Below are 144,179 nucleotides of genomic sequence, written 5' to 3' on the forward strand. Positions count from 1 at the left end.
GCAAAAAGAAACAAGACACTGTCCGGAATCAAAATTAAGTGACGGTAATTAATCAAAAATAACAGCGTTCTCGCCAACGCGGAGAAAGTCCATTAGGCTCTGTCCTCAGAGGGACACTTCCGGGGGAGGGGGGCGGTGTCTTGAAGGCAATTAAAAAAAAAAATAAACAAATAATCCCAGCTCAGGAGAGAAAAGAGGTAGTGCCCCCGATTGTAGAATGGAAGGGCAACGGAGAGGCAGCGTCTGCCTGGTGAGCCCGACTGTCAAGGCCACGGCAATGTTTCTCTGGGGCTGGGAGGGAGAAGAGCTTTATTTTTCTATTATAAAAACGGAGTCCTTTTCCCCACTGGGCTTGATTTCTAGTATGGGAAACCCCGCCTTTCTGGAATACTGATTGGTTCAACTCTTTTTGAGATAATTTATGCCGGCATCCTCCCAGTCTGATTGGCTCCTCAGCTCAGTTCTGCTGGGAGTCGCATCCTACCTGGTTCGGAGGTGTACTGCTTTTCCACAATCTTCTTGTACTCAGTGGGCTGCTGCTGAGGCAAGAGGCAAACTCTGGGCTTGGAGACTGAGCTAGTGGAGGAGGGACCATAAAAGCGACTTGATGGGTTCTAGGAAAGCCTCCCTCTTTCCTTCTCTCCTGTGGAGTCAAACTAGAGGCGTGAGGTTGATGTTCTTGTTACTAACCCTGCATTTGGGAAACTGGTGAGTAAATTCAAGGACTTAAAATTGTCTCCTTTACTTTCTTTTTCTTAAAAAAAAAAAAACTTCCAAGTAATTTTCATTTTCCAGGGCTATGTGCAATATTTGCCATCATTGTATTTCCTGAGCCTGTTGACTTGGAGACAGCATGAAATTAGCCTATTTCTGAAGCATGCATGTTAGTACACATGTTTTTAAATCCTACAGGATTATAAACTAATACAGGCGTCATTTCTACAAAGAGAACTAGGAATAGAAATGACTTTACCCTTAAACTTAGGATTGAAGCTGTTAACGAACTTTCTGGATGATGCTGCATTTTAAAGGCTAAGTTACTTCAGAAACTTTTTGCTATTTAGCATGATATATATGCTGCTTGTATATAAGCCAATACTGTGGGATTTTTCTCATTCATTGTGGGGTAACTTTCTTGGTTAAGCCAGTCTTTTATAAGCTATATTTGACTATGTATCTACGAGCTGTGAAATATATATGTATATAAATACATATATTATCATAAATGGTTACATATATTTTATTAGAAAGTCTTCATTGTAATTGCTTGCCTATTAATTAAAATTTATGATTCTATGCATGTCTATGCGTGTCTTGGCTGTATTTGTGTGTGATACTACCAGACACAAATCTCCAGTCTGACAGGAACAAGACTGGACTGTAAAACCTTTCAAAAACTTTGAAGTCGTGCTGATACTGAAAGCAAATGCTCATACTTGGACTGTGGAGAAGGCAGAGTGTGAAAGAAGTTGTCACATTTGGTTAAGGCATAGACACTTTAAAAGGCTTTTTTAAAAATACACCATTCATAGATTGTTTAACTTGTTTTTAAGTACATTTGCATTCACGTTATGGTATTCTATGCCTTATTGCTGCTTAGAATTCCAGTAAAGAACAATTGCTATGAAGATAATTTTTGTATATAGATTTTTGTTGCCATTACCAGTAGATAGAACATCTGTATATTCTCAGAATGTGAGCACTGGATAAAAGCAGAAGCAATATTGCCCTTTCTGGATTCAAATTGGATATTTAGTATGTTTATGTTTCATTTGAGTATTGCAGTTTTATTTGTCTTTTTGCCTTAGGATTTTAAATGTCCTCTATGTACAGACAATGTAATGGATGATTATTCTATGCACTGCACTGTAATCACTTACATACTTGAATATATCATGTTTTATAGGAGATACGTAAGGAGAACAGATACTTTTAGACCACTGCAAAAGAAAAATCAAATTGGCCCAGTGGTTTTGTGGAGTAGCAACATGCATGCTCCTTTTGTCTTTGTAACTGCACATTTCTATTTCAATCATGTAGGCATACTGTCTCACAAAGAGCATACTGTCTATCCAAACAGATGTTTCGTTTTGAGTAGATTTACATTACATTCATTGTAGCTGTCTCCCGAACTCTCATCAAGCTGCTCAGGGGCAAAGAGCTCTGTGGTCCAGTGAGCAGGGAACTCACTGTATGCATGCTCTTACCTGCTACAGCTCTTTAAAATTAGTGCATACAAGAGTTTCAGCTATAAAATGTAGGATAGGGGTCGATCATGTCTGACTGCTTCAAATATTCACACTTAATACATCTGAGATTTAAAATGAAGCACACAGTGATTTAAGGGTCTATTCAAAGGTCTGAGTAACACTGAAAAGGAAAATTCTAACATGACTAACACGTTCTTCTCTAAATTTATTTATGACAGAGTGAAAATAAGTCACAAGTTTAAATTTTATAATTTTTTCATTTCTCATTATTATATAGATAAACTTGATTACTTTGTCAGATGAACAATACACATCAAAACAAACCTAAATATTACCATTATTCTATGGATGAATTATATATTCTTTCAGTACATGCTTGGAAAAAATTACCATCAATACTTATAAACTTTGTGTCTTCATAAATATTACTCTTCCCCCCCCCATTCATTTCTCTTCACAACAAGACACAGACATTTCTGCCTGTAAAAAAAAAATTGAATGTCATACTAGTTTCTAAGACACACCTTCAAAGTAATTTATTTGAAGATTTACTAACTGGGATTATATTTCTTTTTATATCAAATCAATGAGGAGGTCTTGTTTCCCTATTAGTTTCCACAAAGAGCAAATGGGGGACAGCATATTGACTTTCCACACAGCTGAATTATGAAAACTGATCCCTCTGTTCTATCTAAAAGCTTTGCTCATGGATCCCGTGCCACATTCTCCAGGAGAGTCTGTGGCATCTTGACAACTTGGTTTATGTTTCATCAGCTGGATTTCACTTTTTGTAATGTTAAAATAAATGGAAGTGTAATCAAGTTTGCAAAGAATTGAAAAAGTGTCTTGAGAGTTTAGCTGTTCTAAAATGTAACCCATGGTAACCTTTGTATGAAAGTTACATTTTTGGAAGTCTGAAGATATATGACATATTTACATTTTTTCCATGGATAAAAATGCATTGCAGCAATCATTTTTCCACATTAAAATATTCAATGCAATTAATTTTAAAATCTATTATTCTAGGTCGTTTCAAGAATAACTGTATGAGTGAGTTAGTTCATAAAATATTTTTCTTTGTGTTTCAACTTTTAGGCTTATTTTTTCTAGTACAGTGCCAATGGCAATCATGTAAATGCTTCTTTGTTATATCTTCAAAGGACCCAGAGATAAACTGATTTTAAGATGAGAATATTTTAATTGATGAAAGTTCTTGATAGAGAGCCCTTTAGATTGCCCAAACACAAAACTCCAGTCCAGTTGCTTTCCGTTCTATATATTGAATCACTTGTTGGCTAAGCAACAAAGGGAATACTTCATACCGAAATCAGGTTTTGTAGGTATTTGGGATATTAATATACATGGGGTTCTATTTGTTTAGTAATTTAAGAATAAAGTTAGAGTCTCAAGGAGTAAAGGTAGGATAGAAAACTGCATAAGGGCTGCTGAAGTGCTGGGGAAATGAAGGTCACCTGTGGCAAGTGAACTCTGAAATAAACGAGAGAGAATGAGCAGGAACAACGTAAACGAAAGATTTCAGGTCAATATGCTATCATGGGAGGTAGCAAGCTAGACTCCTGGTCTTCATCATCAAATTTCAAATTTACGCTCAAGTCTCATTCCTTCCTGAGTGATTTCAGGCAAACCTTTGGGGCACAGAGCACTTATTTTCCAAAATTATTTCCAGAGTATTAAGAGATTTTTTTGGGGGGGGAGGGAAACCAACACATAACAGATATTCTGAAGACCCAGCATCATTCTAATACTATTTATCCTTTTCAGGTGGTTTTAAGTACAGTAGAATTAAATATTGAATCATTAGGTATTATTAACTATCACTTAAAATTTGATGAGAACACCCATTTATTTATCAAACTTTTATTGAGCACCAATTGGTTACAAATGCAGCGAATGTAGCTTTAATCTATCAAATAAGATAAACATAAGCTTTACACAAATGGAGCTTGTCTCACTACTATGTTCTATATGTGGTGTATTAAAGAAAACTATCTGGCCAAAATATGGAACCAGACTGTCAAGTGTCCAAAGAAAGTTTGCTGATAGTTCTTCACCTAAGGACGAGACCTTGTGAAATCCCCCCACCCATGCTAGGATGTCAAATGGCATTTTGCTATGTAAGTTTTGTATAGGCAATTACAGTGTTGAGAGTTCATGGGTCATGTTTAAAAACACTGTCTAGCACTATGGTTCTCAACTTGTGGGTTGTGATTCCTTTAGGCTTGCATAGGAGATATATCACGTATCAGAAATTTACATTATGGCTCATAACAGTAACAACATTATAGTATTAATATAGCAAGGAAATAATTCTATGTTTGGGGATCACTGCATCACGAGCAACTGAATTAAAGTGTTGGAGAATTAGGAAGGCTGAGAACTACTGGTCTAGCAGAAGGTGTCCAGATTCTTTTGCCCTTATAATTGCTCCACCTCCTCTTCTTCAGTTTCCCTTTATCCTTAAGTGTACATGTACCAATTGAGGATGGATAGCCCATGGTCTCTGCGTTTAGACCAATTATGAATCTTTTCAATCATCTCTATTTGTTGGGAAAGAATCTTTTTTAAATGAAAGGTTAGAGCTACTGTTATCTGTAAATATAAGAATAAGTATTGAGGATACAGTTAACAATTATATTAGTTTAGGGAAAATGTGGTAGGAGGCGCTCCTCTCGGGTTCATGACATCTCTGTTCATGGTAGTTAGCTAGGTTACAGGATCACTCATTAATTCCCCTCTGATTGAGCAGGCCTTAAGTATAATTAGGCAGCTGTTGGTTACCAAACAACTAAATAGTTCATTGGTATAACAGTGATGGTATCTCATTAGGTTGGTAATTGTTGCGGTTACTTGGTTTTTATGCTGGATAGGACTATCAGTTGATTTTCTGTCTTGGCAGGTTACTCAGCATTTTATGATAACATGGGAGCTAGTACTGAAAGAGAGGGCTCTCAGATCACCTACAGCATGGTTGCTCCAAGTCCTGTGTCTGAAATGTGGGGTGTCTTCAGCAATAGGATTTTACCTTTGAATTCTCGGAGGCAGCCAAAGGCAATGATAATAGTGTATACTGTATATTGCTGTGGTAGTCTATTGGATCCACCTGACCAACAACTCAACAGGTGGCCTCTCATGCCTGGTACTGAGGTTTTATTAGTTTTGGGGCATTAATATTAACATTAGGACAACATAACAACTCCACTGAGTCATTAAGTCAGAAAAAGTGAAAATTGGTTTTCTCTAGGAAGGAGCTCCCTCTTAGCTCATCTAATTACAGTGCTCAGCCAACATAAGAGCAACACTAAATGGATTCAATCAAATATACATATATGTAGTAGGGTTTGTGACCTCTCTAGTCATGAAGAGCCCAGCTGTATATGTACTGTTAAATAACACATTAAAGGAGATGAGATACTGGATACTGCTATTTGCTTCAGTTTACAAATAGAACTAAAAACGTACAGACACTTTTAAAATATATTAAGAGTATCTTGCAGTTAAGTGCTAAATTCAAGGGATAAATTCCTGTGTTCTCTGGCCAGAACCTAAATTCTTAATACCAAACATTTCATATACCAAATGCATTGTAAGTCAAAACGATGAGTGTGGTTCTTGCTGAATGGTGACTGATGAAAAAAGGAAGAAACAGGGGAAATACTATGAAAATAGAAGAGGATAGAATGAGACAGAAAAGAAAGAAATGGAAACCCATGACAGCGTAGTTGTAGGCTTATTGATGTGAACACAATAAATAGAAAGTCTAGTGTGTGCTTAGCACATAGTTGACTGGCTATCTTATGCAATGCTATATTCATTATTTTAGGGAAAGTATTTGGCAACCTGGAGTACTTGATCATTAAAAATGACAACTGAGAAAATAACAAAAAGTAAGGACATACAGTTTAGGTACAATTTGTTTTAAGGAATGGCTACTTTTTTTTCAGGGTTCTATAGAAAATCATGGTGGAATTATTGTGTATTGGTGTACCATACACTAAAGCCAAGTAATGAAAGTCAGAGGAAGCCACATTTTCTGCACGAAGAGATAATAGATGCCTTATCACCAGACCTACTCAAGCAGAAGCTTGTTAGAGTGTTCTACCCAGTGGGAGGCTGATGAGATTTATGGTTTTTATCTATTTTTAAGCAGTATCTAATTTTCTCAGTACTAAAATAGTTTGCCCAATTGAATTCTAATGCTTTAACAAATAGCCTTACCTATTAATCCATTCAATGAATACTTCTTGCCCATTATTCATCCAACAACTGTTTACTCAGTCCTCACCATGTGTTAACCAGTGTCCTGAAACCTGGTGCTAAAGTGATAAACAAGAAAAACCTTTGGTCCCTTTCATTTGTAAGGTATAAAAAGGACATAGATATGACACGTATGCTAGATAGACAGGGCGGAGATATGAGGTCTTACTTCTATCGAGCTTGAGTGGTTTTGCTCAGTGTGTTGATGGCTTGTTACTAGAAACAAGTAAATACAAAACTCCAGTAAGTTGTGCTACATATGCTTGGTGAGGAATGATGCTAATGGTGAATACTCTGCTATCAATGTAAATTCAAGCAAAGATTATATGTTATGAGATGTAGTAAACTAAATTCAAGTCAAAGTTACAGAATGAGAGCTGAAAAAGGTCACAGTCCTGTCTGTCTGTCTGTCTGTGTCTCTCTCTCTCTCTCTCTCTCTCTCTCTCTCTCTCTCTCTCTCTCTCTCTCTCTCTCTGTCTCTCTGTGTCTCTCTCTGTCTCTCTGTCTCTCTGTCCCTGTCTCTGTCCCTGTCTCTGTCTCTGTCTCTGTCTCTCCCTGTGTGTGTGTGTGTGTGTGTGTGTGTGTGTGGCTACTGGAAGTTTGGTAGTTTTGGAAATTTTCTTTGATCATCTCATGTAGAATTAAAGTAGAAGCAGCATTTCTGTAAAGGATCTGTAATTTCCTATGACACTGAAGTTCTGAATTATAAGAATCATTTTTACTCTGAAACAGTGTAGTCTGTGGTTTGACATTTGTCTTTATGTTTTGACAGCTGACTAGCAATGTTAAGCAACTACCAAAACTCAGGGACATGAAAGCACACTTAGAGATTCTAGACTCTAACCTGCAGCTTCACGGGTAGGTCAGAAAAATCAATGCTTTGCATATGTTGGGTTTAATATTAACATTTTACTATTAGTGTGATCAAGTTTTAAAGATAGGTTTAGAAGGGTTAATATGAAGGGTTCTGGCCATTAACTTGTGTACTCCTGAGACTCCCTTACAGATGTGCAATATGTGAATTTCTTAAATGCAAGGATGTGCGTGTTCCTCAGCCATCCTGGATGTATGTGATGAGCAAAACACTCATCTAGAACATGTAGCTCAGTGTCTTTAGTGAGGAGCACATTTTCTCTAAAGAACTCATGTTAAATACATTGAATTTGATCTTACTGAGACAACTGCACTCTATAAGATCATTTGTTATTTGTGCAAGTGATTTATGGATAAATGGTTATTTCCAGGATTTGTGTAGTAGCAATTCATTTTTAACAGTCTCATATTGTCACAATTAGCATATGTGAGAAAGAATCATTGCTTGTCTCTGCTACACTCATTTGTATCCTTTGCCTTCTGAAGAGAATTTTCCAAAAGAATCTTATGTTAATGGATATTGAACTCTTATTTTTAGATCCCAGGACAAGAAACTCATATGCTCTTTTTATTTGGATGAACTAATTCCCAATTCTTTCACTTAAAAATATTTTAACATCATCTGCAATCGAATAAGAAGCAACATGGTGTCTGTGCTTTGCAAAACTCTTGCAGATTTAAAACATTTATCTGATGCATAAAGGCATCAGAGATATAGAAAATGTAAATGTCTTGAAGGATTGTATCATATATAAATCTAATTTATGTTCTGTCAGGCCATGTGAACATAAACTGAAATTGAAACTTTGCTGTTCCTCTTAATATAATTTACGCATAGTGGCCACTTAAAATATACTACCCTAAAGATTGTGCTTGCTTGCTTTTCCTAAAAAAAGAAACAAAAACAAAAACAAAAACAGAACAGAACAAAACAAAACAAAAAACCTCCCATGGAAGTGTTTACAAAAAGCGTTTATAATCTTTGTATAATCACTATATCCCTGAAGACTTTCATACAATGCATAGTTCCTAGTTTTCTAAAGTCAGTTGCAAGTGATAAAGAGGTGACCTAGCAGTTAAGCCAGCAGAGTATATTCAGAATACCAAAGTTTGACTCCAGGAATTGACACTGGGTGGCTGACAACTGCCTGTAATTCCATCTGCAGGGTCTCTATCACCTTGTTCTGACTTCTAGAGGTACTGGTGCTTGTGTGTATACCCCCACTTCCACATACACACAGACTTAAAGTATAATCTCTGATATAAAGGACAGAAAAGAAATAAAACAGATTAAAATAAAAATGTTGGCAAGTTGCACCTTTAGTAATATTTGTTACTATATTTTGTACCATTGTATGGATCAATAAAAAATAAAGTTTTCAAAATGGCTATCTAAAATACTAAGAAAATTTTTCTATCATTTTATCTTTCAATATTCCTTCTAAATATATGCTTCTAGTCATGATGGTTTTTATTATTAATTTGTTTATTCATGTTCCCTCCTGGTCATAGCCCCCTCTGCCTCATTCTGTCCTTCTGGTCTCACCCTTCCTTCACCCTCCATGCTCCCCTATTCCTCAGAAAACAGGAGTACCCCTACTCACCCACCCCAACTCATCAGGTCACATCAGGAATGAGTTTGCCCTCTTCCCCTGTGGCATGACAAGGCAGTCACATCAAGAGGAATTAATCAAAAAGCTGGTGTCAGAGTCTATGTCAGAGGCAGCCCCCTCCCCTTACAGGTGGACTCACAGGAAGCCTGGGCTCCCCATGGGCTATTCTACGTAGAGAACTTAGGTAGAGTCCACACATGGTCTATGGTTGGTGCTTCAGACTCCGCAGGGCCTTCTGAGCCTTGGTTAGTTGTCTCCTTTCGTCTTCTTGTGGAGCTCTTGTCAACTCGAGGTCTTTTTATCCTTCCCCCAACTTTTTCACTAGGCCCTCTATGCTTCACCCAATGTTTGGCTGTGAGTCTCATTATCTGTTTTGCATCGCTGCTGGGTGGAACCTCTCAGAAGATAACTCGGTTAGGCTCCTGTCTGGGAGCACAGCAGAGTATTGGTAATAGTGCCAGGGGTTGTCTCTCTGCCATAGGGTAGGTCTTGGGTTGGGCCAGGCATTAGTTGGACATTCCTTTAATCTCTGCTCTACCTGTTCTGTCTTTATCCCTGCACAGCTTTTAGGCAGCGTAAGTTTTGGATCGAAGGTTTAATGGGTAGTTTGGTGTTTCCCTCCCTTCGGATTTCGAATGGCTCAGAAGTACTTAAAGAAATGATGAATGTCCTTAGTTAACGATGTTTTTTAAAAAGTCTACTCTGCAATAACTCTCTCTCTCTCTCTCTCTCTCTCTCTCTCTCTCTCTCTCTCTCTCTCTCTCTCTCTCTTTCATTAGTGAAAAAGTTTTAAATCATATAGCTCTAATCTGATCAAATAAGCTACACTGCAAATGTTTAGGAATGTATAAAATATTTTTAAAAAATCATGACCTCCCACTTACCCCTGTGGGAGGAGGTTATGGGCAGTTTATAGCAGCTAATGGATGGAGTGACACTGTCTCTCTCTTTGGGGACATGGCTGCTCCTGCTGTAGACAGAGTGGCACTAATGGATGCAGGAATCGCACTAATAAGACTTAGTAAGTTATTTAAAAAACAAAATATAAAAAAAGAGGAAGTGGATCTGGGGAGGAGGTGGGTTAGGCACTACGGGAAGTTGGGGTGAGAGAGTATGTATGGTTATTATCAAAATACATGTGTGAGATCTTCAAATAGTAAGAATCATAAAATGATCCAAGATAAGCAACGGAAGTAAAGCATACAGCATCAAAAAGAGACATTGTTATAGACCAATGTATTTAACTATTTTTTAAATGGTTTAGTATTTTATACTAATGATAAGCTGTGGTTTATGAAAGTATTCTTTAATACATATTCTCTCAGTTTTCAAACATGACTGTGTATGTATGTGCATATATAAGGAATATAAATGTCTTTTATTTCAATAAATTAATCAATATTTCTAAATTACTTCACACAGAGCAAGTCTCACATTCCACTAATAGTTGTAAATGCCGTTTATCCAGCTTTTCATTTCTAATGGACCATTTAATATTTTCCCTGTGTGATGCTTAAAAGTATTGTTATATTTTAATCTATGTTACATTACCACCAGTGAGTGTTAACATAATAACACATATTCACTGGCCTGTTATAGTCTTTGAATTCTCATATTCATACCATATATCTTTTTTCTCGAGTGTTGTCTAAAATATTTTCCATTTTTTCTGTTTCCTATTGTCATTTCTATATGGCCTTTAATAGTTGGAAGTTTAAGACTTTTTACATTTAACTCTATCTGCAATTTTCTGTTAGGAATCTGACTTTTATTCCTTCTTATTTTTTAAGGTACTTTCTTTAATTGTTTTTTATCTTATTTTTATTTTTTAACTTGTTCACTTTACATCTCAACTGTAGCCCCCTCTCTCATCACCTCCCTCTCTGATACTCTCTCCCTCCCTCCTCTAGTTCTCAGAGAGGGGATCACTCTTTCCCTAACATCTGATGTCAGCCTCTCAAGTGTTATCTGTACTACATGTATCTTCTTTCTTTGTGGCCTGGCAAAGACACTCAATTAGGAGGACGTGATCAACGTGGGGGAGGACAGAGTCCATGTCAGAATTCCATATCAGAAGTAGTTCCTACTCCCCATATTATGGGATGCACAAGGAGACTGTGCTGACTAGCTACAACATCTAAGCAGAGAGTCTAGGTCCACTCATACATGGTCCTTGGTTGGTGTATCAGTCTCTCTACTGTAGTGTGGTTATCTTGTAGTATGTGGCTAATAGCTGCTTATTAGTGAGTATATACCACGTGTGTCTTTCTGGGTCTGGGTTACCTCACTCAGGATGATCTTTTCTAGTTCCATCCATTTGCCTACACATTTCAAAGAATACTTTCTTTGAGTAGTATTTCATTGTATAAATGTACCACAGTTTCTTTATCCATTCTTCAGTTGAGGGACATCTAGATTGTTTCCAGATTCTGGCCATTATGAATAAAGCTGCTATGAACATAGTTGAATAAATTTCCTTGTTGTATGGTAGAGCAACTTTCAGGTATACGGCCAGGAATGGTATAGCTAGATCTTGAGGTAGAATTATCCAAAAATTTCTGAGAAAGTGCCAGATTGACTTTTATTGCTTATCATTGAATTAATTACAATTTTAATATAATTTGCTAGATATTTCACTATCTTATTCCTAAGGAAACTAGTCATTTTTCCCATCCATCAAATTTCCACACCATTGGATCCTATTCTATTTACTATTACTTAGTTATTTGTTTTTTGTAAGTTTTAAAAAATCAATTTATTTTAAATATTTTTATTGTTTGAGAAATTTTGCATGCATATGATAAAGGTTTAAATAAGAAAATTCCCCATAGGAAATGACTTTCACATGAACTCTGGTGCCTCATTTTTGACCACGTCCCCTTGATGGGGAGGCCTGGTGGCACTAGGAGGAAGGTAGCAGGCTACCAAGAAGAGACTTGATACCCTATGAGCATATACAGGGGGAGGAGGTCCCCCTCAGCCACAGACATAGGAGAGGGGAGTAGGGGGAAAGTGGGAGGGAGCAAGGAATGGGAGGATGCAAGGAGTGGGCTAACAATTGAGATGTAATATGAATAAATTAATAAAATATTTTTTAAAAAGAAAATTCCCCATAGGATGTGTCTATTGGCTTAATCCTCCTTGAACATGGGTGTTCACTGTCACTCAGCCACAATCTTACAAAGTTCAAAGATACTAAAAGAAAAGTTTGTAGGACTCAGAGGAATTGAAGACACCACAAGAGCAAGACCCATAGAATCAAGTAAGCAGAGTTTACAGTGGCTTACAGAGAATGAAGAAACAAAGACCCTACATGGGACTGAGCTGGGTCTTTGCATATGTGTTATGGCTGTGTGGCTTGGTGTTCTTGGGGGATTTTCAACAGTGGAGTGATACAAGTGTCTCTGACCCCTTTGTTTATGTTTGGGAACCTTTTCCTGCATTGTATTGTCCAATCTTGATATAAGAGTTTGTGCCTAGTCTTGTTGTAAGTTGTTAAGCAGTGTTTGGTTGATATCCCTGGGAGGTCTGCTCTATTTTTATTTTTATTTTTATTTTTGAGGGGAAAAGGAGGAGCAATGGATCACCAGGAGAGGGGAGGTAGAGTGGGAAGAGAGGAGGGACGAAAAACTGTAGTTGGGATGTAACGTATAAGAGATGAATATTTTCTAAAAGTATGAGCCGAAGGAAAATGAGAAAGATGAGGAGAAAAGAAAGGAAGAAAACAGGAGAGAGAGAGAGAGAGAGAGAGAGAGAGAGAGAGAGAGAGAGAGAGAGAAGCTTTGTCAACTTCTTCTATGCATGACTCAACAGAAAAGACTCATCAAAGTCAGGTGCTTTGGGTGCAGCCTGTAGCCACTGAACTGAACAGCAGGTCTCCTGCTCACTGCAGATTACCAGCTTCGTATTTATAGAGGAGCAAACATCTTGTGTGCACATTAAATTGCTATGTGCTGTTTGAGCTCATGCAGTATCTGGCTCTGGAAGTGGAAGTTGGCACTCACACTTCAGAGCCACGCATATTTCGCCTCAATATGTCCTCCAGGGTCCCCTTTCCTGAGTTGCCTGTCTCCTCATTCTGTGAGAGGCAGAAAGAACAACAGAGCAGCCAAAGATAAAGTCACTGTGGTTACCATTTATCTCATGGTAGATATAAAAATCCATCTCTATCTCCTACTCACACTCCAAAGCAAAAACATGGTTCTGGTAGATCACTCTGTGTACTTACGTTTTCTATGGGGTCATCCTGGGCACTTCCCAAACCCCACTGTGTTAATGGTATATACACAGGCAATATTAACTTATGTGTGCAGTTTGGGTTCAACTATCTTTTATTAAGGTGGTGTTGCATTGTACTATGATCCAAGTCACACAACTGCCATCTCATCAGTATTATTGACTTGCAGAAGATCATCACAGATAGATTTGGTGACTGTTCACTTGTCAATGTTATTGATTTTTTAAGGTGGCTAGGTATTTTTCCAGAACAGAGAAAAGTTCTGGAAAACTTAAGGAAAAAAAGGAAAAGAATATTTTTGAACACTGTTTCCACACTCGGGGGGCACTGTTTATGGAGCTTTAAGAGTATGTCCATATTACAAGAAGTAAGTCACTGGTGTAGGCATTGGGATTAACAGCCTCACCTCACATCATTTCCAGTTCAATCTCTCTACTTTCTGCTTGTTGGTGGTGTTTTGAGCTCTCTATTCCATTCCTTTTTTCATGCCTCACTTTGCTGCAATGCCTTCTGCAGTGGTCGAATCTTATCCTTCAGATGTTTAAGCCAAACAAACTCTTTTACTAATTGCCTAGGTCCTGTGTCTCATCACAGCATTTAAAAAAGTAGCAAGCACACGTGTGATGTGTTTGATAATGCCTCCATTCCTCCTGCCTCAGTGTCTAGTCCGTCCTGACTGTTACTTCCTTCCGACGTATGTGCTCTGTTTTTCTCTTTCCTCCACCAAGTCCATGCAGCACTGCAGGTAGACATGTGCGCAGATCTAAGAACAGATACTTGACTGCCTGCATTCTCTTCCTCCTAGGCCTGGCAAGGCTGTCCCACCAGAAGGAAGTGATCAAGGAGCTGGCCACAGATTCCATGTCACAGATGGTCCTAGCTCCACAAAAGGGGACCCACATGGAGACTAAGCTGCTCCTCCACTACATCTGAGCAGGTGGTCTAGGTCTTCTTCATGCAATGTCCTCGGTTAGTGCATCAGTCTCTGCAGGCCACCCTGGGCCCAGGTTTATTAGCTCTGTTGGTCTTCTTGTGGTGCTCCTGCATCCTATGGGTCTTTCTGTTACCCAACTCTTCCATGACACTACCTGTGCTCTTCCCAAAGTTTGGCTGTGAGTTTCAGCATCTGCAGGAATCCCCTGCTGGGTAGAGTCTTTCAGAGGACGTCTGTGCTGGGCTCCAGTGCTGTTCTCTTGCTTCAGCCACTTCTCATGGGTCCTATATTTTCCCTTCTGAATGAGCATAGGCTCGGGTCAGATGGTAGGGTTGCCCCCTTCTGAGGACCTGGTTAAGGGAACTGGGGGAAAGAGGGAGGAAGGGGGAGAGCAGGAAGAGATGAGGGATGGGTCTACAATTGGTATGCAAAATGAACAAACCAAAACACACACACACACACACACACACACACACACACACACACACACACATATATATAAAATGAAAATCTACTTGGAGTATTACTCCTAAGGGATGAATCCTTAAAGGAAAATAGGCTTTCTTTCTCCCAGCAGTCTTTACTCCCAAAGGATCCCTACCTAGGAGTAGGGCCTCATTCCACCTTCTTGAGAAATTTTAGGAAAGGTACACATTTCCTTCCTGAAACCTGTCCCTTGAGATATCATTCCATTGGAATAATCTTCATGTTTACTAATAAAGGGAAAAATCAATGACATTGTAAAATATCATAAGAAAACCTACTACCATAAAAACTCCCTAAAATATTTACACACCTACATACAGAACTTAAATTGAGTTATATTATAATTTGGTGACAATCTATTACTACATAGAACAGGCTAACAAATAAACAGTCTAGTTTCAGAAATGGGTTATTATTTTTGAAGCAATTGTCCAGTGAAGTCCTATTTCCCCTTATATTATAGATTAGTTTGATTTCCCTTTATAACTTTCTGGTAAGACCCTATTACTGAAGATACTATATACTTGAATCAGAGCACAAAGAAAAATAAAAATGCAACTCACATGGAAGATTCAGACCTACTGGCTAGCTTTTACAGTTCTAGAAGGAGCAATGCATAGTGCCAGAGTACAGAGTACACAAATAATAATCAATATTACAAAGTTCCAAATGAGTGGCATTGTGAGATATGTTTATTGGTATAATAGTGACACAACTGTAATCGATTAGGCACCCATCACTTTATGATTAGACTTAAGACCCACTCGAACAGATGAAAAGTATATCAAGTGCTGCTGTTGGGTGGATGGACATATGGCTTCCCAGGACAATCTGTTATGATTCTGCTATATGGACATGTTTTTAAAACAAATTCTCATGAGCTATTATACCCATGGAGTAGTGCAACTATGCATTAGATGATGATTAATACAGAGACTCTCATCTAGGCAAAATGCAGAGGATAAATGAGTGCTGAATGTTTAGTCATAAGTGGAACATCTGTATCACACTCTCCCCTAAACGCTCAATGAACAATATGGAAGAAGGTGCAAAACGTTTGAAAATATTTGAGTGGGTGGATGATAGAGATATAATGGGGATTATATTCATAAGAGCTCAAATTTTTGTGACATCATTCACAAGATGAATCCAGACAAAACCCACCATGAATGTGGAGCTTCTGGATGAGGGCAAGTCAATTTTCTTACAGGTGTGGACCCTGGTCTGTGGACCATCCAGTGGATGGTCATACACACAAAAGAATAATTTTGACTTGATTGGGGGAAAAAGGAAAGATATGTAGGTAGGGAAGGTGGTGAGTCTCTGGAATTGGGCCAGGATTTTGAATATGATCAAAATGAATTGTTAAAATTCTCAAAGATCTCTGAATTTTTCTGCTTTGAACTTCATGAACTTAACTGCCCAAACTCAACTGTACTTCCAACCTCTACTGGCCTGTCTCCATGAATTCTACGGTATCCCTGTATTGCACTTTCCTTCTCCTGTCTGTCCATCTTCTATCTGATCTCCTCACAGTACCCTACCCTACTGGATTGTCTTTTCTACGCTTTGTCTCTACTCTATCTCACTCTACTCTCCCAAATCTACCGTGCTGCTCTTCAGTCAGCTCTCCTTCCTGTCTGTTCTCGTGAGAGTTGCATGTATCCTATCTTTGAGTCATTCTGCCAAACACTTCTCTGATTCCTCACTTTGTCTGACCCTCAATCAGATGTCGCTTACAAACATGGATGCTTCCTTCTTCAAATTAATTTTACCATCACTGTTTGGGATTAAAGGTACATACTAAGGAGGAAGTGATGAGGGAGCTGGCAACAGAGTCCATGTCAGAGACAGCACTAGCTCCACATATAAGGGGACCCACATGGAGACTGACATGCTTGTTGCACATACAACATAAATAGCTGAAGAAATATCCATGATAAATGTTTGAGGAGAAAAATTTGAGAAGGAAACCACAGTGAGGGATCTGGTTACATAGAAAACCATCACACTAGGATCCAAGAATCTGAAAATGAAAAATAAGCATGTATACAGGTATGCATGTCATACCGTGCCACGCATTTTTATAGTATTCAGTGGGTGTTGTATTGATAATTTAGTACAGGGATACAAGGAATGAAATCTCAAGATCTAAGAAAGTGTCTCCAAAAATTGAAACTTCCTAGTTAATTCTGTCTTTATTTTATTTTGTTTTTTGAAGGCAGTTTAATTATACATCTATTTAATAAAAACATCAGCAATCAATTTTCAGAGCTATGTTAGAAGTGAACCCATCACAGTTCTTTTTTCGGCATATACATTTATATTATTACACATAAATAAAATAAACTACATACAGCAAGAAGAACCATGAAACAATCAGGAATTATATAAATGTTACATTCATGTTGTTTTGGCAAATTGTATTTGACAACCTTCAAGAAAATAGCTTTCCTATCTTGGTGACTCTAAAATTCAGAATTAAATCAATATCTATCATATCTCATTTCTATCAACTAAAAACATCTATCAAGACCTAAAAACATCTTATCCCCTAAACAACTAGGCTTAGTTAAAAAGATCAAACTACTGGTCTTCCACCACTTAAGAGACTTGAAAAGGAATAAAATGTAATTACCTGAGTCAACCAGAAGTGCAGGTTAGCTAGAATCTTTCAGAAACTTCCTTGTATTTACTTATCAAAATAGGACATAATGCATAATTATGTTGGGCACATGCATATGTGTTCAGTCATGAAGCAAATAATAATAATTGATATCCTATTTTATGCCATGAACTATTATAGACAATAAGGTTACATAAGAAAACAAAAGAGGAATACCCTAACAGAGTTACCTTTGTGAATGCATGTTCAGAAACCATCAGAGCACTTTTTTTAAAAAAAAAGATTTTCTTGAAGAAATGAATTTCTTTCACTTTAAACAACTTTTAAGATCCTCAGAGGAAGGATTGTCCAACTTTAGCTACTACTTGATGAATGTATACCCACACAGCACACAAGATTGGCCTGCAGGGGGACCTCCTCCCCCTGTATATACTCATAGGGTATCAAGTCTCTTCTTGGTAGCCTGCTATCCTTCCTCTGAGTGCCACCAGGTCTCCCCCTCCAGGGGACATGGTCAAATATGAGGCACCAGAGTACGTGAGAAAGTAATATCCAACTCTCCACTCTACTGTGGAGAATGTTCTGTCCATTAGCTAGATCTGGGTAGGGGTTTAAAGTTTACCGCCTGTATTGTCCTTGGCTGGTGCCTTAGTTTGAGTGGGACCCCTCGGCCCAAATTTGCCTATCATAATGTTCTACTTGTAGGTTTCTAGGACCCTCTGGATCCTTCTACTTTGCTATTCTCCCATATTTCTCTCATCTAGAGTCCCAGTAGGATGTCCTCCCCTCTGTCCCAGTTTCCTGGGAACAGTCATAGGGGAGGGGAATAAGGAGAAAATGGGAGGGAGGAAAGAATGGGAGGATACAAGGGATGAGATAACCATTGAGATGTAACAAGAATAAATTAATAAAAAATTAAAAAAAGATTGGCCTGCAGTTACAAAGCCTTATCTAAAGTTATTCCTCAGGAATTTACTGACATAGTCAAGATTACCAGGACAAAATCATGGCACATTGTAAGAGTAGGACCTTAAGAAGATTGGATTTACTCTAACAACATAATTTGAATTATATAATTTGAATAAAGACCATCAACTAGAAAAAATTGGGCACCTAATTCTTATTGAGCATAAAACATGGAGTATCCCAAGATTAGTTCAGTTGAGTAAAGCAGAACCAAAGGTGGTAAAATCAGACTAAAAATGTATATACAAATATGAATTCCTTTCCTTTTTATCAGAAAGCTTCCTGGATAATAGGAGAAGCCTTGCAATTTTTTTTATTCCATGCTTATTATTGTTTTTCACAGAAGATCAGGTTTACATACTTTCAGTTGATGGTGGAATAATGAGCAGTTCTAACAGTGCTTTGCTAAATGTATTTTTCAATGAATGCTCAGCATGTGCTGGGAAATCCATCGTTATTTGTCTCCCTTATGTCTTTAGAATCATATCTTCTTCTTTACTAATAAAAATAAAAAGGACCAACTATCTTTTTTCCCCTAACAATGTGTTTTAAACTATATGATAACTCTCATACTAACCCAAACCTGCGTTCAGGCATACTAAACAAGCCAAGGACCTGTACATGACTGATGTGGAAGTGGAGACGGAACAATTTTAAGAGCCACAGCCAGTGGCTCCATGGAAACAGCGTCTTCCAGACACAAGGCTGATGTATGTACAAATTTACGGAGACTGTGCACATGAATTCACAGGACTTTCACAAATTCAAACTAGACAACTTGGTGACCTAGAGAAGAGGAAGCCCGTACAAAGTCACACGCCAGCAAGAAGCTATTGCAAGTGATTTGGAGGGAAAACACAGGTTTCTCCAATACATTCCACTGCACATAGAAACACAACACAGGACAGGCATCATGCTTAAGACTAGCTGACCAACACAGAATGGACTTCATCGTGTGTGTGTGTGTGTGTGTGTGTGTGTGTGTGTGTGTGTGTGTGTGTGTCTGTGTATGTGTATGTGTATGTGTGCACTTATATTTGGTACTTTTTTGTTTTTGTTTTTGTTGTGTTTATGGGGGAAAGAGTGATAAAGAATGAAGTTTGGTAGGCTTGGGAAAGAGGAAGGTTTGGGAGGACTTGAAGTAGGGACAAAAGTATGATCCAAATACTTTGTATGTAATAAAGGAAAAAAGTACTATACATTCGGTTAGTGAAAACAAAATGATATAGAACCTCAAGAAAAAAAATAATTCTGGTCAATTCCTTGTATAATTTTGATCTTTTGCATGATCTATTTAATTTTAACTATTATTTATTTATTTATATAATTTTTGTTTTTTCTAGACATGGTTTCTCTGTCTTGGCTGTCTTGGGCTTGCTTTGCAGATGAGGCTGGGTTCGAACTCACAGAGATCCTCCTGCCTATGCCTTCCCTAGTGCTGGGATTACAGGATTGTGCCACCACACATGGCTAATTTGATACAATTTTTTGTAAATGAAGTTTCCTAAGACTAAAACTTTATGTGTTTGTAGGATTGTTTACTAGGTTTATAGACTGATACAGTTCTGCCTGTCTGTCTTTATTTGAATTCAGCCCATCATAATTACATGACAAACTATTTACCCGCTGAATCCTTCCCAACTCTGTGAATTGACAGTTTAATGTCAATTCAATCTTTATATTGTCAATGCAAAATCTTTAGAAAAACCTCTGTATTTTATATTTAATTATCTTTAAATGAAATTTAAAGTTCTCAACTTGAATTTATTTACTGAACTTTTTATGAAAATAGTAAGACATGTAAGACATATTTTGATACTCATTTTTCCTTGCAAGGGTATTAATCATTATGTCTTTTTCAGCTCAGTCAACCAACACTAACAACTATTCCAAACAATATAGCTAACTTTATTTATTAATATTAACATTACAAGATTAAGAGGCTCATCTAGTTAAACTTACAGAGTGTTATGAAAATAAGATCAAAACTTCTAGTCATAATATCTGAGTATATTATTATCTTTTTGAAAATGTCAAATAGTGCCAACTCAGCTTCTCTGTCCAAGTACACTCCTCATGTATCATTAAGTGTCTATTACACATTCTTATTTCTGGAAAGTAAAGTTAATATACTCTCAACAATAGTAGTAATGATAATGTAAATTCCCAAATTTGATAATTTTCATAAATGTAGTAGTAGTAGGAATTTTGCTTGTGATGATGCAGCAATTAATTAACTAATCTTGAAGAATGAGTAACATTCTTTGTTACTGTACATGTACTGTATTTATTACCTAGGGATTTTCTCTCATATAGACTCAGAGCAATAATCAGTCGTCAACCTGTCCCTTAACAGAAAAGGGAATACCAACTTGAAATTTATGGCCTTGTCATTGGACGTTACTTGAAATTATAATCTTTGTTTTTCAAACTATAAAGAAAAACAAACAGACAGATGATACTCCTTTAGAGTTTAGGAATTCATTAAGCTGATCTGGATTACACCCTGGCTTTTTTTTTTTTTTAAGATTAATGAGAGAGGCTCCTCATGTGTCAGAAAGAGAACACACTGCCGCTTTTATGTGAACTATCTATAAATTTACTCTATAATTCATCATCCTAACTAGGTCACTTTTTAACAGAGAAAGAGGTGTTTAAAATTATTCCAGGGCAACAGATCTAAAATAGCCTTATCCCAAGTATACCAAAGGAATATTTATTTTATGCATGAAAATTGGTCAATGGTATTAGATTGATTTGCTTTAGGCACATGCCTGTTACCATAGTGATAAACGTGACTCCTCTCTTGATTATATGATAAAGTCTAGCTCCTCTTTACTCCTTAAATTATCTCTTAAACACCAGGTGAAAATACTTGCTACATGAAAAATGTGTAATATATCCAGCAGAGTAATTTCCATATGTGATAATGTGTCATCAGAGAGCTCTGTGTAGTTCATTACAGGGAAAGTTTAGAAAGACATGATACATATGACTTAAAAACTTTCCTCAGTAACTGGTTGCAGAGAACTGTAGAACCAGAAGGTTCAGGGTGTAGTACAGACGCCAAAATGAGATTAGGACATATTTTAGATAACTGAAAGGAAGTTACGGGAGAAGGTAATGGAGCTGGGGCAAATAGAAGAGAGGATCTTTGTGCAAAAACACGTACTTCATACCTGGGAGGCTAGGGAGGAAAGAAGAAATTTTGATCGGTTGTCTCAAAAATACACTGTTCTTCTGAAGAAAGGCCTGGTTGCCAGGAAGCCTTACAAGAGGCAAGCATCCGGTGTTGTTCTGCACAGTCTAGCTGCTGGTAGCCAGGGTCTGTCTAGTCCCAGGGCTGCTCCCCGGTGCCTGCAGTTGGAGAGGTTGGAGAGGACTGTCCCAGGCCAAGGAATCTAGCAGCATGCAGCGCTGCCATGACAATTAGGTTGGCAGAAAAAAATGTTCTACCTCACCCTATAAAAGGCTCCATTTAATTATTGACTTTTTATGATTAGAAATTCAATTCAGAACACTTTTGGTATAGATGAAGCAGCAGTTCATTCTTAGGCTGTGATGTTTACTATATTAGCTTTTGTCTGTGCATTAATATTGCAAATTATGTACTGGAAATTAGTATAATGCTATTTTAAAAAGGAAAAACTTCTATGATTTCTCTTGTATAAAATGTTAAGTATGTACGTTGCATGTTTTCTCACCAAATATTTAGAATTACATAGGTGAGAAATCACTTACTGTTGTTTTCATATGCTGTTGTGATCATAATACCATATTTTAATAGCCTTAGTTAAGTAATCCTGGAGATTAAATTCAAGACTTCTTGCATGCTAAGAAAGTGCTTGACTCCTCAACTGCTTGGCCTAGTTCTAGCTCCTTTTTCAGATTCTTTATGAGCAGTAATTGATTAGATACAAGCAATCTATTACGTACATATTTATTTATTTACTAAAACATACTCATATTATCTAAAATATCTGCTGTTTTTAATTCAAAAAACATTGTTATGTTTGATGTTTTTCAATATCATTTGTTTAAATACATCTGCCACATATTAGGAATATTCACTAGGTCAGGGATGCCAGGTTTTATTTTTCATTTCCAGAACATCACACATTTTAAATACACGGCAATTTCTTAATAAATGAATGTAAGCTGTATGTTGGAGACCAAGCTCCTTAGAAAGGCTTTTTTTCCCATAGAGAAAGTGTTATTCCTCAGTATTCACACTTTCAAAATTGTGATCCCTTGAAGTTATTATTTACCATCATTGAACAAAAGAATGAGTGAGGAACCCTTCTAGGCTTACCTAATCCCACTAGCATTTTAATTACATGCCATATATATTGTGCTCATTCAAAGTAGCAAATCCACATCCCACCATCTGGATTACTTAGTAAAGATAAATCAGGTGACTCAGGAAAACTTCAAAAGAAACATTTTTTTGACTATCTAAAATTTAGAAAAGAAGAAAAGGAAATTCCTTTTATATGTACCCAGTGACATGGCCTGTAAAACAAGCCCTATCTTGTCTGTAAAATGTTATGTATATTATTTTCCCCAGAATTAATGCATATTAGAAAGTATAAATTGTGAAAGTAACCACCACAATATACTTTTTTAGGCAAAGTTACATAAGACCATAGGTATTTGGTAGGCACAATTGCTGAAAACATAAATAAGACGCTCAATCACTATAATAGACAGTTAGGAAATTTGCATATTCAAGAATGAAAGACTCACTGAGGTTACAACTACATACATTTAAATTGCTTGTAAACTTTTTTGAGAGTGATTTCACAAACATTTATAGTGTTAGTGAAGGAAATTTAGTATTGAATATTGTTTCCATAATGATTAGGTGCCTAAAATATGTCAGTCTGCCATATGTTTATAAGAATGACATAACAGATAGAGTGTACCCAGTATGTTTCAAAAATGGTATTTTTAATTATCCAAATAAGACTGAAATTATATTAAAATACTTAAAAAGGATTTAGAAACTGATTTGGATACCTTGAAGGGTTAGAAAAATTAGCATTAGTTAAATTTATTTTGTGACATTAAATGAAGAAAGATAGATCTGTACTATTGCCAGGGTCAGTTTTCTGTGTTACCTCGTGAAAGGAGAATAGAATTCACTGTGGTGTGTGGTTTTGTTTATCAAGATGTTGTGACCATACAAAGTAGAGTGAAAAGCATTTAATTTATTGAGAAGTTAACACCCACTTATATATTCAGTGCCTTTTCCATATCCACCAAACAGTTCCTTCTATGCAACGATGATTGAGAGGTGAGAGGAAGTGTAAAATAGTTCTTTTTTTCTCAGTCACTAGAAGTTTACCCACTTGTTATAACAATATTCCAAGATGTCTCACCTAGAATGTCAGTGTTTTCGGTGTCTAAGTGTACCAAAATATGTACTTATGTATTTTATAGAAAGCAATGAGATATATTAAGAGTAAATAATATAAGGTTATATGAGGAGAATATACTAAATACAACAAAACAATTCAAGTAATAAAATACTTGTGTAAAAACCTAATAACCAAATATATGTGGAAGGTTAACTTTTCATTCTTTGGAATAGCTACCACATCATTTGACGTGTAAGGGAAAGCCTTCATCTTAATTTATAAAAATATTTCCACAATGAAAGCTGTATTCACTGTCTGAGCAGTGCAATTGTTAGAATCTTAGATCCACCACTGGATCAGAATCAAATCAATTTATCCCCCAGGGACTCTTCCCCAATCTACAAAGTACAAGATTACAGATAATATGGCAGAAGCGTGCAGCTGTGTTTTGGCAATTTTCTTGTGACTGTACAAAAGATATTCCCTGAGGTTGTACAAAAAGTACATTTTGTTTATTTTTACTTCATCATCGTTTAAAAGGGATAAATTGGAAGGGCAAAGACCAGACTAAATCTGATGCTTAAGATGAATCACTGGTGACAGGAACTGACGAAGGTTTGAAGAGGTCAGTGTGAGAGCAGAAGTCACAGGACATGTCCACCTGTTTCCTAAGATAGAAAAGGAAAATCAAACCAACTGCGGTGGATTTATACATAGGAAGCTACCAGGTTAAAGTGTGTCGGTAACTAGGCTGAAACGTTCGTGGCTTACAAACCTAGGCTGTTTGAACACTTTAGTTACGCCATTGCTTATCCAAGCCACCTTTGCTCTTGGCCTGAACAGATGGCCTTTAATACAACTAGTCGTCTGGCAAGGTAAATTTGTATGGCATTAGGATTTCTGCTTGCATATGGTAAATAATTTCATTTTCAAAACCATTTAAAGAGTCAAACCTGAGTCTAAGAGGCCAAGGTTTGCATAACCCTCTTGCAGAAAAAGATGGCCTACTCAAAAGCTAGTGGGCTGATAGGTATGCCTGGAAAGAAAAGAACAAACAGACATGCAAGAAAGTAAACACAACTTACTGTAAGCTCCAAACATTAGCAAGACTGCAGAGATGAGCAACGAACCAAATACTTTAAAATTCAGTGTTTCTTTAGTGTTTTATTTAGTAGTTCATTATTTGCCTTTATGTACTATAAAATAGAACTGATACAATATCCATGTGTGTAGAAAGGTCTCATTTTGGCCCATGATTTTGGAGGATTTACCCCATCATTGTGGGTCAGTTAAGTAATATGTCAGGAAGGTGAAAGCAGTATTGGCCAGCGTGCTTGCCTCCTGGAAGCAAGGATGGAGGGAGACAAAGGACGGGGGTGGGGTAGAGGGGTGGGGGGTGGGCGGCAGGGGGCGCCAGGCCTTTCAAAGGCACATCCTAATTATCTAACTTTGCGTTACTAGTGTCCACCTCTAAAGGTTGTGTTACCTCTCAGTGGTTCTACAGGCTGGCGATCAGAATTTTACTCCTGGGTCATCAAAGAAACTTTAACATAACAACACACACACACACACACACACACACACACACACACACACACACACACACTGAATAACTAAAGACAGTAAAACAGAAGCTGGTGCCAAGTCTAGAATGATCAAATCAGAATGAGATGGTTACGTTTTGTGTGATTAAAACAAACAACAAGCAAACAAAAAAAAAAAAAAACAAAACACTATTTCTATTTTTGCCTGCATTTAAATACCTTTAACTGCATCTTTTTCTGTGTTACTAGCCTGTCTCTAACTTTATTTGTTAATACATTTAATTCTTATGCTTGTTATAAAGGCATCTTTGTTTCTTTGTGTAGACATAAGCAAATGTACATTGGGGTACAGTATAACATGAAAGGAAGGGAAGGAGAAAAGTTACGTGTAAGGAGGTAAGGACTGAAGAATGTGCACTACGGGCCTGAGCCAGGAGAATGTATAACGCCGCCTGTTTTCTAGCTCTAATTCTTTCTTGGGTTTTGTTGTTGTTGTGCTGGTTGTTGTTGTTTTGATGGTGAATAAACGCATAAACTGTTACTAAAAGTATAAAATTTAATATGGTTTTCTATAGCCTAATTTTACAAGATAATTCAAATTGTATGTAAGTTCAATTAGTTGTATAGACTTTGAGTCTGTTCATCCTTAGTGTGTGATTTTTTTATTGATTTACAAAATTTTAATAATATGTTTAATAACAGACAATACAATCAATAAATATTTTCAAAAGATTACAGTTGGGTTAGGAAATATTAAAGTGTTACCTGGACTGTTACTGCTTTGTTCCCAGTTTTGTGGCTAAGGAGATTATACTTTAGCTGGTTTCCTGGGGTGGTACTCCTTTCTCATTTAGAAGCTAAATTCTCAATATTTAGTACTCAGGTTCTTCATGCTCCTTAAAAATATATTAAGAAGGCAAATGGCCCTGTCTTGATCTGATAATTAGGAAATCTTTAATGAAATCCCTGAAATAGTAAGTCTGATTCTTTGGTCTTTGATGAAAGGATTATAAATACAAAGTTTTATTCTTTGTTTAGTAAAATATTTCTTCTTACTCTCTCTTGACTATTTTAATATATTGTGTTTTATATATTTTACTGGATTATTGTAACTACCCCCATGGTTGTTCACTTTTCCTTTCTATCATTTCATGTGGTCGTTATTAGGTCACCATATTCAGCTCTGGATATTATATCCTGAATAAGTCCAGGGAGCAGCATTCATATTTTTATTGAATGATCTGTTTAAGTAATGGGCAGTTTAAAACAGATTAAGCATTTACTTTAGCATGTTTATTGTGCTTTAATTTTATTTTTTCTTTCTTTAGTACTATCTTGTAAGCTAACACAATTCTAGAGTAATATATATGTTTGTCATGTTTTCATACTACCATAAAAGTTACAATAATTTTGAAGTAACCTACATATTTATAAATACACAGGTTTTGATAAAACTTTTACTATGCAAATTCTTTTCTGAAACATATAGCGTTGATAAAGCAGATGATGAAGATGATGAAGATTTAACTATGAACAAAACGTGGGTCTTGGCACCAAAAATTCACGAAGGAGATATCACACAAATTCTTAATTCATTACTTCAAGGCTATGATAACAAACTTCGTCCAGATATAGGAGGTAAGTCTGAGTTATCAATCTTAAACTTTGCTGACTTCAAGGGATCTATTTTAGTCATTACCTCATATTTAATGGATGTTTTAGACTGTTGTGGTTGAGGATTGTTGGCTCCTGTGGTAACTAAGTGTCTTTGAGGAGACTGAGAGGAGAAAAAAATCAAACACTTTTAAGGTTGTTTGTCAACTGTAGTATACAAGGTATTATCAGGGAATTTTGATGAATCAGAGTAGTGACAGTGTTGGGAAATGATTAAGGGTTCTAATTTTATGGCGACAGAACACATTTAATTAGCATATAACTACATGTAATGATGATAAAGTTAGTGAAGACCATCAACTTTGTTTAAGATAGTATCTCTAAGTCCCTTTGCAGCATGTATGCATTTAAGAGTACAATTAACTGGAAGTTTCTCATGGTAACCTTAAAGCAAAACCAAATAAACAAAGACAAATCTTCAAATTTTTTAATTGTAATTGTGTTAAAATTACAGTTAACAAACTAATCTTTTCTAATTGAAAGTTCATGAGGATAATATATTTAATGGTGTAAATAGTTTTTTGCTTGAAACTGTTATAAGAAATGTTGCTAAGTATACTTAGATATGTTTGAAGTTTCATGAACAGTAATTATATCTTCTTAAAATGTACATTCAGTTTATAGGAATAAAATCACTTTTGTGTATTTACTCAAAATTTGGTTAACCTTTATTTTTACTGTGAAATAACTCTGCATTTACTTTATTAACATAAAGACGTGATTATCTTTGTATTAGTGAATACTACATTTCTTTAACTTCATTCAGAATAAAGATGTTTTCTTCAAGGTTGCCAAATATGAGTAATCAAAACACTATGAATATGACATTCATATAAGTCCTGTTGCTTCGTGGTTCTTCTTTTTGTATGTAGTGTATTGCATTTATATGTAAAAAAATTTTAAACCTACAAAAATAAATAAATCATAAAAAAATAAAATTGCTCTGGAGGGACTTGAGTAGAGTGTGCAATAATTTTAAGAACTATTTCGAATTATCAAAGGCCAAATTCAAATTTGGTTAATATACAGGAATGATGGTGGCTATGAGAAAATTTTAACACACTCTGCCTGCTACTGTTTCTTCTTATAATGCAAAGGTTCTTTTTCTTTTTTAATGTGCACTTACATTAAAATTTCAAACATTAAAAATGAATACAATATAGAAAAGAAGTATATATATCAATATATCTCTGGGATGATAAATAATTATCAAGTGCCATCCTTTTTCACATACACTTATTTTCTTACACATGCAAAAACAAACTACATACAGCAGGGAGAACCATGTGACAATCATGAGTTCTATGAAACTTACATTCATAGTGATTTGGCTATTTGTATTTGTCAAACTTGAAGTAAACATCTTTCCTGTCTTGTTGGGTCTAAATCAGTATCTATCCTATGTCATCTCTATTAACTTAAATTCTTTATCTTCATCTAAAAATATCTTATCTGCTAATCAACTAGATTGTAGAACTAAACTTTCTGTTCTTCAAGACCCCTCAGAAACTTTAGAAGGAATAAGACTTAAATTCCTGAGTGAACCAGCACTGTGGGTTAGCAGCTTCCAAAGTGAACAAAATGACTGAGACGGTTTACTGCCTGACCACTCACCCAACGCTCTCTACATCATCTTTGTCTTTCTGGCCCATGTCTCTGCCAGGTTTATTTGCAAGGCAGGATGTGTTGAGGACTTGCTTACCCTATCTTGGCAGAGTTCGGCTGTTGACTATGCCTAATGCAAGGGTTCTTATTCCCCCAAAACTTCAAATACTTTTTGATATAGACCATATTTTGTCAGTATTTTATATGTTCTCTCTTCTGCAATTAAGTTAATAATTTAAAAGCTTCAGTCAAAAATTAAGTGAATTATATTATTTATATATACATGTGTCTTGAGTGTAGGTTTCTATGCTTAAGTGCAGTGCTCCTGGCAGTCAGTAAAGTATTCAGATCTCCCGGAGTTAGTTGGAAGTACAGACAATTTTGAGCTGCCTAATATAGGTACACAGGACCACACTCTGGTTTCTGCAAAATCAACGTGACCTCTTAATCATCTCTTTAGCCACAAGCCAATTTTTCCTTCTCTCAAAAATTAGTCAAGGTATTGTTAAACTCGTTTTTTAAAACTGCCATTACATTATATTTTAATTTTTTCTAGAATATCATTAGTATGCAGTTTCTGTATCTTTATGCCACTCTGAGACTCACATGTTAATTTATAACTTGTAACTCATTTTATAAAAGCATATCTGTTTATATGTGATAGTAACTTGTCATGTTACTGTTTGTGTTACCCAAATGTTTTGGAAAATAATTTTAGTGACATATACATAAGAGCTACACTTGACATCTCTTTTATTTGCTATATACCTGAGAATTGATGTCAATATGTCCTTAAATATTATAAAATAAAACAGAAAATTTAGGCTGGGTTAGAGTGTGATTTATGAGAAAGATCTACAGTATATAAATGTTTTTAGTAGGTATAATTACACATAATCTTAAAATTTGTTTTCCAGTTTTGATAATGTTACAATTAATTTTCTGTATTGTAAAATTACCCATATTAAATAATTTTATATTATTTTTGTGTTTTAATGTTCCAACGGTCAGCATGTTTCCATTTATTAATCATTTCATTGACAATCCACTTCTTTATTTTAATGAAACTATCTTGAATAATGTTTCAAGTTTATTTTTGTATCAGAATTAAAGTTTTGTTTTTTCCAGTTTTCTGTGGTGAACAATTGCATGACCACTTCATTGCTCTAAAATATTTCATTTATTATATTAGTCTATTTTAGCACTATTTCATTATCACTCTTTCTAGGTTTTTTAAATAATTTCAAATTAAAATTGAGATAATCAGAACTATCTGCATGTGTAGTTCAGTAATGTTGACATTACAAACCCAATTTAAGAGTAAAGAAGAGAAGACACTGTCACAAAGCTATCATTTATTCATCAGATCTGCCCTATGGCTCTCCAACACACTGCAACGCTTGTGTTTATGTGAGCATAATAAATTGATAAAGAATATTCCCTGGTAATTCAGGATCAAATGATCAGCACTAAAATCACACACACACACACACACACACACACACACACACACACACACACACACACACACTCATACATATACATATGGATAATATATAGCATATCTAAAAATATGTGTGCATATGAAAGAGTAAACACTAAACACAACATTCTAAACAGAATGTTTTATATATACAGAGATTTGTGTGGGCCTATAACAAAAGGGTGGTTAATAATTTCTTTTGTCTCATACTGAAAATATTTTTATACAATATATTCTGCATTTTTCTCCCTCTTCTCCCTTTCCATGCAGATTCAGACTCTATCTCTTGTTAGAAAACATGAATCCGAGGAATAGTACTAAAATAAAATACAATAAGGTAAATTAAAATGAACAAATTAGATATGACAAAACATGCAAACAAGAAAAAAAAACAAAGAATACACCCAATAAACTCATATAGACGCAGAACAAACATGTTTGCATACAGGAATTCCTCAAATGCCTAAACTAGAAGCCATAATATATACAAAATATTTATTTAAAAAAAGGCCCAACAACATTTAGAGACATCCAAAGGTGTTGAGTTTGTTTTGTGTTGGCCATCTCATCATGGCCCTTTCCCTTAAAATGGGTTTGTTTCCCTAGTGAGACTTGTTTGGAGAAAATTAATTTTATATTTGCAAGTGGCTGTCAGTCAAAGATAGTATCTGGGCTCTGGGAGGCGCACTGTGTCCCTTCTTGGGTCAATCCTGGACACACCATTTGCTGCAGACACATCCTGTCCCTGTGAGTGCTCCATCTACTGTGACTTCACTGCCTCTTCTCAAGAGGCCCTGAGGGGAGGGATTTGATGAGTTAATTATTTCAATTGGGAGTACACAGGAAGGATTGGAGGGAGGAAAGAAGAAGTGGAAAATTATGTAATTGCATTTTTAATTTAAATAAAAAGATAACACTGGAGTGCCTTGAGTCAAAATTGGCCTAAAAGTTTTGCCACATTTTTTAAATATCCTTTTGTCTAGAATACTACAGCAATGATGCAGTCTCTTTCAGCGCTCTGCTTCAGGGAGATGCGGCACTGCTCCATCACAGTTCAACTTACTGCCTGTGATATTGACGTTGTTAATATGCTTAAGTCTTCCAACTTTCTCCGCTCAAGAGTTTGTTTCCCCTTTTTCTGATAATATATTTTAATGTGATACTATGAAAGTATGCAAAAGTTTTTCAACATACTCTTTCCTGTCCATTATTCCAGAATCATTATTAAGTCAATCCTCTGACATTAGTTACTGCCGTATTTTCCAAACAGACTGAATATTTTCATTATTCATTCTATGCATATTTACTACGATTCTGCCGTAAAGTACAGTGGCTCTTTGCCTAGCAATTGCTTACCTATTACTAGCATCAACAAAGACCATGAGTAATTATTTTGTTTTACATTTCATAATCTATTATTGTCATTATTCACTGTATTGTACAATGTGAAACATTCAGCCACAGGAGCCTCAAAAATTGTTTTCTTTGTTTGTGTATGTGTCCCTATTGTTTTGTTAGCTCAGGGTTTGTTTTTTAATCCAACCAAACATTGTAGCACATCTTGACACAGAAGCAGAATGTGCTCATCCTCCAAGGACACTGAGTTCTTCAGTACCTTTATTTTGGTTTTTGCAATGACATTTATAATTCAAGATCTAAGCCCCGGGTATATTCATTACTCCCCAGTGTCACTTATTTCTTATCTTTTGATGGGTTACAATGGAACTCTACATGTTTTCTACACACATTCATAGGCATCAAGGCTCTTAGATATTTCTTTTTACACATGCATTATGAGGCATGATTTTCATCTATAGTTTTGACTTAAATACAAACATCACAGCATTTATTCTAGTCTGGAATACTTTCTTTCTTACAGCTCCCCTTTCCAGAACATATAATTTGGTTCTCATGTCTCCACAATATATACTCATATGTGATTAACCCTTATAAACACTTATAATATCAGAAATTGAAGTATTTCTATGCACAATTTATATCATCAAAATAAAATTCCCTGCTGACTGAACAAGCCATACTTAATTTTATGCTTCATATTTATTTTTCTCATATATTTCGAATTAATCCTTGAATTTAGATTAAATTCTGAATATAACATTTACCAAATTGTTATTTTGTTGAATAAGTATAATGTATTATTTTACTTATTACTTAAGATATTTTCTTATATGTTTACTTTAAGTCTTTAATTTTGTATTTTCTAGTATATTGTTTGAATATATCAACACTGCCTTAGCCAACAACATTAAGTATAATATGGAGGCTAAAGTATTTGCATTAATATATTTTAAAGACAATGACATCTTATAATTCTACATCTATTTTTCAGTGCTCTCCTTACATGTTTTTGAATAGATCATCTTTATTTCTAATATATTTGTCTTAAAAATCTTGCTGCTTTTTATAGGAATAGTACTAAATTTATAGATTTACTTTGAGAAAACTCACAGCTTCATAAGATGAAATAGTGTAAAGAAAGATGTGGGCTGACTTTCTATTTGTTCATATTCACTTTGTGATCTCCAAAGGTAATTAAAAGTTCCCTACATGGTTTCTTTATATGTACTCCACTTAATCTTAGGGCTTTATAATGTTATAAGGAAGAGTTTCTCATCCATCATATCATAGGTCGGTGATTTATAAATCCTCATTACACATTCTGCTCTTTTATGATCTTTATTCTGAACATTATTTTTTATAAATTTTCAAAATATGCTATAAAAGCATATTAGATAATTATCTCCTGCCCTGTCAGTTAATATGCATTCTCACTTCATAATGTTTCCTAGTAGTCTAGCTATCTTGATATATTCTGCTTCCTCACAGAAAGTATTTTCTAATTAGGTTTCACTTTGTTCTAACATCTTTTTCTATTTCTGCATTGTTAAATATAAAAATTATCTTTTTTCTGTCTCATCTGTGGCTAGAACATCCTCACATTATTTATCAGTGGGAAGCCTTTTCTGTTTGTTGACGTGGTCTTCAATTGTAGAACGTGCAGATGCGAAAGCGTGGGTTCCCTCTTTGTTTTGAATTGAGTTTGTTCTTGATAGGATATTTCGCCTCTCACATGATAGGCTTGTTTCCCTGCACTTATTTGATATTAAGCTTTTCTTTTTGAGAAGGGGCCTTAAAATCTTTTAATAGTTCAGAAGAATAGCTTCCCTAACATATACCCAAAAGTTATTCAGTTTAGTTAACTTTCCCCCAAACTCTTGATTTTTTTTAAGGTAACTGGGATTTTTGTTGTTGTTTTGTTTTGTTCTTTGTTTTTTAATTCCAGGAAGATTTATTTATTTATCTATTTATTTTACATGACTCCACTGTCAGTCCTATTCTAATGTATTGATTTCCTTGTGGGTTTAGTTATCAATAAGTTAATCACACTTGCCTGCCTTGTATTTGTCATGTATTCTCTTCTCTTTATATTGATCACAGTCCATTAGTAAATTGCCACTATATTCTCATTGGTCATCTTGCGACTCCATGTTTGTGTCCTTTTTCACATCATGTGGCAACTGGCTTCTTGCTTTAAAAGACAGGGATTGTGTATCTGGATTTCTTTCTTTCTTTCTTTTCTTTTCTTTTCTTTTCTTTTCTTTTTTCTTTTTTTTCTTTTTTTTTTTTTTACCGTTAAGATAGTTTAATGGTTTTTTCTCTCTACAGTTTAGCAGATTCAATATGATTAGTATTTTTCCTGAATTCTTCTTTGAATTCAATTAGATTCAGTATTTTTCCTAAGAGGTTTCTACTGCTTACTTTTTGTAAGCATTTCTTCCCAAGTTGGATTATAATGACTCTTTAATAATTTTTGCAATAATTTTTTTGTCTAATTATTTTGTGGTTTGTCAACATGTTGCCATAATTTCATTACACTAATGTTCTCACATGATCACATATGTGGCGTTCACAGATTGGCTGGCTGTAATGGTGGTATTCCTTTCATGTTGTACGAGGACTGAATGACATTCACATCATTGGATTCTGTGTCTTTGTAGAAACATATAATTCTCCTTTTGCTATTTTTCTCCTTTCACGTTCAATTTTTAAAGCATGTTTCTATTTTCTCTTTTGACATTGTACTCTGCCCAGAAACACCTTGTTTTGAGGAATGTTCTTTTATAACACGTTCAGTCATAGATTCCTTTCTTTTTACTGTTTGTTCTAGTCTCAAAACACTTTTTTAAGTACCTTCAGATTGATGACACACAGCTTCTCTTTAATGGGATTTTCACATCAGTCTGAAGCTTGTTAATGACTCCCTTCTCTCACAGACTTTATTTCATTCTGTTAACAGAAGAAAAAGTTGTACATGGAGCGAGACAGTGCTTGAGGTGTTTCTAACACCAGTTCTTCTCTCTTCTTTCTCTGCCTCACTTCTTTATCCTTTCTCTGTTGTTTTCTGATTCTTTCTTTCCCCCAGAAAGTCATTTGGGAACTTGAACATAGATGTTTTCTGTCTTCTTTGTACCACTATTTCTCCCCCTCCCCCACCTTTTGGTTAATCTATTGTTTTGTTGGAAATGTTAAGGGCATTGATATACGTATTTCTTAAAGTATCACTTTTGCTACAGGGAATTTATTCTTTTTTATTTTCTTCCTGGACTTATGGGAAATTAAGTGAATATTACCTAATCTTAATATTTAAGCAGTATTTTAGAAATTTTTTTTTTCACTGTATATTTCTTTCTACTGCGCAATGGTGATTTAGTTGTTTGAGCTGAGGAGTCGTACTCAGAACCTGCTTCTTTGGTTGCACAGATACCCCTGGAGTAGCTGATTCTCTTACATCATCATAAATCTTTAGAAGCATTTTATATTTGCTTTGTCAGTATCACCAGTAAAAATTAGAGATACAAGATATCTGGACAAGTTTCATGCAGAATATCCAACCCCACTCCAAGTCCTTTCCCTTCTTTTTTTATTAAATTATTTTACTTGCCTAATTTATTCAGATTACAACTCAATTGTTATCCCATCACCTGTATCCTCCCATTCCTCCCTCCCTCCCGCTTTCACCCTATTCCCCTCGCCTAGGTCTATGACTGAGGGGAAACTCCTCCTCCACTTTATGGTCATAGGTTATCAAGTCTCATCTTGGAAGCCTGCTTATTCTTTCTTTGAGTGCCACCAGGTCTCCCCACCAAGGGGAGGGCATCAAATATGGGGCACCAGAGTTCATGTCAGAGTCAGTCCCCGCTCTCCACATAGCTGTGGAGAATGTCCTGTCCATTGGGTAGATCAGAGTAGGGGTTCAATGTTTACTACTTGTATTGTCCTTGGTTAGTGCAATAGTTTGAGCAAACTCTCCTGGGTCCTGATCCACCTGTCATGATGTTCTCCTTCTAAGTTACTAAGACACGCTGGATCCTTCTATTTCCCCATCTCCTATATTTCTCTTACCTAGATTCCCAGTAGGATGTCCTAACATCTATCCCAATCTCTTGATAAGTGAAGATTTTCTTGGGATGTGCCTTTTGGGTTGGTGCCCAGTTATAAGTGAGTATATACCATGTGAATCTTTCTGCTTCTGGGTTAACTCACTAAGTATGATCATTTCTAAGAAATTAAACATCTCCAAACCAAATAACCCAACTGAGAAATGGGGCTCAGAACTAAACAGAGAATTCCCAACAAAGGTAAATCAAATGGCAGAGAAACAAAGAAATGTTCAATGTCTTTAGTCATCAGAGAAATGAAAATCAAAACAACTCTGAGATTCCATCTTACACCCATCAGAATGGCTAAGATCAAAAACTCAAGTGACAGCACATGCTGACGAGGATGTGGAGAAAGGGGAACACTCCTTCATTGCTGGTGGGAATGCAAACTAGTACAACCACTTTGGAAATCTATCTGGTGCTATCTCAGAAAACTGAGAATAGGGCTTCCTCAAGACCCAGCTATTCCACTCCTTGGAATATACCCAAAGATGCTCCACCATACAACAAGGACATTTGCTCAACCATGTTCATAGCAGCCTTATTCATAATAGGCAGAACCTGGAAACAGCCTAAACATCCCTCAGTTGAAGAATAGATATAGAAACTGTGGTACATTTACACTATGGAATACTACTCAGCTATTAAAAAAAAAACAAGGAAATCCCAAAATTTGTCCTTTTCATTCTTGGAGGGAAGTTACAGCTGTTTCAGTAGGACTTAGTAACATTTTCCCTCCAAATTAGTGAGCTAGTACAAGCTATGATATGGATCTGAGATTTTCTTTACTGAAAGATATGCAATCACAAACTCAGTGTCTTCAATAATTCAGAAATTCTTCAATAATATCTATGAGATCTTTTAAGGCTATCACTCTCTTAACTTTGCTTTCATTTTTGAACATTTGTTTCCCCAGATTTTTTCTCATCTCTGCATTGTTTAGTGTGCTTACATCCAAAGTACGTCAGGATTTTCATATACACGTATATGAGGTTATCACTATATATTTGTATTTACTTTTATTTCATATGCACACTTTACAACCACAAGAACTATAATGCTAGTACTAATATATTGATATTGATTATTCAGATCTCATTTTAAATAATTTCAATGATATATTTATAGGCTAAGGCTCTATCAAAGTAGTAATTATCTTTTTGTTTCCATCTGTCTTTTTCATATTTGTAATAAATGAATAAAGTTAAAGTCTCTCTCTTCCCCTTTCTCCCTCTCTCTCTTAATATGTATAATCTTTGAGGAAATTTTCATAAATCTTTGAACATAGTTTGGTAACTAAACTTTGTATTTGAAAAGAGCTATGAAATGTGAAAGCAGCCATTGTAAAAGAATGATTAGACCAGGTGGCTCTTTTTATGCATGGAATTGGTTTTGTGCCATTTGTAAACAATAATATTTTTAGTTTCAAGAAGTTATTTTTAAAAGCAATATAATTCATAAACATTAACATATGGTATTTTGTACCTAAAATTTCTCAATTCTATGGTTTAATTGTTTAAAGACGATTGCTTTTTGACTGCATGTCCACCTAGGTGAGGGTGCCGGATCCCCTAGAACAGGAGTTAGAGACGTTTATAGCTGCTATGTGGATGCTGGGAACTGACCTGGGTTCTCTGTAAGAGAAGCAAGTGCTCTTAACCACTGCACCATTGCTCCATTCCCCCTAAGTCTTCTTTTTAAATATATATTTTTTCTTCTTTCTCTTTTGTGGATGCCCATGTTGTCCTGAATCTCTGCTCTTTCTGTATATTCATTCTTTCTGGAACGTCTCTTAGAGTCTTGGTGTATGTTTGTCGAAATGCATTTAATCCAAATGTGAGCCCTACATGGGCATGCCATAGTGGATAGAGAAAGAAAGGTCCGTGAGGCCTCAATCCTGCACCAAGAACTACAGGCAGCTGAGGAAATCTTGAAGCAGGAAAAGTGGTATATCACAGGGAAGGGAATACCAACTGGTTGTTCAGCGCCAAATGGTCGTATTTTAAAGCAAGCAATATTATACTGACAGATAAGACTATATAGAGGAACATATATGTTTATATGTGCACACGTGTGTATATATATATATATATATATATATATATATATATATATATATATGCATGTGATAACAATTAGTGAAAAAATAAGGCATGAATTTTAAGAAGAGTGCTGGGTATATAAGAGAGATTTGGAAAGAAAAAAGAATGGGGGGAACTGATGTAATTATGTTGTAATCCCCAAAATAAAATTTAAAAATAAATAAAATGTATAACGACTCAGAAGAGAATATTTAAAACCTCAGCTCAGAAAGGACTCTTACAAAACTAACTAAGTGTCTGTATGTAAGAAACATAATTTTTCTTGTCAGTGCATGGGTTCTTATTTATATTTAAACTGTAACAGAGGCAATCTTTGATATCTGTGTGTATTGATGAATTAAATATAATCTGTGCTGAGTGTTAAGAAATCATTTAAAGAGGCCAAATAGGATTTCTCCCTAAATTTCATTTCTCTCATGTTGAGCTAGAATATGTTTCCCTCTTTTTTGTTTGTTTGTTTTAGGAATACACACTTCTCAAAAATATATTGGATATTTCTTACCCAAATTTAATTTTCTTATACAATAAGTCAGTCATTTATATAATAAAATATTAAAATAAGAAACAGAATATCTATATCAACAGCACATATTTACTGTAAGCTGATGGTGATCCTTCCCTTTTAGAAGCCTCAGTGCCTTGTTTTATTGTGCTGGGTAGCAATTCTCCCAATAGCAGACTGTCATGTCACCTGTGCCCTAACAACAGAGATAATATTTGCCTAACATACATTATACTTGGTCCAGAAAAATTGATATTATTGAGTCAGAGTAACTCATTAATATTGTAGAAGTTCCCTCATTTTATATGACAAAATGTCTTGCAAAACAAATATTCTGAAGAAACATTTGTTTTTACCGTAGGCATATCCAATAGTAAGTCTTGTGCATTAAATGCAGAAACAAAATATTTGTTGATTTATGAGTATAAATGAAAAATCTGATTATTAAAGAGTTATGTGTTTATATTTGTTGTAATTGCTTAGAAATGGCAATAAATATACTTAGAAATTCAACTAAGGAACCTGTTATATTGCTAATTGGCTTCATAAAAATCATGTTTTAAATCCTAGCTGTAATTAGCTTAATTATCTATTTATTGCCTCCAGTAAATAGTTAGCAGAAATAAATGACAGTTAAAGGCATTCATCTCAGAAGTCATCACTCTTATGTAAATTTCATATGTCTAAATGGTGTGACCTATTTTTATTTAAGACATGAGGCTAATAATTTAAATTACCTTTTCTTGTGCTATATCAGTCTGAGAACTCAAGTTTCTTTTAAACTATTTCAAAATGACTTATTTATAATTCTCACTAAGAAAATGTGTGCAATTCTCATTATTTTTGTCTGAAGGAAAATATAGACATATCTCTGTAAACCTTCAGATGCTAATTATTGTCCTTGGCTGATGCCTTAGTTTGAGCAGGACAGGCGGTAAACTTTAAACCCCTACCCAGATCTAGTCAATGGTCAGAATAGTCTCCACACTTGAGTGGAGAGTGGGATATGACTTTCTCACATACTCTGGTGCCTCATATTTGACTATGTCCCCTGGAGGGGGAAACCTGGTGGCACTCAGAGGAAGGACAGCAGGTTACCAAGAAGAGACTTGATACCCTATGAGCATATACAGGGGAGGAAGTCCCCCCTCAGGAACAGTCATAGGGGAGGGGAGTAAGGGGGAAGTGGGAGGGAGGGAAGAATGGGAGGATACAAGGGATGGGATAACCATTGAGATGTAACAAGAATAAATTAATAAAAAATGCTAATTATTGCTATGGATTCAGAAAAGTAAGTGATTTGCCTTTGTGAGTACTGCTTATCAAAATGCCTACCAATTTCTACTGAATATTTGTAGCTTAAGGGTTTTGTCAGATAGACCAGTAAGCCACATCTAGAAAATCATTGCAATTGATAGATTTGTCCCTGTGTGAAAGAGAAAGGGACTGCAGTGAAGACTAGCCTGACCCTTGATCACGGGTGAGGAACGTCAGGTGAGACCGGGAAAGTGTACAAGACTTACTTACAATGGTGCAACTGTGACCTGAAAAAACGTAGCTAAAACCACGCTGCGACTGCAGACAGACATCTAGCCACAAGGTGATTTTTCTTGTCACTCATTTTTTTTATCATGTACTCAGGAAGACAGGACAGATCTTCTCCTTGAAATGTTTCTCCACTCATGTCAAATTTGTGAATTATGCTGTTTCCTCAACTAGAAGCCAAGGAAGCAAAGCAGAGTGATCCTCTGCATGCTCGATTATGGGGATGATGGATACAGTTAAAGAAACTATGTAAAAATATTCTTCATGGCAGAAAAAAAATTCCAAATATTCTGGTAAATGTCATTAGTGGGGATTTTAAAAGAGAACAACAGTCCTCAATCAGCATCAGATACGGGACTGTAGTTGATAAGCTTTAATTATATATCATATGACTTTATAAACATTTAAAACGCTGGCCATTGATGCGCAAAGATTAGATGTACCATCCGAGGACTACCTGAGAAGCCCCTAATAGCAACATAGAAAGCAAAATATATAAGGACCATAAAAAATGTTTATATAGTGATCAATGAAACAACCAACTATCAACAACATAAAGGAATACTGTTACCGAGACAGAGAGTGCGGAGGAATGAGTGAATATTCATTTGTTAAGATCCTTGTGTGAGTCCCATCTGGAGCAGTTTGTTACACACATTGCCCTCATCAGTATGTACGCTGCTGCCTCTCCGGAGGCATTCCTGTATCATCTCTACTCTGTATTTATTCACTTCATATTGTATCTTTAAGTTAACTATCCTAGGAAAATTAACCCCTCAGAAACCAGCAAAAGTCAGAAACCAAGGCCTTTTCCCTTATTCTCGGAGAACAAGACTCACCAACAAACTGTTCCTTAACTTTAAATAAATGTACATATTATTATGTTAAAAATATATTCTAATCCAAATGGCCTATAACAAACTCTGAAAAAAAATTCTCTGGTAAATATTTTATTGAATTTAAAGTCTTCAATTTAGGTGAACAATTTTTATACATCCGTATCTTCAGATTATAACCATGAAATATTTTGTCAACCCCTTGATATATATCTAAGTAAGTGATTTCAAACTGAAATGGTTTTATGATTTTGTAACTGGCTCTTTTGCTACATTTCATAATGAGATATATTATGATTGAAATAATAATATAAGATACATTACTAAATTTAAGGTTTCTCTAAAACAATCCTTGATATTAATAACTATTCTGTGTTACTTTGCAGTGAGGCCCACAGTAATTGAAACTGATGTTTACGTAAACAGCATTGGACCAGTTGATCCCATAAACATGGTGAGTAAAAATTGTTACAATATAGGATTCACGAGTGTGAGCCTCACAGCAGAATGAGTAGATGTGTGAATTAAGGTAGTTCATTGTGAAATAATTCAGGTTCAGGATTGAAATTCCTATTACAGTGGTCAGTTGGACAATTTTACACAAAGTTATTCTGGGTAGAGAGAACCTCAAATGAAAGAAAATGACTCTGTTGGTTTGGCCTGTATGCAATTGTGTAGGGAATTTTTTGTAAATGAATTACATATGTGAGGGAAGGAAGCCCACGTACCACTTTTGGTAGTGCCACATCTGGGCAGGTGGTTCTGGGTTGTGCAAGAAAGCAGGATGAGCCAGCAATGGAGAGCAAGCCAGTAAGCAGCTTTCTCAATGGTCAATGCTTCAGTTCCTTTTAGAAAGGTTTTAGCTTGGCTTAATTCCTGCTGAGGCTTTCTGAATGATCGACTCTGACCTGTAAGCCAAAGAAACACATTCCCCCTCAAGTTGTTTTTTGGTTGTGGCCTTTATCACAGCAGTAGAAAATAAACTAGGAAAACTGTGTGTCAAGTATTGGCAAGTGGAGGTAGAACACTCCTTAGGGAAGAACCAGTAACACATCTTACTCCACCGGATTCGATTTCTCATGCATAAATAATTATCGCCTGACTATCAAGAGTTAACCTCAGGGGAAATCTAGGAAAAGAAAAATGTGAAACCCCCAATGAGAAAACTGTCTGGGAAAACAAACTAAGTAAGAAAATAGACATAGTTTATGCCAGCAATATTATGAATAAAGGTATTAATTAAGAACAAGCATTTCAGTGTTCCAAGGAAGCTACCTAAACCCCATTCCCTAGAGACACACTCCTACATCACAGGGTCAGTAGTGTGCTATGATACGTAGCACTACTTACATTGCCATCAGCTATTAATTTCCCAGGGTTGCTGTAAGCAGAGACTGTTGCGGGATAAATTCACTTCATAGCTAGAAGTACAAGTGTTTCATGGGCATCGCTCATGGCCACTTTCTACTTGGATCCTTGCAATGCTGCCTTGTGCTTGCCTATTCCTCGTGTCTCTTCAGAATGTCTTTAAATATTTGTTTTTCTCTATAAAATTATGTATATGAAAATACCTTATTCTGGGTTGATATGCTTAAATATAAAAAGTTTAAATTTAAGAAGTGCATGTGTCTGTGCGTGCATGTGTGTTTGTGACTGTCTGTCTGTCTGTCTGTGTGGATATGCACTCATGAGTGCAGGTATCCTGGAGGCCAAAGACTTCAGATGGACCTAGAACTGGTGCCATAGACAGTTGTCAGCAGCTCAGTGTTAGTGTTTGGAACTGAACTCTGGTCCTGTGGAACAGCAGTACATGTGCCTTATCACTCTGACTCCTCTTTAAGTGTCTTTATGTTTATTTCTAATTATAAATCCTATTGAATCACACACTAAAACTTTTATTTTAGAGTAGCATTTTTCTTAACATTTCCTGTATGCCAATAAGGTCACATTCTGAGGCACATGACAAGTAGAATTTAGTATGAAACATTTTTCTCTTTTGTTTTCCATAATATTTGAATTATTCAGTATTACAGGAGTCAAATTGTGTTTTACTATAGACCATAACTGTTTTTAATGAACAGTCCTTCCTAGGGGTTGAGCTCAGAACCCACTAACCTGCCAACTAAGTGCTGCACAGCCGACTTATGTGCTAGCTCCTTAGTCAGTTCATTGGGACATCTATCATGATATGCCTGTTTCTTCTCATCCTAATAGTACCAAACTAAACTCCATTTCTCTCTTTCTTCTTGCTTAGCAGTTATGCACACTGATCACCTCCACAGAAGACCTGTGTTTGATTCCCAACTCCCATACGTAAATTCATAATCATCTATTACTCAAGTCCCAGGTCTCATCTGCAACTCAGTCATGTGTGTCTCAAGTCTCTTCTGGGGGAACTTCACACATGTAGTGCATGGATACATATGCAGGCAAAACACACATACAAATAATAAAATGGAATTGACCAATTCTCTCTCTGGGTATGTTGCTCTCTTGCTTGGCACTAACTTCCACAGCTGTTTGCATTGATGGCTGTAACAATGGCATTTTAGTTACCTCTAGCCAAAAAAGTATAAAGAGGCTGTTAAAAGAAACCTGAAATGATAATGTGTTGCACCATTAGACTGCACTAGAAGATGGTCTTAATTACGGCCTAACACTCAGGGGAAAGGCAGAGCTACAGCCAGATATTCAAGAATTATCTAAACCCCTTTCTTTAAAAAGCTAATTAAACAAAATTACTACTGACACTACTGATGCTAAAATACATATGAAAGAAAAATAACCTCCATGGAACAGTACATAGAACTGATTGTAAAACAAACAAACAAACAAACAAAAATCCATGGTTATCAAGAAACTAATAAGAAGCCTGTGTGGAAGACAATTTTAACTAAGGAGTTTAGGACAAATAGAACTCACATTTCACACAATGAACAAAATTGCTTTGATGTGAGTATAGTCAAGTAAGGGAACATAAGTACAATTTAACAGACAAGAGGATAGCTTCAAAATTTCCTCAGTAATTGCTCGTACAATTGAAGTACGAGAGAAAATATTCATGTACCTTTATAACTGTCTTATGGAACAGAGCTTGCTTTGTTACAAAATGTTTCCTTCTCTTTCGAAACTTGTATACATTAAGTAGCATATTATAGGACCTAAAACTACATTTTATAATTAGATATATGCTTTGTTCTTGTGTTCAAGGTTTGATTATGAGTTGATAAATCATATTCATATATTAATGATATAACTACATGAATGGATCAGCAAAATAATAAATCATTTCTTTATTTCTTACTTTGAGAAGTTATATTAAAATTATACAGGATGAATTCTGAAAATAACTAAGTAATGTGAAAAATGATTATATCTTTGTTTACATTCTGATTAAAATGAACAAATATAAATAGAAAAGCAGGTGTACCCAGATCTGAGTCACGATAATGTCCAATAAAGTTAGTATAATGGAAGTAAAGTACTTTCCTCCTTGTAAATTGTAATCTTTGAGAAGTGGATAGGATTTTACTTTGCTCATCACCTATGGATCGTTATTACTTTCTGAACTGTGTGTAAAACTATCAAGGGTTAGAGCAATTCCTCCGGTGGTGAAGACTAGCAAAGGGAAACCACTAGAAAGTAAGAGATCTCCTGAGTATGTAGAGGAAACTACGGCAGGAGATTAGATGGTGTAATGCCTCTTCATTGAAAAATGCACAGACTGATGCACCAGTCAAGGACAACGCATACAGAGTCCTAGACGCCCCTGTTCAGATGTAGCCAATGGACAGCTCATTTTCCACATCAGTCATGTGACAAGAGGTGGAGAAGTGGGGATTGTCTTTGATGTGAACTCCTGTGCAGAGATATGATCACTGCCTCTTGGCAGGGCAGCCTTGCAGGCCCGCAAAGGAAGGGGATGCAGGCTATCCTGATGAGACCTAATAGGCTGTGATCAGCTGGTGAGGGAGGAGGGTCTGCAACCCACTGAAGCAGAACTTTAGGGGAGGTGAAGAGTGCAGAAGAGGGAGGGAGACGGGAAGGGGAAGATAAGAGCAAAGGCATAACAAGAGGAATGTAATGTGAATAAATTATAGCAGATTAAAAAAAAAAGAAAAAGAAAGAAAACTGCAACCATGGAGTGGATGAATTCCTTTGTGGGAACACTAGAAATGAAAGCAACTTTTAAAAACATGTCGAGGGTAGAACCTAGACCAGATTTTCAGAATGTAACCCTTCTTATCATACCCGTGGCCTCCCACAAAGTCACATAATACAGTACATCAAACTGCATAGATTCTTCTTGCTAGGATTTCAAACTGGCAATGCTAATGGAGAGAGAGAGAGAGAGAGAGAGAGAGAGAGAGAGAGAGAGAGAGAGAGAGAGAGAGAGAGAGAGAGAGAGCGCTGAGGACCAGGAACCCAGATACAAGGTATATAACTCAGAGACTGTATTCCAAAATAACTGACTACCAGAGTGGGCCTCGGCCAACAGTACAAATATGATCGGATCAAATTGGTAAATTAAGTGAACTTATATTAGCCAATATAGAAATAATTAAGGAACACAATTGTTTTTAAATTAATTTACATCCCATACACTACTCCATTCCCTGATCCCCTCCTAGGACCACCCTCCCATCCATAACTTCCACCATAACTTGCACCACCGTCCCCACCACACCAACCCACCCTGGCACATCAAGTTGCATCAGGACTAAATGCCTCCTTTTCACTGAGGCAACGCTATTAAGGAAACAGAATCCAGAGCAGGAAACGGTGTCTAAGTGAGAGATGACCTCACTCCAATTGTTAGGGCGCCCACTTGAGTTGGTGGTTCAGTTTCTCTGAGCCCCCATGGGCCCAAGTGAGTTGGCTGTGTCAGTCTTCTTGTGCTGTCAATGGCCTCTCCAGCTCCCTCAGTCTTTCCCCTAACTCTCCCACAAGTCTACCTTAGTTCTGCCTAAAATTTTGTTGTGATTCCATGTATCCATTTCCGTTACCTGCTGAATGAAGCCTCTCAGATGAGTTATGCTAGGTTCCTGTGTACAAGGATTGGAGAGTATCATTAATAGTGTCAGGGATTGGGTCTCTCCCATGGGGTGGGTCTCAAGTTGGGCTAGTCATTGGTTGGTCATTCCCTCAATCTCTGCTCCATCTTTTATCCTTGCACATCTTGTAGGCAAAACAAATTTTGTGTCAAAAGTTTTGTGGGTTTCAACTGGGATGTAAAATGGACAAATAAATACATTAATGAAGAAAAAAAAGGGAAAGAGCTGAGTAGCAGAGCGCTCCCTAACAATTCTGAAGCTCTGGGTTGTGTTCAAGGTAACTCCATCATAATAAAGAAAATAGGCTTTTTCAGGAAAAATTAAATAAGGACATATTTTATTATATCAATATAAAATAAAAGTAGTAAAATTAGTCTTAGAGGAACAGGAAAACATTAAAACAAAGAGCTTCAATGTTAGAAGTCCTGTTCACAATGAAATAGGAAGAGAGGGTGCTTCACTTCTAGCATAAGCAAGAGACTTCATAATGTTTGCTTTTCCATGTACAGAATAGAAAACTGTCAAAGGGGTGTGTGTGTGTGTGTGTAAGTGTGTGTGTGTGTGTGTGTGTGTGTGTGTGTGTGTGTGCACATGCCTGTGTATGTGTATCTGTATTTATCTGTGTGTTGGGGATAATTAAATAATATGTTTGATTTTTTTACCATATTGTTTTACGAAATATGATAGCAGATGTATGTTGCTTCTTGACCCCCATTTTTCTTTTTTCTCTTCTTCTCAGTGACTTCTACATTTAAGAACAAAAAAATCCAAGATGTACCTTTTACACATCAAAGAAAATATTTTTTCTTTTACTAAATTAAGAGGAAATGTTCCTATGCCAAGTGCATTAACGTGAGAAATTATGAACAGGAAATATGGCAAAAGAGTAAAGCCTTTTTTCTTATCAGATTAAGTAGTCTACATGTGCTGTGAAGTGGAGAAAATAATTTGGGTATTTGTGAAGTGAGGAACAGTTGTTATGTTTGAAGAAACCCACCTGCAGTTTTGACTTTTAAGTTTATTATCATTGTTTTTATGATAGTAAAAATCTTGCCATCATAATTTAATTTTATTACTCATGCAGCCTGTATGACTTTTTGTCACCAACTACTTAAAATTGACTTTTTACCTCACATCTTATTTTAGAACATTATAAAAGATTTTTAATATAGCACTAGCAGAGAAAATTCAGTTATACATGATTAATGGATAAGATTTCTCTCTCCTGGCCTCTTTTATCTGGTATGTTCACGTGCAATGAACTTACTTATGAGATTGAAATTATGTTAATGTTTAAATACCCAAAATTCAAGATAAAATGAACTTTTGTCTTAGACAAAACTGTTTTTTTTTGTAACTTCACTTTGTATATTCCTGAACTATTTGCATTTATGATGTTTGTGTATGTAGGTACATGCACCACAGAAGGAACATGGAAGTCAGAGGTCAACCGTGGGGAAATAATTCCCTTCTTCCACCCTTGACCAGGCTTCTGAGGGTCAGGCTCAGGTTGTGAGACTTGCACAGGAAGGACTTTTACCTGATGAGCCATCACTTTTAATTTCATTGGAGTTTGCCATGTTCATTGTTGCTTATCTGATGAAAATTTGTGCAATTGCTTGTCAATTGGAAAGATAAGGGGCCTTTCTATGAGAAAGGCAAAAGAAAACTTATCAGGGAAGCTGCCAAATTTTGACAGATAAAGTTATTTGTCAGCAAGTAGATAAATAAATAGACATCAAGACCTATGTGTGAATCCATATTGATTTAAACTTTTAACGGTGTTCCTATTGACATTTGTTGTAAAAGAAGGGTTGATACTGAGTAATACTTACTTATATTGTAAGATAAGTGTGGGACTGGCTATTTAGGCTGGTGATACAAATCCCCAGTAACTCTGGTAGGGAGAGAGAAACTGTGGGAAGGAAGAAGGGATGGAAGGAAAGGAGTGGAGGGAGAGACTGACGGAGGAGAAGAGGAGAGGAGAGGAAGGGAGAGAGGGAGAGAGAGAGAGAGAGAGAGAGAGAGAGAGAGAGAGAGAGAGAGAGAGAGAGAAGGAAGGAACTTGCTGTGTAATAGTGAAATTACAGTTGTAGCAGTTTTGACCAAAATTTCCAAAACGTTGCAGGCCGTTATGAAGATGCCCCCTGCATCACAATTAGGACACACAATCAGAGGAGCAGGAAAAGACAGAGTTTGCACAAAATTATAGACTCTAGAAGGAAAATGAGAACACTTTGAGAAAAATTATATTTAGTCATCTGTGCAATGAAATATCTAAATGTGCATATGAATACACTGGTGTCTTACAAATGATGCTTCACACACCCATTTCTGACTCCTAACGCCTTTTCCGGTTACATTTTCTGAGAATGTCTCTGAATAACACTTGACTTCAGGGTTAGCCATTTCTTCCTAGAATTGATCTTATCGGTAAAATTCAGATACAGTGGAAACACAAACATAAACCTTTAAACATAAATTGTTTATTTCTCCCATTCAGCTGAGAAATATACAAAGCTGAATAAAAAGACGAGATGAGATCGCATGAAAACAAGTGTGAACATTCTTTGAAAAGTACAGATGAGACTTGATAGACTGAGATCAGAGGGTAGGAGAGGAGAGCTCCCCGTTCTGAGGACTAGGGGAGGCGGAGAGGATAAGAGGGAGCAAGAGTGGGATCTGGAGGTGACAAGAGAGGCGGCTACAATCAGGATGTAAAGTGAACAAATTAAATTTTTTTTAAATTAAAAGGAAAAACACTAATGTGAAAAGCAAAAAACTAAGAAAGGAAAGAAACACGAGATAATTTTCCTTCTACCACTCCTTATTCCTTGTCTAGAAATAGCGAGGTGGGTAATTCTTGTTAGACATTGCAAACCCAAAGCAAGCTAGCCATTACCAGTGTGACAACGTTATGATGAGTGATTTCTGTGTTACTTTGCCTTGGTTAAGGTTTCTAGTTATTTGTCGAAAAATACTATCCTGGGTCTTTTGGATAACGGTTTTTAAGTTACTAACACAGGCTACAGCAGTTTTTTCATAGAGCGAACTGGCTTCCGTAATGGGGGTGAGAGTCACTCAGTCATGTGAAAGCCTAAGAGAAGAAATTCAGCCCCCCTCAAATGGGAACTTGGCCTCCGGAGTGTCAGCTTGAACCTGAAGTGTCATATTCTAGCTAGCTGTCTGTCTGCTCTGAAGACTTTAGCTACCATCAGTCCTAGAGGCGTGGCCGATCTCCTTTCTCTTTCACCCGTCCTTCTAACCCATCTTCTCTTTCTCTGGAGACACTGATCAGCACAGATCCATGGAGACATCTCTGCGGATCTGAGTGCTGAATGCTTCGCCTCTCTGTTGTGCTAGAGTTTGTTTTCCTTAAGACCCTGGAAGTTCTTATTCTCCACAGTACGGCTAGAGCTTAGTTGTTCAGTAGCCATACTTGGTTTGATATTTTACTCTTTGAAGTGGCACGGGATTATAATGAAACTTACAGCTAATAGTAAATATGTGTTTAAGTACGATACAGAAAATCAACAAGTGAACTATTAGGATTTTAGGATTTTTAACCCAGTAAAGTAGCACATGGATTTGGGGCTATATTTATATCTCAGAAAACAATTGAGAATTTTACATTAAATTGATAAAAAGCCTATAAATGTAAAATATCCTGTGTATTTGAGGAAAGGATGCCTTTGATACACACAAAAAAAGACCATTCATTTTTTTATGTGAGGTTTATGCTCCTTCATAGTTTTACTATGTTCTGCATTTTAGAGTCTTATTATCAATTTATAAATTGCAGTGCTTTGCACATTTCAAACTTCTGACTACATGTGCCATGTATCAATAAATCATTTAAAATTACCCCCAGCTAAATAGAATTTCTAGCAGCTTATTTCCACTTTGCTACACCTATTCCAACTTCTATTGATTTTCAAGTGTTTATTAAGCTCATATTCATATCCAAGAAGTTTCCAGTGTTGTCTTTTTGAATCAAACAAATTGAAAGTACACAATAACTAGACCAACAAAAGTTTTTGCTGAGCGAGTTAAGTTAGTAATCACGGTCTTGTGTGGTATTTGCAAACTACATTCACAGGTACAAACAGACCTCAGAGCTGAGGCTCACAACTTAATTCAAGATTCATGAGAATTGCTTGAGTCTCTCCCATTTTATTGTGTCATGACCTTCATGTTCTCACAGAAAAATTTAGAAAATAATGCCCATCAAATATCTGAATTATTGTGATAATCTCAAGAGGCTTCTATTTCTACAATAATTGAATAAAATACAGTTGATAACTGTGACCTGTTGCCACTAACACTCTGGTAATATGGGTTCACTTTCAACTCTCCCTGGTCTCTATCTTTATTTTAGTTTACAGATGATGATAGTTTGGCTTATTATTTCATTTGGCCATGTGACTCAATAGTTTAATGAAATATTAATATGAAGGTAGACAGAGAAGATCAGGATCTATCAAACCGTAGAATAAAGTTATACATCTCTGTTACATGATTAAGAAGATTATGCATTTTGTGTGAAGATTTTTCCTATTCTGAAAACAACAAAACCCCACCTGCAATACTGAGTTATCCAGTACACCTTGGCCATATCAAACTTTGGTTACTATAGTAATAGACACCTATGATTTTTGTCTGGCCATCTTATAAGTCTGAGTAGCACATTTTTTCACATTTATTCATTTTGTTGGTTAAATTTCAAGGAGACAGTAAATTTTACAAGGCATGTCAGATCTCACGTATTAAATGTACTGTTCCTTATCTAAAATGTTTTTCCTAGAAGCTATTGTACTTGTTCTGAGTCAGTAGAAACGCCATTTCAGATTTTTTCCTTTTTTATGTAGATGATTATAACCTTTAAATAGGAACATGAAGTACAGGAACATAGTTTGATCATTTTCTGGAAATTAATATGAATGAGTAAACAAAAAGTGGATTTTTATTACATATAAAATGGCACAGACTTTAATAACTTTCTTATCTCAGTAAGACATTTATTAAGAGTTATCAGTTTGAAAGCCTTTGTGGAGGGAGAGTTATCAAGAAATGTGTCCTGGCTCTCTCTTGACCATAGGATAATTGTGAGTAGAAACCTTTCACTTTCTGTAATCCTTTCTATTTAGGGAAATTTGACCTCTTAGAAACCACAAAACCTCCAACAGATATGAGCATATTTGGAATTTTGTATTATGCACTAAAGTCCCATGCTGAGCATATTCCCATACTGGTAGAAAGCCCTGTGTTTGTCACCCACAATTGAGATTAGCACATTCCATGAAGCTGCTGAATGGTATTTGTGTTGTTTGCAAAATTCTATTACTGGAAAAAAATAGTTCTCAAATGTCCCTTTTGATGCTATCTTAGGAATCCTGAAGTTAAGTATGGCTGAGTATCGTGATGCTCCAGACCACAATCCTGCCTGGTTTCTTATGAATTTTCTTCTGTATTTGCCCATCAAAATGTATGTGTAAGGATAGAGTTGGCCCTGCCTAGCTACCTAGAGAGGTATTTATTATAGGCTTTTCAAAGTAGAGTCTATGGCTCAAGAGCACAATGTGCCTTCCAGCTCCTGAGATATGGATGCACTCCCTCAGGCACTAAGCCTTCAGGCTGCTTGGTGTTTCTCTGTGTGTTCCCTTACTAGTCAAGGAAGCATGGGATGTTAACAGGACAGTTGTTCTCAGACATTAATTTTGTGTATCCTGTGTAGCTTGAAAACTTCAGTGTATCCCGGCAACTGCAACTGTACTGATCCTGGCAAATGTTAATATATTCTTTTTCTGATAACAGTATTAAAAGGTGGTATTGCTCTAAGTAAAACTACCACAGACCCAGTTTTTCCGTGGCCCCTCCAAGCAGCATGATTTAATTCTGACCCAGTAAGTGCAGGAACTTACAGGCTACATTCGCTTTGCAGGCTGTGCTGAGCCACCTCTCTGCTTATGTGTACTGTTACAAACCATCCTTCCTTCACTGGCAAAATTACTGCTCAATGTCAAAGAGTTAATCATTTGAGTAAGTGAAGAGGATATATGAACAAATCTCAAGTGATACCCAATATATATTAGTGACATTTGTCCTGACAAGAAGGTGATAAAGAAGTTAGAGATAATAACCTTTTATTTTAAGGATAATAACTATTTTCCAGACAATTCAAAGAGTAGCTGGTGAGTGGCAGTTATTTAGAAATACATTTTCATTGCTAAACCAATGCAGAGGTTATGTAGCATGCCAAAATAATATTCAGGAAAGATGATTAATATGTCTGTGGTAAAATGAAGTCTCCCCTCCCCTTAACCTATCTCTATATTCCAGTAACTGAATAACAAATAATCTTTCTGTAATCTAGGATTTGATCCAAATTACCTATTGATAAGTTGACTCCCAGACTGTTTACTCATTAGTATCCCTGGCTTAAAAATAGATATTAAACACTCATTAAGCAAACTCACACTCATGCTTCCACTCTTTATGGAAAATACTTGCTTTTAGGGAAATTCACCAACTGCAAATATCACATCAAGAGTGAGGACTCACTCTGTCCTGCCCCAGGTAGCCAAATCATACCTCATATATTAGCCTGTTTTTATTTCCTCTTCTAAAGTCAAGGTTGTGTACACACACAAGCAAATGCCCACACGGAGGCACATTTTTTTTTTCAGGTCCCTGTCCTCTATGCTATTTACTATTGTTCTTTCCTTAAGTTTTAGGAAATATTTTAATGCTTATAAGTTGGCACACATTTTTTTTCAGGTGACAAAAGTGAACAATACCTGATCTTATATTTGTGATTTATAATCACAGTAGTTTATTTTGGTAGCTGCTTCCTGTGAGAAGAGTCCTGCAACCTAGGTCCTCACTCTGAGAACGGTAATGGAAATTTGACATTCAGCCTTGTAAATATCCAGTAGAGATTATTAACTCTGACATGGATTAAAGTTCTTTACCTTTCATCATTTGAGTTTTTGAAAAATAATTATTATTGTGTTGTATACTTCAAAAATTCGGGAAAGTTTTAATAGCAGGATAGGATATAGAGCCAACAATGTGACTCTTTGAAATGGAATAATTGCTTAGTTGGTTTTGGTATACTCAATAAGACAGTTAACACTTCTGCACTGAAATAATGAGAATCCAGATTTTAGACTAAAGATATTTTGAGTGATTTTAGATAATTTGATGGATATTTGCTTCTTGATTGGATGTGTTTATAGAAGGTATGATGTAAATAGAACCATATTATTAAATAATGTTAATGTGTATTAATAATTAATAATAATAAAACACAATTATTAATTGATAATATTGAAGATTGTGAAACTGGAAAAAGCAATTAAAACCACAGAGGACAACTGGAATTTTTGGATTTTACTTTATGTGAGTCACATGAAATTATTTTAATGGAAGTTTAAAATACCAGAATTATTCCTTCAAAGAGACTCAATCTAAGTGCTATTCATTTACAGGAAATTTGTGCTATAAAAATTCAAATATCTGAGGTAGCATCTATAATAATCACCTTATTAATTTATCATTATTTTTAATCTTATAGGAGTACACAATAGATATAATTTTTGCCCAAACCTGGTTTGACAGCCGTTTAAAGTTCAATAGCACCATGAAAGTGCTTATGCTTAACAGCAACATGGTGGGCAAAATTTGGATTCCTGACACTTTCTTCAGGAACTCAAGAAAATCTGATGCACATTGGATAACAACACCTAATCGCCTGCTGCGGATTTGGAGTGACGGAAGAGTTCTGTACACTCTACGGTAATATTGATCATAAACTGCAGTCACGTTGTTAGCTCCCAAACAAGCCTTCCTCATACCCACTGAGCAGCACACAGGGTCTCCTTTCATTTGCTAAACTCTGGAATGGGGAATTGTTTGGTGACACATTTTTATAGTCATAGTTGCTATGAATTGAAAGATCAGGGGAAAAACCCTCAGACTTCCTACTTGGAAGCAGAAAGGTTTAAGCTTACACTTTAGTTTTTAATGACTCATTTATAAATTCAATGTTGTTTTCAGTACCTTTATCTTATATGTATATGGATTTTGCTTGCAATTTTTTGAGTCAGATAGCACTGGTTGTCCTAGAACTCATGCAGTAGATCAGGCTGGCCTCGAACTCACAGAGCTCCACCTGCCTCTGCCTCCCCAGTGCTGGGATTAAAGGTGTGCACCACCACAGCTCAGCCTTCGTTCCATGTTTCCCACATTCATGCCTGGTAGAAAAAAAAAAAAAAAAGAACCCTTGTCCTCTGGAGCTGGAGTTGTGGATGGTTATGAGCCTCTGTATTGATTCCAGGAGCCCAAATGGGTCCCTGCAAGATCAGTGTGTGTGCTGAGCTGCTGAGTCATCTCTCCAGCCTTGGCTTTCACTGCTAAATATACAACGGAAATTACTGTCATTTTTCTTTGGAATTTATTATTATTCAATTTTGAGCAGTGTAGTAAGACATCACCGTGAAATGAAAAGACTGTGATGTCTGAGTTTAAATTTACTATTCATTCACATCAAAATATATGCTTATAAAAATAATTTATTTTTACCATTTTAATTTTACTTTTGAAACTATAATATAGCTACATATCTCCTTTTTGTTCACTAATTGTTGTTACATACGTATATGTATATGTTAATGTGAATGCGTATATGCATAGACATATATATTCCTAAATCTAGCCTGTTCAGTTCATATGAAGTTACTTGTGTAAAGGTAAGGGCTCACTTTTGGGTACCAGACAACATGTTTGGATATATGTATTCATAAAGTTATGGAAATTATCTGTTTTTAAAATATACATTTAGAGATTGAAGCATATAGAGTATCTACTTAGTTGGCTAGGGAAGAAATGTTTGAATATCATACTCAATAAGTAATGTTATAATATTTATCATTAAACTAAGTTATCATGGTTATAAGCTAAGTTATAAAACTAAGATTTTATACATTCTGTTATACAATAGCCCATTACAATGAGGTCCAAATTATGTTTTAAGACATAATTTTTGGTACTTTAGGCTCTTCCTTTTAATGTAACACTTGTTTTTTCATTTAACTAGATTAACAATTAATGCAGAATGTTACCTCCAACTTCACAACTTTCCAATGGATGAGCATTCGTGTCCACTGGAATTTTCAAGCTGTAAGTGGAAAAAAAAAGATAATTTACACATTTTACTTTCAAAATACTTTATTAATATACAAAGTGAAATAAAATATTAGAAGCATGCAGAGTATTTGTCAATTTTTAAGTAAAACAAGACAATAGTACATTTATATATTGATTGTACATGACAAATTGAAAACAAATGTATAGTGAATATGTATATAAAATCTTCACAACTTTTAGTTTCATTTCAGGACTTTTACTTTTTCTACCTTGCTTTAAGTGAAAATATATTTTAACAAGTAAATAGTTTAATAAAATATATTCTGATTTCAATTTTGTCTTCCTCAACTCCTCCAAAATGCCCCACACCTCCCTGCCCATTTGAAACCACAACCTTCTCTCTTTCCTTAGAAAACAAAGAGGCCCATGGCTGGTGCATCACTCTGTGCAGCCCCACTGGCCCCCAGCCCAGATTTGTCTGCTCTGTTGTTCTCCTTGAGAGCACCCAGACAACCAGCTTGACGTAGCCCATAGCCAGCACAGTCTCCTTGTGGGGTCCACAATATGGGGAGTAGGGGCTACCTATGACAAGGATACTGGTGCCCATTGTTGATCACTTCATCCTGGCTGGGCAGCTTTGACAGACCACAGAATAAGAGGATGCAGGCAGTCCAGATGAGACTTGATAGGATGGGGACAGATGATAGGGGAGAGGGCTCCCCGTGTCTGAGGACTAGGGGAGGGGAGAGGGGGGTGAGGGGGAGTTGGACCAGGAGGAAACTACAGACAGAGCTACAATCAGTATGTAAAGTGAATTAATTAAAAGTAAAAAGGAACCAAAAAATAAAGAAAAAGAAGACAAACAGGCATCTAAAGAATAAGAATATAAGATAAAACAAAACCAAACAAACTGGAATATGGAAAGACAAAATAAAGAAGAAGAGGAAGAAGAGGAAGAAGAAGAAGAAGAAGAAGAAGAAGAAGAAGAAGAAGAAGAAGAAGAAGAAGAAAAGAAAAAGCATTCCTCATTCTTATATTTGCCACTCAAAGGAGCTGTGAATCTAGACTTGCATCCAAATGTTTTTACACCATCAGAAATAAAAATTTTGTTTAAGTTACATTAATCTTCCTGAGGTAACATTTAACTTTATTAATTGACTTTTAAACTGTTTATTAATAGGTTGATTGAAAAGTATTTACTGTGAAAATAGAAAATATTTGAGAAGAGTTTAGTGACCTGAATAAACCAAAGTACAAAAAAATATATTTAATTAAAGAAAAAGTAGTGAAATGCAGAAGTGTTTAGATCTCAATGATTTGAAAATAAAACCAATCAGTATTTTTTTTACATTGTGATTAGTTATGCTTTTTGAAATAGTAATTAAAATACATATTTATTAATACATTTATACTCATGTATTCATATAATACATTTGTACTCATAAGTAAACATATACTTATCTGTTTAATAATCAATTCTCAGAAATATGTAGTCAATCTACTTAATATAATCAAGTGGTATTGATTATACTGGTAAGTGATTAAGAGGCTTTTTTCCTTCTCACAAATCATACTTTTTGTTTTGAGTCTTGGGCACTTCCTATTTGAGTGTAGATTAGCCATTCACAAGTTTTACCCAACTTTGTTTCAAACCTCTCAGATTCTTTTTACTTCACTAATAAATTTTTGGAACATATTAATAAGTTTGCCAAACTACATCATACCTCTATACAAATCAGGTCAGATCTCAGTTCTTTGCTTTACAAACTTAGTCTCAGGAAAACATTAAAATGAGATACATTTTAATTCCCAGCAAAGACACTGTTACTCAAGACTTTAGAGGTAAAGAGGGAATTTTATGGTAGTCATTGTTCTTTCTTAAAGATTCCATCCCAAACTCTGGGTGTGATCTTCATTTGGCTTTGATTGATATTTCTTGGGAATACTACATCTTGTAAAAATAATTGTGTCACCCACACAGACATATTAATTACGATCAGTTTTTTCAGGTTGATTAGTCAATTCCAGAAGGGAAATTCAAATTTATGATTTCAGTATTTCACAAAAAATAAAGAAGATCCTATTATAGCCTAATTGTAAAACTCAGCTCCACAATTCTGTGTTTAGCAGAACCCATAATAGCATATGACTATAATGTATATTTTCTCTACCTACAATGAATAAAAGCAAGCAAAACAGAATGTGACAAGAGAAAGAAGCAAATGAATAAAATGAAAGAGTAAACACTGTTAAATATATCTTCAGAGATGACATATATTTTATTGATTTAATGACAGGATATCCTGCCAAATAATGTATTTATTTGAAAATATTTGAAGTGATTCATGGATTTAATTATGTAATATATACCAACTCTTGTGTAGAAACAAATAAAATCTTCTTTTTACTTAAATGGTTAAAAAATTATACATGATTTTAAAAATTGGAAACATTTTACATACAAGCATTTATATAAGTAATTATAACCAGAATGGTAGGCTTGCAATCAACCTAGACATGAAAATATTTGAAAAACATGTTGATATCATGTTTTGGTTTGACAGTATTTAAGGGAAAGAGTCTAGTAGAAAATAAAAATTGCCAGGCCATGGTGGTATAGACTTGTAATTAGGTACATGAGATTCTGAGATGATTCCAAAGCTCTCAGTCAATTATAACTGAGAAAAATTAGATGTATGAATAAGGACAATAGGGCAAGATCAAAACGTTTCCTTCACTTCAAACTACTCAGTGCTAAAAGAAAACTTATAGTAACCCTCATAACACACACACACACACACACACACACTTCAGTTGGTATTTTCTATACTTTACAAGCCTTGTAATACCAAGTGATAGAAGAATTTTCAGTAACCATTGTTTGGATGATGTTGATATTTATTGCAATAGTAATTTACAGGAATTTTGCTAAACTACATATATTTTCTCTCTAGATGGATACCCTAAAAATGAAATTGAGTACAAGTGGAAAAAGCCCTCTGTGGAGGTGGCTGATCCCAAGTACTGGAGATTATATCAGTTTGCATTTGTAGGGTTACGAAATTCAACTGAAATCTCTCACACAATCTCTGGTAAGGAGGAAATAGAAATAATGAGCAATGCTTGCAGTGAAAGCCATTGTTACTAAGTTGTTTAAAAAATGATGTACATTTTATATTTCAGTCACTTTAAAACATATCTATTTCTTATAGGAGATTATATCATCATGACTATATTTTTTGACCTGAGCAGACGCATGGGCTATTTCACAATTCAGACATACATTCCGTGCATTCTAACAGTTGTTCTTTCTTGGGTGTCTTTTTGGATCAATAAAGATGCAGTACCTGCCAGAACATCCCTTGGTAAGGCTATGCTACTACATAATAAGATCATAAACATTTATTGGTGCATATGTTAGAAATATACTCTAGACTACAATGAGGTACTAATGAATAGAAAAGTTTGTATTATAACAAATTGAAAGGACTTAAAAAATTGAAAATCACATAGTAAAGAAATTGGAATTAGAAAACTCAAATTCTTGTAAACAGAACACACACATATATGTATATATATTTATGAATTAATACATAAATGTAAAGAAGTAAATATCTGAGCTTTAATAGGTTTATAACAAAATTTGCTTTTGTTTTAGCAAAATCACAAATAATTAACATTCATTTACTGGTGAATGCTGGATCACAAATAAATGCTTAGCTGTTTCAAAAAACAGATATCCAGAACTAATATAAAGCTTCCTGGCTTATATAACATTAAAACAGTGTGATTAATTTGTTAATCTTAGAGGTTCCTGCCAATAATTATGAGTAAACTTTAATTCATACATTAGAAAATAGCTCATCCTCTCCATACAGCAGTGTGTTGTGGTCATCATATTATATAAAAAAAAAGATTGAATTTATACATGTGTATAAGAGAGTCACAATCTATTTTCCATTTTATTTGTAGAACCTACAAAGAAAAGTCATTAATCAATTGATTCATTTTCATTGTAAAAATTGAATCTCAATAGAACTATAATTGTATCTAAAATACAAAGTTTAGTTTTATTTTCTGTGATGAGTAGTTCTTCCTGCCTATGATAGCTGCCAAACAAGTTCATTTAATAAATATAGCTACATGCAAATCAAATATATATGCCAGCAATAGAAACTGAAGCATCAAGTATCAGAACAATATAGGGGTCTTATCATTCGTGTTGAAAAGGTGAGTGAATGAAAGTTATATATCTAAATTTTCTTTATCTTAACTGATGAAAATATTTTGTGTTCCTACTTAAATGACTTGTGGAAACTTATTTGTATGATGACAATATGACATCTTAGTTACTGGGATGCTGATGGCACTAAATCATAGATACAAGAACATATTATTAAGAATGGGGTCCCACTCAAACTAGGCACCAGACAAGGACAATACAGGCAGTAAACCTTAAACCCCTACCCAGATCTAGACAATGGACAGAACACTCTCCACAGTAGAGTGGAGAGTGGGATATTACTTTCTCACACACTCTGGTGCCTCACCTCTGACCATGTCCCCTGGACGGGGAGACCTGGTGGCACTCAGAGGAAGGACAGCAGGTTACCAAGAAGAGACTTGATACCCTATGATCATATAGAGGGGGAGGTAATCCCCCTCAGGAACTGTCATAGGGGAGGGGAGTAAGGGGAAAATGGGAGGGAGGGAAGAATGGGAGGATACAAGGGATGGGATAACCAATGAGATGTAACAAGAATAAATTAATAAAAAAAAAAAGAATGTTCTTAAGAAAACAACCAAAAGCCTACAAGGCAAATAAGTGGGGAGTCAGAAGTTGAACCTAAATTTGCTTACACTTATCAAATTTTACCACACGTGTATCATTTTTACATCTAGTACTAACTGTCCATGAAAGAAAGGTGATGTTCATGTTGGAGAACCATTAAAGCATGTTTCAGTGAGCACATGAGAGAAAATGGTCCCTCCTGCTTGCCCTCTAGTAAAGACATTTCAGTAGCCTTTTCTACTGATTTGTTTTTAAGCTGAAAGATCTTGCCATTCCACTCATATTTACAATTCAAAATGTATTTAGCATTATGTTTAGTATGTTGAAGAGAGTTAAACATTCCACTCGTAGATTTATGGTTGGAGGAATAAAGAATAAGAACGGGCGTGTCAGGAGCTGACGATGCAGCACGGTGGTTAAGAGCACATTCTGATCCTGCAGAAGACCCAGGTTTGGTTACCAGTACCTATGTAATGACTCACAACCATCGGTAACTACAAGGTCCACGGAGTCTGATCTTGTCTTGTGGCTTCTTCTTGCAATATCTCCACTAAGTGCATAAGCCACATCATGCACCATGCGATGCACGTACAAATTATGTGGGTATATATAAAGAAAACGTCTTCTAGTGGTTTAAAGTTACTGGGTTTTGGTCTTTGTATCACAGTAGACCTGAGGAGACAGAAAAAGCAGGGCATCTCCAGCACTGTAGTGTCTTCCTCCATACCTTAATATCTAGCTTAGCTCCTCTGGAAAGACACTACCCTGTGCCCACACTCTGCTGCAGAGAGGGTAGTCAACAAAACTGTTTTTCATAAAATCCACCTGTCAAATAAAAATGGTTATATTTTTAACTATGGAGGACAGCAAGACTGAATATTAGGAGCCAGCCTGTAATCCATAGTAATTTAAATCATTAAAATTTCCTACACAAAGAACACAGTGAACATAGTGTAGCCATGGTTACTCGTAATTCTTTCTGGCAATCATATCCTTTTGTTTCCCTTGTTTATTTCAGCTGACAATACTGTCAAATTAGACAAAATATTACAAATGTTCTGTTATATTACTTTTAATTATCTATTATTTTCCTTTTCTTCACAGGTATCACTACGGTTCTGACTATGACAACCCTCAGTACAATTGCCAGAAAATCTTTACCTAAAGTTTCTTACGTGACAGCAATGGATCTCTTTGTCTCTGTTTGCTTTATTTTTGTGTTTGCTGCACTGATGGAATATGGAACCTTGCATTATTTCACTAGCAACAATAAAGGAAAAACCAAGAGAGAAAGGAAGAATAAAAACAAGACTGCGGTATGTTTTATTTTTTATTTTTTGCATTAATATTTTAATAATTTCACACAGGAGCATTGTATATACATCTCTGTTTTCCCTTCCTTTTCTTCCTCTCCTTCCTCCTTTCCAAATTCACACTTTCTTCTTTAATTATTATTGTTACATATACATACACACACATATATGTATGTAAAAATGTGTGTAAATGTATATATAACCCCCTGGATCCATTTAGCACTGCTTACCTGTGCATTTGTTCAGGGCTGATCACTTGGGAGGATTTTCCTGGGGCCATTGGTTCTCCTTTTCTAAGCAACAACTGACCTCCTGTGACAATTAATCTATGTGTGAAACCTTGTAGAATTTCTCCTCCCTGCAACTAGTGTTGTCATAATGGTCTTTTTCAGGCAAGTAGGTTGCTGATAATTCATAAGCATATTTTCCTATCATGCCTAGGAGACACGGTCTGTCAGTAGACACCCTTAGCCACTGTCTATTACAATTTTCCACCCCCTCTTCCATGATTTCCACTTAGCCTTGGGTTTTGCAATTGTAATGGAGACATAACGCTTGGCTAGCGCACCCCATAGCAACTTATTCTCGGCATTTTCATTAGTTCTGTATCTATTTACTTGTTTCCCTCTCTTGTATAAAGAAGTGTCTTTGATGAGCAGTGGGTGCTACATGTATCTGTGGATATAAAGACAAGTATTTAAAAGTGGTTAAAACATATTAGATTAAGAAACTGGCATATTGTATTTTCCTCTTAAGTTTATGACAAGTTCAGCCACTGGCAGTTGGCTATGTTTATAGTACCATCATGGATTATCTCCTGTTGAGCTGGCAATAAGTCCAATTAGACAGCTGTTAGTTATGTCCAAGGAAAAAGTATCCTGGATTCACCAATGTGGACACCTTAATAGAACCTTATTTTAGTTATAGAAACTTTTCTGAACGTTTATGATGGGTTTTGTTATGTAAATGGGTTGATTAAGAAACTATGATAAAAGATAAATAAACAAGCTAAAACTAAGCTATCTATAACTGCACAGTAAAAAAAAATCTTGTTTGTAGTTTTCTCTACTGGATCCTCCTTACAAAACCTGACTTTAAAAAAATATATTGTATAAAGTATCCAATATTGATATTACCATCCCCCACGACCCCAACTTAATCTCCCCCAGGACTCCTAGCCTCACACTTTCCTGCTCATTTCATGTTCTCCTTCTTTATATGTTTATTTTAAAATGCTTAGTCTTATTAGCCCTGGTCATACACACATAGGCATGGGCTCATCGCTGGAGCCTGGACCATCCAACGGTTATACTCCTAAAGGAACATTACCTCCTCTCTTCAAGCAACTCTCAACTCTCAATAGTTTCTCATCTAAAGGATGGGCTTAGAAGGCCCAACCTGCGGCAAGCTAGAATTTTTAACTGGCTTTATCCGATGTAAGCAATTTCAGATGCTAAGAGTTCACGTGGAGAAACGCCTTGTCCAGAGGACAGTATTACACCACAACTGCCTTACAATCCTTTTGTCTCCTTTTCTTACTTTGCTGGTGATGGCGGTGATGTAGATGTTCTTTCTGTCTATGACTGAACCCTCTAAGTTATCCACAACACTTTGAAGAGTAACCATTACCTAATGAAGTAAGAAGCTTCTTGACAAAAGTTGGGGCCAGCACAAGTCCATGGATATGAACATAAGCACTTATAAAGTAGTTAGAGAAACTGGCCATTTAGAAGAACATCAATATGTTCTCCTCTATAGTCAAAGACTTCCATAGACAGGTGTTTTGATCATGTTTCAGCACCTATCCTGTGAAGCAGGCCTCAGATATGTTCAAGAAAACAACTGGTCAACTCATAAATAGAATTTCATTATTATACCAATGGAAATATCCCATCTGGCAGGTCAATACTGTAGTATTCAGTGCTCAGTACTAGAAAACATCATTGAATCCCTCAATTCCCCCCAACAACTTGTATAACACCTAGTAGTGCCATGACAGCACAGCTGCAGGTAGAGGTCCCTGGTCAGCTCGGGACTGACTGGCTTTTCTGCAGACTCAATCAATATATCTAATTTCTTTCAACAACAGAGCCTAGTTATGGTGAACAAACTCGAGTAATGGCAAAAGACTCTATTGTTTAGGGTGGTTTTGAGGCCTTCCTGACCAAACCCCCTAGGAAGGTAGCCCATTCTTTGAAGTAAGGTTTTCATTTAATAACCCATCTCTGCTTGTGTTACTATTCACTAGTAGTATGTGCTTTTTCTGTTCAAATTGCTATTTAAAATATTATATGTTAAATTCATTTAAAAATAAATGGGGCTTCTTGGAGCTCCTCTCTGTATTCTTAGTTATGGTTAATTCATCCTCTAATCCCCTTTCCCCTTCAGTCATTATTTTGGTTACTGGCCTATTGCTACAAAGAGACACTGTGACAGAAGCAGAAGCATTGAATTGGGGCTTTCTTAGAGATTTACAAGGTTAGCCCATGATCATCATGGTGTACACCAGAGAGAGAGACAGAGAGACAGAGACAGAGACAGAAACAGAGAGAGACAGAGATACGAGACGTGGATTTTGAAACCTCACTGTCAGTACGTCATCTCCTCCAATAAGGACACACTTTAGATCCCTTTTTAGCTTTGGAGTAACCTACATACTGTTTTTCTGAGTAGCTGAGGTATATTGTACTCCCAAAGCCCAAGATCATATGAAAGGAACATTCATCAAGACCAAGATAGCTTCATTCCAGAGATGCAAGCATGGTTCAACAAATGCAAATATGTATGTGTTATCTTTTCACAATAGACTAAAAGACAGAAATAATGTGATCATCTTATTATGCACAAAAAATCTACTTGACAAACTTAATTCAACCTTTCTACATGGTAAAAGTTATTGAGTTAGTGATAGAAGAACATATCTGAACATAATAAAGACCATATATAAGAAAATCATAGCCAACATTCTTTTAAGTGAAGAGAAACTTAAAACATTTCCATTAAAATCAGGGGCAAGACATGTGTTCTCACCATTTCTATCTAATTAGTGTAAGATTCTTTTATACTACATTATTTTACATAAGTAGAATGAAACCTAATGTTATCTAAGATATATTTTGTAGCTGGTTGTGGTTTTTCACATCTGTTATTCCAGAACTTGGAAGGCACAGGAGGAGACTGTTGGGTATGCTGGGCTATAAAATAACACCTTGTATTGTTGGGCCTGGAGTCCTGCAAAGGAAATATCAAGGACACTCTGTGGTGGGGCAAAAAAAAAATTTAATTTCCAGGCTACAGGTACTGGTAGCCAGGGATGTGGCTCCAAGCTCAGGAGTTAAACTATGACCAAGTGTAAGCTTGTTACAATCTTCATAAAGAAAGAAAAGAAAGAAAGAAAAGATGGAATCTAGTTTGCTAGTCCTTTCAGTGTTAGTACAACAAATCAAAACATTAATATCATCAAAAGATTTCTCTTTGATATCTATTTAACAAGTATCTTGGGATTTTTCATAGTGCATGTCACACAGAATTAACTTCCTTTTAGAGAGTATGGTCTATTTTCAGGTTAAAACCCAGCAATAGCAGAAAGTCAAAGCTGGTCCATTCTCTGTGGCTTCTGTAGATTTGTGCTCCCTCACTCCAGATTGTCAATCACAATGACTAGTGTACAGACTGCATCACTTTATATGTTAAAATTAATTTTAATGACTTAAATACATGCAACAATTAGATGATTGACTGTAATTTCATTTTATAAAAGCAATTATAACAGTCTAAATGTAATCTCTAAAATTCTTTGAGAGCTCCAGGAAATGACTGGACTATTTTACATGCTGTCATTTATGTTGAAAGAAACCATACAGACACAAGTTCAGTGATTTTTCACAAGGACAAGTTTATTAGTGTTCGATCCAAGACTCAAACCCAGGTCTTTTGTGAGCCCATAGCTCCAGCTTGCTGTCCTTCATTTTAACATTTTCTTCTGTTCAAAGTACTTATAAAGGTAGGATTGCATTTCACTAAAATTGACAAAGTGACAGTATGCTATTACTTCCAGTAAATACTCTTAAAGTAATCTATGCCAAAACTCAAATAAAGACAGTTAAGATGCCCATCCTTGACAACCAGTTTGTCTATAATGTGTGTGCTATGAAGCTCATGAGATCATATTACTCATTTTTAATTCTATAAAATTTTTCATGTTATATTTTAAGAGGGGGAGCCTAGTAAAATTTGATCTTATCTTGTACTGTTTATAGGAAGAAGATATTGCTAACTAGCTGTAAAAATTTGAGGACTTGCTTTAATCCATGAATCTATGACTATCAAAATTTACATAATTTTAAAAGATCATGTTTGTGACATGAAATCTTGCACAAGAACTATGATTTTTAACTTGTATAACCACTGCTGTCTTTAAAATAAATATTAATTTTATGAATACCGGTTATGTGAAAGTATGTTCTTACATATACCAAAGGATACATGAAGAGACCAAAGAACAACATTATAGAGTAGGCTTCTTTCTTTCGTCTTTATGTGAGTTGCAGAAATCAAATTTTGATTGTCAGGTCTCCAAAGAAAGTATCATACCCACTGAGGCAATTTTGCTATCTTGTCCACTGATAAATTTTAAACAAAGAAACAATATTTTTTCAGTTATTTTCCTATAACCAAGGCCAAACATCCTCCCTATTTTCTGTGTAATCATTTAGTCCTCATTTTAAAATTAAATGCCCATAGCTGTATGTAATAATTGTCTTTATCTTATTGGCTTTTAAATTTTTATATTAGATATTCTTCTAATAAGAATAACTCCATTAGCACACAGGTATATTTACTGCCATGTGATTTTTTTATAGTTTCTTTCTATGGAAAGAACACATGTAATACAGATATATCACCAAACCGTGCCTTCAACTGGAATAACAGCTACCTAGTGTATGTAAGCCCAGAAGAGGAAATACTGAGCAGAGCTCCCGGAGTCATACAGACTAGAGAGAGATGAGGCATAAAAAGGAAACTTTAAAATATGATGCTATCTTAATTATTAATTGATTAAAATGTATTAAGAACTATCAAAGTCTAGACATCCTTTTACTGTACTTATTTAAGGACAATAATCTTATATTTAGTCTCGTAAATTTAGGAACAACCTCAGCAAATTAAATACTAAAAACGGAAAAGAAATAACAATGCAATGACAGTCTTGAAGTACTAAGTGACAGACAGCAATAGCTCACAGCTGACATACTATAATGGACTGGAGCATGTAAAAATACTTTATAGACACTCAATACAACATTTTCTGACTCTCATGCTTACTGAGCTACAAATTTGCATTAGCTTTTATAGCACTAAATGACAATTATAAAAGCCATGGACAACAATCAAATTTATATTCCTGCCTGGATTGTGTTCAGCCACATGGTCTTGGCTAATCTAGTAGACAGACCATGCTGATAAGGAAAATAGACAGGTCTGTCCATTTTGTCTCACATCTTCCATTAAACACCATGGAATCTTCATTTTCGTTTCTTCTAAGGAAAGAGTATAGCCCAGGCCCCGGGCTCAGATCCTGCTTACACTTGATTCTCTGATTTTGGATTACTGTTCTCCCTTCTCTCTACCTCCTTTTCCTTTCATAAATAACTACACTTTCATTAAGATGAAAAATGTCCGAGTAGCCTGCAGTGTAGCATTTTCCCTCTTAATTGCTTAGCATAGGAAAATTAGAATGTGCTACATATTATCTATATAAATATAATATATTTATGTATTTAACTACATATGAAAATATGCCATCTGAGTACAATATATTTAAGAATAAAAATATGCAATATAATTAAAATGTCTTCTACTTTTTCCATTAAATATTTTATTTTATTTTTCTGTCCTCCCTTCTCACTTTCACCTTTCTTTCTTTTTCCCCTTTAATTCCATTACTTTCTTTCTCTTACTTATTTTTCTTTTTTCATTTTTGATTTTATTCTGCCTATTAGCAAAATCTAGAGAAATCAACATCCCAATCAATCTGTTGGCTTATCTTTCTTTATAACACTTTCTATTAAATGATTTGCATTAAGTTGTAATGCAAAGAAAATCTTAGAAAATAGGTTAACTATGCTGTATTGTGCATCAGTACTCTTGCAGATGACGTGAAGACTCTAGAAATATAATATCTATAAACCTGCTTTATGCAATAAAGGAAGATTTCATATTGAAGCTTCATTCATAGGATACTAGAAAATCTCATAATGCCAGAGATACATACACTTTGAGAATATATGCAAAACTGAAGACAGTACTCGATTAATTTTAGGATCTTAATTTTGTTAAAGTGTAAAATCATAGATATTTCTATATTTATCAGTGTAAAGGCAATATGGAGACAAAAGAAATCGAATGTGTCTTCTTCTTCCAGGAATGTTTAGAGTTGGTATAAACGAGCTTGACAGACAACCATGGTGTCTAGTGTTCTATCCTCTACACACATGCAAATACCGGCATAGCGATGCTCTCTTGACAGGAAGTCTCCCATGTTTACCTTCGCAGATCCCAGTGGAAGATGCTCTCTCAAGTAAAAACAGGGAGACAGTTTATAAGTATTATCACTGAAGGTTGGCCTTTAGCTTCTTAATGTACCTACATCAGCTTTTCACAGAAATTAGACTGAGTGAGATTTTGAGGGTTGGAAAGCTCTTTCACATCCTATCTTTACTCTGTGCCTATTGTAAGCAGCACATTGCTTCTTGAGCTACTACCATAGGCTCCAAATTTATCACTTTATTTTGCCAGATAAGCATACACATTATGTAGGTACATTTGTTTACAAACACATGTGAACTCACATGTATACACATGCACATGGCAACAATAATAAATAATTTGCAAATTCAAAATAATCAAATAGGATATAAGAGAATTACCAGTGAGATTGTTAGTTTCTAAAATGTTGTTTGAAAGGTAAGGTTTTACTAAAGTAAATATCAATAAGGTAAAGGTTGTTTTTTTAAGAGTGTGAGAGCTCTTATTTTAGAAACAGACAACTGCCCCAAGCTGGGCCTGTACAACCTATGCCTGGCATCCACGGATCGCTTGAGACACCAGGAAATGCATCTATGAAGTACAGATTTAACAGACACATAGTGTTGAAAAGAATGTTCTGCGAATGTGGGTCACGTGGCACTCGGAAACTTTCCCTTTCATTTCAAGTGGAAAGAATTCACATATTGAACATTTAAAACAAGTCTTTCAAAAAAAAAAGTTTGAGAGAAAGAAAATTTTTTCGAGACAGTGTAGCACTTCTGAAGTAGTTGTTTGAAGAAGAGGTTGCAGTTTTCAGAATAATAAACGAGGAAGGACATTTAAAAGAGACACGAGCACACGAACTGCATTGAGCTTTGTAGATTGGAATAGGGAAAGGCTACCTAATGCCCACAAACATGACATCTAACATAGTGGCTGATAGAAGCTGCTTAGGTGGATTCAAACTGATACGTGCTGAACAAAATTCAAAATGTAATGTTTCCATTGCATTGTTGCACCACATGCTTAACATACCTGTGCAGCCTCTAGAGTGGGCGTAATCCACCGGATTCCACTGCCTACAACACAGGTGCCTTGGGACAGCACTACTTGTGCTGAAGACAGACAGGTAGTCTGTGGGATGCATGGGCATTTCTAGTGCCATCTCTACAGCTTTTGTCCTTTCATCTCTTGGGTGTCACAAACTTTCTAAGCAGAATAGCACAGCAGCATCTATATGAAGCATATATAATTGAAGATAAGTACATAGTGTGTATTCCTAAATTGCAAAATAGCTGAGCCCTAAATTTGTAGGCTACTGGAAATCTCAAGAAGCAGTGTACTATAGAAAGTAAAAACTGAAGCCTCAGGGGGGAGACACCGTCTGGAAGGCCCCTCCCAACCGTCTAATTCACAGCCTCCTTTCTGCAAAAGGCTAATCTCCTTTCCAGCCAGCACATCTCTGCGTGAATAAACACCCATCAACCCTTCAGAGGCCCCTAGTGAAATAACAAACACCTGTGTCAATCTTCAACCTCACAAATAATAAAAGACTTTTTTTTTCGTCTGAAATGGTGTTTGACAAAGCTCCCAGGAGGTATTTTGTGATATTGGAGATATGAAAAATACAACCAAAAAAAAGTCTGCTTAAGTAATTATAAAACGTCAGTGGATGGTGGGATACTTTGTGAGGTGGTCATCGTTTAAGGTCAATGGCAACATCAGCTTGATAATTCGCTTCCACGCACATCGTGGTCCCAACAGTAGTCAGCGTTCTGTTGCCTCGTCATAACAGCATCCTTTCATGTTACTGTTCACAGACTAAATAAATAGATTAACCATTGAATAAGACTCTTGTTAAAAATCTAAATTTGTACTAATAGTAGTAATTGAAACACATGAATAGACATAACAGTAATGTGTATGTAAAAATGGAATTATCTGCCTAGCTCGGTCACAGACTTCAGAATTGAAATATTATCATTTTTTTTGTTTTCTTCCAATAAACTTTTCACTATATCTAATACTTGTATACTGTATTTCACAACATCAAAGATAGAAAAAAGAAAATAGTTATTTTCATATGAACTATATATGCTATCTTCCCCCGCGGCTTCAGTTTTTATATTCTATAGTACATGTAGTCACCCATATATTTAGCACTTCTGATATTGGTTAAATTTTATGTTTAAATTTTTTAACGTTTAATTTTTAAATTTTAATTTATTATAATTTATTCAGATTATGTCCTGAATGTTATCCCCTCACTTGTATCTTTCCATTCCCAACCCCACTTCCCCTTCCACCCTATTCCCCTCCCTAGGCCTCTGGCAGAAGGGGACCTCTTCCCCCACCATATGACCAACAGCCTATCAGGTCTCATCCACAGTTAAAATTTTAAATTCATATTTATGACAAATCCCAATGTCACTTTGTTTCTTCTAACCTCTAAATTTATCGTGTTTTATAATGTAAAACAAATAGAGACCAGCTTATTGACCATCTTTACTTAATATTATTATCTTTTGTTTCTGTAAGATTAATTCTTTTTCCAAATGATTCATTTTATTATCTTTAATTATGTGTATGCCTGGGCATATATATGTGCATATGAGAGCAGGGTTTCTTAGAGTCCAAAAGAAGACACAGAAACCCTGGCACTGTATTTACAGGTATTTTCAAACCATGCATAGTGGGCGATAGGATTCAAACTCAGGCTCTCTGCAAAAACCATATGCCATATATGCACTTAAACATTGAGGCATTTTCTCATCCCGTTCTTGATTCTTTATTATAGAAATGCATATTTTCTCCTCTAAAGTACTCATTAAAATTTTTTTCTATTCTTGAGAATTTTATGTCTTCATTACTCATCTTCAATTCTGTTTTGTTGTTGTTGTTGTTTGTTTGTTTGTTTCGTTTTTTCGAGACAGGGTTTTTCTGTGTAGCCTTGGCTGTACTGGATTTGCTTTGTAGACCAGGCTGGCCTCAAACTCACATCAATCCTCCTACCTCTGTCTTCCAAGTGCTGGGATTAAAGGCATGTGCCATCATGCCTGGCTCTTCAATTCTATCCTATGCCTCTCAACCATGTTCTCTCCTAAATTTATGGGGTTTGGGGTTTTTTTTGGTTGTTTATTGATTTTTATTCACTGTGTTGACTTAGTGCTACTAGTATGTATGCAGATATAAGATCAGCAACTGGACCACATGCTTGAAGAAGATTAGTGTCTCTTCCCTCATCAGCAATCAATTGCCAAAACCTCCTCAAATAGGAATGAGTTTACTCTGGGACTAGCAGCATTGGCAGGCTTCTTCTTGTATATGTGTCGTAGGAGGTTTTTCCTCCTGCCCTAGCTCCTGGAATAATGAGTGACTCATGGTAATTATTTACAAACACCTAGGCAATAAAACTAGGCGCTTTGCTTCTCTGACTAGTTCACAACTTACAATAACCCATTATGCTAAGTTACATTTTGCCACATGGCAGGGTACCTGAGCTCAGGCACTATGCATTCATCCTCTTCACATCTTGCAGGCTGAAATCTTTGCCCCTTGCTCTATTCCAGAATCCCTTCTGCCTGCCAGATGTCCCACCTGTTCCTGCCTCAGCCATAGGCCATTGGTCTTTTAATTGACAGGTGTTGCATCCGTACAATACACAACAGATTTCCTTCTACACACATTCCTTCTGCATTTCTTCATGTACATCATGGCTTCCTGTGTGCAACAGCTCTGCAATGTCTAGAGAAGTTGGTTCACTGTGGATGACCATGACCTTTGGCTCAAACAGTCTTCCATCCTCCCTTTCCATGCGGCCCTGAGCCTTGCTCAGGAAGGTGATGTCCCATATCTACAGCTCTTATTTTCTGTGCATTGAACTTTTGTGAGTCTCTGCAAAAAGAAACGTCTCTGATGAAGCTTGAGAGGTGTGGTAATTTATATATTTTTATTTTCTTAGGTATCATTCAAGCCAGATTTTCTTTTTGTGATATTTTACTTTAAATTATATTTAATTGGCCTACAAACTAGTGTTTCTTAAGGATTCTTTATACACCGTGCATTTCCTCTAACCCGTCCCGTCCCTTCTCCTCTGCTTTGCTCTCCTCTCCTCATTCCCATGCTGGCCTCGTTCTCACCCTTTTATCCTCCAAGATTGTGCAGACCACGCATGTCATTTCACGTGTGTGCTACTTCCACCTTCTGTGAGCCAGGATCACGTTTCCGTGCAGCTTTCTCATACAGAGCCCCTTTTGTTCAGCTCTTACCTCACTCCTTGCTCTACCTTGCACCCCCAGAACAAAGCTTTCTGCCTGCAGTGCTCCTCCTCTCTACCTTCATCTTCCCTTTATTCCACCATCCTCCTCCTCTGATTGAATCTCTTTGCATGGACCATTTTGAGCTTCCTAAATTTCACTTACACTCCAAAACCAAGGATAAAAAGCAAGGAACCTCCACTTGATTGAGGTGAGGCCTTCCACTGAATCCAGGGCTCACTAAGTTTGCCAGTAGAGGTACCCAGATCACCCTGGGGCCCTCGGTCGCCTCTGACTGAGCTCTGTTGTAACTGAGCCACCTCACCTACGTGGCATCGGAGTTTCTGCTCTCTATCTACACAGCCATTTCTTATCCGCCTGCACCTACTCGATTTTTAATATTTATTTGTGTGTATTCTCTCTTACTATTTATAAATACAGTATTTTAATAAACATTCAACATTTAAGAAATCCATATACTGACTTGATTTTAATTATTTCTCACAAAATATGTCATATCTATGAGATAAACATTTTCAAAATTCAGCATAAGACTTGATAAGGATCTATCTTAGGAATAATTACTCTCAGCAAAAAGATTTTTATATTCTTCACTTCCAATTTATTTCTTAGATGCAACAAAACAGAGAGACTTACATGCCTTACCTGCCTTAGCTTAGTTATTTCACAATATTCAGTTCTGAAGGACAATGATGATTAAAGTTGCTGTCTTACCATTTTAAAGGATTGATTTTTTTCTAGTAACCACTCTTCTTGTTAGGTGTGTGTGTGTGTGTGTGTGTGTGTGTGTGTGTGTGTGTGTGCTTTAGCATATATTTTATTGTCTGTTTTGACATGCCCTTTTTAGAAGGCAATAGCAGCATAAAAGCAGCAGCAGTAGTAAGTACTGTTTAATTGCCACCAAATGCTTGCTGTACATGCCCTGTTTAATCATCAAGCCAGTGTGTAGTATTACAGTTGTCACTTTTGCATGATATGCATCTAAGATTTAAAGGAGTAGCTACATTTCTTGTTCAAATTCACACTAGCCTTTTGTAGTGGGAGAGATCTAGGCCAAGTTTGTTGCATGCTAAATTTTTCTTGTTTTATGTTACACAATTTTGACTCTTTTCTGAGCTATGATATTTTCAAATATTATTTTCACTACTTACAAATATTCAGATCTGGAGTCAGTAGGGTTTCTCAGAAGGTAAAAACACACGCTACCAAACTTAACAACCTGGGTTCAATCTCCAGCCACAAGAATTTCACATGTGGGATTGCCAAAATGACTTAACGGTTAAGAGCACTCGCTAGCTGTTCTTCCAGAGGATTCAGGTTCAATCCCCAGGAGCCACATGGCCCTCTGTAACTCCAGTGCCAGGGCACTGACACCCACTTATAGACATGCATACAGGCAAAATACCACTGCACATAAAAATAAATAACAAAAAAAAAAACTTTACATGTATCCTGTAACATATGCATGGTCATTCCTAGGCACATACACATAAAAACACAGAAGAAATACAATATAAAATAAATGTAATAAGAACTTGCTATGAAATTTTAATTTGATATGGAACTCAAATAACTCTGATAAAGTAGGAGTTATTGTTATCATGAGAGTATTGAGTGTTCTATAAGACCTTATATATTGTACTTAGGTGCTAATATGATTTCCATAGGGAGGACTGTTACACAGTTCAAGTGAGCATAGCTGAGTGCTTCTATTGCGCCTAAGGCTGAGTTTTTAAATCATTATATTGTGGCGCCACGCAGTTACTCACTCCTATATGTGCCATATTTTTTTCTATCCTTTCCGGTTTTTCAAAATGTTTTTACAATCATAATGTCTCCTCTTGCTATTTTTCTCATATTAACTAAGATAAGTATATTATATAATATACAACAGCAAAAATATGTGCAGCATTATAATTATTTGAATGTCAAACATGTTGATTGCCATGGACCGTCTCAGTCGGATATAGGTCCTTGGGAATGGCAGTTCTTGAAGCATTGGTGCACAAGGATTTGATGGTGACATTTATACTTAGATTCATGGTTGACAATATTTTTGTAGAATAACTCTTTAGAGATATACAGTGAAATTTATTTCCTGTTACTTTTTCTACTTACTTTTTGGAATAGAAGAAAGAAAGAAAGATAGATAAATAGATAGATAGATAGATAGATAGATATGTGTGTATGTATACATATATATATATATATATTAAACAGAATAAGTTGCAATATAAATATATAGTATAATTGAACATAACCAATATTTGGAAGTCAAGGTAGCTTTTTTAAAAATTGATTATCAGTTTCCCAGTGCATCTCTAGCAGGGGCAAGTTTATTTTCCTTTTTGCTGCTGGTGTTTTTGTTTTGTTTGTTCTGTTTTTTCTGTCTCACAGTCCCACATCTTACTTACTCAGGTATCTCCAGGTCTCCACGCTGGATCCACTTTGATCCCCATGAACAGCATTTCTCTGCCTCAAGGAGAAGATGATTATGGCTACCAATGTTTGGAGGGCAAAGACTGTGCTAGCTTTTTCTGTTGCTTCGAAGACTGTAGAACTGGGTCCTGGAGGGAAGGGCGGATACACATACGCATCGCCAAAATTGACTCCTACTCCAGAATCTTCTTCCCAACAGCTTTTGCCTTGTTCAATCTTGTTTACTGGGTTGGATACCTTTACTTATAAATTCTACTAATATATAAAAATCATAAAAGTCTGGCTTAGTCCAATGTAATCATTTGGAATTCAGTAACACGATGTTTAAATTGAAAATGAAATTCCACTGGTTAAATCTGAACGGTACAGTTTTAAGATTAGGGTTTTCATAAGAGAGTAAGACGGAAGTGTTCAGGCTAATTTAGCTAAATGGACATGAAATTGTCAAATACAGCACATTGAAATCATAACTTATATTTTTACTTTAATTTTCTTTATTTTGCTTGGATATTATTAATATGTGGATTTAATATTTCTGTAAGACATATTTTGAATATGACATAATTTTCTTAAGTATTTTATTTAAATATATCTATTGTTTATAATGAAAGACTAATGCCCAAAATTAAGGCATTCTTTACCTAGATTGGTCCTTATTTTGTTTTTATTTCTTGCTTTTTATTTGGTCTGATTGGGATATAGTTTGTTTAAAGCAAAGCCATGATTTCCTTGGATAATATTTCCAAGATATGTTACTCCTTAGAAGAAAATAATGTGTGTATTAACTACATTTTAAATAATTTCTCTTGTGAACTGACAGTTTGTAATTGCATATGTTTCTAGATTTAAATGTTGTCTTATGTTTGAAATGTAAAACAATTAAATCAAGCCATTTGGCAATTACAGTTTCTAAAATGGCCAATTTTTATCTCTAATTCAGTTGATTTCCTGCTCATATATTAAACAGAAGTCAAGCCACATTTAATTTGAGAACTTTTAAGCTAGGATGGAAACACTAAAGTCAAATTTTGTTTTGTTTGTAATGCAAGGTAAAGAAAAATAATGAAGTTACTTTCTGCCTTGTAGGATTTATGAGGTACAAAGAGGTTAACATTAAAATGTTAAAATGTAACAACAATGAAATCAAATGGGAAATGTTCTGTTTTTTTCTTTACTACAAAAGAGTTTCAGGAGTTCAAAACACATTGAATAAAAGTGTTTGACTTAATGGGGCTTGAAGAATCTTCTGGCACACTAAGCTGGCTTGTCTTCAGAATACAACTTAAATCCATACTACTGACATTTTATAGAGCAGATGTATTTGGGAAATCTTGTCAAAAACTATTTATCTACCCACCGATTTCTGAGCTGACTTTTACAACTGTATTATAATCACTGTGCTCTTTGTTTTAGACATGTGGGGAGCCTCAAAATTCATTTTACAAATGGACCTTGTGAGAGGTAGTTGTAATGACCCAGAGTAGAGTCACTGCAAATCCATACAGTGAGGAGAAGAAAGACCTCAGAGAATCTCACTGTAGGGAAAGATGCTCACACCTGAAGGTGCCTCATCTGTGAGCAGAGGCTTCAGTTTGGAAGGAAGCAGTAGAATTGCTCACTGTTGAGCTGGAGAGATGACTCAGCATACAAGAGCACTTGGTACTCCTGCAAAGGACCCAGGTTCAGTTTTCAGCGTGCACATGGCGGCTCACATGGTGTGTAATGGGAGTCTGAAGCTCTCTTCTGGCCTCTGCTGAGACCGCATGCACATGGTGCACAGGCAAACATGCAGACACTCACATAAAATAAAAATAATAAATCCCATGAAGAAAGAAATTTTCACAGTTATCACAATGAAAGGTTTTATGACCAAGGGTATGTTGCGTTTGAAGAGGAGGCGGCCATGTGGGGTTTTGACACACATGCTTTTATTTCAGTAATTGGTCCCCCTGGTGTGGCATTTCTAGAGGAAGCTTTGAATGTATTACTATGTTGGTACCCCAGATATATGTAATTCTTCCACCTTCCTCATAAACATATGAAATACATTAAATTAAAATATTGACTTTTTATCAAATGAAGAGACAGAAATTTGGCTCTGTGCATATTAATTTTTATATTTTCCATGCATTTATGCTGACAATATTAAATAATGGTAGATGTTAATAAAATGGACATTTATTTAAGGGATAAGTGAAGGAGGAAGTAGTCATTAAGGCATTACATTCTTCATTATATTTTAATGGCTACTTCCATATTTTTATTGATGGCTTGCTCGTTGTTAAGGGTGTTTAATTTAGCGGCTCTCTTGATTGTATCTAAGCATGGCTAAATGTAAAAATACTTTTAAATGCTTGATATAAGTACCTTTAATTTTCTCATTGCTGTTTTATTAACTAGGCTCTAAATGTTGACAATAATAAGTGAAAATAAAATTGTTAAAAATGCTATGTTTCTACATATAGTCCATGTATACATATATATCTTCAAATAATCATCACTTTCTTATAAAACCTGTGTTATTTTATTTAATTATAGTGATGAGAAAAACAGATGTGGAAACCTAAATAATTCTAAGCTTAGAAACAAGAAGATAGCATTTTATTTAGATCTTAAGCATCCTATAGAGCTTAAAGCTTATTTTCAATGGATTAAAAGCCAGTTCTTTTTTCTTATTTCAAATTTAAAGTAAACTATGATGAACTATTTAAATAAATATATTTTCTTTTTCTGAATGAGTTGAAATAATTTATTAGACTCATTTTTCCTGAACACACGGGAAAATTATTTTTAATAATAGTGTAAACCAAAGATATAGTCACTAGGAATGACAAGTAAATGTCAAACAGGAAGATGTAAGAGGATCACATGAAAGAGTGTTGATTCATGTAGACCCAGTTTCTAATGACGCAACCAGGATTTGAAAAGTCTGGGAAGCAGAATGCTCATACCAGCATTGTATCCTCCGAGATAAAACAGCATAGCAGCATTTACCATATCCTTGGGTTGCTTCCTGAGTGGTTTTCCATATATGCTGCGTTGTATCCCAGAACATTATTTTGAGCAAGAATGTGCCCCTCACAGATCTGAATGCAAACACAGGAAGAACCAGCTTTGCTAGCTGATCCCATTGAAAGTGATGGTCATACATAATCAAAGTACAGATCAAACTTAGTCAGAATGGATTTATTTTAGACACATTCACTGAGAGGGACCCTTGGTCTGAAATTGGCAAAAAAAATACAACCTTCAATGTTGTCTGTACTGGTAGAAAAGAGTCATCAGTTTTAATCATTGAACAAAGACATCAGGAGAAAAAATTTGCCTACTTGCTCAAATGTTGTGGTTAAATTAGAGGTATGGCCTAATGAATGTTTATTATTAGCCATGTATTTATTATTACAGTGGGATTTTCTAACCTGTTAGCAAGCAATGAAAACATAGACACTTGTTATATTTTTAAATAGCCTTGGTTCACCTAGGGCAGGGCAGGTATTAATCCTCTAATCTGCCTCCCATGTTGGGGCAGGTATCCCATACCCAGCCTCAGTCCTACGCCATCTTCATCTAATAATTCCTAATAGATACCTCTCACCCATCATCCCAAAATCTTGCTAATGTTCTTCGTCTGGGCTGAATCCTCCATCCATGCCCACATGTGCTTCTCCTCCACCTAAACCATGACACGACACAGGATGCCTTCTTTTCTTCCTCCTCTCTCTCCGATACTCTTCTGGTCTCTCGCTGCTTCCTTTCCCAACAACCTCTCTGTATGATCAGCGCAGGTCCTTTACCATTCCTATCCCATTTGTCCTGCCCAGGTGTTTTGGCTTTTTATTGGTCAAACAGGATTAAATTCTTAAACAAGGTTACAAGCATTTTGGAGGCACATTAGTCTGTTCATTTGGGCAGCAACTAAACCAAACACCAACACTGAAATATACTTTCATTTAGACTAGTTGATGGCTTTTAAATTTTTATTCATAAATTCTAATTTCAACTTTACAATGTATTTAATGTATTCTCTAAGTTTCATATCAGAAGTTCATTATTTAGGTTAGTTAGAGAATTTCTTTGCCCATTAAATTTTTAGATATGCTAGTCCCTGTTTTATTCCAGAACAATGTGAAACTATGATGATTTAAGTCAAACAAGTTTAATTTTAGATTAATTTAACTTAAATTTCAGATTAATTAATTTAATTTTATATTAATAAATATTGCCTTGAGATATTTGAGACAAAATGGGCATTACTAAAATTGCAGAGGTTTTATGCTATGGGTGTCCATGAATATTGGGGGGTCAGGAATTACTTAATTAATTAGTGGGGTCTAGTACTGAAAGATGGAGATCATATTGTTGACAGATATTATCAATTATGAGTAAATAACATGGATACAAGAAGAAAAAACTAGCTATTAAATTTTAGAAAATAAACAAAAGTTACTATGACATACTATGTGTTTGAGGGCCTGCACATGAACATCTTAAGTTCCTACTTGCATGGTTTTGACTAAGACAGTAAAGCAAATTGTGATTGCCTTACAATTTTATTTACTGTCACACTCTAGTCCCCTTAAAATTTATATGATTCATACTATTATCTCACTATGGATGAATGAAAAGGATTATATCCCAAAATAGAAATTATAAGTGGTTTGCCCATGGAATTATTGTTATTTTTATACATATTTTTATTATAATGTATTTTCATTACATCTCAATTGTAATCCACACACTCTTGTCTTCCTGTTCCCACCCTCCCTCCCTCTTCTGCCCTATTCCCCTCCCCTAGACCTCTAACTAGTGGGGTCCCACTCCCCCACCATCTGACAACAGCCTCTCAGGTCTCATCTGGATAGCCTGCTTCCCCTTCCTCTGTGTTCCTACAGGGCCTCTCTGCCAAGGGACAGTGATCAAATCACAGACACCAGAGCTCCAATCAGGGGCAGCTCCCTGCACTCCTCTCCCCTTCTCCATATGGAGAATGAACTGTCCATTGGCTATATCTGAACATGGTGTCTAGGTTCTCTGCTTTCAATGTCATTGGTTGGTCTATGAGTCTGTACAGGCTCTCCTGGGTCCAGATCCACCAGCCTTGATGGTCTCTTAGCAGAGTTTTTGACCCCCACCCCCACCCCTGCCTGTCCTTACACTCACCCATTTCTTCCATACACTCTCAGCTCTTATTTTTTAATACATTATCTTCCTCATTAAAAAGTAGCCCAAGGGGCATGTCCCACGAAAGCCTTCACTTACCAGGAAACTGAGACAGAGGGGAGGACATTCTATTGGGACTCTAGATGAGAGAAGCATGGGAGAATGGCAAAGTAGAAGGATCCAGAGGGTCCTAGAAACCTACAAGTAGAACATTATGATAGGCAGATTTGGGCCCAGGGGTCCCGCTCAAACTAAGGCACCAGCCAAGGACAATACAGGCAGTAAACCTTAAACCCCTACCCAGATCTAGCCAATGGACAGAACACTCTCCACAGTAGAGTGGAGAGTGGGGTATTACTTTCTCACATACTCTGGTGCCTCACCTTTGACCATGTCCCCTGGAGGGGGAGACCTGGTGGCACTAAAGGAAGGACAGCAGGTTACCAAGAAGAGACTTGATACCCTATGATCATATACAGGGGGAGGTAATCCCCCTCAGGAACAGTCATAGGGGAGGGGAATAAGGGGAAAATGGGAGGGAGGGAGGAATGGGAGGACACAATGGATGGGATAACCATTGAGATGTAATAAAAATAAATTAATAAAGTAAAAAAAAATAGCAAAAAAAGTTTCCATCCCAAATAGCACTATTTACAACCAAGTAATACCTTCTTCCTCCTCCCACACACTTTGACAAAAAGAAAGAAAATGCTATTGTGTGTCAGATGGTAAAGTGGCTGTTCCACAGATATGGTGTCCTCACTTTGGATCTCCAGAACTCTTGTAAAATACTAGGAATGCTGCTACATGCTAGAAACCACAGTGTTGGTGAGTCAAAGATAGACAGAACCCTAAAGTTCAATGACTAGTTAGTTTGTTCAAATGAGTGAGCTTCATGGTGGATGTGAAACCTCTCAAATGGTGAGGTGAAGACCAACCTACTTGATGTAGAAAACTTGCCTCCACACATACAGTCACATGCACACAAGCACACACATGCACACACACACAGTCACACACACACACACATGCATACATCACATAAACACAATTTCATACAGACAAAAGTACATAAACACACACAAATTTTAATGTGAACAAGCTATTATTGGGCTTGATAAATTCATAAAGCTATGGCTTTTTATTTTTGACCTACAAAGTACCTCTGATTATTTGTCACAAGAAAAAATTAATTTCTCATCATTAGGTAGTGAGATTTACAAGGACTTGTTGAGTCTGTAAATAAGAATGATTGTGATAAGTGGAAAACAAGTAAGTAAAAGGGGATTATGTAAAGACGGTAAAGCAGAATGTACTGAAAAGAAAATAGTTTGTCTTGATAAGTAACTGTAATAACAGTTATTTGTATCCATTAAGTGTGCACAGCCACCTCACATAATAAAGTTTCAGGTTTGTGATCGCAGAGACTTTTGTTCTGCTTCTACCCCCTCATTTTGCAGAACATTTGCAAACGTCTCACAAAAAAATGTAATTTTGAAAACATTTTGTACCTTCCTGAGTCTAAGTATAAAGTAAATCCAATAACTTTTAGGACACAAAGAGTTCCTGACTACATTCTCTTAAAATGTGTCCTTTCTGATAGCTCCAGACATGATAGGACATTTTAAAAGAAATTAAACTATAAGAAATACAGTAAACATTAGGTTTGTGCATGATTTTCATGGTAAGTATGTATTTTTTCATTATTTTAACAATTGATGATGTGATTGGTGTCAGACCTTCCTCGGTGAATCTATAGGAAGGAAGGAGGGTGTGGTGTTTCTTGGGTATTTCCATGTTCTGGATTGTTATTGAGTCAGTCAGATGTTAATGTTTTTAGTTTTAAGGAAGGGAGATCTGTTTGACATTGAGAAAACAGAGGCTCAGAAAGATCAGCTCTCCAAGATCCATGTATCTGGAACTCAAATTGAATTTGTGGACCTCTGCACACATAGAGCTTCTTTTCTATTATAATCCTCCTGATGGCAAAGTGGCTGCTCACTTCCTGACAATTGAATGTGTTGCTTTCACAAGAGAGATGAGGGTTCAGGAAAGAGACAGCTTGCTCTGTTCTCTTCAAAGGATGAATCAGTCATCCTGAGCTATTCACCAGTAGTACGGGAGCATCTTTGTTACTCCCTCTTGATTATTTCAAAAGTGCATTTTGTTTCAGCTGAAATCCATGACAGCCACTAAGTTTTAAGAAAGCCCACCTAGTTGGGAAAGGAAACACATGACTTGACTTTGAGCCCTGGACAGTTGTGGCAAAATCACCATGACCATGAAGACACTTAGCTACTGTAGAAAACCCTGTAATAAAATAGACAAAAACGAACTGTTTAAACAAATAGAAAGCAAAATTACTGTGACACCAAACCAAAATACAGAAGTTCTGGCTTTTTTGAAAAAGATGCAGTAAACCACACGCTCTCAGGTTGCTTAGGTTACACACACACACACACACACACACACACACACACACACACACACACACGTCCCTTCATTTGCATATTGCTATCACCTGGGCCTCCCTTTCCGCCATTATGAGAGTGTAGTTGGTATACCAGAATCAATGCCAATACCTTTTTACAGCAGATTTACAGTGCCAACTAGGAAGCATCATATCTAAAATATAGCTTTAAAAAAAACTTCTCTTAAATTTTAAACTTTCAAAATAAAGATCTTGGTTAAATTAAGTTTTCTGTAAAGTAGTATACTTGATTTACTCACCCACTCCTGGATCTTCAATTAACCTAACAAAGACTGATTAATTACACACAATTCTTTTGAAAATATCTGTAAATTAATATACCTGTCTGCTTCATTAATAGAAATAGTTGACTCATAAAATTATTTCAGTGTTACTTGCCCTAGACAAAGCAGGATAATCTAGACATGAGCTCCAAACATCTTTGCCCCTGAAGTTGACACAAGATATTTAGATAAAACCTAACTGATAGCTGTACTTGGTGTCTTCCCTTTGAGATAATGTGAAGTGTTTAACCTTTCAAATTGTACATGACAATAAAAATTCTTGCGTTATCATTCTTCACAGCACTAAAATGCAAGCAGCTCTGTATGAACAACTTCTTTTACATAAATATTTAATTTTCATTGCACAACATCATGCTTTCTCTCTTCAATTCACCATGTGTATTTCTGCTTATAAAATTTACATTTCAAATACTCACAAAATAATTCAACAAATACACACATTATTTAAAAAGTAGGACACAGTCTTTATTCTTTAAAAAATATTTAATTCATTATGACTTACTCAGATTGCATCCTGATTGTTATCCCCTCGCTTGTATCTCCAGTGCCCTCCCTGCCTCACTCTTCTGCCCTATTCCCCTCCCCTAGACCTCGGATAGAACAGGACAGCCTCCCGCTCCATATGACCACAGCCTATCAGATCTCATTCTTAAAATTAATTATGTAAATTAGGTAATCCGACATCGAACAGTTCTTAAATTTGTTATACTTTAACTTCTTACTTTCAGATTATTTTATAATTTTAGGATGGACAAATACTTTATTTAAAATTAAAAATTACCATTTATATGGTGATAAAATTAGCCATTTTTATAAAAATTAATAGTTTTAAAATCTACCTCTAAGCTTAAAATATTAAAAGTTTAATATTTAGTGTTTATGTCTAAACCAGAGATAAATTTGAAATAAAGCACTACTTTTATTCATCTATCTTTGAACACACCTCGTCCATCATTTTTCTTTTTTCCTTTTTAGTTGGTTATGTGTATATGTTGAAAACCTGTATTTTCATACAATATATCTTGATTATACTTTCCCTGCCTTTGTTGCTCCCAGTTCCTCTCCACCTCCCCAAACATCACATCTTTCAAAAGCTTTCTCTTAACACAAAATTTAGAATTTGCAAGTCCTTACTAAAAACTAGTGTTAACATAGTGTTTTAATACATTTGCTTTTTATATTAATGATTTCAAGTTGCCGGGGCCTAACCTGTCGAGTAGGATGAAACTGTAGTACATAGTTCATTTAACAAGTTAGTAGGGAGCCTGAGGAATTAGACACCATTACACGTTAGAGTGCAGGGTTTTGTTTTATTCCTCTTGCATTTTCTTACTTTGCTGCTCAAGGATAAGTAAGGAACATTAGACAATTTACACTCATCTTAAAAAATGCTTTCAATGTGCATTTAAGAGTGCCAAGTGATGCTAAAATTGTGTGTTTTGGAAGCTTATAATAATTACATACTTTAAGAGTTATAGGAAAGAGTTAGGAAAGCCACACAAAGAATTTCAAGTCTGGAAACAAGTTAAATAGAAAAAATTGGGGCATAGGACTGAAAGAGAGAAGATACAGAAATAACTTAAGAAACAGCTGTGGTTCCTAGATCTTACATCTGGGCAGGGCTAACAATGGTTTCTCTCTCTCTCTCTCTCTCTCTCTCTCTCTCTCTCTCTCTCTCTGTCTCTGTCTCTCTGTCTCTCTCTCTCTCTCTGTCTCTGTCTCTCTCTCTCTCTGTCTCTCTCTCTGTGTGTGTGTGTGTGTGTGTGTGTGTGTGTGTGTGTGTCTTGCCTAGAAGCCTAACTCTCAGATCTCTCAGATCAGGTTCAGTTTGTTTCCCCCAACCTTGAGTCCTAAGCACGTAATACCCTCAGCAGTGAATGCAAGCCTTGAAGTTCTGGAAAACAACAAGGGCAACGGCAAGTGCCAGTACTTTTTATTGTTGTTTTTGGTTTTGTTTTGTTCTGTTTTGAAGACTTTTATTCCCCCCTGAGGAACAACTGAAGACGTTTATATTGCCTGTCATTTTGTTATCAGTCTATGGTTTGGTGGGAGAAAGCATTATTCCTCACATGTGAAACAATTCCATTAAATACACAGACATCTTGTAGTTTGAGTAGGCCTGTAAAATATTTTTCCATATGGCTGTTTCAAACATTCTTTAGTGTTATCTCTCCTCCCCTATCCAAGTTAAGAAGTCTGAGGCTACAGGCAAGAGCCACCGTGTCTGGTATTAAATTCTGTAAATGGTTAAAATTACCTCCTCAGTGTTTTGGGAAGTGTGTGTGTGTGTGTGGAGTGTGTGGTGAGTGTGTATGTGAGTGTGTGTATGGAGTGTGTGTGAGTGAGTGTGTGTGTGTATGTGGTGAGTGTGTATGTGATTGTGTGTGTATAGTGTGTGTGTGTGTATGTGGAGTGTATGTGTGTGTGGTGTGTGTGTGTGTGTAGTGTATGTGTGTGTGTAGTGTGTGTGTGTGTGGAGTGTGTGTATGTGTGTGTAGAGTGTGTGTGTGTGTGTGTGTGGTGTGTATGTGAGTGTGTGTGTGGAGTGTGTGTGAGGGAGTGAGTGTGTGTGTGGGTGTGGGTGCATGCGTGTGTGTGAAGCAAAATCTCCAAATGATGTTACACAGCACTGAGCAATGGACAATCCTTTTGATCCCACAGATTTAATGCAGTCAATGTATGGAGTTAAGAGGCAAAACTATGGCCAACAGTCACTGGGTTCGAGAATACTGGATGATTCCATCCTGCAACTTATATATTATATACTGTATATGTTAGTTTCTGATTTTGCTAGACAAAATCTTCTAATATGCCTTAGATTTGGCTTGAATTCATGATCATGATCATCCGTATTAGGCTCCTAGGGTTTGAGATTACACACATCTGTTCATATGTATAGGTATATACACACATTTTAACATATGCATATAAATACACACATATGTACATATCCTCTCCATACTAGATATAGGTATGTGAAATAAAAACTGGCTTCTATATTTAGTAAAATTACAAGCTCTGCTGTGTAGCATTTTTTAAAAGCTACCTTGTTTCATTTCACTTTTCCCACAAATTCATGGCTTTGGAACTGCTCAGCAAGTACAGTCTTCATGATATCCCAGTTCAGAACACAACTTTGAAAAACGCAAAATTAAGCTCTTCTTGCTAATATTTTTTATTTTTTAAATTTTTTCCATATACATTTATATTACTTCACATATAAAAATAAACTACCTATAACAAGAATAACCATGACACAATCAGGAATTATATAAATGTTATATTCTTAGTGTTTTCTCTATTTGTATTTGACAGCCTTGAAGAAAACATCTTTCTAATCTTGGTGTGTCTAAAATTCTGAATGTAAACCAATCTCCATCACATCTTGTCATTATCAACTAAAACATCTACCTAGACGTAAAACATCTTAACCCCTAAACAATTAAGCTTCATTGTAAAACTAAGCTACCTGGTCTTCAACTCCATCAGAGACTTGAGAAAGAATAAACTTGATTAGCTGAGTATACAGGAGTGCAGGTTAGTACCTTTCCAAATGAGAAGATGACAGAGACAGTTTGCTACCTTTATAGTCACCCAAACCTCTCTATTATGTTGAAGCATCTTCTTCAGCCTTCTGGCCTAATATATTTGACAGACACATTTGTGTGGCAGGAACTATGAGGACGTGCTTACTCTTTTTGGCAGAATTTGGCTGTCAACTCTTTCTGCATCTGTTTGTGGTAGAATTCTCTCTGAGGTAGAAATGAGGACATTTTTCCGAGTGACTTGTTTGCCACATTTGAAGCCATCTCCATAAGGAGGTTCTTTGATGTTCATTATCCTCTTCGAGGTAGGCTGGGCATTGCCAGGAGTTAACCTGTCAGTGAATCTTTAAAGTAATAAAAACATTTTTAAATGCTATATTCTGCATGTCTCTGAGGTGTTTGAAGACCTTATCTAATTAACCTATCTTATCTTTCTATAGAATCAGAAATTTTATTTTTATAACTTTGTACAAATCACCTAGCCTTCTAATCTTTTGATTTTTCCATATATATGTATATATAATATTCATATATATATATATATTCATAAAAATGTTCAACATCTGTAGATACTCAAAAATTTCAAGCACCATTTCTGATGTTTATGTGAGGTAAAAAATTAAGAAGAAGGAGATCTCTGGAAATAATGATCCTGTGATTCAGAACTGTACTTAAGTCAGCACCAAGGAACAAGTGGAAATGTATCTCTAAGTGCAGATTTCCAGTTTATAGTGCAGGTGCAATAGTTACTGAGTATGTGACAATCCTAGGTAGATTGTGCCGCTGCCCTTTCTAACACACAGAAATGATACATTTCCTGCTATAAGTCCAAGGGACACTGTAACCCAAGTCTTAACAAATGTGTCTCAGCCTTTCACTAAACAGAAGCAAGCAGAAATAAATGTTTCTTAAACTTTTCCCTGACCACTGTGGATGAATCTCAGTTTGTACACCATTCCTTCAGCATCCACAAAGTTCTGGGTGCATGTGCCAGCACCAGTAAAACTGATCCCTATGATATCTGTTTGAAATCCCAACAATAGGCAGGTAGACACAGGATGAACAGAAATTCAAAGCCATTCTCAACTACACTGATGGTGTGAGATCAGCCAGAACCACAAAGATCCTTCTCCATAAATAAAATAAAAACAAAAGAAACCAAATATAAACTAACTAACCAATAAAAACAAGCTGTCAGATAACGAGTTTAATCTTAGAACCCATAAAATGAAGAGGCATGCACACACACACACACACACACACACACACACACACACACACACACACACACATGCACACTGAATATTTACAATAAACAACTTTACAGTGTAATGTAACATAATCTAGTTTCCATTAGCAGTATATAAGGCAAGGCCTAGGCTTCTGTTTATCAAATTTTATCATTTTCCTCAAGTAAATTATTAGTCTGATATACAAAGCCAGTCTTTAGAGAGATCTGCTTTTGCCTTGCCTTTTCATCCTATCTAGAATTAAGACATAAGCCCCAGAGGTGAAAGAATAAAGTTGTGCTACTGTGTAAGTGCCATTTTAATCTTAGACTGCTTATTTCAGAATTTATTTCCTTCATGGACTAAAAAATGTCACATGTATTTGAAATAACAGAAATGTACAAGGTTAAAGGAAGCAAGTGCCAGAGGCCACTTGGTGTAGTGATTTAAGTCACATCGACAGCAAACAGGCCTGCTGAGTGCACATCTCAGAAGTTTCATCTTTCGTACTGACATGAAAACATGTTTGTAGGGAATCTATAATCATGTGATGATAGATTTTTTTTATTAATCTTTTAACCCTTTTCATTGATAGGGCCATGAACTGCCAATTGTACCACAGGTTTTATCAGTTTCCCTGAAGCTTATTACAACCCATGATTTTGTTTTGTTGTCTTTGTTGTGCTAGGTAATGAACTCAGGAGCCACATCACCAGCCCTTGTGTTCATGACACAATCTTACTGAGGTGCCCTGAAACACTTATGCTTAGCAGCTTCCATTTCGGCCTCCCATACATAGCTGTACTACTACAGTTGCCTAGTGCCAATGCACTCAGATTGATATCTTGAAAAGTTATGGAAACAGATATTCCAGTTAATAGAAATATAATGCAAAGACTTCCAAAGAACAGGCAAAATCATTTCTGGTATGAATTTTACTGCTACATTAAAAATATTCAAAGTGCATCTGGCTTGGAGTATTTTGATGAATCTTAAAATATCTTGTGGAGAGTAGCATGTCCTTGCCATATGCTCAAGCCTTAGCTCATTGATTGGTTTATCGAGCTGTGCTGATTTCCTAGTGTAAAGCTGATTCATTTTCTAATTTATCATAGGAAAAGCTAATGAAAACCTCTGATGCTTTTTCTGCCTTCCTAGAGTATGTGTCTTTCCTAATGGCTTTTAAATGGTGTGGCTCTCAACCATGACCTTTATTGCATCTTTCCAAGATGAAAATTAAGAAAGCATTGAAATTAAAATGTGGTATTCAGTGAAGTAAAGATGTTACTGGTTCTTAGAAAGACACATGGACCTTATCATATTTCATAGCTCATTATTTACTTAACTAGTATGTTCCAATGTGGTTGCCAGAAATGGTTAGAGCAATATGTACCAACGCATACACTCAAATAGTAAGACTTTGATTTGTCTTTCATACAGGTCAGACCTGGGAATCTTCTTTACAGTCTGGAGAGGTTTGAATGGAAGGCAAAGTACATATTTGAGACTTGAGACAACTCAAATATGTTTCCAGGTAGTATGAGTAACAAAAAATGTAGATCCAGGGTTGACATGACAGCACTAACTGGGACAGTATCATCAGCAGTACACTTCAATAGACAAGGCCTTTAGGGCCCAGAAATGCATGAGTTAATTATTGCTACATCCCAATGAACTTGAAGTTGAAACCAAACAATCTGACTGTCATGGGAATTGCCTCCTGAAATACAAAGTGGAAAAGCAGAGTTAAGAAAACTTCACCTGCTTCAACATTCTTCATTAATGCATGTGGGCAATGCATCCTTATATAAAATTCTAGCAGATAAAATTCAATAGAGTTTCAAAACAGAGAAAGTACTCCCTAAATATTACCATGATCTTCTGGAACGGAAACAAAGAAGTTTGTGAGCAGCAATAACTCACAGAGATCACAAAGCTGTAGCTTGAGCAAACATTTTCTGGAGGCTAAAGTTCTGACTCTGTGGGTTGAATAAATATGACATCTCATGCAAGTGATAATTTAACATTCAAAAAGTTTTTTATTTTAGTGGGGTGTGTGTGTGTATGTGTGTGTGTGTGTGTGTGTGTGTGTGTGTGTGTGTGTGTGTGTGTAAATCCATACTCTTGCCTTAGCACGCTCGGGGAGGTCAGGAAATACCACTTAGAAGTCCTTTCTCTCCTTCTACCATGTGGATCGCAGACATATAACACGGGTTGTCAAGCCTGGCAGTGAGTAATTTTACCCACTGAGCTAACTTGTTGGTTAGCAAATGGCAAATAAGAAAGAGCATATTGCTCCTAGAAGATACATTCTTATGCCAAACTCTGCTGCCTTTTATAACTTTTTTACCTTGTTGTCCACAATGATCCTTGGGCCTTAGGTACAAAAGCTATATTAAAAATGGATCTTAAGGAGTAGGCTCCATAAATATGCATTGAGATTGGTTCTCGTTTTCTTTAATGGTCTAGAAATATTAAAATCTCTATTCACAAAGTCTCAGGAACATAAATAAACATGAACTGAACAAGGACAGCAGCAACAGATATGTTAACCTTGGTGGGGGAAAGTCCAAGAGGTCCCAACAAAATATAAAGAACTACAGGCAATCAAGGAAACTAAGGAAAGCAGAATTCAACAGTTTATAGTACGCCAACTGGTTATCCAATAACAAATGGTAGTCACCACTGGAAATATACATACAGGAATCATTGTATAGTCAGGTTGTAACTATGTAATATATACATATATACATATATTATATGATGTTATATATATCATATATGACACTACATATAAGTAAATACACATAAAACACTCTATATATGAAAAAAGGTAATGAATTTTAAGAAACAGAAGTATTAGGGAAGGTTTGGAAGGAGGTAAGTGAAGAAAAAATAGTAACTATGTAATATGCATGTGTGATAGATACAAAATGATAGACATGTAACAATTAATAATTAGTGAAATAGGACCCAAATTTGAAAAAGCATGGGTGTATGGGAAGGCTTGGAGGGAAGAAAGTGAAAAGTGTTTGTTGGGCACCAATTTTATATATAAAAATAAGATAATGATAGATACAAGGTATCAGATATTATTTTATATGAGGTTTATTAAATGAGCATGGGGGGAGAAGCAAGGTGGGAGGGGGTACCCCAGAGAGAGAGAGAGAGAGAGAGCGACAGAGGATGAAGAAAGAGAGGGGAGAGAGGAGTGGGAAGAGGAAGAGTGAGGAGAGAAAGAGAGAGAGAGAGAGAGAGAGAGAGAGAGAGAGAGAGAGAGAGAGAAGTAGAGAAGGAGTAAAGAAAAAGAGGAGTTTATTAAATGAGCATGTGAGAGAAGGAAAAGGGGGATGGGTACCCCAGAGTAAGAGAGACAGAGACAGAGACAGAGACAGAGATGGAGGAAGAGAGAGAAGAGAGAGAGAGGAGAGAGAGAGAGCAAGGAGAGAGAGAGTTAGGGAGAAGGGGCCACTTTGGCGGCTCATCCTTTGATGTAGCCCTGGGCAGGGCCATGCCTCCGCAGCAGGTAAGCAATGACATCACAGGTAGATGGACTGAAGCAGAATCATAACAAAGAAAAATTAAGCATTTATGTTATAATTTCAAAAAATAAGGTAAAGAATTTTTAAGTATATGGCTTGTATAAGTCTTAGAAAACATAATAATAACTATTCCCATATACCAATTCACATTTAACAATATGAGGAAAATTGTGTGAAAACAATTTAATACTTACTTTACACAATTCTGCAAGTGTTAAAGAAATTTCAAAATAAAAAAGTAAAGTCATGTTTTAACAGACTTTTAAAATATATTTTTATTTTACAAGAATTAATACAAAACTATCAAACCTTACAATATCTGCTGCTTTAATTTTCTTTCCCAGACACCAGCTTCATGTAGTAGCATCCTTTTTTATTACTCAAGGCTGCCTTTAAGCTCTTGAACTCTGTCTGTGAATATCTTGGTTCAATTTCTTGAAAATGTCTAATGCTGTAATGAGGATGAATAGAAAACAGCACTGTAAGAAAGAACATTCTCTGTTCCATATGCCTGAATACTAGTATCATCTGTTTCATTGTTTCATATATTTCTTTATTTCTTTTTGGTGAAGCTGTTACTTTAAAATTAGGAAGATTAACTTTGGGCCCAGAGATATTAGTTCAGGCCATGCTGTTAGGATCCTGCTTCATTCTGCCTGTGATGTCACTGCTTACCTGCCCAGGGGCGTGGTCCTGTCCAGGGCCATATAAAAGACAGACCCTCCACATGGTACTCTCTCTCTCTCTCTCTCTCTCTCTCTCTCTCTCTCTCTCTCTCTCTCTCTCCTTTCTCTCCCTCTACCTTTTCCTTTCCTTCTCTGGGTACCTCTTCTTCCTTTTTCCTTCTCCCCCACGTTCATTTAATAAACTCCATATAACATAATATCTGCTGCCTGGTACCTTCTATCTACCATTGCTTTAATTATTAAATATAAAATATGCAACTGGTAAATGGTTAAGTAATAACTGTATTTGGCTTTAACCTAAGGGCAGAGTTTATGTCCACACTATCCAGTTTCCCTCTACCACTGTGGGCATGCGCACGTGTACACACACACACATATATATGTATATATATGTGCATATATTATATGAGTAAGTGAAGGTCTGTGTGTATGTGTGTGTGTGTGTGTGTGTGTGTGTGTGTACCATGTGTGAGTACACGCACATGAGAGTGCATATGTGCACCAGAAGTCTATATCAGGTGTTTTCTGTATTTTCTGTACCATATTTTTAAGAAGGAGCCTTGTACTGAGCCCAGACCTCACCAATTGATTAGAGTGGACTGACAGATGTGGAGAAACCTCCAACCTTCACCAAGCCTCACAGATGGGGCTAGGACTTGCCCAGTTACTATTTTCAACAAAACAGGATACAATTCTCTCCAAGTTAGCTATCGATTGTTAACTCAAAACAGCTCAAAACAGCCCAGAGTTATTTGAGGAAATCTCGGTGGATTGTCTCCATCAGATTGTTCTGTAAGCATGGAAGGGAGATATTTTAATTGCTAATTGATGTTGGAAGGCTCAGAGAGTAATACCATTCATAGGCAACTTGGCCAGGACTGCGTAAGAAAGCAAGCTAGGCTTAGCAAGCCAGAAAACTCTATGGTTTCTGCATCAGTTCCTTGCTTGGGTGTCTGTTCTGACTTCCTTCGTGATAGTCTTACTGGAATTAGAAGCCAATAAACCCTTTCTTCAACAAGCTATTTGTGGTCATGTATTTGCTTGTTAATTTTTTATCTTTGTTTGTTTTGTTTATTTATTTTTAAACAGAAAAGCAACTAAAATATGTTCATGTACTTTGAAACTTGTTTTGAGTATTTTGATCCGGAGTTCTGTCTATACCCAAAATAGCAACTGTTAGTCATTTCCATTTCAGTAGGTATTCAGATAGAAAATTGTATCTAGTAATATTAATAATAAATGTAGTAAGGGTAGAGATAACGCTCAGACAAAGATGGTGTCAGAACAAATCTGAGTTCAATCCCTTTAACCTACATTAAAGGTGAAAGAGAAAAAAATTACCTCACAAAATTTTCCTCTGACCACTACATGCACATAAAAAGTTCATCCACACACTCAATTATACACATATACATATTAATAATTGAATAAGTAAATTATTATATTTAAGAATGCTAATGTAGGAATTATAATACTACATGTACTCCAAGTAATCAGGAGGTAGAGACAGCAGGGCACCAAGAGATGTGATCCAGATTCCCTAGAAGGTAAAAAGGAAAGAAAAGCTAATAAAATTCTTAATTATGAGAGCCAACTGTTAAAGAAAAAAGCCCCAGCATGTTAGTGCATAAACCATGTTTTAAAGAACAGCACAATAGATTCATCAGACCAGAGGGCCAATAATTTGAGTTCTCTTTATTACATTCCACACTATTAGATTATTCCACATATTTTAACGCCTATAAGTTTGAGGTAAATTCTGGAAGTTCATTCTGTAAAGTAATTATTTTTGATGGTGCATGTGCACTGTGGAGTAAATGCATACTTTTACAGTTGGGTTATAGCACACAGAGAAACAGCTTAAAACTACAGTATAAGTCCAAGAAAGATTTGGCAACACCAAAGGGGGAATGCTAAGACTATTTTACCAGTTAGAATAACTCTGGGGTTCAAGAGTGGCATAAGCTAGTGTTCTTGTCATCCAAATACAGGGACTGTGAATAACTTGGGGAAATGTACAATTAGCACCAATTTCAGACTGGTTAGGCCCATAAAGAGCACTATTAAGGTCTTTACAGGGTTCCTGCATATGCCTCAACTAAAAGCAGCTTTTAGCTATTTACTTATTGAGGTTTTTTTAGCTCTCTCATCCTGAGATGGACCACTTTCTCCTTTAATATATGGTTTACATTGGTGCTTTTTGGTGATGATAGCTACTTCTGAATTTGAGAGAACATTTAGGGTCCCATATCTCTACTATTAGTGAGTAAAAAAAAATTATAAAATAAGTGTACCATCTACATAAGAAATGTTAGATGTTTCAGCTATTATCCCTTGTCCTTGTCCAAATATTGCTCATTGGAAATCATAGAGGTTTTTGTGATTTATGTGTAGTTATTCTCCTCTAGACTGTATAATTTATGATGACATTATTACATGAAAATACATTCTATTGAGGCTGGAGTCATGTACAGTAGTTTAGTGCATGCATAACTCTTAAAGAGTACCTGAGACAGGTTTCTAGTACACGTGACAGGCTTTTTACAACTGCCATCAAATCTAGTTCCAGAAGTTTCCAATGTCTCCCTCCTCCTCAGGTGCCTGTTCCTATGTGCACTTACGCATGCAATGGCAGGCATTCTCTATCTCTGTCTCTGTTACTGTCTCTGTCTCTGTGCCTCTCTCTCTCTCTCTCTCTCTCTCTCTCTCTCTCTCTCTCTCTCTCTCTCACACACACACAAACACACACACACACACACACACACACACACACACACACACACATGCAGACACATAAGAGAGCAGCATTACAAAATTTTAAATGTTATAATTTGAAAAAATTAGTATGAAGAGTAATAAATCAAATGTGCTTCAGCACCCAGAACTGTACTCAGAACTGCAATATTGTTCAATTATTTTTTTTCTTTTTTTAAGTTCATCTATTATTATGTATATAGTGCTCTGCCTGCATATATTCCTACAGGCCAGAAGAGGGCATCAGATCACATTAAAGATGGTTGTGAGCCACCATGTGGTTACTGGGAATTGAACTCAGGACCTCTGGAAGAGCAGTCTGTGCTCAACCTCTGAGACTTGGAGACAGCCATGTCCCCAGCCCTGTTTAGCTATTTTAAAATTTATTTTTAATTATACTATCAAAGTTTACGTGAAAAAACTAACAAGTACAAGTAATATACCTCCACCCATTCCTTTTTTTTTTTTTTCTTCAGATTTTCACTGTACTCAGCAACTGAGAGTGTCATATTCAGTCTTGTGTCTGGAAATAAGTCTGTGTTAAACAAAAGCATACATCTTCTTAACACTGGCAGGATTCTAGAGGGTCCTCGATGGCTTTCTATTGTGAATGAGGAATTAAGGAAACATATTTTACTTTAATCATGTTAAGAACAGTTAAAATTATTAGTAGTACACTATGCAGTTAAGGAAGTGAAAAAAATACATATTTTTAAAGTATGTTAGGAACCTTACATTCTAATTCTACTGTTGTGCTTTTTTTCCCCACATAGCACCACATCTTGGTTAATGAGGTCTCATTTTAACTTGGACAGTTAAAATATTCCTTAAGGATAGATTGAAGGGATCAGGTAGAAGATTTTCACTGAGAGGATGTGCCAAGAACAAAAGAAAATAAATGCTTCTAACAAATCAATGTTTAAAGTAATTATACTTGATAGGAAGTAAAGTGGGTCAGGAACTCTGAAATCAGAGAGTTTTTGCTGCACAATGTCTAATTCAATAATATATCATGTCCATATGTAAAAAATTGATACTAAATAAAAATAATACTACATTGAATAGCATAACATTTTATGTAGCCATATTAGCTGTATAAGATTATTAATTCCCATAATAATATTAAATTAAAATTTATTTTAGAGACATGGAAATTGAGACTCAGATAGACATGGGGATTTTAACAAACCTCATCTGCTAATAAGATTCAAAGTGAGGCACAAAAACAGACTTTGACACCTATTATCATTTAATTTTATCTTCTGCAAATCTTGCTAAACATTTCATGTCATGTCTAAAACATTTTGCTGGTTTGACTCCAAAAGACATTAATAAAAACAAAAGAGAAGAAATACTCCTCAGCACCAGACAATGGCATGTGCAAAGGCTCTCCTGGAAAACGCACAGTGTGTGGACTAGCAAGTTGTGAAAAGCAATCATGATGGTTAGCTTTGATTCCGAAGCACTGACGGCGTTAATGGAGTGTGTCACTGATGGCACTGACGTAAGGTACTGAGTAGGTTACTGAGGTCATTTCCAGGCAGCAGAAGTGAACAGAGGAAGACCTGGCACGAAGTTGAGCATGCATTGTCCCACACCACTGATTGCCAACTCTGCTTCCTGCTTTCCCCTCTGCCCCATGTGAACATGCTTCTGGCACTACAGCTCTGAGCCAGTCCTACTGTTTGAAGTAGGAAAAATGCAGCTAAACTCCTTCCTTCCTAAGTCCCTCTTTGTCAAGTGTCCAAGTCACAACAATCTTTCTGTATAAATACAGCTTGTGTAAGATGGACTGGGAGGGGGAAGATGATAATAGATTAGTTTAAAAAAACTTACAGGAAAATTTCAAAGTTTTAGACTTTTTCCTGAAAGAGAGAGGAAGTCATTAAGCTTTTCACGAAGAAGACAAGAAATATGCAAATCTCATCTACTTCAGAAGGCAATCTTGTACTATGGCCTAGAAAACAAGCAACTGAATTCCACCCAATCAAGGAGGTTCAAGTTGGCATGCTGTTGAACTTGTGTGTTAATGATAGAAAATATCTCTAGTTCCTCACCAATAAAACGTTTTTTTAAAGGTATACTTTAGCTGTAGAAAATGTCTTAAAAGCAGGGATAAGTTTTGACATTTATACATGTAACAGTGGTTATAATCTGTAGGATAATAAATTTCTCTGGGTAGAGACTTGTTGGTAGAGACTTGTTTGTCTTCTTGGTTGAGAGACTAGCCTTTGAAGTCAGAACCATCTCTTCTGACTGAGGCAGACACAATTTATTCCACATGACATGATTTTAGAGAAACTACTTTCAAGAATTTTAGTGCCTAACTTCACCACTTAAGAGAAGAAAAGTACATTGGACGAATCAAGGAAGTACATAACAATTTTACTTTTGGCCAGCTTGATCCCTGATGATAGAAATAATTCATTTCCTTTATGTTTTGTTCTCTTAAAATGTTCTTTTAATGGCTGCAGTATTGAAGGTTATTTCAAATTATTTTTAAGTGATGACAAAAAAAAGATGTTCATTTTGACAGGATGCCTGAGTAAGTAACATAATGTGTTTTATTATATTTTATATTCAATTTGTTATACTTCATCACTTTTAATATTTATTTATGAGACATCACTTGTTTTGAGAGGTGAAATTTAGTACAATGTTTCTTTTGATATTTTAGAACAATTTCTCATATTTGAATGATTACACAGTTTCTGGCTTAATAAGTTATTTCTGAAGTGTCTTTATTGGGAAACAATATTTTGGTACTGAGACACATTTGTTAGGTTTTCTGACTTTGACTGGAATCCATTTGTTCTAAATCATTTAAGAATATAAATGTAAGGATTCCAGTGTGTGTGTGTGTGTGTGTGTGTGTGTGTGTGTGTGTGTGTGTGTGTGTAATCATACTGAGCAAATGAATAAATGTAATGAAGGGGTTTGTTATGAGGGAAACAGTAGTGAATACAGAAAGAGGGATGAGCGCAGCTTATTCTGAGTTCAATGTATCTGTGCACCGTGACAGTTTTAAAAAAGCAACTCTTACCTGTTAACTCATCTCAGTTGTCTCAACTAATGTTGCTCTTTTCCTTTCCACTCCCATCGACATGAAGACTTTTCTAAGTGTTTTTAATGTAATACTATTCCCATAAGTTGTCAGGCGGAATTGCAGTCATTAAAGGTAGGAAATGTGTTCGCTCTTCTCTCTGAAGATAAACAAAAGAGCCTGTCTAACCAAACTCCCTAAGCCATGATCACAGCAGCGTTCATTTTGCAAAGAGAGCACCTAATCAAGCTGTAATAGCACAGACGCTTTCAGAAAGATGACAGTCTAGAACATTTCTACAGAAAACTGTTCCGCATGGAGCAAAGCTAAACAGAACATAGCTTGTTCGTATGTCAAAGAACTTCTTTTTTTGCCTCCGAAAAAAAGTAGGATATTAAATGATCTTTTTCAAGAAAAATTTAAGAAGGGTCTCTGCCCAGGTGTTCATAGGGGTCTTCATTGCTTCTTCCTTACAACAGATAGATTATGGCCTGCATGTGTTTGGCTGATAGGTCTCTATGTATTTGGCAGTCCAAGATGCTATAATAGCCACTGATATAAAGATTCTAATTTTGTCACTTTCAGGAGACAAATTGGCATGTTCCTCAAGCAGAAATATTTGCCTTTCTCTATGTAGCAGCAGTGATTCAAGTTATAAGAACTTAGAGTTACAATGGAACACATTTCCCTACATGCCTAGGACTAGTTTCATAATATATTTATCTCTCTGCTGCAAACTTTGTTTTATGTTTGAAAGAAAAATAATGCTTGAAACAATCTCAGCAAACTGAAACATGGGAAGTAAGAGGATTTAAATTAATCCAGCCTAGCTCAAAGCAAATTTTAAGTCAACGCAGATTATATAGTGAGACCTTGTATAACCCCACCTCGCCCACACAATAAATAGTTGAGATTAAAGTTAATATACTTAACATGTATGTGTATGAGAGAGAGAGAGAGAGAGAGAGAGAGAGAGAGAGAGAGAGAGAGAGAGAGAGAGAGAGAGAGAGAAAGACAGTTCAGATCCTGGCATGGACATACATGCCTGTACATTCAGTATTGTGGGTGTAGAAACAAAAAGGCCTTGTTCACTTTCATCTTTATTTCTGACTGTGAGTAAGTTTAAAGAGCCAGAACTAGACTTGACACATTATTATAGAAACTGTGTGTAAAGACATAATCATGTCTCACAAAAACCTTAAAAACTCATAATGCTGTTAAATGAGTAGATACACAACAGACATTTACCTCGTATCATTTATTGTTCTACTTATTATTTTTACGTAAAGAAATCTGGAACATATTGAAAGCACAAAAATCCCATTGATATCATTAAGTTCAAACATTCTAAATTTCAGATGTCTTATAACCAAATCTTTGATATATCCATTAACAAGTTATTTCTTTTTGGCATTTTTGTATAAACATGTTTGCAGATGTGTGCAGGTAGGTGGACTCACATATGTGCATGCAGAAAGCATGGGCGGGCAATAAAAGCCTTCCTCTGATGCTCTGCATTATTCTTTTGAGACAGGATCTTTATCTTTCACTAAACTGGTATCTTTAGGCTATTAGAATTATTTGTTCATGACCAGCAGGTCTCCACACTGCTCCTCCCAGCACTTAGGTTTCATGCACATATGGCCACACTGATTTTTTATTCAGTTTCTTGGGACTCAAAAACCATGTCCTTAGGTTTGCCCAACAAATGTTTTTACTAACTCAACCATCTCGCTAGTCCTTGGGTGATTTCTTTGATTTAATATAGATGATCTACTTCTTTCAATATTTGAAGTATATATTTATTCTTCAGATATTCCTATTGCCTTTATATTTTACCAGATATAATGTCAATAATTTCAGATACATGAATGACTTGGGCCCTAATGATGTTGTCATAGTGTAAAATGGTGTGAGGCATATAATAAGTTGTGGAATGAAACGTTAAAAGAATGATAATAATATATATGTTGAAGTAGAGAACTTCTTGACAGTAATACCATTAATATTTTATTACATGAACTTCAGAATGGGTGTAAAGATGGTGTGTCCATGAAAAATGGGAGACGGTATACTGAAGGAGGCTCATATTGTAGGATATAGTATGTGACTTCTTTGCCTGTATCTACAGGCCTCCGTCAAGGGGAAGCATGAGAAAACAGAGGATGCCATGAACTTGTAACTCTGTTGGTTTATAAAAGGTAATCATAAGACTTCATTAATGTTGTAAGAATGATTTTTATCTGTCTTGTCATAGCTCTATTAAATATGAGATAAAAACACAAAATAGTCCATCCCACTAGGAAATATAGTGGGTCTCCATGTATCACTAGAATCTATAAATTGTTATTTATTATTATTATTATTATTATTATTATTATTATTATTATTATTATTATTATTATTTTGGATATTGCCATTTTGATTCAGGATCTCAATATGTAATTATGTAAAAACTTGACTTCATTATGGCCAGGTTGACCTTGTACTATTAATGATGTTCATACTACAGCCTATTGAGTACTTAAACTGCAGGAGTGTCAGTTTAAAATCTAGAAAATCTGATAAACATGTGTGGAAACAAAATGTATTGTTCTGTTGAGATGAAAGAAGATCCATATAGCTGGGCAGGCTGAGATGAGCAAGTGGTGTTAGGAAAAACGTTATGGGATCTTCAGTTAAGTTAGAAACCCAGACACCCTTCTGTGTTCACTCCGTGTTTACTCCTTAGTAAACTGTACACATCAGTGAGCTAAAACACTCACCTAGAGAAGAATTCCTCTTCTGACCAGGGTGACAGATCTTTCCCTTTGCTTTGGTGAAAGCATTGCACATATGTGAATAAAAGCCCTGGTTATAAAATTTGCGCACTAACTTAGAGGGAAGCAGTTTGTAACTGTCATGCCGATTTCCTAAAGTTTGAAACCTTTTCAGATTGTGCCTTTGCTGAGCCTTTTCACAAACAAGCCTGTGTGAGACAGAGTCCACCAGACAAGGCAGTTTACTAGCTTCCCTGTCTTCCTCTTGGGGCTGTTTGTTTAACCTCTCACTTTGAAATTAACTCAGCCTGATCTCTCACTGCCCTGCATTAAGTCTAATTTTCCTTGCAGTACTCTTTGGATTTCCATGGTAGGGGACTGGCTGATTTTCTCATTGAAGTTGACCAGCTAACCACGTTGTGTCATCGTTTTCATCAGAGAGAGGACATGGGCTCATCCAGCCAAGATTTGTATTTGTTGGGAGACCAAAAGGCAGACAAGAAAGGTTAAATGAAATTGACTTTTCCACTCTTCCCTTTCAGTTGAAGCTGACAGTATTTCTTTGCTTGTTTACTATAACACTCACCTAACTGATACCAATATGTCCTTCAGCCCACTCCCCAGGCTGTCATGTGGGTCATCACTCAGAAATACACATGGCTTCTCCTTTCCTACAACAATTCCATTACAAGTCTGTAACTTACCTTGTCACTTCTGATAGTCCAGCTTAAATCTGTTTTACCTCTCCTTCTATTTTCTAACTATATAGACCTCCTTACATTCTTATATGCCTCTGGGCCTTGCAAATGCAACAATATGCCCCCACCACTATGACATGTTATCTTCCACTTAAATCTGACTTTTATAAACTATTCATCAGAACACAGTTGTCACATTTCCTTTCTGTGTAGTGGCCAAGTTCCCTGTACCTTCCTTGTTCCAGATTCTAATTAGCAATTATAATAATGTGTACTAATTGTGTTTAAGTTTTAGAAGAGACTTGATACTCTATGAGCATATACTGGGGGAGGTAATCCCCCTCAGGAACAGCCATAGGGGAGAGGAATAAGGGGAAAATGGGAGGGAGGGAAGAATGGGAAGATACAAGGGATGGGATAACCATTGAGATGTTACAAGAATAAATTAATAAAAAAAGGAAAAAATAAATAAATACTTATTTTGAAAAAAAAAAGTTTTTATTCACTATACCATGCTCTATGTTACCATATATACACCATGTGTGTATGAAAATCTGAAACTAAAACTGATTCTCTTCCTTTTCTCTACTTCATATGTTTCCATCTTTTCTGAATTTCTCATGAGTTCCCACACATGTTATGACTATACTCATGCCCATGGCCTCATTATAACTACTTTAGTGCAGCGTACTTCTAGGCTCTTTGTTATCTATCAGTCCTTTAAAGTACCAACTGCTCTTTGTCTTCTTCTCTGTCTTTGGTTCATTTGGATACTATTTATAAGTCACCTCCTCTAAAACCACTCCAGCTTCTCATGCGAGACATCTTTTTTTTGTGTGTGCTTCAGCCACATTTTCAGTGTAGTTGTCAAATGATTACAATGTGATATTCATTAGGCACATTACTCTTTGTATCTTTGCATCTACATGTAACTTAATAATTCAAGATTTATAGATGTGTTCTGTGTGATCGATGGCTTTTCATTACTTAAAAAATATCTGGAAAAAAATCTTTAAAAGTGCAAATATATTGTGATTCGTGACTTTAGAGGTTTGTGTCCGTGGTCAAACATCTCAGCTGTGTTGGAACCTGTAGGAGACACTCCAGCACACGAGAGAGCCCATAGCACAGCAAGACCGTTAATACCTGCCTCACGGCAGCCGAGGAGTAATGAGAAGAGCTGGAGCTGAATATCCAGGTCAAAGGCGTCGGGCAGATGACTTTAACTTCTCTCCATTGTCCCTTGTGCCCGCAGGCTTCCACCATATTCCCCAAGCCCCAACAGTTGTGGATAAACGCTTTCATATGAGAACTCTCAGAATGTTCTCAAATCAGAGTAGGCTATGATACCCATATATTTTAATGTTAGTATTTACACTGACATCTGAACAAAACTCTTGTTTGCTTCTCTATTGCTGAGAAGAGACACCATGATCAAGGAAAAATTTTAGAAGACAGTTTATTATGACCTACAGTTCTGGAGGGTGAGTCTGTATCCATCACAGTGAAAAGCGTGGCAGCAGGCGGGCAGGCATGGCACCAGAGCAGTAGCTGAGAGAGCTCACGTCTAAGGGCAAGAACTACAATGAAGAGAGAACTCACTGAAAATGACATCAGCTTTCAAAGCCTCAAACCCCTCTAAGAGTAATAGGCCATCCTCCTTCAAACTAGCACAGACACTTAGTGGCGTTGTTTCTGAGTAGTTTGTATTTGCATATATAGTTTGCCTTGGCCATGTTGTATAGTTTGTACTCTACCTCTTTGTAAGTTAACAATGCTTTCTGAGTACAGAACATATTAAAATGTATTACATGTACCTTAGTAATTGAAATTAATGTATTATCTTTAATAATATCATTTGTATTTTTGTAGTTTTAAAAATATTAACCTGATAAATTTTGGTATACTATCACATTAACTAAAATGCTCTATAGTCTGAAAGCAAAACTATAATTTTTTATTTTTAGGTAAGATAATTAAAATGTTCCAAATCCCATGATAATTTATTTGCATAGTGGTGGTTATTAACTTACCTTCTCTCTGAAAATATAAATAATGTCTACTCAGTAGAAATTCCTCATAGAGAATACTCCTACATTCTCACTTATCCTACTTTAATAGTAATAACATTTACTTACCATTTTTAATTATACATTTATTTTTTTTACCAATTAAGTTTCCTTTTTCTGTAAGTAATACACATGCTTCATTTTAAAATAACTGTGTATAGTTTCCTCCATTACCCTATCTTAAATGTTACGATTGGATTTGTGAAAAAATTAACACAGCCAAGTCCTCTGGTATAAATTGAAGATATTCATCCTGTTTCATTCTTCCTGCTTGCTGTGTATGTTAGAATTATCTTGGCACATAAAATGCACACTTCACTCTTCCCCTGAATTATTAGTATTAACAGACCTCATCTTCACAGTGATGCTAAGCAATTACATATTTTCATCACTGTTTCCTTTACATGTAAGACAACGGACATGCAAACAGGTTAAATGGCCCACGATGGCACTTCAGGAATCAAGTTTCAGAGCACAGAACCTGTTTCTTCTCAGTATCTCATGTTGTTTCTAACCTACCTACCTAAGCGTAACAATGTGCCCTTGCTTAAAACATATTCTTGGTTTTACTGTCTGTTTTCTTCAATTCTCAAAATTAGTAAATATAACTTCACTTTAGGGCACTAAATGTATGATTCCAATAATTTACATGTTTTAGGTTATAATATGTTTTATTTTATAATATAAGAAAAATAGTTTTATACTCTAGTTAGGACACAGGTGCTGCACAGAGGTGATGAGGACTCACATGTCTCCTGTATTTTAGATGTATAGGTAAATGAGAATTACATCATATATTGCAGATAGGAACAGTTTCTCCTACATTTCCTCTGTTCTCCACTTTGATATATGTACTAGTCACTGACCTGTTGGAATTGCATTTGGCTTTTACTCTTCAAAATGAAATTCAAAAATGTCAACCATGTATTTTTTGAAACATCATTATTCATAAATATTTGGTACAAAATTTCATAAGGATTCTGATTTCCCTGGAGTTATATGAGGCTGAGGGGGGAAAAAGAATGTAAACACAAAACCATAGAACTTTTTAAAGTTTTTTTTTTTTAAAGAAAATACGTTGGTCTAACAACTTACCATTCACAATAATCAAAATGGTGCATCAAATAAGCCTTCAGGCCTGAATTTTTATGGACTAGAAAAATGGTAAAGGTAACACAGTTATAAAATACACTATTTACAGTCTCCTAATTAAAACAAAAATTTAAAAGAAGTAAACTCTATCCCAATTAGTGAAAGTGCTGACCCTAGTTTTGAACAATAGGTCACGTTGCTTTAAACCAACTGAGAAAATACAAAGAGTCATTTCACTTGTCTCATGCAGGCTGTTAGAGTGGTCATTATGTTCTTTGTATTGTTGACATTTTCCCCAGGAGGGAATCTTTTGCTGAAATCTTAACTTAGCAGTCTGGACTTCTCCACAGGCCATGCCTGCTGCTGATTCTTCTCTGGCAGTGGAATGCCATGAACTGATGTCCAGCTCCACTTGCTGATGGGCACGGGAAAGCTGCTAGCTCTAGATTTACACCGCAGGGTCTCTGAGTTGCTGTGGTATTAGAAGGCATTATGTTTCAAAGAGCAGAAACAAGATTCAATCTTTTCAGTTTGATTTCTTACCTCAGAATGATTCATCCCTGTAATTTCTATGGTTATTTTTGAGAACTTTGTGTAAAAAAAATTGAGAAAACTAAGTGAGATAAAAAGCCAGGAAATTTTTGCATTACAGATCATTCCAAGAGGTGTCACATAATATAAAAATTAGTGCGCATATCCTTACATTAAAGTATCATCAAAAAGCAGATTGATATGATTGTTGCTTTATTCTATAGTGATTAAGTTGTGAATAGATATTGAAGAAACTATTAGCTTCCTGAGAGGTTTTCTGGATAAATTTTTGTCAATAAACATTAAAAAAATAGAGTAAAACTGAGGTTATTAATACTGGCATATAATGTACAGTAAAAATAATGTTCTGTCCTAATGGCATTACTCAACTGAGGATAGGTAAGAAAAATCTATGAAGAGTTGTCTCCTCTAAATAAGGACAATGTTCACTTTTCCTATAAAAAGTAAGTGAAATCTGTTATAAAATTGTTCATTGGTAGATGTGTTCTTGATTAACAAGAACAAAATTATAGCAAACATGTTTATAAAATGAATTATTATGCTAACATGGCAGTTAGATAATAAAATCCTGTTAACACAAATTAGAACGAAGCCTAGGCAGGCAGACAGGCATACACTGAGAACTGACATGGACAATGCATGAGGAAATAGTAGCACAGGAACCCAGGTCACCACAGAGCTACAGGTGCATAGGCATAGGCACTCTCAGCACAATGGTGGTATTCTGAGACTGGATCGACGTGAAGTAATAGGAAACTCTTCTAATGAGAAGAGACAGACGAGATTTTAAAGAGTCTTCAGAGCTTATGATACATTTATAGTAAAATGAGAGTATACTCAAAATTTTACAGAGTAAGCCTACTATCACACCTGTCGCCATTTGTCAGACACAAAAGCACATTCGTACAGACTTCAGGAGTACATAGTCCATTTTGTCATGCTTTCTGTATTCATGAAAACGTAGTGATATCATGGGTTTGCAAGTTCTCCATCTTTTTATTTTATTTTATCCATTTCATTATCTTATTTGTTTTTTACATATAACCTATCATTGGTTGATTTTTCACCTATATGCCATCATGAAACTATGTAGATGATATTTAAAAGTACACATTGTCGTTGTGTGAATTCACACACTTAAAATACTTAACAATTATTCTAGGAAATATTCAATTGTTAACATGCACCAGCATGTTTATCTCAAAGTTTATCTCACATGTAAGCTTATTTAACCATTCCAGAAGTTTTGGTAGAATAAATATTTTTGTCCACTTAGATAATAGGAAACTGGGGCATACAGTGGCAAATTTCACAACTTGCTTAGTATTACATAATTATCAGGAGATTGGACACATCAAGTAAAGAAACTTGGGGAATCTAACAAATAAGTTGTTTTTATTAGAATGTAAATTGGATTTCAGATCACTTTCTATATCATGAAGATTTGAGCACATCAGTGTACAGATGTGATTTACAGAATGACATGTCTGAATACTATTTTCTATAATGTATTCTCAACAATTCTATTTAACATCTCTAGTAAGAAACATGAATGTGAGCTGTCCTCATGGCGGTATTGGACTGGTCCAGGTTTTCCTTTCATCTTTCTTAATAGATTTTTTAAATTATCTGTGGAATATGCTGGACATGGATTTCTCAGGATTAGTAGGAACTGATTGATAGACACACCCTGCTCCTGTTTGTCCTTGAGCACTCTCCTTCAGTGTTTTCATCTAGTGTGATTTATAACCACAAGTGCACAAATTGAAAGCCACATTGGTTGCAAGAGTCCCTCAACTGTGAGCTTCTGGGCACCTGCATCTATGACTGTGCTTAATCTCAGAGCATGCTCATCCTGGAAGCCTCCTTTGTTTATTGCTGTTTCACTCCATATATGTGTGTGCATGTGTTAGTGCTGCTGCTGCATGGTGTGTGTGTCTGTGTGTGTGTGTGTGTGTGTGTGTGTGTGTGTGTGAGAGAGAGAGAGAGAGAGAGAGAGAGAGAGAGAGAGAGAGAGAGAGAGAGAGACTATATACTAAAGCTTTGCAGTGAGAAGAGAGATAACATAAAGAAAGGCTAGGCACTTGTGACCCTCTGCTTGTGTTTGTTGAGGTGAGAGCAAATATCTATACACCACAGAATGTTGATGACAGAACAAAGAAATGATTCCATCCAAGTGTGGGTTGATGGACCAATGATTTTATTTGGACATACTATTTGTGGTAAATATAAAGGCCATCTCTATACACTATGACCCCTTTCTAATGACTAGAGGAATTAAAATTTCTTTTTACATATATGTTTTTGAGTATTTCTTAGTGCATATCAGTGTTAAGTTCACAGAAACACACACACATGCATGCACACAGTGGCTTATACAGGTATAAGTACCCCACTCCCCAATATCATATTTTTAAATGATGTGCTTAATTATAAGACAGGCTTTCCAGGTTTCCAATACATCTGTTTTCATCCTCTATTTTTCACATGTTAAAAAGAACTTTTCTATGTGGGTACAAAAAAAATCAATAATGATTAAGCTTTTCTGATGGTTGTGGCCCTTCATCTTGATCAGTCCAAATGCTCTAGCATTTCTTGTTCCACACATTAAGACTCAGGAGTGCTGGTAAAACATATTGAAAAGAAGTCTTTTGCCAACCCAAGAAATCCCTGTAAATGAAGTAGAGAAAGAAAACAGTGCTGCTTACGAAGAAAGAAGGAACCTAATTTCACCAGGACAACCAACCAAGGCAACACAGAGCACAATGTTCTTCATGCAAATAACAGAGAGTCCTCCAAGACCACTTGACAGCACCACAGGCAGGATGCTCACCTTAAATCCACTTGCTGATTGCAGTGATCATTTGCTTTCCCTAATTGGTTGATTAGAAAGGAAAATACATTTTAAAAAAGTTTATCCTCAATGATCTTGAAGCCAGACAGTGTCTAAATCCTTAGCAATAATAGCCAAGGGAGCATTCTATCAATGTAACCTATTGATATCTTCCCTTATCCTAAAAGTCATCTCTAGGTAATTTATAATACTTAAAACCATGCAAGGGCTATTTCATCAGCTGCTATATACAGTTGTTTAAGAAATAGTAACAAATATAATTCTGTAAGCACTAGCTATAGACCCAAGTTTTTTCTTGACTATTTTTAACAGATATTTGATAGAATTGGTGACAGACACAAAAGCATAAAAATAGGAAATAAGGTTTACGTAAATACTTATGTTGACTCATTACCATATTTTGGTTATGAGAAAGCAGTGGGTGAGGGGACAGTCTTCTGTGTTATACAATGGCATTATCACACAGATACTAGTGAGGCAAGCTCTGGTTCCCATTAGGGTAATAAATCAAGCCTTTCCTTGGTTTAGGGATTTGTTTCTAGCACTTTAGGGGAGGGACATAAATGTCCCAATCCTTTTAGGCCTGTGTACTCCCAGCCTTTCTTCTTTGTAAGCCATTTCCAGTTATCTGCTTGCTCCCCTTTCCAGCCTAGGCAATACTTGTTTATATTTCCCCACGGCTAGCATCTAAAAGGAGTGGAGCCTTTTTGGCAGATAAGGTTGGAAAAACATTATGGATGGCTAATTAGAAATTTTTCATAGTTTCTTCCTTTTTTTTTCTGTTTTTTTCTCCTAGGAATCCTCACTAAACTTATTACAATGGGATTCTTCTAAGAGGGGTTTACTGAGAAAACACACCTAAAACTTTGGTCTTTTAGCTCTATTCTATTGTGAGTTCTTGTTTGGTGTTTGTTCCCAACTTAAATGCACTAAACTTGGTAAGATTGTCCATAGAATTTCATGGGAGAGAACATTTTCCTTTCCTGGGAAAACTGGGGATAAGGAAATGAAAAGTCTTGATTACTTGCTACCGAGTTTTTTAAAAAAATTATTATGTTTCTTTTTAACATATATATTTATTTTATTACACACGAGTAAAATAATCTCCATACAGCAGGAAGAGCCACGAGACAATCAGAAATTATATAAATGTTACATTCATTATGATTTGGCCATTTGAATATGGCAAACTTGAAGTAAACATCTTTCCTATCTTGTTTATTTGTTGTATAATGACAGGAAAGGAGTAGATTGAAATGGAAGGGGGGGTAGAGTAGAAACTGGGAGCAGTAGGGTTGGGGGACCGAATCAGGATGTACTATCTGAGGGGAAAATCTAACTTCAATAAAAAGAAAAACTGTTTATCTGCTTCCACAAAATTAGACGAAACTTCAACCCAGACCACTCACTTCTAACTCTCCTTCCCCCAGCTGTCACTGTATCTGAGCCACCAAATCCAGCAGACAGCCCTACTCAACCACATGCCATGCCTGCCAGAAATCCAGCTAGGCTACCTTCAGACTTTCTCCTCTCTCTGTCCCCCTAAAACCGATCCCTCAGTTTCGACTTAATGAGGCCTCACATCACCAGCTTCTGCTTCTTACAGAACACCAAGTAGGCTAAAGGCAGACACACAGCTCTCCTACTGCTCCTGAGATGCAGCCCTACAGTGTCATCCCACGCTCTGCAGCAGGAATCCTGCTGTGTTCTCCCTTCCCTCTACAACCCCATCACATAAAGATCACAGAGACCTCCTCCTCCAACCATCCTCCCTCCAAGTCATGCCACTGAGCCTTCAACACCTACAGGTGTTCCCTGACACACAACCATCACACTATCTGAAAATCCAGGGAGGAAACAGAAATCAAGGGAAAAAACACCCACTCAACAAAGACAAATACAACCATCCCCACCCAGATGCCTAGCGCCCAGCATAAAATCACAATCAATAACACCCAGGGCAAATTGTATCCACTAGAGCCCACTTATCTTACCACTGCTGTTCGTGACTATTTCTGCATAGATGAAGCACAGGAAAAGACTTTTAAAAAAGTATTTTAAAATGGTAGAGATCCTCAAAGTGTAAATAAATAAATCTGTGTAAGAAATGTTAAAAACACAGAGTTGAAGAAAACAAATACAATTGTTCAAGACATGAAAATGGAAATAGAAGCAATAAAGAAAACAGAAACTGAGAGAATTATGGAAATGAAAAATGAGGAAGTGAAATAGCTCCTTATACCCTATCAGACTTCCACATATTGGTGGTGAATATCAACAAAATCAGAAACAAGAGAAAGCTTACAAACTCATGAAAATTGAATGGTTCTCTACAGAATGTAAAATATGACAAGACTAAGGTAAGAAATTAAAGACTTTCTAGATTCAGTGAAAATAAATACACAGTGACAGTGATTCTGAGAAGAAACTTTGCAGTATTAAGTGCCCACATTTTTAAAAATGGAAAGATATTATATTTACAATTTAACAGCACAACTGAATACTGTAGAACAAAAAGAAGTAATCACTCCTCCAAACATAAAGGACAAGAGATAATCAAACTGAGAGCTAAACTAAATAAAGTAGAAACAAAGACAACAATAAAAGGCTCATGAAACAGAGTTGGTCCTGTGAGAAAACCAACAAGATAAGCAGATCCAATCAAAACTACTAAAAGGCAGAGAGAAAACCTAAATTAACAAAATCAAAAATGAAAACGGGAACATAATGACACTGAGGAAATTCAGAGAACCATAAGGTCAAATATAAAAATACCTGTATACCAGCAACTTGGAAAAAACCTAAAGGTAATAGATAATTTTCTTGATAGGTACCACCTACCAAAGTTACATTAAGATCAAATAAACAACTTAAAAAGACTTAAAACCATTAGTAAAAAAGAAGCATTCATTAAAAATCTAACCAATAAATGTGGGCTCAATTTTCTTAGCAAATATATTTTATTATGAACTTATTAAACGACAGTACCTCACTTATAACCCAAATAACCTAAACAACAGGAAAAGAAGATTAAAGAATACATTAAAGAAACTATAAGGATATCAGTTCTGAGAACAATTCTCCTGTCATAATCAGCAGGATTTCTTCTGCTGGAACCTGGAGGAAACAGAACCCGGAACCTCAGCCTGAACCTGGATCCCTGAAGCCTTCCCTCATGTGGTTCTCTCTAGGAGCATCTCGAAATGGAGCTATGATAGCCAAAACTATCCCAAGTCTCTAAAGGCCACGCATCTTGTTTTTGGCTCATTTTTATACCTCCTCTCAGAAGTTGTTCAAGAATGTTTTTTGCCTGGTTAATAACCAATCTCCCCCACATGGTGGTTCGACTTTTAAGGGGATAAACATCACCTGCTCTATCACAACTCTTTTTCTCATCCCCTACTTGTGATCTAAACAAAAATCATGTTTATCTCTCATTGAAATAAATCTCACTGCCAGGTGGTTTTAGCACAGAACTCTACATGAATTTTAAATAAACCAAAATAAAAAAAAAGAACATTTAATGCCAATATCACTCAAATAGAAAGAGAAGGAACATTGCCCAATTTATTTTATGAAGTGACAGTTAACCCGATACACAAACCACATAATGACTAAACAATAAAAAGAACTATAGGCCAAGTTTCTTTAATATATATATATATATATATATATATATATATATATATATATATATATATATATTCAATAAAATACTTACAAATAATTTCTGGAATACATTTAAAAGATTATCCTCCATGATCAAGTAGACTCACCCAGAGATTTAAGGGCAAATCAATATAAAAAGGAAAAACGGTCTATGAAACTATCATATAAAATATTGAAAAAATACATGATCATCAATAGATACAGAAAAGGCCTTTGACAAAATCCAATACACCTTCATGATAAAGTCCTGAATTAATACAAGGGACATTCCTAAAATATTAAAAGGCAAGTTTATTGCAAAGCTAGAGCCAGTTTCAAATTAAATGAAGAGAAACTCAAAGAAATTCCATTAATATCAGGACTAAGACAACATTGTTACCTCTTTTCAAAGCTATTCAATATAGTATTTAGAATTATACACCTACGGAAATTGATCAAAGGCTATAAATTGAAATGAAAGCAGTCAACGTGTCTTTATTTTCAGATGGCATGATAGTACGATTAAGTGAACTAGAGAATTCCAGCAGGGAACTACAGCTGATGAACACTTTCAGTGATGTGGCTAGATACAAGATCACCTACAAATAAATAGCTCTTCTATAGACAAATGACAAGTGAACTGAGAAAGAAATTAAAGAAACACCACTTTCCACAACAGCCTCAAATAATATGAAATACCTGGGGTAAACAAAATTCCTCTATGAAATGTCAATGGAAAGGGCTTTGGAAAATATACAATCAAGATACTCATGGCACATTAAAAGAGAAAAATCTAAAAAAAAAAAACCTAACCAAACCAAACCAAACAAACAAACCCCTCAAGTCTGATTAAAGAAATTGTAAAAGATATCAGAAGATGGAGAGATCTCCAATGTTCATGGATCTGTTGGATTGATAATGAAAAAAAATGGATATTGTACCAAATACAATCTACAGATTCAATACAATCTACATTAAAATTAAATAATAATTACTTATATACATAATTACTTACATGCCTTGAGAGGACAGTACTCAACTTTATATGGAAAAACAAAAACTTAGGGTAGCTTAAACAATACTTCATAATAAAAGAACAGCTGGGTGTATTACCATCCCTGACTTCAAGTTATAATACATAGCTATAGAAGTAAAACTGCATGGTATTTGCATAAAAAACAGGCACATTGAACATTAAAATTAAATTGAGGACCCATACATATATCCAAACACATATAGGCACCTGATTTTTGATAAATAAGCCAGAAATACACACTGTAAAAACAGATACCCATCTTCAACAACTGCTGTCAGGCAAACTGGATGTCTCTCCGTGTGAAAGAATGCAAATAGATTCATATTTATCACCCTGCCCATAACTCAAGTCCAACTGGATCAAAGACTTCAACATAAAACCAGATACACTTAAGAGAAAGTGGGGAACAGCCTTGAACACACTGGAACAGGAAATGAATTTCTGAACAGAACACAATAGTCCATCAACTAAGATCACAATTAAAAAATGGGACCTCATGAAATTGAAAAGCTTCAGCAAGGCAAAGGACACTGTCAGCTGGAAAAATGGCAATCTGCAGAACAGGAAAACATTTTTACAACCTCCTCATGTAATAAAGGACCAATATCTAAAATATATAACTCAAGAATCTAGATATCAAAACACAAAATAATCCAATTAAAAATGGGGCATACATCTAAACAGGGAATTCTTTTTATTATTTTTTAAATTATTTTTTATTAATTTTTAAGTTTCACTCAAGAAATTATGATTTTTATTCAACCTAGGAACCTTTACATATTGAACACAGTGGTAGTGGTTGGAAATTTTTGATTACATAAAGGTATTTGATTATTTAGTATCTTAAGTTACAAGCACACTCAAACTAAAATCTTTACAATAAACTTTTCTTTCATGTCAAAGAAAAAATTTTGTAATAGTCATATGAAATTCTCTTGATACAACTTTTTTCCACTATCATATATGCTCTTTCTTTCTTTTTTCTTTATTTTTATTTTTTACATATATATTTATATTATTACACGTATATACAACAGACTACCTATCGCAAGAAGAACCATGAAGCTATCAGGAATTATATAAATGTTGAATTCTTAGTGTTTTGGCTATTTATATTTGACAGGCTTGAAAAAAACATATTTGCTATCTTGGTGCCTCTAAAATTCAGTGTAGATCAATCTCCATCACCTCTTGTCATTATCAACTTAGAATCTATCTATACCTAAAAAATCTAAACCCTAAACAACTAAGCTTCATTATAAAACTAAAATATCTGTTCTTCAACTCCATCAGGGACTTGAGAAGGAATAAAATTGATTACCTGAGTATGCCAGGAGTGCAGGTTAGTAGCTTTCCAAATGAGAAAATTACAGTTTTCTACCTGAATTGTCACCAAAAACTCTCTATTATGATGGAGCATAATCTTCAGCTTTCTGGACCAATATAACTGACAGACATGTTTGTGAGGCAGGAACTTTTGAGGATTTGCTTACCCTTAAACAAGGAATTCTTAATAGAGGGATCTCTAATGGCCAAGATGCACTTAAAGAAATGCTATACATCCTTAGTCATCAAGGAAATGCAAATCAAAACTACTCTGAGATTCCGTCTTACACATGTTAGATCAGTAATACAAAGGATAGCTCATGCTGGTGAGGATGTGGGAAAACAGGAACATTTCTACATACCCGTGTAGTGGGAGTGTAAATTTTATAGCCATTATGGAAATCAATATGTCAATTCTTCAGAAAGCTGAGAACTGCCTTACCTCTGACCCAGATATACCAATCTTGGGCATATACCCAAAGAATGCTGTTATACCACAACAACACTTGCATTACCATGATCATTTTGGCTTCTTTCATACTAGGCAAAAGAACTGGAAATGATCTATATGTCCTGCATCAAAAGAATGGTAAAAGAAAGTCTGGTAATTTATGCAATGAATTATTACTCAGTTTTTAAAATGACGTCATGTAAATGAAAGGCAAACTGATGGAACTTGAAAAAATTTATCCTGAGTGATATAACACAGAACAAGAAGAATAAAACTAGTATATATTTACTTATAAATGGTTATTAGCTTTTAAATAAATGATAACTAACTTTAATCTCCAAACACAGAGAGGTTAGGCAAAGAGGAGACCTCTAGAGGGTAACACATAAATCTCCTTCAAAAGAGGAAATAGGCTACCAAAAAGAGACTTGATACCCTATGAGCACATAAAGGGGAGGAGGTCCTCCTCAGTCACAGTCATAGGGCAGGGGAGTAAGGAGAAAATGGGAGGGAGGGAGGAATGAGAGGATACAAGGGATGGGATAACCATTGAGATGTAATAAAAATAAATTAATAAAATAAAATTTAAAAGTCTGCAAAAAAAGAGGAAATAGAATAGATTTTACAGTTGGAGTGGAGGCAGCTGAGAATTGGAAAGTGAGGTATCAGGTGGGCGATAGAAGGAAGGAAATAATACAGAGAGAAAGCTGGAATTGAGGCAGGAACGTGGGAGGAGTGTGAAATTCTCATGCAGGGGAGAGTTCTTGGGATCTAAGAGGAGGACTCCTAGTATTGGGGTATATGGAGCCTCAGTTGGCCAGGTAAACTCCCAGTGGCAGCACTGAATTGCATTCAACTGAGTTGTTGGCCAAGATGGTTCCATTGAAGTGCCTAAAAACCTCAGGCTCATACTAAGACAAAGGGTTGCTCCATTGCTGAGGATAGTATCCAAACAGCTCACTGAACATGGAGAAGTTGAGTTGGTGTCTACATGAAGCCTTCATCCCTAGATTGTAGTCTTTTTGGTGTCTGAAGCTACTCTGCAGTCTATCAAAATAGAAACCTGGACATCAACCCACCTACAAAACGTCTGATCTACAATCTGTCTCAATGGACAGATTGTGGTAATGCTGACAGAGAACGTGTGAGAGTGGCCTACCAGTGTGTGGCCCGACTTAAAGCTCACTCCATGAGAAGGATCCCTACCAGACACTGTTCTAGTAACCAAGAACCAGCAACCAGGTAGTCCAAAGACCTAGGCTAAAAGCAAACACTACTGGTCTTAAACATACTAATGAAATTACTTCTAATAATATTTTGCTATACTTATAGAACAGTGCCAAATCCAGTCATCATCATAGCGGCGTCCTCACTCAGCAGATGCTAATAGATTCAGAGAAGCATAGCCATATATTATGCAGACAGATAGAGTCTAAATTGTAATTCTCCATCAAATCTCTCCCCTCTGATATCAGGTGATCTCACAGAAGAACAGGCAGAAAGTAAGCGAGTGTCAGACATGCTGGTGGACACCGGGAGAACAAGGGACTTTGGATTAACTAAGCACAAGACATGCATTTAAGCTCACAGAAACTAAAGGGACAAGCACTTGGCTGACAGGGTTGTACCCCTAGTGCTCTGCATACATACATAGTAGCTATTATCTTAGTGTTATGTGGGACTCCTGACTATGAGAACTAGTCTCTGAGTCCCTCCCCCGACTCTTGAGACTCTTCTTTCTGCTGCATTGCCATGTCCAACTTGGATAAGAAAGATTTTGCTCCAAATTATTACATCTTATTTTGTCATGTTTGGTTGTTATCTCTTAGAAGCCTGTTCTTTTCTAATGGGAGACATAAAGGTAGTGGACTCATGAGGAGAAGAGGTGGAGAGTAACTGGGGGGAAGAGTGACGCTTAAGTATAATCAGATATATTTCATGAGAAAAGATTCTATTTTCTGTCAATGAAAAATATACTTGAATTCTGATTTTTCTCAGCAGTGAAGAATATTTTGAATTTACACTGAAACTTCAGGATATGAATTTAAAGTTAGGGCACAGTTATCCTTTATAAAGCTATTAGTATAAATGTTTTGTTTTCAGGAAAAGACAAGAAACCCTTTTAAATATTAGTTCTGTGCTTGACAGAAGTTTCAGCTTTGGCAGAAAAACTAGATTACAGATTTAATAAAATGTGCAGTGCAAAGAAATTTAGTTTGTTACAATAACTCAATGCTTTATAATTGTTGGGAAAGAGGGGATGCCAGGTTCCATTCCAAAATAATAGAAACTCACTAAAGGAAATGATACCAGATAAATTAGAAATACTGTGTCGCTGATAGTACAGATGTGAAAGCAATCCACATTCAGGAATTATATTTTATTGGTTCCAGTTGTATAGTTTTAAAGAAAAAAAACCCAAACTTCTCTGAAACTGAATATCCCTATCTGTAAAATAATTATTGAGGTGGCATTTATGTCATGAAATAGTGTTGGAATGAAATGTGATGAAACACAGTCAAATTCCTAGCACAAAGTGGGTCACATGTTAAGAATTTAATGTTAGCTTTTGTGTCTAGGGGCAAAATAACTTATGCACATTTGTCACATATGCTGCTCTTAACGCATTTTTAAAATCATGCTTCAAGTTTAGAATGCAAAAAGCTTACATAGCTAAAAGTAAAATATTTTTACCTCCTATCATCACTGGAAAGGTTCTCAAAGCAGCACCTAGAGCCGTCAACCTTCGGCAAATGTATGCTAAGCTTTTACGTAGCATTTAAGAAGTGTTCACTGAATTAATGCATTCTGTCTTATCATAGAATTATTCTTCTCGGATACTAGGAACCTGGAGAATCTGCCTAATCTACGCAATTATTTGATATATTTTTGTGATATCAATGAAAATATTTTTAACATCCATTTAATATTGTCAAGTCTTTGCATTTCTCCATATGAATAACTGACTGATAACACTAAAATAAGAAAACACCATAATTAACAATCATAGGACTGTAATTTTTATGAATTATAAAACAAGTTCTAACTAATTATATGAAAATATGTTTGAACATGACAGCACATTGTTCTAGTTTGGGTTACTATTCCTAGAATGAAAAGAAAAGCAAGTTTGGGAGGATAGGGTTCATTTGACTTACACTTCCATATCATAGCACATCACTGAAGAAAGGAGCTCAGAACAGTAACCTGAAGCAGGAGGCTGAGGAAGAGGCCATGGAGGCTGTTGCTTACTGGCTTGCTCAGCCTCGGCCCACCAACCAACATGTGTCTCAGGACACCGTTGGCTGGGGCCTCTCCCTCAATCAGTAATTAGGCTTGTCTCCTCACAGCCCATTTTTCTATAGCCTTTTTTTTTTCAATTGAGATTCCCTTCTCTCAGAGGTCTACAGCTGGTGTCATGTTGACATAGAACTAACAGGCATGCACAGCTAACTCAAAATATGTATAGTGTTGGTCAATGATGCTTCTATGTTTAAATCATAAAACAATAGTAAGTGGCCTAAAGGAACAAAACACATCAGATTAATTTGTTCATAATACATCCATTTACAACTTGTCTCCATATATCTTTTTACTAAGATAGTGTTTCATGCCTGTAATTCCAGCATTTGAAAATCTAAGACAAGCATTTAATCCATCACTCAGGGAGGCAGAGGCAGACATATTGCTATGTGTTTGAGGCCAGCCTTATCTACAGAGTGAGTCCAGCACAGCCAAAGCAAAACAGAGAAATCCTAGATTGAAAAAAAAAAAACAAGAAAAGAAAAGATAATAAAATAGAAAATAAAATTTAAGACAAGATTGTAAATTCAAGGCAAAATACAGAGAACCTAATAAAATCCTGTTTAAAAATAATTCTGATTTTCTTAGTTAAAATTCTTCCACTTTGAATCCCACATTAGGTAAAGAGACAAAATAATCCTTATTTGAGTAGAATGATATTCAGAACTGGACACACAGGCTTATTCAATATTTTACTGATTGGATCATGATAAAAATAAGATTAAGTTAAAAATATTAAAAAGCCAAATAATAAGTGGCTATTAGATATAGTCTAAAAATTTTAGCTTTATATCTTCACATTTCAGTTAGTAAATGCGTGCATTGATTTCTTTTTATTATTTTCCTATGTATGCCTATTTCTCAGAGCATTGCTATGATTTATATTTCAGATTAAAAAGACAAAATAAACCATGTATGCCAAAGACAGGACCCATAGGATCCCTGTGCTGGAACTGACCTGACAGCCTCCTTCTTGAGGTCTGTCTTTCAAGGTACCAGAGATGGCTTACTAGCTACCAAAGAAGGGAGCCAACCAACTGTCCTACATAGCTGTGTTGCTTATGAACCTCAGGAAACCACACAATATGTTAGGCAGCACACTTGCCTGGTCTGTAATCAAGAGGTCTTCTGTAGGACTTAAGACTTATCTAACAGGAGAAAAAGCATGCCTTGTACTGGAAACACAGGCAACTGTGTAGCATTAGTGAGGTCATGACCCTGCAGGAGAACCTACAACAACCACTTCAGTAAACTGAATAACACCTAACTACAGTCCAATATGATATTTTTATTCATAGGTAAGAATAATTTTCCCCCACCAAGGAAACTTGATTTTGCAGAAGAAGAGACAGAGCATTACAAACAAGCAAGCAAACAAACAAAACCAACCAATCAAGCTGCACCATCCTGAAAACATCCACATTATAGCATGTGTTGAAGGCTTGGGAATCGTTTCAGAAGTGGAGACAGGAAGAATAGAAGTGCTAGAGCAGGAGCTCGATGTGAGAGATTTTGCTGCCTACAAAAGGCAGAAAGCATACCACAAAAAAGGTTTTCCAGTCTAGCTGCCTAAGTAGAGTTGACCAAGAATGACACCAATAGACAGGACTCAACCCTACACAAGGAGTTACAGGAAACTAAGGTGTGTGTAAAAGAAGGAGAAATAATCTTACCCAGGAAAGAACACGCCAATTTGTTGTCCAATACTAAATGCAGCCCTGGAAACATACATATGTGTAACATACAAATTGAGCAAGTTTTATTTATGCTGTGTGTGTGCATGTGTGTGTGCATGAACAATTAATGAAAAAAGAGATTAAGAATATTAGAGAATAAGGGATATATGAGAGGATTTGGAAGAAAGAAAGAGAAAAGGGAAACAATGTAATTATTTCAGAAAAAATTCATAATTTAAGTCTAGAACAACATACCAGCACTGTGTGTAATGTTGAACATGCTCCTGAGTAGCAACATACACAGGCAAACAAGAATTTTCTTTACTCTCTCAGTTGCTGTAATTTTTTATTAACACAGGACAGTTTCAGAAATCAATCCCTCAGTGGAAGCATAAGGATGGGTTTAAAAAGCATACTAAAACATTTCAGATGAACATAAGTCAGAAAATCCCAAACATTGCCCATAGCCTTGTTCTCAGTGGTTTTTGACCATGCCTTGAGAAAAGACAGAAACTTAAATAATTTAAGATACCCAGCCTTCTTTTTCTTTTTCTTTTCTTTTTTAGTACGTGGTTAAAGGACTTTGTGCTCTACTTTTCAAAAAGTCTTGTTAAAATCTTGTTCAAAATCAAAGTATAGTGTGGGTTCTTCATGTTTTTAAAATTGTATATAAAAATTCTCCCCTCTAGATTTTCCTTCAAAACTCAAAGTAATGAAAAACTATTAAATCTTCAGTGCACAACAAACACACTCAAGTGCCTTGAGGCTTTGCTCTTGGACTCAGAAGAACTGATTTTTAATTCTGCGTCTCTGTACTTGGAGAACTATGTGTCTTCAAAAGTCAGACTATTCCTCTGATGCTCTGGCTGCCTAATGTGCTCATCAGGGTGAGAAGCAGACTGTAATCTTATTAGAGTAAATTAAATTTTATATAACATACCCACAGCCTTCACATCAAAAGAGAATCCTTACAGACAGATACTCATTACAAAATTCTTAGCAAATGTGTCTACTTATTCGCCATGTTTTGTAATGACCAGTATAACAACATTACATCTTACTGTTTGACACAGTTGTCCTCAGTGATTCACCAGATGTAGTCTGCACTAAACTAATGGTAAATGTTTAGTTCTGGGGTACTTTGTAATGTTTGTTATGTTTACAGAGGAGAAAAGCAGAGTCACATTTCCTCCAAATGTACAAAACAAGTTCCTAACACAAAGAAAAAGAAGGGACATTGAAATAATGAATAAAGGAAAATATTATTGTCCTTGATTCTATTAATGAGTTATGGATAGCATTGCAAAGTAATACAATAAATGAGAAAATATTTAAATAGAAAAATATTTTGCAGAATATAAAATGTACATATCCACTAATATAAATGGAAGGGGAAATTGAAATTGTGAAAGGGAAAGGTCTGATCAAGAGAGTGCATTTCTGAGTTGCCTATGGCCAATGACTCTTGTGAAGGCTATGCATTCAAACACTGCTGTGCTTTAGAAAAATTTTGTATACTCTTTGCTAATTGCTAAGTTCACCCCAAAGTAGATCCACTTCATATCTATAGACTTTACCTTTGAGTCACATTGAACCCCCTTCCAAAAGGCCAAAGTTGAAGGTTTCTCCCGAAACTCCACATAAGTTCCTATTTCAAGAGAAGTAGAAAGAAACAGGCCACAAAGTTTCTGTTGCTAAAGGTGTGAGGTGAATGTGTGCTTGCTGAAGAAGTGACCATCATAGCAGACCAAAAAGCCCAGGCTGCGAGCCTGGCCCATCAGGAGGGTGAATTGGTATTAGGGCATGCAACCTGGAAAATTAATGATCAGATCATAAGCGGCCTTCATCTCAAGATCAAAACTACCAGAATGAACATCATGACATCTTAGGTATAAAGAACTTTATGCCAGACCACAGTGGCTGAGTTCCATGAAACTAGCCAATATAACAGTGATAATTCTCCATTTGTACAGTTACTTAGATATTAGGGTAGCATGGTTGTTAAATAGAACCAACTGCAATCTAAAAGTCTCTGAGTAGAAGTTCTAAGCATAAGTGTGTAGTCCCCCAGTCAGCCTGCCTCGGGTTTTTCTGTCACTGAAAGGATAATACTATGATGGCCTGAAGCAACCAACACAGCCCTTTAAGTTGTAAAGGTCAGTAAGATGATAGAATTTTTACCAATAATAGTTTATGACATTGTTACTGAGTTCAATAGTAAATCACATTTAATGAAATTGTTAGTGAGGTCAATAAAAAATATTTTTAAAGTGATACCATAGGATGGATTTCAAATGAGCAATGGACTTTGACAACATTTGTCTAGCCTTCAAATGTGCCAAGAAGAAGAAAAATACTCTCCGTTAAACTGATTTTGATAAATGTGATAAATTCCAGAACATGTGATCTTGAGACCGTCAGGCCTCCATTCTTCCAGAACTGCACCTTTTTTTGAGGGAGAAAAGAAGGCATCAAAGCTCTGCTGACTAATGGTAAAACTTGCTTCTCCTCACGTTAAATACAAAGAGGGAAATCACATACTGCCTGGTTTATGGCTTTAAGGGAACCAAATAGGACCTTCAGTGCTTCTTTTATGATGATGATGATGATGGAATATATTTTATTTTTCATATGCATTTATATTATTACACACATATACAGTAAACTACATACAGCAAGAAGAACCATGAAACAATAAGGAATTATATAAAAGTTACATTCTTTGGGTTTTGGCTATTTGTATTTGGCAGCCTTGAAGAAAACATCTTTCCTATCTTAGTGTGTCTAAAATGTGTAAATCAATACCTATCATATCTCTTAAAACACCTCTCTAGACCTAAAAATATCTTAACCCCCAAACAAGTAAGCTTAATTGTAAAACTAAACTATCTGGTCTTCAACCCCATTAGAGACCTGAAAAGGAATAAAATTAATGACAGGTGGTGTAAATTAGCAGCTTCTCAAATGAGAAGATGACAGAGATGGTTTGCTACTTGAGCAGTCACCTAAAACTCTCTGTAACATTGGAGCATCATCTTCAACCTTCTGGCCCAATATATCTGACAGGAACTTTCAGGGTGTTGGGTCGGGTTTTGGTTGCTTTCTTTGGCTGTAGAGGGTTATTTTCAGTGGGAGTTGGTTATAAGTTATTATTGGTCTTATTTAGAGAGAAAAAAAGGTTGAACTCAGGGATGTCTCTTTTCCTTTATCTTCTATTCTTAGATTTAGAGATAGGGGTTTCAAAAAGAAGGAGGAATATAGAAATATATTAGGGAAGATAGAATAAAAAGTAGATTAGTGAATCTATTCCTCAATGCTTTAATTGTCACTCCCAAGGTTATTTTAATTCAGTGGTATAGAATTTTGTATATAGATGCAAAATATATTTAATTTTAGATAGAATGGTATGGAATTCAAATGTACGATTGTTCTTCACACACACATAATATATATACATATATATGTATATATATATGTATATATATATATCCACTCTAATATGAGGTATTGTACCCATATAACTCACCTATAATACAAGGTTTACTTCCAATACTTTGAAAATGCTATTGCAGGCTTTTAGGATAGGTCAGTTATACAAGTTAATTGATAGTTAATCAAATCATGGTCATATCAATTACTAGTCTACTTTTATCACAAGAATAAACATCTGAGGTGCAACAGATAGATACGATTCTATAGAAAGATAAGGTAAAATATATAGTGTCTTCAAAACCTCAAAGACATACAGGATATGACATTTAAAAGTGTTTTATTATTTTAAAGATTCATTGCCAATGAGAGAGGTTAACTCCTGGCAACACCCAGCCTACCTCACAGAGGATGATGAGCATCAAAGAACCTCCTTATGGAGATGGCTTCAAATGTGGTGAACAAGACACTGGGAAAATGTCCTTGTTTCTACCACAGACAGAATTCTGCCTAAAAAAGGGCAAGCTTGGAAGCAGGCAGAGCCAACGGCCAAACTCTGCCAAGACAGGATAAGGAGGTCCTCAGTGCTTCTTATTTCTTCACATTTCTAAAAGATTTCTTGACGTTAGTAGGCAACAGGCTACCAGACTAATTCAGCTGTTCCATTGGAGCCTGAATGTTATTAGATCTCATAGAATCACTTGACTTCAAATTGAGTGGCTTGGTGACACAGGACAGTAGAACTGCCTCTGCTTCTAAGAAAATTCAGAAATGACACTGTGTTAGCTTAATAGTTACTAGGACTAGCATAACTGAGAGAAAAAAGGAGAGAGTGTTAGTTTCTCATTGGTTCCAAGGGTTACACACATGATGTCTATCACCACCTAGTTTAGTAAAACACAGGTATGTTGTGCCTTACCACAGTCTGTCTCATCATGAACCTAATAGCACATATATGGTCATTTATCTAATCTGGACAGGAAACAAAAAGAAAAAGAGACTTAGGGTCACCTTAAATGTCATACATCATGTAATCTACTACCTTCACCTAGGTTCATATATATATATATATATATATATATATATATATATATATATATATGTATATATATATATATATATACAATTTATATATTATATAATATTAATATATAAACATTATATAAAATAAACTTACATTATTTGGCAGGCTGAAAATGCAAGGTGTACTGCAGTATCTATTGTTATGTTTTTTTAGTAACAAAACTTTTAACTATGGGCCCAACCTGTGAACATTAAAATAAAAATCAAAACAATAGAATAAAATAATAAAAAATCATGTTCTCCACTTTTAAGCTTGTTATAAATGCTTCCTAAAGTTTTTCTGGGTGAAATCTTCTGTTTGTTGTCCTCAAACTGCAGATTTCCTCTGCTATTGTTTTTCTTCTTCTAGATAAAGTGAGTTTATATTGATAATTATTTATGGAATATAGGCTTTAGAGGATACAAAATTAATTCATGAATTTGTCTATGAAGCTTAGCCAGTTCCAAGTACATGTAGATAGTTAAATCTAACTTACATGTGTGAGTTGCATCCTTTTACATCACTCAAAGAACCTGGAGGAGATGTGAGCTCCACAAGGAGACCAGTGAAGCCAACAAATCTGGAGGTGGGCGTTGGTGGTGTTGCTGGCAGGACTGCAGAAACTTATGCATCAACCAAGGACCCAGTATGGTGAGGACTTAGACCCTCTACTCAGAAGTAGTAGATAGGCACCTTGTAGGTTCTATAATATGAGGAGTAGGGGCTACGTCTGCCATGAACTGTGGTCCCCACTTGCAGATCACCTCCTCCTGGTGGGGTGGCATTTCCAGACCACAGAGGAAGAGGATGCAGGCAGTCCAGATGAGACATGATCATGAGGTCAGGTGATAGGGAGCAGGGCTCCTCTTTTTTGAGGACTCTGGGCTAGAGCAAGGGGGATGATGGAGGGAGGATGGGACCGAGACGAGATGAGGTAGGGGCTACAATCCAGATATAAATTGACCAAACTAAAAATAAATAAATGAAAATCTTGTAAAGGGCCAAATACTGTTTAAATTTGTCATTTCCAGGGGACATGGTCAAATATGAGGCACCAGAGTTCGTGTGAAAGTCATACCCCACTCTCCACTCTACTGTGGAGAGTGTTCTGTCCATTGGCTAGATCTGGGTAGGGGCTTAAGGTTTACCACCTGTATTGTCCTTGGCTGGTGCCTTAGTTTGAGCGGGACCCCTGGGCCCAAATCTGCCCATCATAATGTTCTACTTGTAGGCTTCTAGGACCCTCTGGGTCCTTGTACTTTGCCATTCTCCCATGATTCTCTCATCTAGAGTGCCTGGGAGGGAGGGAAGAATGGGAGAATACAAGGGATGGGATAACCATTGAGATGTATCAAGAATAAATTAATAAAAAATTTAAAAAAATAAAATCTACAATCAAAAATTTAAAAATTTGTCAGTTCCTTATTATGACTTTTAGCACTTTTATTTTAAAATGTCCTTTGGATATAGCCTTAGATATCCTCTTTCCCAGTATTAGTATTACATAATAAAACATGTCTTTCCTGAACTTCCATATATTATCTAACATTTATTTAGCCTAGGAATGAAGAGTTTTCAATCAACAAACTGTTTGCTGTGTGCCTGAAGAACTAAGGAAGAATACAAAAATCCTGGGATAGTTGCATATTCCTGTCTTAGGAAGGAGCAACTGGTAGATCCTTGGGCCTCACTGGCCCAAAAGCATGGCCAGCTTATTGACTGGTTCAGGCTAAAAATAGAGCCTCTCTTAAAAAAAAGAAAATGAAAAATAGGTTCATGGCATGGGAAGAATAGCACCGGAGGTTCATCTCTCATTTCTAAATTCATGTACACACGTATTTACCTGCCCACAAGACTTTACACACACAAATAGATAAGCAGAAACAAATTTTCAACTTTTCATTTAACCATTTCTATTACATGAAATAGTTGATATAATACATTATTTACCCTATAACTTTATAATCTCACACTTTAAATAGGAGTCCCAATTTTTAGATTAAATAAAAGGAAATATATACAATAAAATAGGTACCTATCAAATACATGGGTGATAAACAGCCTAGTCAAGTTTTAAAACAAAATCTCAATGGGCCTAATACTGATCCAAGCAGGGGAGGCTATCTGAGTTTGTAGTGCATTTCACCTGCACATGATAGAACATAATTTTTCTATTTAAAGTTCTCTGCTCTTTTCTTATATTAGTTTCTTTTTCTAGTCTACTTGGCTCCTCTATTCTTATCTTTCCCTTTAGTGTTGTTGTTCCTTATTTCATTTTTTCCCCTCAGTTTAAGAGTGGACTGCAGGTCTTCCAGGCTCCATATGAAGCTATAAGCCTAGACTTATGGAACCTTTTATACCATGATTTGTTGCTATCCCTGGAGGGGTTGTTCTGTTTTCTGAAGGGAAATAGAGTAGAAGTAGATCCGTGGGAGCTGGGAAGTTGTGTATGTGTGTGTGGGGGGGTAGGAACTGGGAAAAGTGGAGGGAGGGGTGATTGTTGTAGGGATGGACTATATGAAAGAAAAAATATTTAAAGACAAAAACACTGCAAAAAACCTGCAAAACCCAAGAAAGAAAGAAAGAAAGAAAGAAAGAAAGAAAGAAAGAAAGAAAGAAAGGCATATAGACATGAAGGAAGAAAGGAAGAAAATTAACAAATGCACACAACCAATCCCTTTCTAAACACATACCCCGTACACAGCTCTCAGCTATAGAGATTTGTGTGCAGAGTGTATTTATTGTACACTGACTCCTTTTTCCTGACAACACAAGTTGATTGCATTGTAGAGATAATATCTGTGCTTAGTACAGACTGTTTTCCTAACCACCCTTCCAATGTGAATGTTCATGAAGAATCTGTGAAAAGTAGATATGGAGAATCCTCTGGGGCACAGAAGGAAAAACAAGACAAGAGAGCAACCTGGGGGATGTCTTCCAAGACTGAGGTGACAAGATTATATGCGCCCCACAGAGACAGGCAGCCTGTACCCTCTTCTCTTGTAGCACCCCATGATGTGGTGTGACCCTAATGGGGACCATCCAGCTGGAGCTCCCAAGGAGCCTTCAGCGGTGCAGTACAGCAGTTAAGCCTGCATCCATAAGGGAGATACAGCTCTGTAGACCATGGGTGTCAACTGTGGTTTGTAAATGAACATGCTAGGACCTTTACATGGTACACTGAAAGACACTGACTATGCGTTTGGTGTAAAAGTACTTTCTTATATGCACCTCATTTTACCACCTATAAAGTGACAATGTGAGTACATAAATAAATGTGAAAATAAATAAAATTACAGTAAGGAAAGCAAGGGCAAGAGAGATACTCTTCCCCCAGGGAGAGAGAAATAATTGGCCATCAAGTGTAAAATGGCCAGTCCTGCAATTACTCATAAAGTTAACATATGGAATGAATAGGTTATATTTAGAATATATGTATGCAGTAAATCTATGCAATAATTGTGGGAAAGAGGCTATGTATTTAAAGGAAACTTGGTGGGATGGGTGTGTATATATGAGGGTTTGGAATGAGAAATGTCATTAAATTATAAACTCCAAAAGAAAAATAACTAAGAATATATTTAAAATACCATATTAGCACATTTGAGGATGAAATAACCATATCTTTATAGGCTAATTATTAAATTGAATAACTATATTGCATAAACCACTAAAGCTTGAGGATTTTTGATGATGCCTAACATAAACCAAAAAAATATTGCATAACAAGCTAATTTTCTACACAAGTGGAGATGAAGTAGTAATCATAAGGCAAATATAAATTTACAGTGCAATTGAAATCATTTTAATTTTATGTGTAACATATACCAATAAAGTTATATTCATCCAATTTAATAAAAGTTTTAATTTTAAAAAATGAGCCAGTTTTCACTCTACAGAATTTATTTGTATTTTTTTCAGAGTGCCTCACAAAGAAGTATACCAAATCAAATTATTCTTTCACTAATTTAAATAATTGTTTTACTTCTTTTAGTTTTAGGTCTTTAATTAGTAATATATTATCTTAGGAGTCTCTCAAAGTTACTGGAATTTACTAAATAAGATCAAAAGCACATTAACTATATTTTTATATATTAGTCAATTACATTTTAAATCTTGAACAAATTTTAGTTTAGAAGATTGTGTAAAGAATGTATGGTTTATGTGCAAGCCACTGAAATAAAGCTATTTAAACAAATATATACTAAATTATTTTCCTGTGTTTTTTTTCCATAGGTCCATCCACTTGCCTATAAATTTTGCTCTAACAGCTGAGTAATATCCCATTGTATAATGTACCACATTTTCTTTATCATTTGTTCTGTAGATGGACATCTAGATTGTTTGCAGTTTCTGACTATTAAGAAAAAAGCTATAGTGAACATGGTTGAGTACGTGTCCTTGTGGTAGGGAGGAGCAACTTTTGGGTATATGTCCAAGTGTGGTATAGCTCGATCATGAGGTAGATAAATCTCCAACTTTCTGTGTAATACTGTATTTATTGATTTTCTTAGTGCCTATGCAGGTTTGCACTGCCACCAGCAATGAAGACGTGTTCCCTTTGCTCCACACCCACTGCAAGCATGAGCTGTCACTTGTGTTATTGCTCTTAGCCTTTCTCACAGGTGTAAGATTGAATCTTGAAGTACTTTCCACTTGTATTTGTCTTCTGGCTAAATATAGTGAATGTTTCTTTTAAAAGACATGTTTCTCAGCTATTTGGGCTTCTTATATTGAAAATACTCTGCTTTAATTGAATCATTTGGGGTATTACATCTATTTTTTAACTTTTAAATATTTTGAATGATATTCCTCTATCAGATATGAAACAATTAGATAAATGATAACCAAGTTACACTGTGTAGAACAAGAGAGGATAGGGAAAGTGCAGGGGTCTGGGGGGGGGACCCTTGCCTCTACCTGAGAGGGGGAAATATAATACATTTTAGGGGTGGACTGGGGACAGCCGTTCATTAACTGCCATAGCACCTATGTGGTTTTTAAATTTTACTCATCCTAAATACTCATTTGGTATAGGTTCTGTATAAACCTGTCTTTAAAAAGTTAATCTGAGGCCAGACTCAGATCAGACAAAACAGAAAATATAGCATAGTCCTTATCCGAATTACCACGTAGTTAACCCATTTAACCCTATCAACATTCTGCATTCTCCAGCTGAGATTCACTGGAGAGTCTAAGACTCAATTTTTGGTGTCATTGTACCTATTAGTCATTCTTTAATCTACATAGTTATATATACAGACAAAAACAGACAGATAGATGATTGATAGGTAGATAGATAATAGATTGATATGCATATGATAGATGATAGATCAATTATAGATAGATAGATAGATAGATAGATAGATAGATAGATAGATAGATAGATATACTTACTCTATGAGACGTACTGTGTGATCTGAGATTTTACTCAAAGCTAAGTTTGTAAGGAATAAAGTCTTGTTTTCCTTGGTTACTTTCTAAGAGAAATTTGAACTACATGGCAAATCACAGCCAGTAGAACTAAAGCAATTCATACATTTACTATTAGTTAACAGATTCTTTAATTGAGAGGGACTCAAATGTGTCCTATATTCCAGACAAAGTGTTTTCTCTTCTTATAAAGTCACTAATTCCAACTGAGTCCCCATTCACCACATGATCTTTTTTTTTTAACTATTCCCAAAGATGCAATCTTCAAATAGTAACATATAAATGTGTCAATTAAAATTCCAACACATGAATTTTGGAGGAAACCGTCACACCATGTGGAAGAAATTGAAAAGACTATAAAGTTCATGTCAAATTAATTATGGCTTTGATCAAATTTTATGAGCGAATATTAGTGATTACATCTATAGACTTTGAAATCAGACAGTGTCTAATATTAACCATAATATTTTCAGTAATTTTGTCCACTTTTAAAAACTCATTCTTACTAAGTTACAATTATCATAGAGTTTTGTGACATTTTCATATAATGATATATCAAATATTCATAGCAGAAACCCTAGAAATTAGAATAAACTATCTGAAAATGTCAGCTAAAATTTTGTCCTTTTAGATAAATATGTACATATTATGACAGAATGAAAGTTATTTTGGTTAGTAAAGACTTCAAATCTTTAAAATATAAATAAAATTAAGCTACAAATTCTTCCATAGGCTCAAGAGTTCCTGGATCACCTTCATGTTGCTGTAGCAGAATATCACGAATTGCATAAACTATTCAAAACATAAATGTATTTTCTTACGTTTATGCATGATGTTAAGTCCAAATTCAATAAATCAACATCTATTAAGGAGTGTATGCACTATAGTATGGTGGAGATGAGAGCTAGAGATAATGATGAGAAGAAAATTAAGAATAAAATATGAGAAGTAAAAAGAGAATGAAGAGGAGTGAAAGAGAAAGAAAAGGAAGAGAGAAAAGAGAAAGTGGGGGTAAAACAGAGAAAGAATCAATGACCCAGAGAAATGAAACAGTATTTATATGACCAATGAAAAGAAATGTAGAGTAGGTATAAGAGGCAATTAAGTGACAATTATTGCTTCTTGTTCATCAAACACTTGGGGATGGATTCCAAGAGTAATGATAAAAGATACACAGATAGTTGATGAGTGTGGGAATTGAATGTACAAATGAATTTCAAAAATGTTGTGTTCAGCTTGTTTGAATAAGGAGGGTATAGATCATGTCATTCTATAATACTGCTAAGAAGAAGAGACAGCATACAACATCATAGAAATTGGGTATTAGAGAGTGGATGTAATAAAAAGTGGATTTAATGGCTAGGTTTCATTGCTGTCACAACAACCATGACCAAAGGCAACTTGGGAGTAATTGTATGATATGCTTTACAATTCCATGTCTCAGTCCATTATGATGGGACGTTAAGGCTACAATTTAGGACAGGAGCCAGGAAGAAAGACGTGAAACAGAAGCTGTTGAGGAGTGCTGCTTACTGGCTTATGCATCACAGCTTTATTAATGTGATTTCTGAAACTACTCAAGGACACTTGTTCAGGGTTGGTACTGCCCACAGTGAGCATTCCTTTCCACATCAAACTCTAATCAATCTATGCCTCACATATGTTCCTATCAGCTAATGTATTGGAGTCATTTTGTTAATTGATATTCCCTTTTTTACAAGCTCAATTTGTGTCAAGGTGAATAACATAGCCAGCACAGAATGACACAGTTAAGATGGCAGCCTAGCCAGCAGTAGAATATAAAACACAATTGAGTATCAGAGTTCACTGTGTTGGCACGGGTAACAATTATATCAGGAGACAGAAAAACTCTGGATTTACTGTGAAAAGGAAATCACCAGCAAATAGCAGCAGTGAATACAGTCACTGTGGAAGGAATATGACTTGGCCCAAGGTGAGAGCAGTCTTGCGGGTGGGGGGGGGTGGTCTTTTGAGACACCCCGGATACCCCACTGAGATAAACATTGTGATGGACTGAGAGGAGCCATCCAGGGTCTGGAATTAAGAAAAAGGACCTGGGACTCCAGTCAGGCGATTGTATTGAAAATCGACCACCATTGGGAGGAGGGAACTGGAGAAGGGTTTGAGGACCAGCTAGAATGTGGAGATGGAGAAGTGAGAGAAAGGAATGCAGGCTCAGACCAAGAGGGTGGTTTGCTTCAGTTGACTCATCCCTTGGAACTGCGGAAGGTTTATTCTTGTTCTTTTAAGCCTCCTTTCCCTCTTGCTTAGAGTAATCGGGTTGTAAGGAAGATACTTTTGTTTAATAAATTCATAATAAAATCTAATTGTTAAGGAGCAGAGCCAACAGAGATCATCTAGGTGATTCGTTTCTCAGAGAATTGGTGCTTGAGTACAAGAAACTAATGAGTGCAAGAACTGGTACGAAAACATCCACTCCATTTCCTACAGCATGAAGACACCAGAGTGCTGACTTTACACTTAAGGATCTTGATAAATAAAGGTAAATAAAGTCACTATCTTTGTTATAGCCCTAATTCTGATTCCAAAAGACATAGCTTTGTTTGGAAAGAAAATGTTTCCCTTAGAATAGACTTTTTATTTTATTAACATATTAAAATGTTAGAAATGAATCTCCATATCTCATGGCCACCTCCAAAAGAGCTTGTAGTTGAGCAAACAATGGCTCCACTGTATCCTCTTGCTAGTATTTGGTGTAGATATTTGAGTTAATCTTTAGAATAATGGATGAAGTGTTATCAACATTTTTAGATTAGAAAAATGGTTTATTAAAGGTCAGGGTTATTAGGAAAGAAAAGTAGAAGTCAACTATGCGTTTGTGTTTTTGTAAACAAAGCATTCTACCAGTCACAAATCACCAGTTTACCACTAACATGATGAACTGGTGAAGAGTATTCATGCAACTAATATCTTCAAAAGAACCATTTGGATGTATGTGGTAACTTTTTCTTATTCAACATCATCATTATCATCATCATCATCATCATCATCATTTTATAATTATAACCTATATTTTCAGATAGTAATAAATTACATACATATGTACTAAACAAAATCTTTGCATATTACATTTTAATATTTTTCTTCTTAAATCTGTAGCCTTCGGGGATTTTATTTGCTGCTAGAAAGTCAGGTACAGAAGTTTGGCAGAAAGCTCCCGTTTTTTGAGAAATTTTTGCTGTGCATGTACACATCAATATTTAACCAAAGATCTTTCACTGTTATTTTCAGTAGCAATTTATAGGAATTAAGTAGAGTAGACAAAGAAGTGGACATGCTGAAAGTGCATCAAGGCATTCATTGAATAGGTGGACAGTCTTCAATATGATTAAGGAAAGAATACTACTCTTTTGCTTGTATGTGGCAGCACTTTGCTATGCTGACACATAGTTTTCCTCTCTTCCTAGGTATATCTGGCTTTTCTCAGAAAATATGAATTTTATGCCTTTTAATGGCAGCTGGAGACTCTTAGAACTAGATTTTAATTTAATCAATACTTTAAATTCCATATATACAAACATATTCAACTTCTTATGTTAGGGTTAGGTTTTAGCATATGAATCTTGAGGAAGAAGAAATGTTAACTAAACATCAATATCGGATTCAAAGTCTTGGGCATGATACTTTGTCTGTGTATCTATTTAATATATGCAACTGTATCATATTTAGCCAGATTTTATGATGATCTAGAAAAATCAGGCTCCAAAATGTATACATTAAAATGACAAATAACCAATAAATACTGTTCACTTTGCTATGATGAAACACCACGACCAAAGCAACTTGGGGAAGAAAGGGTTTATTTGACTTACGTGTCCACATCTCTATTCATCCCTGAAGGGAGTCAGGACAGGAACTCAAGCAGAGCAGGAACGTGAAGCCATGGAGAGGTGCTTTACTGACTTACCCTTCATGGCTCAGCCTTATTTCTTATAGAACCCAGGACCACCATCCTAGGACTGGCACCACTCCCACGTCAACTACCAATTGAGAAAAATGTCTCATACCCACATATTAGGAAGGCTTACCATCTTTTTTTATAATTTCTTTTTTTATTAATTTATTGAGATTACATCTCAATTGTTGTCCCATCACTTGTATCCTCCCACTGCACCCTCCCTCCCGCTTTCACCCTGTTCCCCTCCCCTAGGTCTATGACCGAGGGGGCTTAGCATCTTATGTAGTCATCGTCTCAATTGGAGCTCCCTCATCTCTCACAGCTCGAGATTGTGTCAAGTTGACATAAAAATTGCTCCTCCACACACTTCTATATGCCGCCTCAAACTGTTTCCTTATTTAATATACTAATGTCTGTTATGGGTTTATTGGACTCAGCAGTTTTCATTAATGGTTTATGGATTATTGTGGCTGGATACAATTCACTATTGCTGGGGTTTTCTAGTCTGTTTTCTTTCTTCACATGCTTGTACACCTTCAGGAATGATCCGTGTCTCACACTCTGTACTCCCTGTCCATACCACTATCCATGGAATCGTCACAATAAGGAACTGTAGGACAGTACCACAGCTTAAGTTACCAGATTTCTATTCTCTCAGAAAGAAATCCTAGACTTCTTAAGAGATTATTTCAAAAGTGACTTCTAGTACATTTTATTTTCAGATGGGGTTGTGATCCATTTAGTAATGAATCATACAGCAGGATTAGTGTGGCTAACATTGTTTGATGAAGAAAATTTAATATGTAAATGCATAAATATATGTATGTATAATATATACCATATATTTAGATTATGGTAATATTACATTTCCCTCTACATTATATTTCCTCCAAACTCTCTGAGATAACCCTTAACTTCTTTCAAATTGATGGCTTTTTTCTCCAATTATTATTATATATGTTTGTTTGTGTGTATGTGTGTGTGTATGTTTAAACATATAGATATAACTTTCTCAGTAAGTATGTTACCTGTATGTACATGTTTTCAGGGCTTACCATTTAGAACTGGATAAGCAAATGGTTTGATTTTTTCTGGGAAAGGATGTTTCTCCTGGTTTCAGCATTCCTTAGCTGCATGTAAGTAGCACAGGAGCAAAGAGTTTGCTGTGAGATTGTGTCTTCTTGAAATATACAAAGCTACACTCACAACGTCAAACCAACACGGTTGCCTATACATTACCTGAACAAAGCAAAGCTTCACCCACAAAGTCAAACCAACACGGTTGCCTAGACATTACCTGAACAAAGACACCAAGGATGTGCATGGTAATATAGGAGACCTGAAGCCTACACAGAGATGGAGGCCATTTTTTTGGTCTAACTCTGTTAATGATTTTGTCATGCTATGGGTACTAATGAAGCTAACTTTTATCTATGGACATGGGATGAAACTGTATTATTTCGTGCAAAATTTACATGCTTACAAATGTTATCTAGTTGTTAAATAAAAACGAGTAACAGACTACAGAAATAATCCCTGAAAGTGTAGTCTTAGGGGGTGTCTCTGACTCTTTTACCTGCTCTTGAGACCGTTTTCCTCCTACTGAGTTGCCTCTTACAGCCCTGTTGTGAGGGTGTGTGTCCAGTCATGCTGCATCTTGTTATTCAAGTTTGTTGATACTCCTGGAAGACCTACTATTTCCTGAAGAAGGAGGAGCGGTGGACGTGAGGGAGAAGAGAGGTGGAGGGAAGTTTTGGGGAGTAGAGAGGGGAAAAACTGTGGTGAGGGTATATTGTCTAAAAAGAGAGTAAATAAAAATAAGTTAATTAATAAAAATGAGTTTTTAAAAAACTTAAATTTTGTTTCTGTGTTGGTATCTCCAGTATTCTACAGACTCATTCATGCTTTGAATACATAGGTGAAGTAATCGTATCAGAGCGTTTTATATGAAAAATCAACAGCCACTGAAGGGTTACCTTGTAAGTCTTTTCATTTGGTGTAAAGTAAAAATGCCTCAAATTGCTAGTAATAGGCTGTGTTAGTTTTTACTGTAAGCCCTTTAAGATGAATTATCTTATCATATTATTACCTTTAATCTAATGGCACAGCTATTGTTATGCTCCTTTGTTCTGATAAAGAAGGAGAGGAACCTTCTGCTAATTAACATACCTAGTTAATGTCAGAGCAATGATTTAATGTGTACTTGATTGAATATTTTTAAGTAAGTACAAGTTTTGGAAATCTTTAAGGTGAATATAAAACTACTTCTAATAAATGCACATTATAGAATCAGTCACACTGGTAGCTCAGTAAGAGCTCACTGCAGAAAAAGAAGTTGGCAGTTATTTAAACTAAATATTGCTTGTTTCATCTCTAATTTTTAGGGAAACAAGGGCTTCACACAGACAGTAGCTTTAGTGGGAGTCAAAGACCAAAGCCTGAGAACGTCTGAAACCCACCTCAAGGTCAAAGGTACTTCCCTTTTCTTCGATTTCTTTGTTTTCTTCAATATTGCTTTGACTCAATATCTGTATGGAGTATAAAATAATATTTCTCACTGGTCTTTGTGGTACCAACAGAAAGATAACTTATCTTGACATTTTATGACTTGGCAGTCTTTTAGTTACTTTTGTTTCAGTAATCAGAATCCTTAGCTACATCTAAAATTCAGTGTTAGCTCATGAAACAGCGTACAATTCACGCTGTGTTGTACAACAAATGCTGTGCAGCTTAAGTATCTAGAAGAAGACTTCAAAGTTAATAACAAGGCAATATACTACAGATATAATATGAAACTTGGTAATATGTTTAAGATATTTTCCCAGATATTAAAATGAAGTCTTAATATAATATTATGGATTTATTTTTTATTTAATCACAAAAATCAGACATCCAAAATGATTAGGTCCCTAATTTTTTAAAATTCTGTTTGAACAGTAAATCTGTTCTATGAGGACATGGAGCAGATACTACTTGTAATTGGTTGGTAACTATCAGAATATGTGTAATGCCAACTATTTTCAATATTTGGAAGTTATGACTAAACAAAACTTTCTTCTAGTCTAGAAATAACTACTACAAAAAAAGAAAGGCATAGGAAATATGTCATGAATCCCAGGCAATTTGCTAGGAGATCACAAGAAAAAAAAAAACAAGAAAACAAAAAATTTTTGTTTAGTCCTGTAAATACAACTGATTAGATACATGCTAAGATGCACAGTGACTACTCATGAAGAGATGTCACATAAAATACATCCTACAGTTTTATGTATTTGAGAGGAATATCAGTTCACAATCCACAGGAAGAAAGCTATATCTTCACATTGGTAAGTACTTTGCAGGCTGTGCTGTTAAAGTTAAGTATTTCCCCTTCACGGAAACTGGGAGATAAGACGACTGTTTTTTGTTTTGTTTTGAAGCATAGTGTTTCAAACACAAGGTCCTTAGATCCCTGAGAAGTACAGGCATGAACCTACTAGCTGGAGATAGACAGTTTAGCAAAAAAGCAGACATAAAACAAAACATTTTATTCATTCTAAGGTAAGAAAGAATGATTTACACTTGCATTTTTAAAAGCAAATATTCAAGCAAACCTGATTGGATTCCTTCCCCTCTTGAAGAAAGGAGTATTAAGCATCATATTTTAATTTTTTTACTAGCCCTATGTTCTGTATGTGATGGATCCTGGTCTTGAAGCCACTTATGAAATAAAGATTTGCAGAAGTTATTTATCAAAGCCAGGAACACCAGACTCTGTCCTTAGTGTTTTAAGACTATATGTAGCATTTAGACTTGGCATGGAGAGAGCTCTAAGTTTCATATTTGAGAGATACTATCAGAATGTTAAACAATATTATATTCAGTGATCCTTTAAGAACATAAGTCTCATACAACCCCGTACTATTTATATGATAGTTTTATTTTTTTTAAACTTCTAGTCTCTTTACTCCTCAGCATTTCAAGATGCTAATATTTGCTTTATGCATTGTCTAAATAAGTCCTTGGTACAACTTATTCTAATGGAAGTCATGTTTTATACACAACTGCCTTTCTTTTTGAGGATTTTTATAGTTGTAAATTACTAATTTAGATATAGCTACTAATTTTCATTGCTAATTGTAGAAAAGCAGACATTACTTCCTCTATTTTTGTTTCTAATGTATGATTTCTCATGATACCTCTAATTCCCTAAAAAGTACCATCATAATGAAGGATTTTTTCAAAAGTAAGTACTTTAATGACTATATGCGATGTTTTTCTTTTACTAAAGTGAGCACAGCATGATAAAGTTGCACAAGATATGAATATAGGTATTTGGGCTGTTATTTAGCCATAATGAAAGTGCCCATGCCTAAATGTTTGTGTTTTATGGAGATTACAATGTAAGCAATGACCTCTGATAAATAACCTGTACACACTGAAAATCTCATATGATGTGAAGGTGAGAGCACGGCTCCTCAGGGAGGTCCTCTCAATGAAGTGTGTTTTAAGGTAAATTCTAAATTCTAGAGAACTCTAGATTCCAGAATTAAGGTGTAAAGGTTTGACTGGGTTTCTTCATGTAAATGCTGGGAGGTGTTGAGTACTTTTGAAAAACTAGAAATCACCAAAACTTAAATGTCTGTTCTTCCCAATATGCATGGTGCATCTTACTAAATGCATTGGATACTTAGAACTTCACAGGATGATTTTGTAGAAAAGGGTCTAGGAAGATTAAGTTAGCTAAAATAGTCTCATAAGAATTTACGGTAAATACTTTCCTGGCTACGGGTGTGGATACGGTATAAGCCAAGGTAAACTAAGGATTGCTGCTGACTGCCAGAAACCAGAAGAGTCAGGGAACAGGCCTGTCCCCAGAGCAAGAAGATTCAACCCTGCTGAGTCTTTGATTCTATACTTTTAGACTCCAGAAAAATGAGAGGATAAACTCCTGCTGTTGGAAACCTCTACACATGCTGCAGGTTTTTACTACAGCCTTAGGAAAACAAACACACTGCTTTTCTGGCAACCATTTCCTTTAAAGTGTCAGGCAGTAAAAAAAGAAAAATTCTAGGATATGTGCAACAATTTTTTTTACCATAGCATATATTTCTTCATAAGACTCCAGTCTTAAGACCCTGTACCATGCAAAACTGTTTCTAGACCTGTGGATCACTGATAACTAGTTCCTATCACATTTGACCCGGAAATCATAAATTCTTTATTGTATATTCTTATTCTGGAAAATGAGATAGAATAAATCAGTGCAAATAGGTACCAGTTTTAAAAATTACTTTTCTCTCTTTTTTTATTGAAAAATAAAATCATTCATATTATATCTCAATTGCTATCCCATCCCATGCATCCTCCCTCCCTCCCTCCCTCCTGCTTTTACCTCTTTCCCCTTCCTATGACTGTGACTGAGGGGGACCTCCTCCCCTTGAATATGATGCTATGGTTTCAAGTTTCTTCTTTGGGACCTAAAAATTACCTTAATTTAAAGTGTTTTTGCTCGCCTCCACACTCGGCCCCGTATACCACTCTTTGCTGTTCTTTCTTTTCCAACAACTAGCTCAGCGTTAGGCTCACATGCTAGCTTTTTTCATTATGAAATATTTACCTACATATTGACAATAGACAAAATGTCAGCCTGAGTGGCTAAAAGAACCAGAGAAGAATTGTGCTAGATCTATTTTTTTTAATCACTACTGTATTTTTATTTGGCTGTTTTGTTTTGTTTTCTCTATTACACATTGTATATCCTTAGTCAGTGTTTGATTAAGTAGTTGAACTATATGTTTTGGTTAGTGATAATATATTATTGTTAAGGTATTTTTTGGTATAATTTATTAGGCTAATTAGATAGTATCAATGTAACTTATTTCAACACATTGAATATAAAGCATTAAAACTTGTGTTTTTATTATTTTGTTGATTATGTTTTATTGAAATGTGTAAAAGTTTGAGCATCTAAAGTATATGTTACATTATTAACAGTTTAAAACATGGAAACAACAAAGAGGAGAAAAGTTCTCGAAAATTAGTTCTCAAATATAAAAGCTTTGTTATATGCTGGAGAGAATATCAATGGCTTGGGAGTCATTGACGTTAGCAATACTTATTTTTTCTCTATCCTTAGAGAACCTCAAATGCCTTAACTACTCTCTTTGTTTTCTAGAGAAGAGAGCCATAGGACTTATATCATCCAGCATTTCATTAGGTGGCACTGATCCTGACATAAAATAAGTAAATTAGTAGGAGTATAGATTTCTTATTTGAATGATTGATTTTCCAAGGCATTTTCATTTGTCAAGACCTTTTCTATGTTGTCAAAATTATATCAGCCAAAGGAAGAGGTCAGCCAAAAATAAATCCCTTTTGTCTAATCTTCTGCGAAAGACGTCTTCTCTGTTGACTCCATGTGTAACAACGTATTCCAGTGCTAAGCAGTGTTAGTCTTTTGCTTAGAACATCCTTCATCTCACACAAGGTCTTACACTTTTTCCATTAATTTATTTATCTTTATCAAACTGAAATATATAGAGAAAAGATTAAAGAAGTTGCTGTAAGTTACAGAATCAACCTCTTTGAGAGTAAGATTTCAGTTCAGAGTCTCGTCTCGTTTCATCTGTTCTTCCTTCTCTGTTTCACTGGTTGTTTACTAATCAAAGGGCTACTGGTACATTGACCCTGTCTGAGACGATGCATTTCCTGGAGGAAATGTGCAAAGCCAATGTTTATTCTTTTCGGCTGCTATATGTTTGGATAAATCTTATATCCAAAAGTCTTTTGGGGGATTCTTTTGCCTGCTAAATTTGATATACTCTGCAATTTATTTAAAAAGTGAAAGGTATACCCAGTGTTCAAAACAGTTACAAATCAATAACCATAGTGAATTTTAAAGCTGCTTCTCAGAGTCCATTTTTATATTGGTCTTAAAACTGGAAATATAGAGACATCTCAAACGTTAGTTTACGTGAACATTTTTATAAATGAGACTTTTTTTTACACATTTCAATTAATGCACTTACTATGTTATACTTCATTTAAAACATATTTCAGAATATTCCGTAGATTACTTACTTTCTTTGAAGTGGAATTCATGAACAAGCAAAATCAGTATCTGTCCTTAAAAGCAAACATAATTGATAAACATAATTGAATATAAATACTGAAGCAAGCTTAAAGAGTCCTGTAAATAGTATTTGTCTAAGTGCTATGGACAAATATCTCTGAGTCAAATGTTGTTTGACATCAATACATACAAACTTTGACTTGACCATATTTTTTCCTATATGTTCTGGATAGAAATATCTGTAGCTTAGATTTCATGTGAAAAAATTAATCTAACAGGAACTTTAATTACTTTCATTTAATGCTTAAAGAACTCGATCAGCAAACTCACTTTTGTGTGCAGTCTCTCTTTGTCTCAACTCAGTTCATTTCCATACTACAGAGAAAAAAAATCACTGCACTGTTTTTACATACATACTTGTCATGCTATGTATGATTTTCAGATGATAAAGTCCCATCAGTTCTGGCCCACCAAATATAATTTAGGACCTTGTGATAGATGAGGCTTTGGATACCCTTTCTGTATAAGGAAGACAGTTTGTCAGAATCAGGAACATAATTCCATAGTCAGTATGAATATTTGCATTAACCATCGCCTGTAAGGGGATGATCAATATTATTCTTAAATCCTCTTGTCATATTCATATATCAAAGTACAATTCCTACAGTTCTACTCTGAATACTGCCACACTTCTGATCTATACCATCATTTCCTCACATAATTTTTTTAAATATAGGTTTATTTTCCTTAGATTTTGCTCATGTTATAACTTTGCATTTATTTCAGTGGAGACTTATGCTGTGGTTTTCAAAGAGGAAGGACATATGGTTCAGTGGTAGACTATTGCTGAGATTGTACAAGGCCCAGTATTAACATAAATATATAAACACCCCATCAAAACTAAACATATAGACACAAAATTTTATTTCTCCAAAAAGGCCATGTTGATGAGAGGTTTTTAATATCAAAGAACTGTGTTAAACAAGCTGAATAAATGTGTCCATTTTGCCTTTATAAAGGAGAAGTTGATTACTGAGGATGGGATGTAAGAGGAAAGCTCTCTTCTCAGTGAGAAGAAGATAAGCTAGGTCAGAAGCTGACACTGGAAGGGCAACATTTTATGTCATATCTGGGCAACCAAAGATGTCAAGGCAGGAAACACAGCAAAATCACCAAAGTCAATAACTTTAAACATAAACAGATTAAAAAAAAAACTATCGTATGAATGCCTAACTTTTGTCATTACATAAGTCATCTAAACACTTTGATTACCTGAACTCTGTATCTGTTTTCCAAACAGTATTTTTATGTCAAGTTTAAAAAAACAAAGACTATTATCAATATGCTTCCTGTGTTAAAGTTACTGAATCCATGATAGTTTAAACTGATTATTGCAAATCTCAGGGACGTAAAATTGAATATATGAACCAAATCATTGTACCTTTATATTTTTAATGAAAACTTCCCTTTACATGGTGCATAATAATAAGGCCAATTTCAGAAATGCAAACAAAACAGATACGTTCCATGTGCAACTGATATATTTGTTGGCGTATTTTCACAATAGAAATTACCATAAGAATGAGGCGGAAATAATGCATTCAGAGGACTGTGGTACAAGTAACATTTTGTTCCAAACATCTGACAGAGAGCTTTAAATCTAACACAATAGCATACCTGTCACTGACCTCACATTTCCCTAAGGTTAACACTATATGCATAACCACCTGGAATAATTTTTACAAAGATGGAAAAAAATAGATAGTAATGTTTGGCATAGAGTGCTTCTTCCATAAGGTCAGAGGGTTCAAGAGATGAGTGGCAGTGAAGAGAGAAAGAAATGTTGGCCTCCATTCCAGTGATGAGATTCCTTAAATGAAGCTGACACCTTTGACAAAATGAAGGTTACTCTGTTATCACCTTAAGTGCTTGAATATGAGAAACATGCATTTTAACTTAATGGAAATAGAGAAGGTGAGCCTGATAGTTTTCTTTCCACGCTTAGCGAACTATGAAAAGAGACCTACGTCTCTTCTTGTTTTTATTTTTATTTTTTGTCCATCTCATATACTTCAGGGCAGAACATGTATTTGATTCTTCCCAAAGCAATATTATCATTTAGGATCAGTTATGTTTTTCCATAATTTGTGCAAGTAATTCTGAAGCATATTTCTTTCAAATTATAGAATTATGAAGAAGCTTATTATAGGTCAGGAATTTAACTGAATGAGTCTCTTAGTATCCACCATTCTGAAAACATCTCTTCCTTTCTGACTTATGTGTCTATCAAGGAGACATACTTGGGTACAATAGACCTATTGTCCTCTGTACGGACTCTGGTTAGTTAAAACGCCGGGACCAACACAGAGTTCAATAAATGGCTCAATTCAAAGTCCTTGAAATTTATGGAACTTCTGACCTGTGTATTTTCATAAGCAAAGAAAAGTTTGTCTCAAAATATGAAAATAGATGTTTAGATTTTGATGGTTCATAGCTACTTACATGTCTAAGGAGAGTGAAGGTATGGATATGCATTAGGGCTAGATTTTGCTAATGGAACTTTGGATTTGTGACTCCCATTTTCTCCACTTTCATAGTATTGATGTAGAAGAAGGTAAACCATGCCATGCAGGACAACTGTGTCCTGCCATTTGCTTTTATATAGAAACTTTTATTAAAATGGACATTCTCTTTGGAAGATCATGAAATGATTACAAGTGTGCTGCACCAATCAAAGTTTTCTTTGTCTTCTAACCCATGTGTCCTTGTGAACTATTGTAGATAACAACATTTAAACTGTATTACATTCAATACAGAGCACAGAAAAGTCAAAGAACACAGTTTCATATTTTATATGAATGTGTGGATCTTGTTAAAATGTCAAAACAAATTCTATAAAATTTTCATGAAAAGCTGCCTAATTCTCTCAAATCATTGCATCTTATACTTGGCATATCCATTTGACCCTTTATCCAAGACAGAATTGACTCACAGGTTATCATCAATAAAACTCTGAAAAGTAAAGACGAGCCTATAAAAAAATTAGCCACTCTCTCTAGTGCAGAAACCAATGTTGGAGGTTTCTTAAACTGTGTGTTGGTATGTATTTCTTCGCTGTAGTCATAGCATAGACATCAAAATCTCTCAGAATCGGGAATTTCAGAGAGATCCACGCCATGTTTGTTTCTGACACAACATTTGCCATTCCAGGTTTGTTTGCTTCTTTACCTTTTCCCATCCCAGGCTGTTCTTTCTCAAATGGCTCACAATTCCTTTCTTTCTTAAATGCAAACACTAAGCACCACAGGACTTTGAAATATCTTCTTAGCCTTAAATGATTGTGGAGCATGTTCAGAGATAATTCAGGCCAGCATCACTTCACTTTTCTCTGAAGATCACATATTAAAACTTAGTAAATTGTGAGTCTGGTCAAACAGCTGCCAGCTGCTACTATTTCATGAATAAGAAAGAGTAAGAACACACACACACACACACACACACACACACATTTTCTTAAAGAACTGATTTGGCTTATTTGCATAATGTGGCATTGTCAGAATTTTCTGATCTAAGTTTCTTTGAAACAGGGGATTTAGGACCTGTGGAAATGTACAATTTCATCTGCTGTCATGAATGGCTTCCAGTTCACTGGCAACAGCACAGTAACTCCATCCATTGTGAGAACGCCTAGGCCAGGCATAGAGGGTAGTGGAACAGTAAAACGAAGCACATTTCCTGTTATGTACAGTTTTTGTAGCGGGGAATTTTCAATCTCAATCATCTTGTGGGCTATTAAGTATGCTGCTACATTTTCTTGGCACTTTGAACCTTGCTCTGTCTAATCGTACCTCCTTCATCTCATCAGCACGGCCTCTCAAAAGGAAAATTTTGTTTTTTAAGTATTTCTCAACATATACCTCTCAGAGTACCCAACTCACATGTTAAAATTTAATGAGATTGACAACACTGAAGCACCAAACAAGGACCCTGTATGGACTGGACCTAGGTCCCCTATAAAGATGTGGCTCAAAGCACCTCAGGATTCACGAGGGTCCCCTAGTAAGAGGACTGAGGAATCTCTGACAGGGACTCTCTTGAAGCTTTTCAATCACTTCCCTCTGGCAGGACTGCCTTGCTTGGTCCCAGGGGAAGAGGACAAATTCTGTCCTGATGCAGCTTGGTGAGCAGGGGTGAGGGGTAGGCTGGGAAGTGGGGTTCCCCTCCTCTGAGAAATAGGGGAGAAGGATGTGGGAGAGAGAGGGAGGATGAGTCTCTAGGGTAAGAAAAGATGGGGTTATGACCAGGATTTAAAGTGAATAAACAAATACGGTGAATATATATATATATATATATATATATATATATATATATATATATATATATATATAACACAAACACAAAAGTGAGATATTTTGTGTTTTTTAAACAAATAAATTGGTCATTAACTTGGTTCCACATAGGTATTACTTCTTAGCATTATAATTTGTCTTTAACACTTGAATGGTATTGATTTCTTTAATCTACATTTTTAGTTTTCTGATATTATATATAGGTTTTCCAAAGTTTTCTTTAATATTTTATTGAGTTCAATAACAGAAATTTTTGCTTTAACTGATAAAAACTGGTTTGTACATTGCAATGATTCTGTCAGAGTCTAGTGAAGGGAAGCAGGGAGGAAGAGGGAGGGTGGGAATGGGAAGATGCAAGCAAGGGGATTACTATTGGGATATAGGCTGAGTAAATTATAATAAATGAAAATTAAGGAAATTTAATCTAGAATAATTTAAAAATTTGCATTAATTGTCTTTAAACCATGTTTCATAGTCTCAACTTTGCTTCTCCAAAAAGAGGTAAACCAATTAATCACAGCCAAAGGTGATCAGATGGATCCCTCACTAGAAATTGAAGTCCTCAGACATTTGGGATAAAGACCCAGGTCCCACTCATTTTTCCAATGCTGTAAAGAGACACCATGAAAAAGAAAACTTATTTTTAAAAAAGCATTTCTGTGGAGGCTTGTTTACATTTTTCAGAAGATGAGTCTATGACCATCATGGCAGGGAGCCGAGCAACAGGCAGGCAGGCATAGCGCTGGAACGGTAGGTGAGAGTTTTCCTCTTATCAGTAAGATGTAGGCAGAGAAAGAGTGTTAACTGGGAATGACATGGCCCTAAAGAAA

General features: G+C 35.8%; 1 protein-coding gene across 1 annotated transcript; it reads left to right on the forward strand.

Moving 5' to 3' along the window:
- The first annotated feature begins 388 nt into the window (after positions 1 to 388).
- On the forward strand, positions 389 to 76,333 carry GABRG1 (gamma-aminobutyric acid type A receptor subunit gamma1). The gene is made up of 9 exons (XM_084798039.1): positions 389 to 708; positions 26,614 to 26,762; positions 40,720 to 40,787; positions 52,964 to 53,184; positions 54,485 to 54,567; positions 57,489 to 57,626; positions 57,747 to 57,899; positions 60,431 to 60,642; positions 73,863 to 76,333. The coding sequence occupies exons 1-9, from the start codon at positions 608 to 610 to the stop codon at positions 74,130 to 74,132; spliced, it is 1,395 nt and encodes a 464-aa protein (XP_084654165.1). The 5' UTR covers positions 389 to 607; the 3' UTR covers positions 74,133 to 76,333.
- The last annotated feature ends 67,846 nt before the right edge of the window (positions 76,334 to 144,179 follow it).

This window comes from Acomys minous (assembly GCF_964271855.1).
Source record: "Acomys minous genome assembly, chromosome: 10".
In the NCBI taxonomy this organism is placed as follows: domain Eukaryota; kingdom Metazoa; phylum Chordata; class Mammalia; order Rodentia; family Muridae; genus Acomys; species Acomys minous.

Excerpts from the sequence above, each read along its gene's own strand:
- GABRG1 (XM_084798039.1), top strand. The coding sequence starts at position 608 with ATGGGTTCTAGGAAAGCCTCCCTCTTTCCTTCTCTCCTGTGGAGTCAA. Across the intron at positions 53,185-54,484 it reads AGAGTTCTGTACACTCTACG|ATTAACAATTAATGCAGAAT; the intron begins GTAATATTGATC and ends TCATTTAACTAG. Across the intron at positions 57,627-57,746 it reads AATCTCTCACACAATCTCTG|GAGATTATATCATCATGACT; the intron begins GTAAGGAGGAAA and ends TATTTCTTATAG.